This window comes from Eretmochelys imbricata, chromosome 13 (assembly GCF_965152235.1).
Source record: "Eretmochelys imbricata isolate rEreImb1 chromosome 13, rEreImb1.hap1, whole genome shotgun sequence".
Lineage (NCBI taxonomy): Eukaryota > Metazoa > Chordata > Testudines > Cheloniidae > Eretmochelys > Eretmochelys imbricata.
This window is the reverse complement of record NC_135584.1, coordinates 33,061,730-33,205,908: the sequence shown is the minus strand read 5'-3', so window position 1 is coordinate 33,205,908 and position 144,179 is coordinate 33,061,730. Positions and strand designations below refer to the sequence as shown.

General features: G+C 46.3%; 7 protein-coding genes across 7 annotated transcripts; 5 read left to right on the top strand and 2 right to left on the bottom strand.

The window, feature by feature from the left end:
- The first annotated feature begins 978 nt into the window (after nucleotides 1-978).
- On the top strand, nucleotides 979-1,920 carry LOC144273888 (olfactory receptor 5V1-like). Its single transcript, XM_077832603.1, has one exon. It carries the CDS (start codon nucleotides 979-981, stop codon nucleotides 1,918-1,920), a length of 942 nt encoding a protein of 313 aa, XP_077688729.1.
- A 40,547-nt stretch (nucleotides 1,921-42,467) lies between these two features.
- On the bottom strand, nucleotides 42,468-43,409 carry LOC144273889 (olfactory receptor 5G3-like). Its single transcript, XM_077832604.1, has one exon. It carries the CDS (start codon nucleotides 43,407-43,409, stop codon nucleotides 42,468-42,470), a length of 942 nt encoding a protein of 313 aa, XP_077688730.1.
- A 25,094-nt stretch (nucleotides 43,410-68,503) lies between these two features.
- Nucleotides 68,504-69,328, top strand: LOC144273824 (olfactory receptor 10A2-like). The gene has a single exon (XM_077832527.1). The coding sequence runs from the start codon at nucleotides 68,504-68,506 to the stop codon at nucleotides 69,326-69,328; it is 825 nt and encodes a 274-aa protein (XP_077688653.1).
- Nucleotides 69,329-84,845: 15,517 nt separating this feature from the next.
- LOC144273914 (olfactory receptor 11A1-like) lies at nucleotides 84,846-85,769 on the top strand. The gene has a single exon (XM_077832635.1). It carries the CDS (start codon nucleotides 84,939-84,941, stop codon nucleotides 85,767-85,769), a length of 831 nt encoding a protein of 276 aa, XP_077688761.1. The 5' UTR covers nucleotides 84,846-84,938.
- Nucleotides 85,770-104,212: 18,443 nt separating this feature from the next.
- LOC144273137 (olfactory receptor 11A1-like) lies at nucleotides 104,213-105,169 on the top strand. Its single transcript, XM_077831623.1, has one exon. It carries the CDS (start codon nucleotides 104,213-104,215, stop codon nucleotides 105,167-105,169), a length of 957 nt encoding a protein of 318 aa, XP_077687749.1.
- A 16,999-nt stretch (nucleotides 105,170-122,168) lies between these two features.
- LOC144273870 (olfactory receptor 11A1-like) lies at nucleotides 122,169-123,186 on the bottom strand. The gene has a single exon (XM_077832573.1). It carries the CDS (start codon nucleotides 123,135-123,137, stop codon nucleotides 122,169-122,171), a length of 969 nt encoding a protein of 322 aa, XP_077688699.1. The 5' UTR covers nucleotides 123,138-123,186.
- A 10,420-nt stretch (nucleotides 123,187-133,606) lies between these two features.
- On the top strand, nucleotides 133,607-134,572 carry LOC144273908 (olfactory receptor 11A1-like). The gene has a single exon (XM_077832622.1). The coding sequence runs from the start codon at nucleotides 133,607-133,609 to the stop codon at nucleotides 134,570-134,572; it is 966 nt and encodes a 321-aa protein (XP_077688748.1).
- The last annotated feature ends 9,607 nt before the right edge of the window (nucleotides 134,573-144,179 follow it).

Below are 144,179 nucleotides of genomic sequence, written 5' to 3'. Positions count from 1 at the left end.
TTTCTCTCTTAATGAGTTTTCATTTTTACCTCACTTACATTTCTTTATATGGGGTTGGATTCTGATCTCAGTTGCACTTGTGTAAATCCACATGAAGCGGATGCAATTTACCCTGGTGTAACTGAGATCAGGAAACGGCCCACAGTCTGTGTTTAGGGTTTGTTTGTGTCTTTGTCTGTTTCTCAGCTGCATCTATCAACTGGTGCAAATTAAAATTTGCATCTGCTGGGATAGAGAACAGCTGGATAGACCTTCATACAGACCACAGCCTCCTTAGTGTTTCAGTATCTGTCTTATGGGGAATGTCTACACTGCATCTAGGCAGTGTAATTCCCTGCTCTGGTAGACCTACACACACAATCTTTGATTGAGCTATTGAGCTGAAAATAGCAGTGTAGCCTTGGCAGCACAGACTAGCTGCCCGAGCCCAATCCCATCTGAGATCCCAGCTACGTACACAGGTAGCCATCCCAAAGGGCTGCATGTGCTGCCATGTTCTCACTGCTTGTTTTATCCTGCTAGCTTGATCAAAGCTTGTGCATGTACGTCTACCCAAGGTGGGAATTACACCTCCCAGCTGCTGGGGAGACGTACCCATGGTTGAACTCTAAATATCTTTCATTTCCAATCTATTGATCTTTTGTTATGTCTTCTAGATTTCTTGATGTGACACTGCTATGATAAAGATATTTCAAAATCCCAGCCTAAAAGTATTTAAAGTTGAAGAGAGCCAAGGGAGTTAGATGGGACGTTTCCGTAATTCAGTAGGGTTCCATGCTCTTATTTCAGCTATATTGGAAGCTGAACCTCTTAAGGATAGGAGTCTTCCCTCTGTTTTTTGACAACTTCACTTTCCAGTGGAGACATGCAGTGTTACGAGGTTACCTACTCCAGGTTTCTGCCAGTGTAACCGACAGCACAACCTGACTGCGTGCACTCGATCAATATTTAATGGTCTTCTGTTTCTAGGTACATATTATGGAGAAAGCAGAAGTAAGAAATCAAACACCCATTGTGGAATTCATCCTCTTAGGTTTTGGGAATGTCCCTGAACTGCAGACCCTTCTCTTCCTCGTGTTTCTAGTGATCTACATTGTGACTGTCTCTGGAAACATCCTCTTCGTTGCACTAGTTGTGGCTGATCAGCAACTTCACATCCCCATGTACTTTTTACTGGGGAACTTGTCCTGCCTGGAGATCTGCTACACCTCCGCCATCCTGCCCAGGCTGCTGGCCAGTCTCCTGACTGGGGACAGAACCATTTCTGTTAAGGGCTGCATTGTGCAATTATATTTCTTTGGTATCCTGACAAATACAGAAAATCTGCTGCTCACGGCAATGTCTTATGATCGGTATTTAGCGATATGCAATCCACTCCGTTATGCTGCTCTTATGAATGGCAGGGTTTGTTGGCAACTTGTGGCAGGGTCCTGGATAAGTAGCTTACTGCTCTGCACCATAGTAAATATTTTCTTCTTCCAATTAACGTTCTGTGATTCCAAAGAAATTGACCATTTCTTTTGCGATTTTTCACCTATGATAAAGCTGTCCTGTGTTGACACCCAGACTCTGGAACTGTTGACATTTATTATCGCTGTCATAGGGACATTTGTGCCCTTTCTTCTGACTCTGACATCCTACATTTGTATCATCACCACCATCCTGAGAATCCCTTCTGGCATCGGGAGGCAAAAGGCATTTTCCACCTGTTCCTCTCACCTCATTGTGCTTGCAATTTTGTATGTGACCGTATTAACTGTCTATGTAATTCCAACAGCCAACACTCCCAAGGTCCTACAAAAAATATTCTCTGTCTTCTACACAGTCCTGACTCCTATGATCAACCCTGTCATCTATAGCCTGAGAAACAAGGAGGTCAAAGAGTCCCTAAGAAAAGCTATTCTTAAACTAGTATCTTAGTGAAACAGGCATAGAATGTAAAAGTATCAATTTTAGCATATAGTAAATAGAGATGAGGTGATATAGTTTCTTACTTGAGTCCTTGATAGCAGGGTTACCTCTTTCTTTCTTTCTTTTCCTGTTACTCTGCTACTTTTTGAGCATTCATCTTTCATACATTTAATAGACATTTCTTTATACAAAACTTCATACTGTAAGAAACATTCTTTATAAAAATTGGGCTTTTTTTCCAAACTCACGTTTCAGTAAAGCATTCATCCATACATGAACACTATGTCCAAATTCTGCTAGGAGCTTACCATCTTTTGGGTGGTTCTGGGTCTCTTCCACTCCCACTGAAGCCAATGAAAGTCATTCTCCACTTTTTAGGACCCTTCATTTTCATTTATGCCTCTGAACAGTAGGTGAAAAATATTGCCTCCACAGTGAGTGGAGAACTTTGATTGGGCAGTATTCTATGCAGATCTGTAGCTGGGTAAACAAAAAATGAAAGTCTGGGGAGGGCTGGGAGTCTCCGTGTCCTGCCATGTGAAATTTCCTGTCTGTTCATACATCTTTGCAGGGTCAAGGCAACATTAAAATATCTATATCAATAGTGATATAAATATGGATATCAATACAGATATATGAAATGCAAACATAAGATGTATGGCCAAAATTTTCATAGCTCATGAGACCCGATTTCCCTCCCCAACGCAAATAAAAAAGAAAGGGATGAATTACTATGAATAGGAAATGAGCACTGAAAATCACTAGGCAACTTTGCTAATTTCAGCCTAGATATCGTCACACAATCTTCCCTCATCCCAGACAGAAATATGCTGTACACATAAAAATATCTACCATGAAAACTTGACCAAAAAAAAAATGAATTAAAAAATAAAATTGCACTGAGTCTCCCTGGTATTTTCGTTCTTCCTCCAAATTTTTGGGCCCTGTTTTTTTACCAAAAAATATCGTCATTCTCCAGCTCTCCTTGTAACTGGTTAGATTTCCATTGCTCTCCTGATCATCCAACCCACCCTCCTGTTGTCCCCTGATGCAGGGCCATATGGGGTGTTTGACACTACACCCCATATTCTTCATGGAGATATTGTTATAATATGAATTTGGTATAACTAAGACATGTTTTAGGCAATATGGGTCTTGTGAGATATCATTGGAAAGGTTATTACTTACTGATTCTGATTATCTAATTATTACGTATGTGTCATTGTTATATCTGAAGTTAGGAATATTAGTTATCCAGCATAGAACAGCTTCAACCAGAGTGATAGAGGGCACCCCACACACTGCAATATCCAATTGACTAGTGGTGAGGGACTCACCTGAGAAGTAGCAGAGTCTTGTTCAAATCCCCCTTCTTCTCCCTCCAACAGAGGAGGAACTTGAACAGGGATCGCTGACATCCCAGCTGAGCACCCTAACCACTGGGCTAAAAGTGACAAGGGAGTCCCTACTTCCACCCCAACTTTTTGCATGAGCTCACCTACCAACTGGGACCCCTTGGGTGAGTTAGGTGGGGGAACTCTGGGATGTATGTATCCAGATGTCTGGTCTGAGGCTGCCGTGTGCATGCCCAGAGACACCCTCGGGAATTTGACTGCAAACAGTAGGATGCTGGTTGAGTTTAGGTGCCTACAGTGTTTGGGAGCAGTTGAGTGGAGGTTTAGAGAACCCTCTTGGGCCTGATTCTGTGATTTAGGCACCTACAGTAGTTAAGAGCCAAAGTCCATATTTTGTATCTTGCCCCCTGCGGCTTTTGAAAATTTCACTCATTCCTATCTGCATCTTTAGGCAAATAAATACTATTAAAGCTCCCCAGCTGTGTGTGTGTTTTTACAGTCTGCGTAGTAACTGTGCCTCTTGACCATGGGCATCTCAGATTGGTTACAATGGAAGCATAACGGGTAGCAATGCTTCTGTGTTCTCCTTTTGAAAATAGTATTTTAATCACACGTTAGTTTGAGATGCAGGAGAACTTTTTTGTACAATGGCCCAGATTCTCATTTCAGTTACACTTGTGTAATTACAAACAATTTCCCCTTACTCCAGTCGTGTATCCATTATCAGAACCCGGCCCAGTATCTCAGTGATAAACCCCTGGTTCAGATACACCCTGGTGTAGCCACAGTGAAATGGGAGGAGTTACACCAGGGAACAATTTGGCCCATAGTATTGAAAAATCATTGCAACTTACTAGCAATATTTCAGAGGACATGACACAATCTATGTTGCTGTAAATTAATGCCCAAAGGTCCTAACTGCAAACCCTCCATCACCAGTGGGATATATTAGTGAAGACACAGTTTAGAGTCCAGCGAGGAATTCTTGTGTTGTGTTTATACCTCAGTTATTTAAATCCCAAATTCCCTGGATGTTGCAAGGGGCTCAGAACAGTCAGCTGGGCTTTTCACTGATATGAATCCAGGTGATTTTGCTACTGTCTAAATGCTGGTAAAAAGGGATGGCAATTTGGTAGCTTTGACCCATTTTCTAGTGGACACAGGTCAAAACCATGGCTCCGGCTCCAGGCCTAGGACCTCTGTGAAGCCAATAGGTGGAGCGTTGATGACTTTTGGTGGAGTCTGACCTGTTCCTCAATATTAGTTTGTTCATCACTATATACCCTTAGACTGGATAGGAGTGTCTATCTGTAGACTAGTTATGAGAATTCAAGTATATACAGTCACTAACCAGCTAATTAATAAAAAGAATGGTACCAGTTAAGCATTCAGTCATACTCATTAATAACCATGCCATCTTCTTTGAGAAGACATTCAGAAATTCATGATTCTTTATGTCTGAGATGTTCAAAGAAACCAAAGGGAATTAGATGCCCAATTGCCATGGAAAATCTCTCAGAATTGGGCTTCTAACTCCCATAGGTGCCTTTAAAATCCAAGGTGGCTTTATGTGTAAACATTATGTTATGTGTATTCACAGAATATCTCCAGATTGCAAGAACAATTAAGGTTTTAAAGAGTTATTTTATTGTGAGTAGCATTATTTATTATTTTATAGCACACACAGGTATGCTAAAAATTTCACAGAAAATTACTATTCCATAAGAAATGAGTTTACGATCCCACTGAATGACATTTTAAGATACATCAAAACTTCGGCAATCCCATGATATACATAAGTGATAGAAATGCTTGGCATTTCTAACCTAGATGAGGTTAACATGGACTTGAATTTTTACCTCTGCTGAATGACTTTTGTTTTACATTGGTTTAAATTAGAGGGGAATCTGTACTATTGACTTGAGTGAATTTTTCATAGAATCAAACATTTTAAGGCCAGTGGGTACTTTAGGGCAATCCCATCTGTAGAATCTCAGGTGGCGGCTCCTCAGTATAACCCAGCAAGTTCAGCTGAACATGAGGATATTTTTCAGAGAGATATCCCACCCCTCTGGAAGGTGTTCCCAGAGATAATACACGGATTCCAAGGCCAGAAGGGACCATTCTGCTCATCTGGTCTAATCTCCTATAGAGAACAGGCCAGAGAATTTCCCCCAAAATAATTCCTTTTGAACTAGAGCAGAACTTAAAAAAAACCCAATCCAATCTTGTTTTAAAACTTGCCAATGATGGAGAATCCACCACAACCTTTGGGAAATTGTTTTCATGATTAATTACTCTCTCTCTCTCTTAAAAATTATGCCTTATTTCCACTCTGTAATTAAATTATTACTTACCCTTCACTTCAATAAGCACAATACAGATAGCTCCTTCAGTCTCTGCCATGAGACAGTTTTCTAGACCATGAATCAGTCTTCTAACCTTTCCCTGAAACCATTCCAGTTATTCAACATGGTTTTTAATGTTGGGCCACCAGGACTGGGAACAAAATTCCAGTGATGGTCTCACTGACATATTATACATTTACATGATCGTGAACGTAAGGAGAAATAATCCTTCAATGGAGAGACTCATGATTTGCACCTGTCTGAGAGGAGAACACTGAAGACGGTTTAGACATGAATATTATCTATTTAAGACAAGGATGGAGCTGCACAATTTCCCCACTCCCAGAGTCTCCCAAGCACAGCACACAACAGTATCATACCATAGATTTTGCCTGAGGGAACCTTTTCCTTCCTGTTGATTTCCTGAGAGCACATTTTATCTCCCTGTTCCTCGGGCTGTAAATAACAGGGTTAAATGTTGCAGTTAGCACCAGGTAAATCAAGCAAAGGAGCCTGTCTTATACTGGTATCGTATACTGGTATAGCTTATTGCCCCTGATTGGTATCATATTGGTACCATAGCATCTGCACTAGGGGGATGTTACACTTTTAACAATATGGGTGTGGTACAATTTGTGTGTGTAGATGAGCCCTCAGTCTCTCCTTCTCACTCAGTGACTTCTTTATTCCTCTCCCATCTCTGTTTTCAATCTATTTCCTATGAATTTGTATTCCGCACCCTTGTATCTGAAAAGACTTAAGTCCCTGTGTTTGATCAGTGTTCGGGTACAATTTTCAAAATCACCTAAGTGACATAGATATTATATTTTTATCATTTATTAGTTGATTTTTTCTTATAATAGCTCCCCGGTCATGGACCAGGACCCCATTGTTCTAGGCGCTGTACAGATGCGAACAGAAACATGCTTCCTGCTCCAAAGAACAAAACTGATGGAATTTTTCACAGTAATAAATTTAAGCTTGTGGGGCTATGGCCCCATTGACATTCATAGCACTGTGGCTGACAGGATATGTCCTACGTAGCAAAACTTCTCCACAGACTTGAGAGGAGTGTTATTGATCTTAATAACTGGGTAGACATGAATCCCTGGGCAAAGCTTGGTGCTGACCCATATAAACTGGGAAGACTAAAGCCTTTCAGGCTGCAGGAGACTAAACTGTTTGAGCCCAGGCAGAAACAGAGAGAGTGAAATTCCACCAGTGACCAAGGTCCCTGCAATGGCATGGAATGGATTAGCTAAGGTATGCCCAGGTGATCCCAGCAGGATCCCCACGCTGCAGAGGATGGTGAAAACCCTCAAGGTCCCTGCCCAATAGGAACTAGGGGAAAAATTTCTTCCCCATCCCAAATCTGGTGATTTGAAGACCCTGCACACATGAGCAAGACCCACCAGCCAGCCATCTAGAAAGACGATTATCCGAACCACCTCATAGCTCTGTCTCATCTCATTCCATGTCCCATCTCTAGTTGTAGCCAATCCCTGATGCTTCACAGGAAGCTGACCCTGCCAGCCCTCCCCCCATCTGTGCAATTGTGCACTGTTAAAAAAAATCACCATAGTATCTGCGCATCGCATAGTCTTTAATGTACCCTTCATATGCCACAGCTGTAACTGTTATGAAAATTAATGTATGTAGTGTTGTTGTAGCCGTGCTGGTCCCAGGGTATTAGAGGGACAAGGTGGGTGAAGTGATATCTCGTATTGGACCAACTTTTTTGGCGAGAGAAACCAGCTTTCTAGAATCATAGAATCATAGAATATCAGGGTTGGAAGGGACCCCTGAAGGTCATCTAGTCCAACCCCCTGCTCGAAGCAGGACCAATTCCCAGTTAAATCATCCCAGCCAGGGCTTTGTCAAGCCTGACCTTAAAAACTTCCAAGGAAGGAGATTCCACCACCTCCCTAGGCAACGCATTCCAGTGTTTCACCACCCTCTTAGTGAAAAAGTTTTTCCTAATATCCAATCTAAACCTCCCCCACTGCAACTTGAAGCCATTACTCCTCGTTCTGTCATCTGCTACCATTGAGAACAGTCTAGAGCCATCCTCTTTGGAACCCCCTTTCAGGTAGTTGAAAGCAGCTATCAAATCCCCCCTCATTCTTCTCTTCTGCAGGCTAAACAATCCCAGCTCCCTCAGCCTCTCCTCATAAGTCATGTGTTCTAGACCCCTAATCATTTTTGTTGCCCTTCGCTGGACTCTCTCCAATTTATCCACATCCTTCTTGTAGTGTGGGGCCCAAAACTGGACACAGTACTCCAGATGAGGCCTCACCAATGTCGAATAGAGGGGGACGATCACGTCCCTCGATCTGCTCGCTATGCCCCTACGTATACATCCCAAAATGCCATTGGCCTTCTTGGCAACAAGGGCACACTGCTGACTCATATCCAGCTTCTCGTCCACTGTCACCCCTAGGTCCTTTTCCGCAGAACTGCTGCCTAGCCATTCGGTCCCTAGTCTGTAACGGTGCATTGGATTCTTCCGTCCTAAGTGCAGGACCCTGCACTTATCCTTATTGAACCTCATCAGATTTCTTTTGGCCCAATCCTCCAATTTGTCTAGGTCCTTCTGTATCCTATCCCTCCCCTTCAGCGTATCTACCACTCCTCCCAGTTTAGTATCGTCCGCAAATTTGCTGAGAGTGCAATCCACACCATCCTCCAGATCATTTATGAAGATATTGAACAAAACCGGCCCCAGGACCGACCCCTGGGGCACTCCACTTGACACCGGCTGCCAACTAGACATGGAGCCATTGATCACTACCTGTTGAGCCCAACAATCTAGCCAGCTTTCTACCCACCCTATAGTGCATTCATCCAGCCCATACTTCCTTAACTTGCTGACAAGAATACTGTGGGAGACCGTGTCAAAAGCTTTGCTAAAGTCAAGAAACAATACATCCACTGCTTTCCCTTCATCCACAGAACCAGTAATCTCATGATAAAAGGCGATTAGATTAGTCAGGCATGACCTTCCCTTGGTGAATCCATGCTGGCTGTTCCTGATCACTTTCCTTTCATGCAAGTACTTCAAGATTGATTCTTTGAGGACCTGCTCCATGATTTTTCCAGGGACTGAGGTGAGGCTGACTGGCCTGTAGTTCCCAGGATCCTCCTTCTTCCCTTTTTTAAAGATTGGCACTACATTAGCCTTTTTCCAGTCATCCGGGACTTCCCCGGTTCGCCACGAGTTTTCAAAGATAATGGCCAATGGCTCTGCAATCACAGCCGCCAATTCCTTCAGCACTCTCGGATGCAACTCGTCCGGCCCCATGGACTTGTGCACGTCCAGCTTTTCTAAATAGTCCCTAACCACCTCTATCTCCACAGAGGGCTGGCCATCTCTTCCCCATTTTGTGATGCCCAGCGTAGCAGTCTGGGAGCTGTCCTTGTTAGTGAAAACAGAGGCAAAAAAAGCATTGAGTACATTAGCTTTTTCCACATCCTCTGTCACTAGGTTGCCTCCCTCATTCAGTAAGGGTCCCACACTTTCCTTGGCTTTCTTCTTGTTGCCAACATACCTGAAGAAACCCTTCTTGTTACTCTTGACATCTCTCGCTAGCTGCAGCTCCAGGTGCGATTTGGCCCTCCTGATTTCATTCCTACATGCCCGAGCAATATTTTTATACTCTTCCCTGGTCATATGTCCAACCTTCCACTTCTTGTAAGCTTCTTTTTTATGTTTAAGATCCGCTAGGATTTCACCGTTAAGCCAAGCCGGTCGCCTGCCATATTTACTATTCTTTCGACTCATCGGGATGGTTTGTCCCTGTAATCTCAACAGGGATTCCTTGAAATACAGCCAGCTCTCCTGGACTCCTTTCCCCTTCAAGTTAGTCCCCCAGGGGATCCTGGCCATCCGTTCCCTGAGGGAGTCGAAGTCTGCTTTCCTGAAGTCCAGGGTCCGTATCCTGCTGCTTACCTTTCTTCCCTGCGTCAGGATCCTGAACTCAACCAACTCATGGTCACTGCCTCCCAGATTCCCATCCACTTTTGCTTCCCCCACTAATTCTACCTGGTTTGTGAGCAGCAGGTCAAGAAAAGCGCCCCCCCTAGTTGGCTCCTCTAGCACTTGCACCAGGAAATTGTCCCCTACGCTTTCCAAAAACTTCCTGGATTGTCTATGCACCGCAGTATTGCTTTCCCAGCAGATATCAGGAAAATTAAAGTCACCCATGAGAATCAGGGCATGCGATCTAGTAGCTTCCGTGAGCTGCCGGAAGAAAGCCTCATCTACCTCATCCCCCTGGTCCGGTGGTCTATAGCAGACTCCCACCACTACATCACTCTTGTTGCACACACTTCTAAACTTAATCCAGAGACACTCAGGTTTTTCTACAGTTTCGTACCGGAGCTCTGAGCAGTCATACTGCTCCCTTACATACAGTGCTACTCCCCCACCTTTTCTGCCCTGCCTTTCCTTCCTGAACAGTTTATAACCATCCATGACAGTACTCCAGTCATGTGAGTTATCCCACCAAGTCTCTGTGATTCCAATCACATCATAGTTCCTTGACATTACCAGGACCTCCAGTTCTCCCTGCTTGTTTCCAAGGCTTTGTGCATTCGTATATAAGCACTTGAGATAACCTGTTGATCGCCCCTCATTCCCAGTATGAGGCAGGAGCCCTCCCCTCACAGACATTTCTGCCTGTGCTTCCTCCCGGTATCCCTCTTTCCCACTTACCTCAGGGCTTTGGTCTCCTTCCCCCGGTGAACCTAGTTTAAAGCCCTCCTCACTAGGTTAGCCAGCCTGCTGGCAAAGATGCTCTTCCCTCTCTTCGTAAGATGGAGCCCGTCTCTGCCCAGCACTCCTCCTTCATGGAACACCATCCCATGGTCAAAGAATCCAAAGCCTTCTCTCCGACACCACCTGCGTAGCCATTCGTTGACTTCCACGATTCGACGGTCCCTACCCAGGCCTTTTCCTTCCACGGGGAGGATGGACGAGAAGACCACTTGCGCCTCAAACTCCTTTATCCTTCTTCCCAGAGCCACGTAGTCCGCAGTGATCCGCTCAAGGTCATTCTTGGCAGTATCATTGGTGCCCACGTGGAGAAGCAGGAAGGGGTTTTAGTTTACACAGAGCTGAAGAAGAAGTCAGTCCAATAACAGATATTACCTCACGCACCTTTTCTTATGAAAATTCATGACAGAGATCGGTTTCATTGACTTAAACTGAAGGAAACGCATGTGCAGTAAAAACTGTGTGTAATCCGTCTGGAGCCTGTGCCTTATTTTTTACTGACTCCTTATTAGAGGGAATGGAGCTGAATCTCTTTTCACTCACATGGTGTAAATCAGGAGTAACTTCACGGGAGTGAATCGGGCTCATTTTCCTCTGGCACACCTGGTGTAAATTAGAGTCTTTTGTTCCTTCATCTGAAACAACTAGATCTGGCCACCGTTGAGGATATGTCAAATTTCAGAATTTATGTCATAAGATGACCAATGGTACAGTCAGGGAGAAATGCATATCGAACAGTGAGGGTGGGGCTATTTATGCATCCCAGGAGCGAATGTGATGCTGGGATGCATGAACAGGGGAATGTCAAGTCAGAAAGGAGAGGTTATTTTACCTCTGTATTTGGCCCTGGTGTAACCACTGCTGGAATATAGTGTCCAGGTTTGATGTCCACAATTCAAGAAGAATATTGATAAAGTAGAAAGGGTTCAGAGAAGACCCACAAGAATGATTAAAGGATTAGAAAACATGTCTTATAGTGAAAGGTTCAAGGAGCTCAATCTATTTATCTTCACAAAGAGACAGTGAATGGGTTACTTGATTACAGTTTATAAGTATCTACTTGGGGGAAAATATTTAATAATGGGCTCTTCAATCTTGCAGACAGAGGTCTAACTCCATCCAGAGGCTGGAAGTAGAAGCTAGATAAAGTAGAAGCTAGACCCAACTGCTGGGCAGCTAAATTGCGGAGAGAGGGGAATCTCAATATCTTTGGAATTAAATGGAAGATGTTAGTTACAAATTTAATTGATTTTCTTCTCTCCTTTAGATGCAATCAGTGGAAAACACTGAGTGGGGAAATCAAGCCACCATCACAAAATTCATTCTCGTGGGATTCGGAAATCTCCCTGAACTGCAGATTCTTCTCTTCCTGCTGTTTTCATTAGCGACTTAGTGACGATGGCCAGGAACATCCTCATTGTTGCTCTGGTTGTGGGTGATCAACAACTTCACACCCCCATGTATTTCTTCCTTAGAAAATTGTCCTGCTTGGAGACTTGCTACACCTAGCCCACCCTGCTCAGGATACTGGCCAGTCTCCTGACTTGGGACAGAACTATTTCTTTTGACGGCTGCATTGTACAAATGTATTTCTTTGGTTCTCTGGAGCTAAAGAATCTAGCAGCAATGTCGTATGATCATTATTTAGCAATGTGTAAACTCCTGCACTATGTAACCCTTATGAATAGGGTTCGGTCTCCTGCTTGCAGCTGGCTCTTGGATAAGTGCATTTCTGGCTCTTACCATAATAGCATTGTTCGTATCACGATTAACTTTTTGTGGCCCCAATGAAATGGACCATTTCTTCTGTGATCTCAGCCCTGTGTTAAAGCTCTCCAGAACTGACATCTTCTGATGGCACTTACAGCTTTCATATTCGGCTCGATTTTCACTTTCCCCCCAATTCTGTTAATTGTTATGTTGTCTGTTGCTATTATAGGCACCATCCTGAGACTCTCGTCTGCCACGGGGAAGCAGAAGTCCTTTTCTATCTGCTCCTCTCACCTCATGGTGGTTGCAGCTTTCTATGGGACCCTGACGATTGTGTATGTCTTACCCAACAATGATACCCTGGGGGACCTGAACAAAGTGGGCTCGGTCTTCAACATGGTCCTGACTCCCTTGCTCAATCCTCTCATTTACCACCTGAGAAACTGGGAGGAAAAAGAGGCCCTGAGAAAAAGGTTAAGTAAATTTGTGCTGTGCACGAGAATGCAGGCACTGTGAGCCAATTTATTTAGGATAAAATGAAATGGAGAGAATCTATGGTCCCATTGCAACAAATGGGAGTTAGGCACCTAGGTGCTCCTGAAAGTCTCAGTAGGTGCCTAAATATCTTTAAAGTTCTGGCTCCTGTATCCTAAGTTACTCAAAGGTCATCAAAGTTGAATTCAACCATATTAATAGAGAAAATAGTTTTTCAACAAAAAAAAAATAATGTAAAAAATGACTTATTTTACAAAAAAAGTTGTCACCAAAAAGATAGAAAACTTTTTTTAAAAATTCCATTTTTTAATGAAATTATATTTTTATAAAAAAGATTTGAGAGGTTCTTCCTCCTCTCCTTCCTTTTTGTCCCTTTTTTTCAGTGGCAAAATGGGAAAAGGACAAAAGGTGCGTGACCATTTGGGGAAAATCGTACCTCTTATGAATGCTAGTGGATCCTGGGGATTGTCCATGCTTTTCTGTGTCAGACTGCAAACTTCTGTTTGATTTTAAGGCTGGTCTTTGCGTTCCTGCTGTCTTTTTGCTTCCACCCTAGACTAACATTCTAAGAGGTATAGTGAAGAACTAACAACAAAGGGTCATTCAACTTTGATGATCATTCACTTAAATGGAGCACTTGCTGTGATGGAACAAATAAATCCCACACTATCTTAAGGGAGTAGCAGGCTTAATTAGGGATGAGCCCCAGTGGGTGGATAATATAAAGGAAGGACTTCAGGGCAGTAAAAAGGAACAGAGTGAGTGGCTAGGAGTCCTGATTGTCTCTCCTAGGTAAGGAGACTGAGGGGGAGAATAGTACTTGGCATTCTCTCCTGTGATGGGAGCTCTGTCAGAGAGACCAGGAGCAGTAAAGGCTACATAGGGAGTTTTTACCCTGGTATTGGCCCGAGAGGGGGAAGGGCAGCAAGGGTGAAGAGACTCCTGAAGCATGCCTGGGAGAAGAATTCTAGGGAACAGCCCTGAGGGTCAGCGACTTGGGGGAGCTCAAACTCCAGAAAAAAAGCCCTGGGAACAAGCAATCTGTAGTAGATCAGGAAACAATTTTCCAGAGCCTGGGAGAGTTGATGAAGAGTTTGCCAAGGACTGGGCCCAGGGAGGACAGAAGAATTTATGTTCTTTTGTATTTTGCTGGACTCTTTGTTTTACCCCAGAAGGGATGGGACAGAAAGTGTCTTGGCTGGTGGGCCAAGTCACTGAACAAATGGACCACTAGCAGGCCTGAATAGTGTCTGGTGGAGGCAGCTGAGGAAAGCACCCTGCAACAAGGCACACAGCCATAAGGGGGTTGCATGCTGGTGAGACACCCTTCCACAATCCGCCTTGCACAACGGCCTTGCCACCTGGGGCAAACCCACTTTTTAACACCGAACTCCAGGGGTGTGGAAGTGTCCAACAACGAATCACCTGGTAGGGTGCATAGGCTGGGTCTACACTACTACTACTTAGAAGTTAGATGGCCTTAGCTATGTCTTTCAGGGCTATGAAAAATGTTATGCACTGAGTGCTGTAGTGGGATCAACCTAACCCCTGGCGTAGATGCAGATCGACAGAAGAATTATTCCATTAAACTAGCGACTGCCTCTCAGGCAGGTGAATTAACTAAACTGATGGAAAATCCCCTTCTGATGATGAAGAAAGTGTCTACATTATGGTGCTAGAGCTATTCCATAGCTATGCTGGCCGAGCCCCCTCATCTAGACACCGCATACGCTGACAGAAAAAGGTTTTCTGCTGGTGTAGGAACAGCACCTCCCAAATGATGTTAGCTATGCAGAGAGTACCCTCTTGTGTCCACATAGCTGTGTCTAAACCAAAGGTTTTCTTGGCATAGCAATATTGCTTGGGGTGTGGTTAAGGGTAAGCCATGGCTTTGATCACATGCTCAGTCTGACTTGGGAAGTGGTCACCTGACAAAGGGGATGGGAGGTTAGAGAGTCTCTCACCAATTAGTTGAAAGAGAGAGTAGAAGGACACTGACTGCAGGGGTCAGAGATAGAGATTCAATTCAGTTCAGAGAAGGAGGCATGAGCTACAGGAATGGGAATCCTAGGTACCATAAAGGACTCTGGCCCAAGTCCTAAGAATGCCCCAGATGGGTGAGGAAACTGAGGCAGGGAAATATGCGTAAGTTTTCTACTGTTTTGTTCAACACAGTGTATTTCTCATTCAATCTAGGTAAAGAGTAATTGTGTTTAGAGGCCTTCGCAAAGCCCGTGCATCTGTTTGCTTTATCTTTCATCTGCCCCTGGAGCAGTGAACTGTAAACTGAGAGCACCTACGTGGGTGGATCTTTGGGATGGGGAGTCCTTGACCTACTAGGGCATCTGGGGCAGCAGCACTGGTCCTCGGGGACTAAGGTAACTGGGTCATGTCGTTCCATTTCCATGACGGGTTAGAAAGCAGAAACCATGCTGCAGCCTGCTGAGATCCGGGAAAGCTTAATGAACACATGGCTACAGTACTGGGACCCAACCCAGCTGCCTGGCGAATATCCAATTTTGGTTCCAAACAAACCAATTTTTTCCTCTTTTTTTGAGTCAGCCACTGAACCAAAATCAATTTTTCGCTCAGTTCTAATCTTCAGGCACCTTATTATCTATAAGGCCTGGCCCTAAGTGACTTATAAATACAAGTCCAACTGGCAGGTAGATGATTTAGGTAATAATATGTATTATCCACACCATATATACGTTAGTGTGCATTAAGCACAAATAATATTAAGCACAAATAATACAGCATAGCCTAAATTGGCCTATGCCTTAACTATACCCAATTCTCTTATTCTAAGTATCCCATAACAGCCTGCATTATCAAAAGTCAGCTTTGGCTGAAGTATATTGTATAGTTGCCCAGATCAGGATAGATGATAATTTTAGCATAGTGACAGCTAGGGAGTTATTTTCACAGGTGTGTACTGGAATGACCCAGACAGGACAAGACATATGTCTGTTCTGCCCTAGTACAGGCCTAGCGGATGCTTTCATGCCCTTTGGTGCTTGAAATGCAACTCTTCAGACCAAGGAGATAATGAGTACACCATAGAAAGCTGAGACTGAAGCAGCTACCAGAAGTTCTCCGCTACCAGAAGGTCTCCTGTCCCACCGCTCCCGCCCTGCAGAGATGGGGTACATGGGCAGGGGGGAGTGAGGGAGGGGGACACCCTGACATCAGCACTCCCCTTGCCCCCCCTGCTCTGCACAGCAAACAGCAGAGTGCCAGGAGCCGCTTGCAAGGGGCTACTCTGAAACCTGTCATTATGCAAGGCACTATATAGTCATGTGTCCCAGTTCCCTCAGCCTCTCCCATCCTTATTCAAGATGTGGGCATACCCTGCATTTGTATAGATGCTGTATGATATTTTCTGTCTTATTATCTATTCCTTTCTTAATGATTCCCAACTTTCTGTTACCTTTTTTGACTGCCACTGCACATTGAGTGGATGTTTTCAGAGAACTATCCACAGTGGCTCCAAGATGTCTTTCTTGAGTGGAAACTGCTAATTTAGACCCCGTCATTTAGTATGTATAGTTGGGATTATGTTTTCCAATGTGCATTGCTTTGTACTTATCAACATTGAATTTCATCCGCCATTTTGTTTCCCAGTCACCCAGTTCTGAGAGAGCCTTTTGTAACTCTTCGCCGTCTGCCTGTCACTTAACTATTTTGAGTAGTTTCGTATCAACTGCAAATTTTGCCACCTCACTGCTCACCTCTTTTTCCAGATCATTTATGAATATGTTGAATAGGACTGGTTCCAGTACAGAATCCTGGGGGACACCACTATTTACCTCTCTCTTTTCTGAAAACTTACCATATATTCCTACCTTTTGTTTCCTATCTTTTAACCCATTACTAATCCATGAGAGGACCTTCCTTATTATCCCATGACAGCTTACTTTGTTTAAGAGCCTTCAGTCAGGGACCTTATCAAAGGCTCTCTGAAAATTTAAGTACACTATATCCACTGTCCTCACAGTTGTTGACCCCCTGAAAGAATTCTAGTAGATTAGTGAGGCATGATTTCCCTTTACAAAAACGGTGTTGACCCTTTCTCAGAAAATTACGTTAATCTATGTGTCTGACAATTTTGTTCTTTACAATAGCTTCAACTAATTTTCCTGGTACTGAAGTCATGCTTGTAATTGCCTGGATCACCTCTGGATCCCTTTTTAAGAATTGGTGTCAAACTAGCTATCCTCCAGTCATCTCGCACAGAGACTTATTTAAATGATAGGTTACAGACTACAGTTAGTAGTTCTGCAATTTCTCTTTAATTTATCAATTTGTTCCAAAACCTCCTCTAATGACACCTCAATCTGGAACAGTTCCTCAGATTTGTCGCCTAAAAGGAATGGTTTGGGAATCTCCCTCACAACCTCAGCTGTGAAGACCAATTGAAAAAAATCATTTAGTTTCTCTGCAATGTCCTTATCATCCTTGAGTGGTCCTTTAGTATCTCGATCATCCAGTGGCCCCACAGTTTGTTGAGCAGGTTTCCTGCTTCTGATGTATTTAAAACATATTTTTTCTATTACTTTTTGAGTCTTTGGCTAGCAGTTTTTCAAATTCTTTTTTTCCTTCCTAAGTATATTTTTACACTTCATTTGCCAGAGTTTATGCTCCTTTCTCTTTTCTCTCTAGGATTTAGCTTCCACTTATTAAAGGATGCTATTTTGCCTCTCACTGCTTCTTTTACTTTGTTGTTTAGCCACGGTGGCACCTTTTTCTTTCTCTTACTATATTTTTTAATTTGGGGTATACATTCAATTTGAGCCTCTATTATGGTGCCTTTAAAAAGTTTCCATGCAGCTTGCAGGGATGTCACTTTTGGTGCTGTACCTTTTAATTTCTGTTTAACTGAACCTCCTCATTTTTGTGTCGTTCCCCTTTTATGAAATTCACTGCTAAAGCGTTGGGCTGCTGTGATGTTTTCCCTGCCACGGGGATGTTAAATTTCATTATATTATGGTCACAATTATCAAGAGGTTCAGCTATATTCACTTTTTGGACCAGATCCTGTGCTCCACTTAGGACTAAATGAAGAATTGCCTCTCCTCTTGTGGGATCCAGGACTAGCTGCTCCAAGAAGTCATTTAAGGTGACAAGGAACTTTATCCCTGCGTCCCGTCCTGAGGTGATATTTACCAGTCAATATCAGAATAATTGAAATCCCCCATTATTATTGAGTTTTTATTTTAATTTTCCCTCTAATCTCTCTGAGCATCTCACAGTCTTTCTTCTAATATTGGTATATAAGCACTTTAAAATCTTGTCACTTTTTAGCTGTCTGCCATTACATGATGTAATTGAATGTGCCTTTTTACATTTGACTCTTTCTCATCAGATCCTACCTGTATTTTACCATCCTCCATCCTTTCCTACTTACTAGGACATAGAGAGTCTCCATTAATAGACTCTCCCCTAAGAGATGTCTCTGTCCAAACCATGTGCTCCTCTGCACCTGTCGGCTTTCCCCCAGCCCTTAGTTTACCTCTCTTACCTTTTTAATTTTAAGTGCCAACCTCTTAAGGATAGGAGTCTTCCTCTGTTTATTGACAACGTCACTTTTCCAGTGGAGAGATGCAGTGGCACGAGGTTACCTGCTCCAGGTTTCTGCCAGTGTAACCGACAGCACAACCTGACTGCGTGTACTCCATCAATATTTAATGATTTTCTGTTTCTAGGTACATATTATGGAGAAAGCAGAAGTAAGAAATCAAATGCCCATTGTGGAATTCATCCTCTTAGGATTTGGGAATGTCCCTGAACTGCTCCTAAGACCTGACTTTCCTCCCTCACCTAAATAAAAAGAAAGGAATGAATTAAAATGAATAGGAAATGAGACCAAAATCACTAGAAAACTTTTCAAATCTCAGCCTAGATAGTGTCACACGGGCCTCCCTCATCACAGACAGCAATATGCTATACACCTAAAAATATTTACCACCCAAGTTTGACAAAAATGAATTAAAGAATAAAATCTCACTGAGACTCCCTGGTATTCTTGTTCTTCCTCCCAATTTTTGGGCCATGTGTTTTGCCAAAAAATATCATGATTCCCCTGCTCTCCTTGAAACTGGTTAGGTGTCCATTGCTATCCTGACCACTCATCCCACCCTCCTGCTGTCCCCTGATGCAGGGCCATGTGGGGTTCATAGACAGGGGTATGTACAGTTTGTGGCCTCATGTATCAGGCTTTGTTTGGATGGAGAGTTGATTTGGTCAGCTCGAAGTGATTCATGAATTTAACTCAAATTAACTGAATACTTTCAGCAAATATCAATCCAGATCTTTCAGGACTCAGATGCTGGGCAGCAACCCGGCCTGTTATAACATTTAACCTGATGGTTAGAGCACTCATGTGGAGTGTGTATGTGTGTGTGTGGAACACCCACGTTCAATATCCCCCCTGCCTGATGCGGAGCTGGAGTCTTCAGTCTCCCGCACTGGAATACTCTCTGCACGAGTTCACTCTCTCTTGCTCCTGTTAAAGTGGTTCCATTTGGTATAAATAATTAAATAATCATTGAAACAGGGAGTTGAACCTTGATCTCTTTGTAGCTAAAATGTGCATCTTAACTACCAGGCTACAGAGTCATCCTTGGACTTGCTTTCAAGCTCAATGACTATTGTGGTAAACCCAGGACAAACAGCTACAAAAGGGGGGTAGTAACTAGTACTAGGGGATGAAAAGATATCCCCTGAGGAGAGATAACCAGGGGTCAATAAGGTTCAGCTGGAAAAGGGGTTGCTAGGGTACCAATTAGGTTCAGCTGACTCCAACTACTTGGGACCTTTTTAAACCCTCCCCTGGGTGGAAGGAGGGGAGAGTGAGAGGAGCGAGGAAGCTGCCAGTAGGCTGTTTGCAGCAAGACACCAGACCTTTCCAGTAGGGAGGCTGCAAGGGACTGACTGAGGAGAGGAGTAGCAGGACCCTGTGCCACCTATAAGGATTCATCTTGCCCCAAACCTGAGTTTCCAAGGCTAAGAAGGACTGAGCCTACTGAGGCAAACAAGGTATTTTGCCACACTATTCATTCTCCTCTTGAATGACACTGACTAGTCATTGGGCTAGGACAAGCAAGTGAGAATGACTTCATAGCTTGGTGGTAAGGCTTTTGTTTTCCATAACTGCCAGAGAAATGAAAAATCTTTGGTTCACTGAGCTCTAATTGTCATCTTCTGCCACAGAACATCTGGCAGGTCAGAAATACACGCTGAATGGGTTATCCATCAAAGGTTGTTTGTCCTGTGGTTAAGACATAGGTATGAGAATCATGAATCTTTGTTTCTCTTCCTAGATCAGCCACCTCTCCCTGTAGGCCTGAAAGTTTGTCACAAAGAAATTCATCCTTATCCAGAGTGTAGTGTATTGAAAACTGTGTTAAAATTACAAGCTATCATTCTGAGTGTAAGGGGTTTTCTGGTCCTGCTTGCAGACTGTGGAGCTCTGTACGGAAACATATGCTCTGGTTGTTGTGAGTCATTCTGCAGCCTCCCAGCCTAGAGTTAGGCCTCTTTGTTTGAGGGAGCAGCCTGCTTTGTCTCTCAGTTTTTGTGTCGTATGGGTCTGAATTCTATGAAATATAGTAATGTTACATTGCAACCTTCAAGCAAGACTGTTTTATGTTTTTATCCGACTGTGAACATAACACAGATGCATGGAAAAAGAGGTTGGGAAATGGGATTTTTTTCTCACGGGGGGGTTGTTTTTAAGCACAATACAAAAAAGGTGACTTACAGCTGGTCAAAAGTCAGTGTTTTTTTGCAGCAATTGTGAATAACTTTTTTTGTTGAAAAACTAAAAAAGTTCTGTTTTTCTGCAACCACAAACCATTATGTTTGGGCTGAAGATTGTGGAGGACTAACAATTTTGGGATGGAAACTAAACACTTAGCAGCTGAAAACTGATTTTGTTTGTTTGTTTCTTTGTATCTGATTTATTATTATTATTATTTGGAGGTTGTCTATTTCTGACAAAAAAAAATTAGAATGTTTGAGGAAAGCCAACACAAAAATGTTCATTTTACTGAAAACCTATTTTCTTGAGAAAAAAAATTGATGGAACAATGTCAACACTCCTGATGTGAACAATAACTGATTTTTCCAAAGCATCTGAGTGACTTAGGAATGTACGTCCCAATCAAAGTCCATTGAAACTGCGCACTTAAACACTTAGGGATGTGTCTACACAGCAAAGAAAAACCCTGTCTGGCCTGTACCGCTGACTTGGGCTGAGGGGAGGTTTCATTGCTGTGAAGCCATTCATGTTTGGGCTGCAGCCCGAGCTCTGGGCCCTCCCACATCACAGGGTCCTAGAGCCCACGTTCCTCGAGTCTACACCGCAATGAAACAGCTCCGCAGCCCAAGCCCCATGATCTTGAGTCAGCTGGCACGGGGCAGCTGTGAGTTTACTTTGCTGCATAGACGTAGTCTTGGGCACTTTGGGGAATCCTCCCGAACATCTCTTGCTTTTCAACCCCAAGAGTAAAATCCCCCATTTTAGAGTAGGGTTTCAGAAGCACTCAGTGCAGACCTAACTCTGTGTCTTTGATAGTATTTAAGCACTTTTGCAAATCCCACATCTACCTACAAATTGAATTGTTATTATGTTTCTGTTAAGCAGTAACACAGAAAACTGAACAGGTCAGTGAACTACAAATAAAGAAACAGATTCAGAGTAAGTGCTTCCGACACTTCAGGCAGTGCTATTCAGCCATATCACTATTACTATTATTCTTACTATTCTAGTACCTTGGCACACCATTGTGCTAGGTGCTGTACAAACAGAGAACAAAAAGCCAGTCCCTGCTGCAAAGATTGTACAATCTAAGTAATCCCAGTTTAATTGGACAGTTTGTTCTTGCTCCTTTTCATTTTGCAGGAGAAGCTGAAAGCTGCTAGAGATTACTAGGGAATCAGGCCTTAAAATTAAGATAAATGAAATGATATCTACGTATATGGAGGCCAGGGTTGCAGGCCCATCCTTAAGGCTGATATCCATTTTGTATTTAAGACACGGATTTTGTCCTTGTTATCCCAGGACAAAATAACCTGTGCAGGAGAATTTTATCGTGGGTGTCAAATCACAGAAGAAATGGCTACTTTCACTGGGACCAGAAAAATGGAGGCACAAGATGATGAGGAGGAGATTTATATACTAATCCTGGAGCTGCTAAGCCTGGAGCCAACTGCTAAATGGGTACAGGCCTTGAAGTCTATGAGAGGTGCACAGTGCAATGGGTTCCCTTCAGGAAACGCTCTGTAGTTGCCAAGTACCCAAGAAAATATTATTCTGTGATATAGGCTCTGACAGAAAATATTATTATTCCCAGTCGGGCAATACATCAGCATGTGGGGTATGATGGAGGATGTTTAACAGGTCTCCAAGCAGAACAAATTTCCCAGGACCACAGGCGTGTGAAGGTGGTGATGAACGACAACTAAGGTGGAAAGGTAGATGATGAGAAACACCAGGAAGAGTAGGATCTGCATCTCATAGAGGTTCTTAGGGTATGTCTACACTACGGAATAAGGTCGAATTTATAGAAGTTGTTTTTTTAGAAATTGGTTTTATATATTCGAGTGTGTGTGTCCCCACAGAAAATGCTCTAGTGCATAACTCGGCGGAGTGCTTCAGCAGTACCAAGGCTAGAGTCGACTTCCGGAGTGTTGCACTGTGGGCAGCTATCCCGCAGTCTCCGCTGCCCATTGGAATTCTGGGTTGAGATCCCAATGCCTGATGGGGCTAAAACATTGTCGCGGGTGGTTCTGGGTACATATTGTCCGGCCCCCGTTCCCTCCCTCCCTCCATGAAAGCAAGGGCAGACAATCGTTTAGCGCCTTTTTTCCTGAGTTACCTGTGCAGACGCCATACCACGGCAAGCATGGAGCCCGCTCAGGTAACCGTCACCCTATGTCTCCTGGGTGCTGACACGGTACGGCATTGCTACACAGTAGCAGCAACCTATTGCCTTCTGGCAGCAGACGGTACAGTACGACTGGTAGCTGTCCTCGTCATGTCCGAGGTGCTCCTGGCCACGTCAGCTGGGAGCGCCTGGGCAGACATGGGCGCAGGGACTAAATTTGGAGTGACTTGACCAGGGCATTCTCTTTAGTCCTGCAGTCAGTCCTATTGAACTGTCTTATGGTGAGCAGGCAGGCAATACGGATTGCTAGCAGTCCTATTGCATCATCTTCTGCTGAGCAGCCACGAGATGTGGATGGCATGCAGTCCTTCTGCACCGTCTGCTGCTAGCCAAAGATGTAAAAGATAGATGGAGTGGATCAAAACAAGAAATAGACCAGATTTGTTTTGTACTCATTTGCCTTCTCCCCTGTCTAGGGGACTCATTCCTCTAGGTCACACTGCAGTCACTCACAGAGAAGGTGCAGCGAGGTAAATCTAGCCATGTATCAATCAGAGGTAAGGCTAACCTCCTTGTTCCAATAAGAACAATAACTTAGGTGCACCATTTCTTATTGGAACCCTCCATGAAGTCCTGCCTGAAATACTCCTTGATGTAAAGACACCCCCTTTGTTGATTTTAGCTCCCTGAAGCCAACCCTGTAAGCCGTGTCGTCAGTTGCCCCTCCCTCTGTCAGAGCAACGGCAGACAATCGTTCCGCGCCTTTTTTCTGTGCGGACGCCATACCAAGGCAAGCATGGAGGCCGCTTAGCTCACTTTGGCAATTAGGAGCACATTAAACACCACACGCATTATCCAGCAGTATATGCAGCACCAGAACCTGGCAAAGCGATACCGGGCGAGGAGGCAACATCAGCGCGGTCACGTGAGTGATCAGGTCATGGACACAGATTTCTCTGAAAGCATGGGCCCTGCCAATGCATGCATCATGGTACTAATGGGGCAGGTTCATGCTGTGGAACGCCGATTCTGGGCTCGGGAAACAAGCACAGACTGGTGGGACCGCATAGTGTTGCAGGTCTGGGACGATTCCCAGTGGCTGAGACACTTTCGCATGCGTAAGGGCACTTTCATGGAACTTTGACTTGCTTTGCCCTGCCCTGAGGCGCATAAATACCAAGATGAGAGCAGCCCTCACAGTTGAGAAGCGAGTGGCGATAGCCCTGTGGAAGCTTGCAACGCCAGACAGCTACCGGTCAGTTGGGAATCAATTTGGAGTGGGCAAATCTACTGTTGGGGCTGCTGTGATGCAAGTAGCCCACACAATCAAAGATCTGCTGATATCAAGGGTAGTGACCCTGGGAAATGTGCAGGTCATAGTGGATGGCTTTGCTGCAATGGGATTCGCGCAACGGAACCCATATCCCTATCTTGACACCGGAGCACCAAGCCGCCGAGTACATAAACCGCAAGGGGTACTTTTCAATAGTGCTGCAAGCTCTGGTGGATCACAAGGGATGTTTCAGCAACATCAACGTGGGATGTCCGGGAAAGGTACATGACGCTCACATCTTCAGGAACTCTGGTCTGTTTCAAAAGCTGCAGGAAGAGACTTTATTCCCAGATCAGAAAATAACTGTTGGGGATGTTGAAATGCCTATATGTATCCTTGGGGACCCAGCCTACCCCTTAATGCCATGGCTCATGAAGCCGTACACAGGCAGCCCGGACAGTAGTCAGGAGCTGTTCAACTACAGGCTGAGCAAGTGCAGAATGGTGGTAGAATGTGCATTTGGACGTTTAAAGGTGCGCTGGCGCAGTTTACTGACTCGCTTAGACCTCAGCGAAACCAATATTCCCACTGTTATTACTGCTTGCTGTGTGCTCCACAATATCTGTGAGAGTAAGGGGGAGACGTTTATGGCAGAGTGGGAGGTTGAGGCAAATCGCCTGGCTGCTGGTTATGCGCAGCCAGACACCAGGGCGGTTAGAAGAGCACAGAAGGGCGCAGTACGCATCAGAGAAGCTTTGAAAACCAGTTTCATGACTGGCCAGGCTACGGTGTGAAAGTTCTGTTTGTTTCTCCTTGATGAAACCCCCTGCCCCTTGGTTCACTCTCCTTCCCTGTAAGCTAACCACCCTTCCCTCCTCCCTTCAATCACTGCTTGCAGAGGCAATAAAGTCATTGTTGCTTCACTTTCATGCATTCTTTATTCATTCATCACACAAATAGGGGGATGACTACCAAGGTAGCCCAGGAGGGGTGGTGGAGGAGGGAATGAAAATGCCACACAGCACTTTAAAAGTTTACAACTTTAAAATTTATTGAATGCCAGCCTTCTTTTTGGGGGGCAATCCTCTGTGGAGGAGTGGCTGGTTGGCCGGTGGCCCCCCCACTGCGGTCTTGGGCGTCTGGGTGTGGAGGCTATGGAACTTGGGGAGGAGGGCGGTTGGTTACACAGGGGCTGTAGTGGCAGTCTGTGCTCCAGCTGCCTTTGCTGCAGCTCAGCCGTACACTGGAGCATACTGGTTTGGTCCTCCAGCAGCCTCAGCATTGAATCCTGCCTCCTCTCATCATGCTGCTGCCACATTTGAGCTTCAGCCCTCTCTTCAGCCCGCCACCTCTCCTCCCGGTCATTTTGTGCTTTTCTGCACTCTGACATTTGGCTCCACGCATTCGTCTGTGCTCTGTCAGTGTGGGAGGACAGCATGAGCTCGGAGAACATTTCATCGCGAGTGCGTTTTTTTTTCTTTCTAAGCTTCACTAGCCTCTGGGAAGGAGAAGATCCTGTGATCATTGAAACACATGCAGCTGGTGGAGAAAAAAAAAAGGGACAGCGGCATTTAAAAAGACACATTTTATAAAACAGTGGCTACACTCTTTCAGGATAAACCTTGCTGTTAACATTACATACATAGCACATGTGCTTTCGTTACAAGGTCGCATTTTGCCTCCCTCCACCGCGTGGCTACCCCCTCAACCTTCCCCCCTCCCTGTGGCTTACAGCGGGGAACATTTCTGTTTAGTCACAGGCAAACAGCCCAGCAGGAACGGGTTCCTCTGAGTGTCCCCTGAAGAAAAGCACTCTATTTCAACCAGGTGACCATGAATTATATCTCTCTCTCCTGAGGATAACACAGAGAGATAAAGAACGGATGTTGTTTGAACGCCAGCAAACATACACTGCAATGCTTTGTTGTACAATGATTCCCGAGTACGTGTTACTGGCCTGGAGTGGTAAAGTGTCCTACCATGAAGGACGTAATAAGGCTTCCCTCCCCAGAAAACTTTTGCAAAGGCTTTGGGAGTACATCCAGGAGAACCGCGAATGCCAGGGCAAAGTAATCCTTTCACATGCTTTCTTTTAAACCATGTATAGTATTTTAAAAGGTACACTCACCGGAGGTCCCTTCTCCGCCTGCTGGGTCCAGGAGGCAGCCTTGGGTGGGTTCGGGGGGTACTGGCTCCAGGTCCAGGGTGAGAAACAGTTCCTGGCTGTCGGGAAAAGCGGTTTCTCCGCTTGCTTGCTGTGAGCTATCTACAACCTCCTCCTCATCATCTTCTTCGTCCCCAAAACCTGCTTCCGTATTGCCTCCATCTCCATTGAAGGAGTCAAACAACATGGCCGGGGTAGTGGTGGCTGAACCCCCTAAAATGGCATGCAGCTCATCATGGAAGCGGCATGTTTGGGGCTCTGACCCGGAGCGGCCGTTGGCCTCTCTGGTTTTCTGGTAGGCTTGCCTCAGTTCCTTCAGTTTCACGTGGCACTGCTTCGGGTCCCTGTTATGGCCTCTGTCCTTCATGCCCTGGGAGATTTTGACAAAGGTTTTGACGTTTCAAAAACTGGAACGGAGTTCTGATAGCACGGATTCCTCTCCCCATACAGCAATCAGATCCCGTACCTCCCGTTTGGTCCATGCTGGAGCTCTTTTGCGATTCTGGGACTCCATCATGGTCACCTCTGCTGATGAGCTCTGCATGGTCACGTGCAGCTTGCCACGCTGGCCAAACAGGAAATGAGATTCAGAAGTTTGCGGTTCTTTTCCTGTCTACCTGGCCAGTGCATCTGAGTTGAGAGTGCTGTCCAGAGCGGTCACAATGGAGCACTCTGGGATAGCTCCCAGAGGCCAATACCGTCGAATTGTGTCCACAGTACCCCAAACTCGAGCCGGCAAGGCCGATTTAAGCGCTAATCCACTTGTCAGGGGTGGAGTAAGGAAATCAATTTTAAGAGCCCTTTAAGTCAAAATAAAGGGCTTCATTGTGTGGACGGGTGCAGGTGTACATCAATTTAATGCTGCTAAATTCGACCTGAAGTCCTTGTGTAGACCAGGGCTTAGATCCCACCAGTGTGAAAGTGGTGATGGTCATTTGGTTTCCTCTTCCTCTACTGAGCATCTAGCTAAATGAAATAAATGAGAATCAAGTGGAGATTATAAAATAGAAGCAAAATGTAGTATCACCTGTATAATTTTAATGTGTTCACAAATATCTCACTGTTGCATTATTCTTCCCTTATATGTTTGCCATCTTCACATCACTTAGATTTTAGGGGCCAGAATTTTCACAGATACCATTGTCATCATATAGTCTGACCTCCAGCAGAACACAGGACAGAAACAATGAATCATAGAATAACAGAGTTGGAAGGGACCTCTGGAGGCCACCTAGTCCAAGCCCCTGCCCAGAGCAGGACCAATCCCCAACTAAATCATCCCAGCCAGGGCTTTGTCAAGCCTGACCTTAAAAACTTCTAAGGAAAGGGATTCCACCACCTCCCTAGGTAACGCATTCCAGTGTTTCACCACCCTCCTAGTGAAAAAGTTTTTCCTAATATCCAACCTAAACCTCCCCCACTGCAACTTGAGACCATTACTCCTTGTCCTGTCATCTGCTATTACTGAGAATAGTCTAGATCCATCCTCTTTGGATCCACCTTTCAGGTAGTTAAAAGCAGCTATCAAATCCCCCCTCATTCTTCTCTTCCGTAGACTAAACAATCCAAGTTCCCTCAGCCTCTCCTCATAAGTCATGTGTTCCAGACCCCTAATCATTTCTGTTGCCCTGCGCTGGACTCTCTCCAATTTCTCCACATCCTTCTTGTAGTGTGGGGCCCAAAACTGGACACAGTACTCCAGATGAGGCCTCACCAGTGTTGAATAGAGGGGAACGATCACATCCCTCCATCTGCTGGCAATGCCCCTTCTTATACACCCCAAAATGCCCTTGGCCTTCTTGGCAACAAGGGCACACTGTTGACTCATATCCAGCTTATCGTCCACTGTCACCCCTAGGTCCTTTTCCGCAGAACTGCTGCCTAGCCATTCGGTCCCTAGTCTGTAGCGGTGCATTGGATTCTTCCGTCCTAAGTGCAGGACTCTGCACTTGTCCTTGTTGAACCTCATCAGATTTCTTTTGGCCCAATCCTCCAATTTGTCTAGGTCCCTCTGTATTCTATCCCTACCCTCCAGCGTATCTACCACTCCTCCCAGTTTAGTGTCATCCGCAAACTTGCTGAGGGTGCAATCCACACCATCCTCCAGATCATTAATGAAGATATTGAACAAAACCGGCCCCAGAACCGACCCTTGGGGCACTCCGCTAGATACCGGCTGCCAACTAGACATGGAGCCATTGATCACTACCCGTTGAGCCCGACAGAGAACTGCCCCAAAATAATTCCTTTTGGAACTTTTAAAGGTATTTAGGCACCTAGTAGGATTTTCAAAATCATCTAGGGACACCTAAATTTTAATAGGTGTTAAGCACCTGGACGCTTTTGCAAAGGCAGCAAGTCTCCTAAATACATCCTGATGATGATGATTTAGGGTAAAATTCACAGGGCCAGCAAAAGGTCTTTGTAACCCAATGGTCAGTGTGTGTACCTGATCTTCAGAGGATATGAGTCGGTTACTGTCATAGCTAAGCAGACTTGGCACTTTAGAGCAACTTGTAATAGTTTAAACTTTTTAGCTCTGTGGGTCTCAGTTTCAAACCCCAGTGGGTTGGCTAAGATGATGGCCATTTCACATGCATCACATAAGTCCAACCTAATTGGCAAGGACTGGAGAACATAAAAGAGAAATCAGATATTTTGAAAGCTGCCTAATGGAATTGGGTGTCCAAATCCCCTACGCATCTTTGTACATTGCAGCCTCAGGGTGAAATTAACTGAAAATCACTTCAGTCCCACCCAACCTCTAATTTGAGGATTTAAGGGAGATTTAAGTATAACAAAGGCCTTGTGCTGGTCCTGTGCACAGCAGTGAATTTCTCTCTTGTCTATTTAGTCTGGATTTTAATAGAGCCTAAGGGAGTTGGGCACTCAATGCCAGTGAACACTTTTAGTCTCCTTTGACAATCAGAGCCGGAGACTACAAAGTCTTTGGAGGCTGGGATTGTCTCACTATGTGTTTTTTCTAGAGCCTAACACAAGCGGTCCTTCATCCCTGCTGGAGCTTCTAGACACTCAAATCATCATCATCAATCATCATCTCAAAGGAGAACACAAGGGAAAGATTTGACATCTTTCCTAGGCCAGATGAATGGAAACTCTGTAATTTGGGGTATGGAAAGCAATGCACGTTCCTTGGTCAAAGTCACTCTCCAGATTTCTTTTACAGCAAAAATAAGAGAAAATCAGCACATTTTCTCTGCCCCTTCCTGCCAGAAATGCTGATGCAGGCTGTGTCTAAACCATATCTGGTTTAGGTATGTCTTTACAGATCCGAATCCAGACTGGTTAATTCTAACTGTTTTTTTTTTCAGCCATTCAAACTTTTGTGAAAATTCAAATTTTCAGACACTTTGGAAAAATTCAAGAATATTTTGCATTAACATTTTTTCACCATTTTTCAATCAAATTCATAGGAATTGAATATTCACATGTTAGGCAGCTCTGGCAGAGGCATTTAGGGTCTGTGTAGCTACACACTGCAGAGCAGAGCAGTCATGAGACCTGCATGTTCCTGGCTGGACACCCTAGTTGTGCTTAGACTCTTGGTTTGCTTTGCCTTGTGTCTCTCACCAGACAGTCTCTCCTGAGTCATTGTTTACCCTGCAAACACCACAGGTGAATTTCCCCTTGAGACTTTTCTAATGGGTACATTGTATTACCAGGAAGGAAAAGTGAATAGCATGTTTTGTTTAGGTTTTTGAGGGTAGACAATATGTTAATAGACTCAAACTTCTTCCAGCCACTCAGGGAATGGACCAGAGAAGAAAAAGCTTCAGAACTAAACAATCTTTATTATTTGAAGCCAGAGACACAGACCAGGGCCCCACTGTGCTTGGTGCTGTACAAACCCAGAAGAAAGAGATGGTCCCTGCCCCAGGCCTCTCTCACTCTGGCCTGTTGAAGGTGTCTGTGAAATACTTAGATATTCATTCGACCAAAGAGACGGACTGAGAATTAAGCTCCAGCCCACTGTTTGGGGCACTATTGTAGGAGCAGGGAGACCCAAGCTCCAGTCCCCTTGCTGCAATTAGTAGTTATTTCATACGCCTCCTCCACATCCTGTCTGTGCCCTAGAGCTGTCCTGTGCCGAGGTGCCTGAGCACACCGTAAAGGCAGAATGAGCGTGCGTGTGGGTTATGGTTGGTCAGGTCATTGCTGAAGGAGCACAGAGTTACGATAGTGTGACACATGGCTAGAAAGGGTTAAACATCCTGCAGAATAAATAACCCTCAAAAGACATGTGGAGGGATAATGTTTGTGTTTCTGTGTACGTACATATGTATGAGTAGGGTTGACAATGTAATCAACAGCCCCTGTCTATGCTGTATTCTGATACTTGAGAGATCAAAAGAACATCCTAGCATTTAAATGAATTGTAAACACAAGATATCTCGGTATTCATCTCTCTCTGAAATATACTGTGAATGGTGGAGGAAGAAGCAAATTGCCTTATGTTAATTCTACAGCTAAATACCGGTGACCGACCTCCTTCAAAGTCATCCTAATTACCTTTTATTCCTGGAGGAACTCCCAACTTGTCAAAGAGCACATGAAATTGTATAAAAGACCCTTGGGTCCTGATTCTGTCATCTCAGATCTGTTTGAGGCTTCATACAAGGGAAGCTTAGGCAAAAGGACTTAAATCCCAGTCCTAAGCTGGAACACCCTGCAATGACTTTGGACTATAACCTATGAACTATTTCTGAAAGAACTCTTTGCAACTACAAAGCTCACCATCTCTGCTATGAATCTGAACCTCAATGAATTGAACTTATGTCTGTATGTATATTGATCTTTTAACCATTCTCTCGCTCTTTTGTTCTTTAATAAATTTTAGTTTAGTTCATAAGAAATGGCTGTAGCGTGTATTTGGGTAAGATCTGAAACTTTCATTAACCTGGGTGGTAACGTGTCCGATCCTTTGGGATTGGTAGAACCTTTTCTTTTATATGATGAAATAAGATTTTCAGAAATCATCATATTTGATGTGGGTACCTGGATGGGGGCCTGAGGATGGCTCACTTTAAGGGAACTGTCTTGTTTGGACTTCTGAGTAACCAGTGAGGTAATAAAGAAGCTGTTTTATGCTGGCTTGGTCAATCTAAGTATTGGAAAATCCACCAGCTTTATGGGGATTCTCTGCCCCATTCTTTGCAGTTCACCCTAATTGAGTGACCATAGCTGGCCCCCACTGGGACTCCGATCAGAGTAGCATTGGCATGTAGCTTTACCCCACACCTCCTCATTAAGAAGAAAGTCCAGAGTGCCAGGAGACGGTGGGGGTGGGAGCCCACACTGGTGAAGTATGACCCTTCCCCATCTCTTGTCCTTTGCCTAGCCAGCATGGCGATGGCCAACTTTCCTCCCAGAGTCTCTTTCTCTGAGAACCCAAAAGGGAGTGATGGGGCAATAGCCCATCCCCTCACTGTCTTGTTCCTCAATTAGCTCTAATTTCCCACACACCAGTTTTGGTTCATTGACTTGCACTTTCACGCTGTTCTCGTTTACCAGGCAGGACCGTAACACCGTCCTTGAGTTCCAGCAAAAGGGCTTTTTGTTTGGACTAATTCAGTCTTTTGTCTCTTCTTTGCGCCTTTTTTCCATCCCCATTTGTTGTTCTTGGTCACCGTGATGCTCTGTGAACTGTCACTCACTTCTCCCAGTTGAGCTGGCACTGAGGGTAAGTTTGTAGGCCAATTATCACAGACCCTTTGTGAATCCAGCCCTGGGTGGGATTTTTAAAAGCATCGAAGTTGTGAACACCCTTTGAAATCAGTGAGCTTGAGGAGCCTCAGTGCTTTGGAAAAACCCACTAGGCACCTAAATACCTTTAAAAATCTGTCTGTAAGTGCCCTTGAGATAACCGAAATACCCATTGCAAGTAAGCAGCATTACCAAAGTGCAGTACAGCATAACTCACCACCAGCAACCCTGAAATCACCAATCTCTCCCCTCCTTCCATCAGTGTTAGACACAGACAACCCTTGTGTTACTCCACTGGATTCAATATCCTGGTAGTAATGGGCATAATGAACAGATCTCCCCAGATGCCAGTCCAGCAAACCACTCACACACCTTGAACTGTAGTGACCTCAGTGGGAATACCCTGGTGTTTACAATTAAGCATATTCTTAAATGTTTTTCTGCCTGGGGGCTGGAACACTCAGTGCTACGTAGGATCCCGTCTGCTCACATTGGTCAAGTGTAGAATCCCCCATCAGTTCCAGGTCCCTGGCACCAACACTTTGGACCAAATTAGGCCTGAAATAGGTCCCAGAACTGAGCTTGATGGGCAGGTGCTCTGTGAGGGAGACATGAGTACAGCAGAAATGATGCCTAAAATCATTGTTGTCCAGTTTCCTCCAGACGCTCATGGCATATCCACAGAGAGGTGGGTATGGCAGTACATACACGCTTCTCTCCTTCTCTTTAACTGTGGTTCCTTATTCCACAGTAGGGCTCACTAGATACAAAGACCCAGCCAGGAGAGCATCTTACACCAAAAGGAACAAAGTTTGAAAATCCCTGTGTTTAGCTCCCAGGAGTAGAAACAGTATTTCTGGTCACAAACACAAACCAAAAAGCTGCAAATTATGTTTTGGCTGGAAATTTACCCTCTTAGGGACGAATAAATTCTGTATGAAATTTGTAAGAAATGTGGGGGTGATTTTTTCATTATTAGAGCTATTTAGGACCAGAATTTTCATTTCATGGGAAATGCCATGAGTTCAAATTTTTGTTTTCATTCCAATTCTGACTTCTTATTTTAAATTTTATTTTGAGATTTTATTCAATTTTTTATTACATTTTATGTCATTTATTTTATTTTCAATTCTATTCTACTGTTTCCTTTTTATATTATATTTCATTTTGAATTATTTTATAAAATTATTTATTCTCCCTACACAAAATTTTGTAGAAATATCCCATGGAACATTTTGATCTTGACAATTTGGCATTTTCTGATGGTAAAACCATTCCATCAGAAAATTATTCTTCTTCATTAGAACATAATAGAGAATCTTGTGCCAGAACTATAGGCCCCTTGTTGGTTTATTGGAGGGAACGATAACCATCAGAACGTGTGTTCCAGCATTTACAGAAGAACACAGATATCCAATTATTACTCAATGTAAGGTAAACTAGACGATTGATATTCCTAGTCCTCTCTTAGCATGATTTCCTCCCTAATCATGCAGTAAGGTCTCATCCAATTTATCACCAGTTTGAATAATTTTGTGTCACCAAAGCATTGAGGCTCATAATGCCCACATGTTCGTGGCTCACACAACTGTTTGGAAAAAGAGGTTTTTTTAAAAATTAATCTCTACAAAAAATATTGCAGACAGGGATGAAATCCCATTGCTTAACTCTTCGAAGGATGCACGTCTAATCTGAAACTGGTTAGGATACAGAGACAGACCAGAATCTTCTCAGACCCTGGCTTAAATTTTTAATTCCAAGTTGATTGACTCCATAATTTAAGGAATATTTTTAACTGAAATCAGGGGTTGAATCATTATTACCTGGCTATTTACCATTCACTGTGATCAGCTGCCATGTAGACATCAATAGGAAGCATACGGAAAACATTGTCCTTATTACCCTTGGCTTCCTCCTAATTTTATTTTCAATGCCCATTGTACACCATGGCCACGCCCTTACCAAACGTCACCCTCTGCTCTCCCTAGTCTCCATGATACAGTACGACTGCCCCGTCCCATCTCTGCAGCCCCCCAATGCCCCTTGGCCCTGGGTACATTCTTGCTTGTGCAGCCGGCCCTGCAGCTGGTACCGCGGTTTCTGTTTTTCATGAGCGAGCTAGAGCACAGCTAGAGCGGCTACAGGAGATGCCATTCACACCCCTGGCTGCAGTGTAGACGCACCCCACCTATGTAAACTGAATTATTCAGTCAGGCCTCTTCCCGTCAGTCAGCTGTTTTTGACCTGGCAAATCAGCGTCACTTCTCTGCACGCCATTTTAATGCGGAAGACAGACAGGTTCCTTGGGTTCCCGCAGATCTTTTCGAAGCCACGAACGTGCTGACGTAGACTCACAGAGACTCACTTACGTGAGGTCTCCACACAGATTTTGCACCAGGATCACTCTTCGGGTTAGTGGTGTGACTTCTGTTTTGGAAATCGTTCTACCAGTACAACCTCTAGCGCGGACACAGCGACCCGATATCGAGGTCCCTTGGACTGGTATAGCTTCTTCCCCTTCGGAATGAACTATCCTGATACAAGCAGTTTTACCTCAGTGTAGTTGCATCCAGTCAGATTAGATGAGTGGCCCCCTCACGGCGACTACCGGAGGCCTCAGGGAAGGCCAGAACACAGCCACTCACCTCATTTTCCCTTCTTTGTTCCACAAATAAACTCCACACGGGATTTTTCCAGTCCAATCACAACAGCCCCCATTAAGGTTTCATTTATTAACTTAACATTCAAAACTAAAATGCAGATGACACCTTCCCTCCAGTTGCCTACACCCCAAACTCCCCCCGTTCAGTCTGAGTCCTGTCTGCCTTAGCAGGCCACTCCCAGCTCTTCCTAGCTGGAGCAATTCCCCCGGTTGCAGGGTTTTCCCTCATTCACTCTCTGAAGTTTCACTTCAGTGTCCTGAGTTTCTCTCTTCCCCCCATCCCCCTTTATTGGAAATGGCCTACTTCCCCTCATGTGGGGACCCTTCTATAACCAGTGCAGGGATAGGCCAATGTAGTTTAAGTGGTGCAATTTCTATGTGTAGACAAGCCTTGTTGCATTTATTCCTCACACCAGCCACGAAGGGGACAGATAAGGGGAGGTCTGACAAGAAAGGCAGCAGAAAGAGAAGATTCAGTTTAGTTCTTTTATTGCACGATGCTTTTGGTGACAGACACACAGATATTAGGGTCACTGAGAAAATGGAGAAACATGAGAAGGAACTGGTGGAAAACATCCCCTGGTAAGTATCAGAGGGGTAGCCGTGTTAGTCTGGATGTGTAAAAGAGGCAAAGAGTCCTGTGGCACCTTATAGCCTAACAGACGTATTGGAGCATAAGCTTTTGTGGGTGAATTCCCACTTTGTCAGATGAATCCCTGGTAAAGTTCTCAGGATAGTTGTTTGGCTGTAAATGTACAGGCTGGATTTTCCCATAAAAGCTGATGTTAGGCACCAAAATTGTATGGACAGTGAATGGGAGTTGGGCACCTTACACCCTTTGGTCCCATTGTCAAATACAATTGGACATGGTGGAGCAGATCGGGCACTGGACTGGGACTCTGGATAGTTGGTTTCCTGCCACGAACACACTGAGTGATTCTGGCCCTCTGGGATTCACAAACCCAGCTTGGCTGATGGCAAACCCTGCAGGCACCCAAGTGTTTCCAGTAAATGGGCCGCAGGTGCCCCTCGCTGTGACCTCAGGAGCCCCACACCAGGCATCCAGATGCCGAGGCCACAGAGTGACGCACAAACCTGGGGAAGGTGCATGTTCCCCTGCCTGACTCTCCTCCAGGGCCCCATCTGGCCAGTCAGGTGCCCAGAGGCTTTGAAAAATCCCATTCGGACCCTAAGTATCTGGAAACAACTGGCCCTGAATTATTGCTGAAAATGGGCAAATACAAGACCTGTGCTGGTGTCCTGTGTTCTGGGGCACAGGTCAGAGGGTTTCCTTTGGCTTTTCTCTTCCTTTGAATGAAGCCTGGGGATGAAATATACTCTATGAAAAGAACGTTAATTGACGGAAAGGAAATTGGCTGGTTAGCATGGTCCAAACATGAATTTCCTGCAGGCTTTCCTCAAGGCCTCCTGGAACTCTTTGTTTCTCAGGCTGTAGATGAGAGGATTGACCAGGGGAGTCAGGACGGTGTAGATGACACAGAGAACTTTCTTGAAGTCACTCAGGATGTCGGTGGTTGGGAACATATAGACAATCAGCAGAGTTCCATAAAAAATGCTCATCACGATGAGGTGGGAAGAGTAGGTGGAAAAGGCCTTTTGCCTGCTGGTGCTGGACAGGATTCTCAGGATGGTGGTGAATATGCAGCAATGGGACCAGTGAGAAAATCAAGCTGAGTGCAACAGCCACCATTTCCATCTGCTGAGGGTCATTGCAGGAGAGTTTTACAAATGTGATGAGATAACAAAAAAAAAATGGTCAGTACCATTGGGGCCACAGAACGTTAACTGAGATATGGAAAATGTTGTTATGCTACCACCTAGGAATCCACCAATCCAGGAGCCACCTGCAAGCTGCAGGCAAGACCTGTCACTCATACAGACGGCATAGTGCATTGGATTGCATTTTGCTCAATATCTGTCATAAGACATCACCGACAGGAGAAGGCATTCTGTAGCAGCCAAAGAACAAAAGAAATATAATTGTGTGAGACACCCATTGAATAAACTAATCTTGTCCCCAGTCAGGAGACTGTCCAGCATCTTGGGCAGGATGGTGGATGTGTAGCAGGTCTCCAAGCAGGACAAGACAAGCAGGAAGAAGTACATGGGGGTGTGAAGGTGCTGATCAGCCACAACGAGCACAGTGATGAGGATGTTCCCAGCCATGGTTGCAATGTAGATCACTAGGAACAGCAGGAAGAGAAGGAGCTGACCTTTCTCCTTTCTTTTGTTTCTGGCAGCCAGCCAACCAAAACACCCCACTGAGTTTTAGGAAGGGGACAACAGTCCCCTTACACAAAGTTCCATCTAGCCCAGTATCCTGTCTTCCAACAGTGGCCAATGCCAGGATGAATAAGGAGGTGGCCACTCCCGTGGCCCAGTGGTTGCTGCCATCCTTCTCTTCCTCCCAGTCCTGGCCATGGATGTCCACTGGGTCAGAGCAGCCACCTTCCCTGTCCCTTGCGCCCTGGGGTCTTGGATCCCTCAGGTGGTCGGGAGCCCCCCGTAACCCTGGTGGCAGCACTGTCCTCGCCCTGACCTGCACCTTAACCCCCATTGAGCTTCCTGCAACTGTAAAAATTAATAGTTAAAAATTGGAGGGAAAAAGCTTAAAGATAAAATAATCCCAATAATAACCTCCTAAGGGGAGAAATAAAACCGATTTGTGCCAAGTCCACTTATAGCCAGTGTCCTCCCCCAGAGCACCGAACGCAGCAGCCAACAGCAGCTCAGCTTGCCCCACGGCAATTCACTCAACGCCCTGTGAGGGGGGAGCTGCCATGGAAGGCACAATTCTGTAGGGGATCAGGAGGGGAGGTTAGAGAGGAACGAAGGCTGCTGCCGTGTTTGAAGCGCTGGTCTTGGACTTGTGAAATGTTGTTTCAGTTCTCTGCCTCTTCACAAGCTTCTTGTGTAACTTTCAAACCAGATTTCCAAAGGCTGGTAGATACCTAACTATGCACCCGGGTGCCTGAGTAGGCGCTGTACCTAACTCCCATCAATTTCCAATCCCACTGGGGGATCTGTGTCTTGAGGTGCCAAAAGACCTCCAGAAATCTGCTGCTCCGTGCACCAGGTCCCTTCTGTAAAGCAGGGGTAATAGCACAGCATAGGGGTGCTGAGAGGATAGATACAATTAAGGCAGTGGAGTGCCCAGATACCAGGGTGATGGAGGCCAGGTAAGGGCCTAGGATAGATATGACCTGATCATAGAATCATAGAATATCAGGGTTGGAAGGGACCCCTGAAGGTCATCTAGTCCAACCCCCTGCTCGAAGCAGGACCAATTCCCAGTTAAATCATCCCAGCCAGGGCTTTGTCAAGCCTGACCTTAAAAACTTCCAAGGAAGGAGATTCCACCACCTCCCTAGGCAACGCATTCCAGTGTTTCACCACCCTCTTAGTGAAAAAGTTTTTCCTAATATCCAATCTAAACCTCCCCCACTGCAACTTGAAGCCATTACTCCTCGTTCTGTCATCTGCTATCATTGAGAACAGTCTAGAGCCATCCTCTTTGGAACCCCCTTTCAGGTAGTTGAAAGCAGCTATCAAATCCCCCCTCATTCTTCTCTTCTGCAGGCTAAACAATCCCAGCTCCCTCAGCCTCTCCTCATAAGTCATGTGTTCTAGACCCCTAATCATTTTTGTTGCCCTTCGCTGGACTCTCTCCAATTTATCCACATCCTTCTTGTAGTGTGGGGCCCAAAACTGGACACAGTATTCCAGATGAGGCCTCACCAATGTCGAATAGAGGGGGACGATCACGTCCCTCGATCTGCTCGCTATGCCCCTACGTATACATCCCAAAATGCCATTGGCCTTCTTGGCAACAAGGGCACACTGCTGACTCATATCCAGCTTCTCGTCCACTGTCACCCCTAGGTCCTTTTCCGCAGAACTGCTGCCTAGCCATTCGGTCCCTAGTCTGTAGAGGTGCATTGGATTCTTCCGTCCTAAGTGCAGGACCCTGCACTTATCCTTATTGAACCTCATCAGATTTCTTTTGGCCCAATCCTCCAATTTGTCTAGGTCCTTCTGTATCCTATCCCTCCCCTCCAGCGTATCTACCACTCCTCCCAGTTTAGTAAGACTGATAGGTCTTTACTTTTTCCAAATTCCATAATTTTGCTTTGGGCAAATATTTGTGGCTCCCATAATTGTATTTTTAATAAGTGTCTTTGTTTTTAAATTGATCTGGCAAAAACATTGCTGACAGGCCTGGGTGTCGCGTATTGTAGGTGGGGGGAGGCTAAGCCTGCCCAAGCAGCCCAGAATGGCCCTGCCCATGCTCCATCCCAAGGCCCCCTCCTGCTTTCCGCTTTCCCCTTGGCCCCCCCGACCCTGGCAGGCTGCTCTTCTTCTGGGAAGTGTGCCGGGGTTGGGCTACGTTTAGAGCCTGGGGCTGGGATTTGAGGGAGCTGGGGCTGCCTAGTGCTGGGGGCCCCCGGGTGGTGGGGCCATGCTGCCCAGTCAGGGCTGGCCTTACCATGAGGTGAACTGAGGCAGCTGCCTCAGGTGCCAGACTGGGGGTAGGGGGTTGGGGCGCACCACCAAGTTTTAAAACAAGATTGGATTGGGTTTTTTTTAAGTTCTGCTCTAGTTCAAAAGGAATTATTTTGGGGAAAATTCTCTGGCCTGTTCTCTATAGGAGATTAGACCAGATGAGCAGAATGGTCCCTTCTGGCCTTGGAATCCGTGTATTATCTCTGGGAACACCTTCCAGAGGGGTGGGATATCTCTCTGAAAAGTATCCTCATGTTCAGCTGAACTTGCTGGGTTATACTGAGGAGCCGCCACCTGAGATTCTACAGATGGGATTGCCCTAAAGTACCCACTGGCCTTAAAATGTTTGATTCTATGAAAAATTCACTCAAGTCAATAGTACAGATTCCCCTCTAATTTAAACCAATGTAAAACAAAAGTCATTCAGCAGAGGTAAAAATTCAAGTCCATGTTAACCTCATCTAGGTTAGAAATGCCAAGCATTTCTATCACTTATGTATATCATGGGATTGCCGAAGTTTTGATGTATCTTAAAATGTCATTCAGTGGGATCGTAAACTCATTTCTTATGGAATAGTAATTTTCTGTGAAATTTTTAGCATACCTGTGTGTGCTATAAAATAATAAATAATGCTACTCACAATAAAATAACTCTTTAAAACCTTAATTGTTCTTGCAATCTGGAGATATTCTGTGAATACACATAACATAATGTTTACACATAAAGCCACCTTGGATTTTAAAGGCACCTATGGGAGTTAGAAGCCCAATTCTGAGAGATTTTCCATGGCAATTGGGCATCTAATTCCCTTTGGTTTCTTTGAACATCTCAGACATAAAGAATCATGAATTTCTGAATGTCTTCTCAAAGAAGATGGCATGGTTATTAATGAGTATGACTGAATGCTTAACTGGTACCATTCTTTTTATTAATTAGCTGGTTAGTGACTGTATATACTTGAATTCTCATAACTAGTCTACAGATAGACACTCCTATCCAGTCTAAGGGTATATAGTGATGAACAAACTAATATTGAGGAACAGGTCAGACTCCACCAAAAGTCATCAACGCTCCACCTATTGGCTTCACAGAGGTCCTAGGCCTGGAGCCGGAGCCATGGTTTTGACCTGTGTCCACTAGAAAATGGGTCAAAGCTACCAAATTGCCATCCCTTTTTACCAGCATTTAGACAGTAGCAAAATCACCTGGATTCATATCAGTGAAAAGCCCAGCTGACTGTTCTGAGCCCCTTGCAACATCCAGGGAATTTGGGATTTAAATAACTGAGGTATAAACACAACACAAGAATTCCTCGCTGGACTCTAAACTGTGTCTTCACTAATATATCCCACTGGTGATGGAGGGTTTGCAGTTAGGACCTTTGGGCATTAATTTACAGCAACATAGATTGTGTCATGTCCTCTGAAATATTGCTAGTAAGTTGCAATGATTTTTCAATACTATGGGCCAAATTGTTCCCTGGTGTAACTCCTCCCATTTCACTGTGGCTACACCAGGGTGTATCTGAACCAGGGGTTTATCACTGAGATACTGGGCCGGGTTCTGATAATGGATACACGACTGGAGTAAGGGGAAATTGTTTGTAATTACACAAGTGTAACTGAAATGAGAATCTGGGCCATTGTACAAAAAAGTTCTCCTGCATCTCAAACTAATGTGTGATTAAAATACTATTTTCAAAAGGAGAACACAGAAGCATTGCTACCCGTTATGCTTCCATTGTAACCAATCTGAGATGCCCATGGTCAAGAGGCACAGTTACTACGCAGACTGTAAAAACACACACACAGCTGGGGAGCTTTAATAGTATTTATTTGCCTAAAGATGCAGATAGGAATGAGTGAAATTTTCAAAAGCCGCAGGGGGCAAGATACAAAATATGGACTTTGGCTCTTAACTACTGTAGGTGCCTAAATCACAGAATCAGGCCCAAGAGGGTTCTCTAAACCTCCACTCAACTGCTCCCAAACACTGTAGGCACCTAAACTCAACCAGCATCCTACTGTTTGCAGTCAAATTCCCGAGGGTGTCTCTGGGCATGCACACGGCAGCCTCAGACCAGACATCTGGATACATACATCCCAGAGTTCCCCCACCTAACTCACCCAAGGGGTCCCAGTTGGTAGGTGAGCTCATGCAAAAAGTTGGGGTGGAAGTAGGGACTCCCTTGTCACTTTTAGCCCAGTGGTTAGGGTGCTCAGCTGGGATGTCAGCGATCCCTGTTCAAGTTCCTCCTCTGTTGGAGGGAGAAGAAGGGGGATTTGAACAAGACTCTGCTACTTCTCAGGTGAGTCCCTCACCACTAGTCAATTGGATATTGCAGTGTGTGGGGTGCCCTCTATCACTCTGGTTGAAGCTGTTCTATGCTGGATAACTAATATTCCTAACTTCAGATATAACAATGACACATACGTAATAATTAGATAATCAGAATCAGTAAGTAATAACCTTTCCAATGATATCTCACAAGACCCATATTGCCTAAAACATGTCTTAGTTATACCAAATTCATATTATAACAATATCTCCATGAAGAATATGGGGTGTAGTGTCAAACACCCCATATGGCCCTGCATCAGGGGACAACAGGAGGGTGGGTTGGATGATCAGGAGAGCAATGGAAATCTAACCAGTTACAAGGAGAGCTGGAGAATGACGATATTTTTTGGTAAAAAAACAGGGCCCAAAAATTTGGAGGAAGAACGAAAATACCAGGGAGACTCAGTGCAATTTTATTTTTTAATTCATTTTTTTTTTGGTCAAGTTTTCATGGTAGATATTTTTATGTGTACAGCATATTTCTGTCTGGGATGAGGGAAGATTGTGTGACGATATCTAGGCTGAAATTAGCAAAGTTGCCTAGTGATTTTCAGTGCTCATTTCCTATTCATAGTAATTCATCCCTTTCTTTTTTATTTGCGTTGGGGAGGGAAATCGGGTCTCATGAGCTATGAAAATTTTGGCCATACATCTTATGTTTGCATTTCATATATCTGTATTGATATCCATATTTATATCACTATTGATATAGATATTTTAATGTTGCCTTGACCCTGCAAAGATGTATGAACAGACAGGAAATTTCACATGGCAGGACACGGAGACTCCCAGCCCTCCCCAGACTTTCATTTTTTGTTTACCCAGCTACAGATCTGCATAGAATACTGCCCAATCAAAGTTCTCCACTCACTGTGGAGGCAATATTTTTCACCTACTGTTCAGAGGCATAAATGAAAATGAAGGGTCCTAAAAAGTGGAGAATGACTTTCATTGGCTTCAGTGGGAGTGGAAGAGACCCAGAACCACCCAAAAGATGGTAAGCTCCTAGCAGAATTTGGACATAGTGTTCATGTATGGATGAATGCTTTACTGAAACGTGAGTTTGGAAAAAAAGCCCAATTTTTATAAAGAATGTTTCTTACAGTATGAAGTTTTGTATAAAGAAATGTCTATTAAATGTATGAAAGATGAATGCTCAAAAAGTAGCAGAGTAACAGGAAAAGAAAGAAAGAAAGAGGTAACCCTGCTATCAAGGACTCAAGTAAGAAACTATATCACCTCATCTCTATTTACTATATGCTAAAATTGATACTTTTACATTCTATGCCTGTTTCACTAAGATACTAGTTTAAGAATAGCTTTTCTTAGGGACTCTTTGACCTCCTTGTTTCTCAGGCTATAGATGACAGGGTTGATCATAGGAGTCAGAACTGTGTAGAAGACAGAGAATATTTTTTGTAGGACCTTGGGAGTGTTGGCTGTTGGAATTACATAGACAGTTAATACGGTCACATACAAAACTGCAAGCACAATGAGGTGAGAGGAACAGGTGGAAAATGCCTTTTGCCTCCTGATGCCAGAAGGGATTCTCAGGATGGTGGTGATGATACAAATGTAGGATGTCAGAGTCAGAAGAAAGGGCACAAATGTCCCTATGCCAGAGATAATAAATGTCAACAGTTCCAGAGTCTGGGTGTCAACACAGGACAGCTTTATCATAGGTGAAAAATCGCAAAAGAAATGGTCAATTTCTTTGGAATCACAGAACGTTAATTGGAAGAAGAAAATATTTACTGTGGTGCAGAGCAGTAAGCTACTTATCCAGGACCCTGCCACAAGCTGCCAACAAACCCTGCCATTCATCAGAGCAGCATAACGGAGTGGATTGCATATCGCTAAATACCGATCATAAGACATTGCCGTGAGCAGCAGATTTTCTGTACTTGTCAGGATACCAAGGAAATATAATTGCACAATGCAGCCCTTAACAGAAATGGTTCTGTCCCCAGTCAGGAGACTGGCCAGCAGCCTGGGCAGGATGGTGGAGGTGGAGCAGATCTCCAGGCAGGACAAGTTCCCCAGTAAAAAGTACATGGGGATGTGAAGTTGCTGATCAGCCACAACTAGTGCAACGAAGAGGATGTTTCCGGAGACAGTCACAATGTAGATCACTAGAAACACGAGGAAGAGAAGGGTCTGCAGTTCAGGAACATGCCCAAATCCTAAGAGGATGAATTCCACAATGGGCGTTTGATTTCTTACTTCTGCTTTCTCCATAATATGTACCTAGAAACAGAAGACCATTAAATATTGATCGAGTGCACGCAGTCAGGTTGTGCTGTCGGTTACACTGGCAGAAACCTGGAGTAGGTAACCTCGTAACACTGCATGTCTCCACTGGAAAGTGAAGTTGTCAAAAAACAGAGGGAAGACTCCTATCCTTAAGAGGTTCAGCTTCCAATATAGCTGAAATAAGAGCATGGAACCCTACTGAATTACGGAAACGTCCCATCTAACTCCCTTGGCTCTCTTCGACTTTAAATACTTTTCGGCTGGGATTTTGAAATATCTTTATCATATCAGTGTCACATCAAGAAATCTAGAAGACATAACAAAAGATCAATAGATTGGAAATGAAAGATATTTAGAGTTCAACCATGGGTACCTCTCCCCAGCAGCTGGGAAGTGTAATTCCCACCTTGGGTAGACGTATATGCACAAGCTTTGATCAAGCTAGCAGGATAAAACAAGCAGTGAGAACATGGCAGCACATGCAGCCCTTTGGGATGGCTACCAGTGTACGTAGCTGGGATCTCAGATGGGATTGGGCTCGGGCAGCTAGTCTGTGCTGCCAAGGCTACACTGCTATTTTCAGCTCAATAGCTCAATCAAAGATTGTGTGTGTGTAGGTCTACCAGAGCAGGGAATTACACTGCCTAGATGCAGTGTAGACATTCCCCATAAGACAGATACTGAAACACTAAGGAGGCTGTGGTCTGTATGAAGGTCTATCCAGCTGTTCTCTATCCCAGCAGATGCAAATTTTAATTTGCACCAGTTGATAGATGCAGCTGAGAAACAGACAAAGACACAAACAAACCCTAAACACAGACTGTGGGCCGTTTCCTGATCTCAGTTACACCAGGGTAAATTGCATCGGCTTCATGTGGATTTACACAAGTGCAACTGAGATCGGAATCCAACCCCCTATAAAGAAATGTAAATGCGGTAAAAATGAAAACTCATTAAGAGAGAAATAAGAGAGTCATTTTTATCCAGAAGGGAGAATGTGCCTGGAGAAAAATGAAAAATGGGAGAAAAAAGGAAGAGATACATAGACAGAATGAGACAAAAATACAGAGAGAGAAAGAGAGAGATTGTTTCTTTCTCCAGATTTTATGAACAATAATATACAGATCTGTTTAAAGAGAAGTAGCAGATCCTTGCTGTTAAAGAAAAGGTATCAGAGCCAATAAGTCTGAAATCTCTTCTTTGCTTTTCCTCTACACGCTTCTTGATATATCCTGCCATCTGATCTCTTCATCCACTGACTTATGATGCACCCATATGAACTATGCCTACATCAGGAGTGGCGATGGTACATTGACACTAGTGCAACATAAATGTCTGACAGAAAAATGGAAATCCAGAAAAACATACACACACAGAGAAGACAGACAATGTTTTTGTTTCATAATTTGACGAGCAATAAAATGTACACACAAGGAGTCAATAAATTAGATAAAGTCATGGAGGATAGGTCCATCAATGGCTGTTCGTCAGGATGGGCAGGGATGGTGTCCCTAGCCTTTGTTTGCCAGAAGCTGGGAATGGGTGACAGGGAATGGGTCACTTGTTCATTCCCTCTGGGACACCTGGCACTGGCCACTGTTGGAAGACAGAATACTGGGCTAGATGGACCTTTGCTCTGACCCAGTATGGCCGTTCTTATGTTTTTACTTTCTAAATCTGAGAGCCATTCATTTATCTTTCTTGGGCATGTTTTGCTTTAACCCTTCTACTTTTATTTACATTCCCCCTGGATTGAACAAGCAATCCTATTCTTTCTGACACGCTAGATGCCTGAGCAGGTATTTTTCTTTTCTAAATCAGGTACCTGAGCAGGTATTTTTCTTTTCTAAATTATTTCATTTTAACTGTGCTGCTTTATCTGTCACACGGATAGTCAATTGCCAGCTGCCCCCTAACCATAACCCTTCCTGCAGATTTTCTGAGATAAGTTTATAGTCTTTGCACTACATTTTCCAATATCTTCTACCCTTGATAGTCTTCCATTATCTCAGCAAACTGTGTTGGGGTTACTACTTGGATGTCTGGATCCTACAGTGCTCCTTGGTGTCTTTTGTTGTTATTCCCTGTCACAGAAATTGTGGTCTCCCCGGTTGGTAATTTTGCCTTCATGTGAGATGATGTAATCTTCCTTGATAGTTCTGCTAGTGGGAATCTGAAATTATTGCATAGAGAAAAGATAAAGTGTTCCCTCTAAGCTGCATGGCTGTGCAACTGAGCAGGAGTGAATCAAGTGACGTGCACTGATTAGCAGAGCCGCGCAGGGTGGCGTGTGTTCAGGTACCCTTCCCCCCACTGCTCTGCAGCTGCATTGCTCCTGCTCTCTGCCTTGGGGCCCCTTGCAAGCGGCTCCCGGGACCCTGCTGTTTGCTGTGCAAAGCACAGGGGGCAGGAGGGGCACTGATGTCAGGGTGTCCCCTCCCCCACTCCCCCCTGCCCACGTACCCCATCTCCGCAGAGCAGGAGCGGGGGACAGGGCTCAGGAGCAGAGAGCTTCTGAAAGCTGCTTCGGTCTCAGCTTTCTGGTGGGAGTGCCTTAAAAAGACAAAGCACGGTCTCTCCTACGCGTCCCCAGCAGCTGGCATACTCACACTCTGTCCCTGAGTCTCTCTCTCACTCAGACACACACACTGTCTCTAAGCTTTCGTGAGCTACAGCTCACTTCAAGCTTATGCTCAAATAAATGTGTTAGTCTCTAAGGTGCCACAAGTCCTCCTTTTCTTTTTGCAGATACAGACTAACACGGCTGCTTCTCTGAACACTCTCTCTGTGTCTCTCACACACACACATACATTCTGTCTCTGACACACGCACTCTCTCTCTCTCTCTCACACACACACACAGGCTTTGTGTCTCTCACACATACACACACTGTCTCTTTCACACTCACCTCCCAACACATACTTGTGTTGTTGTTGTTGTTGTTGTTTCCTGCAATGCACATGTATTCTCTGAAATTTCATTCTTTCCAAGTGCTGTTATTGCAGTTTTTGACTGGTCTATGCATTACATAATTTTATTTCTCTCTTATGCTTAAATTTAATTCTTTGACTAGTTAGTATTAAAATGCCTAACCTGTCCTGGATGGAGTAATTATCCCTATGGTAACTTTTCAAAAATATATATTATAGCTACGTTTTTTTTTTGTTTTTACTGGTGTCACACATCACCTCTATATTGGTGAGCATAACAAAATTCACTCTGCACATGGATAGAAAAAATTAAAGGGAACATTGATGTGAAGGAATATGCTGTGTATGTGGGATGGGAAAGGTGGAGATGGATTGCTCTACTGTAAAACATGAATATAGTCTGTGATAGTTTATTTTGAGAGTGGGCAGGGGAGACATGGATCCTAGCCCATGTCAGACATGAAGAAAATATCTGTTGCCTTTGCCCTGTAAGGGGCCTGGCACAAAACCCCTTGTACTGAATGACTGAGCGTCTTTCCCTTAACTACAAAGACTTTGGATCTGGCTCATGATTATAATATGAGATGCAAGATGTTGGCGCATGTGAGCCATAGTGAGATAAAGAATGGTTTGGCCCCTGTTTTGTATCTATTAACAGGATGACAACTCATACAGTAGGCGTCTGGTCGGTGATGGGAAGTTGACTCGTGGGGAAGTATTGATCTGATGACATGAACAAACCAGTCCAACAGATACCATTCTCTCTTTAATTATATTGCAACCAATATAATGTTGTTTAGTGTTGCTGAATGATATAGTAAATGGCTTCACTCACTTTGGTTTATTATAAAATATAGTCAAGAGACTAAATAACCAGTAATAACATGGTACAGGAAAAAGGGAATGGGTGACAGGGGATGGATCACTTGATGATTACCTCTTCCGTTCGTTCCCTCTGAAGCACCTGGCATTGGCCACTGTCAGAAGACAGGATACTGGGCTAAATGGACCTTTGGTCTGACCCAGTCTGGCCGTTCTCATGTTCTAAATCTGAGAGCCATCCATTACTCTTGCTTAGGCATGTTTTCCATTACCCATTTTTGATGGCTTCCCCACGGGGTGCTACTTGGAACTGTGGTTCCACTGAGCCCACCCAGTCTGGCTCCCTCTGACACCGACCAGTAGGAATTTGTAACCCAGTATGCCTCTCCCTCAATGTGGAGAGGAATATGCATACTTGTGCTAACCAACCTGAGATTTTTCCCAAGATATTTCACTTAAAGGCACACTGGTTTATGTTAAACAACAAACAAGTTTAACTACAAAACACAGATTTTGAGTGACAATAAGGGATAGGAAACAGATCAAAGCAGATTACCAGCAAACAAACAAAAACACAAACTAAGCATAACACACCGGTTAGATTGACTATGAATGAGCAGTTGCTCACCCTGACTGATGATACCGGCGGTCTTGCAGATTCTCAAGGCACAGGCTGCATTTGCTTTGCAGTTAGGGTTTCTCAGGTCTCATACACAGGCTAAAATCCCTTTAGCCTGCTTCAAGCACTTCCCCAGTTCAGAGTGTGTTCCTTAGGTCTTTCCAGGAGTCTTCTTGTGTGAGGAGTGAAGAAGAACCGTTGATATCGCTCCCTGCCTTTTATAGCCTTAGCATAGGGCGGCAACCCTTTCTTTCAAAACTTGGTGCCTGGATCAGTGTGTGAAAAAATAAAGACACCCCAAGATGGAGTCCAGAGTCATGTGGTCTGGTCACCTGCCCTTATAGAATCATAGCAACCATTACTTACAGGCTCTCTGGAGTGTTCTCAGGAAGGCTCACCAGGTGGGGTATAAGCTTCTCCTAAGGCCTATTGTTTTCCCTAATGGCTCATTATCCTGAATAGGCCCTCCCAGCCAGATATGGAGACTGAAAGCATCTTGCCTAGTGGGAGTTACCAAGGTGTAACTACATTTGAAATACAGGTACATAGTCCATATTCATAACTTCAGATACAAAAATGATACATGCCTAGAAATAGAATAATCATATTAATCAAATCACAACGTTTCCAATGACACCTTACATGACCCATCTTGCACAAAATGCGTCATAATTATGCTATAATCGTAACATAATAATATCGCTATGAAGAATATAGTGTGCAGTGTCACCGCATCACACTTCATTTACTTTCCCCCTGGACTGAACATGCAGTCACACTGTTTCTGACGTGGTGGATGCCTGAGTCGGCATTTCTCTTTTCTAAATCAAATTAGTTCATTTTAACTGTGCTGATTTACCTTTCACACTGATGATCTATTGCACCTTAACCCTAACCCTTTCTTCAGATTTCCTGAGATAAGTTTACAGTTTTTGCACTACATTTTCCAGTCTTATCTACTATTGATATTGTTACATTATCTCAGTAAACTGAGCTTTGGGTTCCTATCTGGGTGTCTGGGTCCTACAGCTCTTCTTGTTATAGTTTGTTGATATTCCCTTTCAGAGAAATTGTGGTCTCTCCTGGTTGATCATTTCTCCTTCATATGAGATGATGTAATCTCCCTTGATAGTTCTGCTGGTGGGAATTTGAAATTATTGTATACAGGAAAGTTAATATTTATTTTCAGAAAGGAAAAACAACAGTACAAGGACAGTCTTATTACTAAATTCAAAGGGGAAGTTATGGAAAACAACTGATACCACAGGGAAAATAACAGCGATAGGAGAACTGTTGAACCAAAAGACAAAGCAACAGAAAAAAGGGAATGTCTCATTTCAAAGGAAATTAATGCAGACAGAACTTCTGATCTCAATGGAAATCTCTGTTCTTCTGATGTATTAGATGAGTAGATCTGCTAGAATAATAGCAAAAAAAGGAACCAAAGTCAATTCTATTTTATAGTAACAATAAAATGAAATGCTCCCAAGTTAAAAAATTCTTGGATAAAGCTCCCAGGTCAGTCTGATCTCTGGACCTGGAACTCCAAATGCAGGCCTAGAAGACCCTAAACTTGCCACATGAGAAGTTCAAATCTCCTTGTTGACATTGGCTGTGATTTTTTTAGAAATCTAAGGGAGTTAGGCACCCAACTGCCTTTGAATATCAAAGGGAGTTCAGCAGCTAAGCTTTCTATGCTCCTTTGAAAATTCCCACTTAGACGCTTGATGACCTAATTTTCATTCATCCTTCTGGTCTTTGCTGAAAGAGCGAGGGGTTCCTTCTCCCACAGTGTGAGGGAATATGCTGTGTATGTGGGATGGGAAAGGTGGAGATGGATTGTTGTATTGTAAAACGTGAATGTAATCTGCGAGTGTTTATTTTGAGATAGGGCAGGGGAGACAAGAATCCTAGTCCATATCAGACATGCAGAAAATAACTGTTTCCCTAGTCCCGTACGGGTCCTGATACAAAACTCCTTGTAGTCAGTGACTGAGAATCTTTCACTTACCTACAAAAATTTTGGCTCTGGCTCATCATTCTAAGATGGAAGATTTTGTAGCATGTGAACTATAGTGAGATTGTCAGGGTTCCCTCCCCACTCTGAACTCTAGGGTACAGACATGGGGACCCACAAGAAAGACTCCCTAAGCTTATTTCTAGCAGCTTAGGTTAAAAACTCCCCAAGGCACAAGTTCTCCCTTGTACCTTGGATTAGGTAACGCTGCCACCACGAAGTAATTTAGACAAACTCAGGGAAAGGACCACTTGGAGTTCTTACTCCCTCCTAATATCCCCCCAAGACCCCCACACACACACCCTTTCCTGGGGAGGCTTGAGAATAAACAAGATGAGCACAGACCAACCTTGCGGTTTTTTAGGACACACAAAAAAACCCAATCAGATTCTAAAAGAAACAGAACTTTATTAGAAAGAAAAACGGTAAAAGAAGCACCTCTGTAAAATTAGAATGGAAGATAATCTTAAGGGCAATCAGATTCAAAAACACAGAGGATTTCCCTCTGGGCCAAACTTTAAAGTTACAAAAAGAAAACCAGGAATACACCTTCCTCTCAGCACAGAGAAAATCACAAGCCAAAACAAAAATAAGCCAACACATTCCCTTGCGAGTACTTACTAATTATAATGGAGCTGGATTTCTTGCTTCCTTGATCTGTGTCTGGCAAGCACACAGAACAGACAGACCAAAACCTCCCCCCCTCCCCCCCTCCCCCAGATTTGAAAGTATCTTGTCCCCTTATTGGTCCTTTTGGTCAGGTGCCAGCCAGGTTACCTGAGCTTCTTAACCCTTTACAGGTAAAAGGATTTTGTGCCTCTGGCCAGGAGGGATTTTATAGTACTGTATACAGGAAGGTTGTTACCCTTCCATTTATATTTATGACATGCCCCCCCAAATCACAGATAGTGTTGGACAGACGGTTCCACACTGGCTGTGATTTCTTCCTGGAGCTCTAGGAGAAAACAGAGTTAATAAGACACATGTACCTTTAGATATACTACTGACTATATAAAAACTAACAGTATTTTCCACATTTCAGGGATGATTTTAACCAGTTGATTCTGGGAACATTTCATGAGAAAGTGCATCAGCCACTTTGTTAGAAGCTCCTGAGATGTGTTGTATTTCAAAATCAAAATCTTGAGAGCTAAACTCCACCAAAGAAGTTTTTTGTTATTGTCCTTGACAGTGTGAAGCCACTTCAGCACAGCATGGTCGGTTTGCAGATGGAAACGCCACCCCAAACATATGGATGTAGCTTTTCCAGTGCGTACACAATGGCGTAGCATTCCTTTTCAATTTGGAATTCTTGGTCCAGTCCTTCTTGCATTAAAACTGCTCCCACACCACACTCGGACGCATCTGTGGTTACTAGGAACGGTTTGTCAAAGTCTTGGGGCCCTTAGCACAGGGTCAGACATGAGTGTCGCTTTAAGCTGGTTAAAGGCCTTTTGACACTCTTCACTCCACTGAACTGCATTTGGCTGTTTCTTTTTGGTTAGGTCTGTCAGTGGGGCGGCGATTTGGCTGTATTGCAGTACAAATCGCCTGTAATATCCGGCCAAGCCTAAGAAGGATTGGACCTGTTTTTTTTCACTTTGGGACAGCATCCACTTTGGCTTGTAGGGGATTGATAGTTGCTTGACCCACCTGGTCTCCAAAGTAAGTCACTCTGTTTAGGCCTATTTGACACTTTTTAGCCTTAACTGTTAGTCCTGCCTCCCTTATGCGCTCGAAGACTTTTTGTAGATGAATAGGTCGGAATTTGAACAAGAGGCTGAGAGGCAGCTGTCCAACACCACTTTCTACAAGCCATTACCCTCTGATCCCACTGAGGTTTACCAAAAGAAACTACACCATCTGCTCAAGAAACTCTATGAAAAAGCACAAGAACAAATCCTCACAGACACACCACTGGAACCCCGACCTGGGATATTCTATCTACTACCCAAGATCCATAAACCTGGAAATCCTGGGCGCCCCATCATCTCAGGCATTGGAACCCTGACAGCAGGATTGTCTGGCTATGTAGACTCCCTCCTCAGGCCTTGCACTCCCAGCTATCTTCAAGACAGCACTGACTTCCTGAGGAAACTACAATCCATCGGTGATCTTCCTGATAACACCATCCTGGCCACTATGGATGTAGAAGCCCTCTACACCAACATTCCACACAAAGATGGACTACAAGCCGTCAGGAACAGTATCCCCACGGCAAACCTGGTGGCTGAACTTTGTGACTTTGTCCTCACCCATAACTATTTCACATTTGGGGAAAATGTATACCTTCAAATCAGCGGCACTGCTAGGGGTACCCGCATGGCCCCACAGTATGCCAACATTTTTATGGCTGACTTAGAACAACGCTTCCTCAGCTCTTGTCCCTAATGCCCCTACTCTACTTGCACTACACTGATGACATCTTCGTCATCTGGACCCATGGAAAAGAAGCCCTTGAGGAATTCCACCATAATTTCAACAATTTCCATCCCACCATCAACCTCATCCTGGACGAGTCCACACAAAGGATCCACTTCCTGGACACTACGGTGCTAATAAGCGATGGTCACATAAACACCACCCTATACCGGAAACCTACTGACCACTATACTTACCTACATGCCTCCAGCTTTCATCCAGACCACACCACACAATCCATTCTCTACAGCCAAGCTCTATGATATAACCGCATTTGCTCCAACCCCTCAGACAGAGACAAACACCTACAAGATCTCTATCAAGCGTTCTTACAACTACAATACCCACCTGCTGAAATCAAGAAACAGACTGACAGAGCCAGAAGAGTACCCAGAAGTTACCTACTACAGGACAGGCCCAAGAAAGAAAATAACAGAACGCCACTATCCATCACCTTCAGCCCCCAACTAAAACCTCTCCAATGCATCATCAAGGATCTACAACCTGTCCTGAAGGATGACCCATCACTCTCACAGATCTTGGGAGACAGGCCAGTCCTTGCTTACAGACAGCCCCCCAACCTGAAGCAAATACTCACCAGCAATCACACAACAAAAACACTAACCCAGGAACCTATCCTTGCAACAAAACCTGTTGCCAACTGTGACCACATGTCTATTCAGGGGACACCATCATGGGGCCTAATCACATCAGCCACACTATCAGAGGCTCGTTCACCTGCGCATCTACCAATGTGAAATATGCCATGTGCCAGCAATGCCCCTCTGCCACGTACATTGGCCAAACTGGACAGTCTCTAAGTAAAAGAATAAATGGACACAAATCAGACGTCAAGAATTATAACATTCAAAAACCAGTCGGATAATACTTCAATCTCTTTGGGCACTTGATTACAGTCCTAAAAGTGGCAATTCTTCAACAAAAAAACTTCAAAAACAGACTCCAATGAGAGACTCCTGAATTGGAATTAATTTGCAAACTGGATACAATTAACTTAGGCTTGAATAGAGAGCGGGAGTGGATGTGTCATTACACAAAGTAAAACTATTTCCTCTCCTCCTGTTCTTGTAAACTGCTGGAAATGGCCCACCTTGATTATCACTACAAAAGGTTCCTTCCCCCCGCTCCCCTCCCCCACTCTCCTGCTGGTAATAGCTCACCTTTCCTGATCACTCTCATTATAGTGTGCATGGTAACACCGATTGTTTCATGTTCTCTGTGTATATAAAATCTCCCCACTATATTTTCCAATGTATGCATCCGATGAAGTGAGCTGTAGCTCACGAAAGCTTATGCTCTAATAAATTTGTTAGTCTCTAAGGTGCCACAAGTACTCCTTTTCTCTTAGGCTTTAGGTTTGAGGTGGGGGATGCTATGAGATAGTTAACAGCTCCCAGGAACTCTTGGACCATGAATGGCCCTTCCCATGACGCTTTCATCTTATAGGCCTGGAGTGCCTTCAAGACCATGACCTGGTCCCCTACTTTGAAGGAACGCTTTCTGGAATGTTTATCATAAAAGGCTTTTTGCTCTTCCTGAGCATTTTTAGGTTTTCTCTAGCAAGGGCTAAAGAGGTTGGGAGGGTGTTTTTTAGGTTGTTTACAAAGTCCAGAATGTTAGTTCCTGGAGAAGGCATAAACCCCTCCCATTGCTGCTTCACCAGCTGTAATGGCCCCTTAACCTTGCAGGCATACACAAGTTCAAATGGTGAAAACCCTAAACTGGGATGTGGTACAGCTCTCTAGGCAAAAAGCAACTGCTGCAACACTAGGTCGCAATCATTAGAGTGCTCATTTACGAATTTATGTATCATGACCCCCAAAGATCCATTAAACTTCTCCACCAAGCTATTCCTTTGATGGTGGTAAAGGGTTGCCTCCAAGTGGTTCACCCCATGAGCTTCCCAAAGGCTTTCCATGGTTCCTGCCATGAAATTAGTTCCTGAATCTGTCAGGATGTCGGAGGACCAACCTACCCTGGCAAAAATATCTGTTAATGCCTGGCACACACTTTTAGCCCTGCTGTTGCTTAGAGTTACTGCTTCCGGCCATCGGGTGGCAAAATCCATGGAAGTCATTTTTTACTGCTTTCCTCTGGGTGTCTTTTTCAGAAAAGGACCCAGAATATCCACAGCTACTAGCTGAAATGGAACCTCAATGATTGGGAGTGGCTGGAGAGGGGCTCTGACCAGGTCTTGGGGTTTTCCCACTCTTTGGCACACCTCACAAGACTGGACATACCTAGAAACATCCTTGCCCATTCCCTCCCAATGGAATGACTTTCCCAAATGGTCTTCGGTTCTGTTCACCGCAGCATGGCCACTAGGATGATCGTGCGCTAAGCTCAAGAGTTTTACCCAGTACTTTGTTGGAACTACCAACTGTCTTTGAGGATGCCAGTCTTCACGGTGTCCACCAGAAAAAGTTTCCTTGTACAAAATTCCTTTTTCTACAACAAACAGGGATTGATTAGAAGAGCTGAGAGGCAGTGGGTTGCTCCATGCCGCTGTCCAAGCTCTCTGGAGGCTTTCATCTGCTTCCTGTTTGGCCTGGAACTATTCCCTTGATGCTGTAGACATCAGTTCCTCATTGGATTGTGGGCTCGGGCTTGGTCCCTCTGGAAGCGATGTAGGGGATGGGGTTGTTTCCATTGACTGTGAACTGCTCTCCGCTGGTGCACTATGTTGGATTTCAGGCTCCAGCTGAGCCTCTTGCATAGGTTTAGCTGCTGTTGCCAGCGCAGGCTCAGTGGTGCCCTCTGGTGTTGGGGTTGCAAGCGCTGGATTCAGTGCTGGCAATGGTTCTGGTGCTGGTTGCTCCGCTGGTTCTGGTTCTGGGACTGGCTCTGGCTGGATCTCTGTGACTGGATCCACTACTGCTGTCGCAGATGTTGGCATGGGGTCCGGTTCCACCATCTCAGTTTGAGTCTCTGGTAACAGAGACTGGGGCCTTGTAGAAGGCTCAGAAATGGAGCTAGTTGTGAAGATTTGTTTAGCCTGGCTGCGGGTGACCATCCCCACCCTCTTGGCTAGCTTCACATGGTTGGCTAAATCTTCCCCCATCAGTATGATAATCATCATAGACTGCAAAAGTCCACATTCCTGACCAGCCCTTGTACTGGACAGGCAACTTGGCTGTAGGCAAGTTTAAAGAATTTGACATGAAGGGTTGAATTGTCACTTGAGCCTCTGGGTTGATTAATTTGGGGTCAACTAAGGACTGGTGGATAGCTGACACTTGTGCTCCAGTGTCCCTCCACGCAACAACCTTCTTCCCACCCACACTCACGGTTTCCCTTCACTCTGAGGGTATCTGGGAGGTATCTGGGCCTGGGGACCTTTGGTGTGATTGTGGTGTAATGAACTGCAATCTGTTGGGGTTCTTGGGGCAGCTGGCCTTTACATGCCCCACCTCATTACATTTAAAACATAGCCCAGCTGACTGATCACTGGGGCAAGGTTGGTTGCTGGAGACTGGTGTGGTGGGGCAGTAAGGTGTGTGGGGTTTTCCTTAGGATGTAGATTGGGCCTTGGTTGGCCCGCAGTGAAAGGGTTTTGTTTCGGGTTGCCCCTTCTGATATTCGCTCCAACTGCTACCAGTTTTTTTCTTTTCTGCCAGCTCCACCCAATTGGCTCCAATCTCCCCTGCCGCAATTACAGTTTTGGGCTTCCCATCTATGATGTACCTTTCTATTTCCTCAGGAACACCCTCTAAGAACTGCTCCATTTGCTTATGAAGCACAACTCTTCCGGAGATTGAACACTTGCTCCTGATATCCAGGCATCCCAATGTTTCACAATGTGCTAGTCGTGTCGGATAAATGACACGTCTGGTTTCCACCTTAGGGCTCTGAACCACTGACGGGCCTGCTCGGGTGTTAGCCCCATTTAAATCCTGGCCTTGTCTTTAAAAAGTTTGTAGCTGTTCATGGATCCCTTAGGCATTTCAGCTGCCACCTCTGCTAAGGGTCCACTGGGCTGCGGCCTCAGCTCCATGATATACTGATCTGCAGAGATGCCATACCCAAGGCAGGCTCTTTCGAAATTTTCTAAGGCCTCTGTATCATTGCCTACCTTGTAAGTGGGAAATTTCCTTGAGTGCGGGAGCAGTACCCAGGGAAGGATTAGTAGGGTTAGCTGGTAAATTCAGCTTAGCATTTTCCAGCTAACTCCGTCTCCAAGCGGTGCTTCTCCACTTCCACCTCCAAGCCTTTCACCTCTTTCCTCTCCTCTGCTTCCAACTCCAAGTGTTTTAAGGCTATCTATCTGTCATGTTCTTTTTGTCTCTCTTCAGCTTCAAATTTAGCTAATACTCGTTTTTGTTGGACGTTGTTTTTTGCTATTCTAGCTTCTGATTGACTAGCTTACCTGAGAGCTAAAAAGAAAAAAAAAAAACCTGCTTGTGAATTTCCTGGCCGTAGTTAACACCTTTGTAAAAAAAAAAAATAACACCTCTGCCTCCAGGAAAAGAGAGAGAAAAGGGAAAAAAAAAAAAAAAAACTCCAGCTCTTCTCAGCTCCTGCTTTCCCCAAGCAGCTAAAAGAAGAAAAAAATTCCCAAGGTTTGTGCTTCTGATTCAAAATGATCTCTGGTTCAAAATGATCCCACCGCTCTGCCACCATGTCACGGTTCCCTCCCCACTCTGAACTCTGGGGTGCAGATGTGGGGACCGGCATGAAAGACCTCCTATGCTTATATTCCACCAGCTTAGGTTAAAAACTTCCCCAAGGCACAAATTGTCCTTGTCCCTTGTCCTTGGACAGTATTGCTGCTACCACCAAGTGATTTAAACAAACATTCAGGGAGGGGCCACTTGGAGCCCTATCCCCACCAAAATATCCCCCCTAACCCCTTCACCCCCTTTCTTGGGGAGGCTTGAGAATAATATACCAACCAATAAGTTAAAAAAGTGAACACAGACCAAATCCCTGGGTTTTAGGACACTGAAAAGCAATCAGGTTCTTAAAAGATTAATATTATTTAAAAAAAAATGAAAGAATCACACCTGCAAAATCAGGATGGAAGATAACTTTACAGGGTAAATAAAAAGATTTAAAACACAGAGAATTCCCCTCTGACTCTGCTTCCCAGTTACAAAACAGGAATAAAATTACCTCTTAGCATAGGGAAAATTCACAAGCTAAAACAAAAGATAATCTAACACATTTCCTTGCTATTACTTCCAATTGCTTTAATTTTAGATGGATTATTTCAGGTTCTTTTTAGGAGCTGCTTTACCTGCTTGGTCTCTCTGTGTGTCCTGAGAGGGAACCAAACAAAGAGAGCACAAACAAAACCTCCCTGCCCCCCTGATTTGAAAGTATCTTCTTTTCCCATTGGTCCTTCTGGTCAGGTGCCAACTTGGTTAATTGAACTGATTAACCCCTTACAGGTAAGGGGATTCTGTACCTCTGGCCATGAGGGATTTTAGGTTATGGCATACATAAGGGTTGTTACCCTTCCATATGCTCAGGGTTTAGCTGATCGCCATATTTGGGGTCGGGAAGGAATTTTCCTCCAGGGCAGATTGGAAGAGCCCCTGGAGGTTTTTCGCCTTCCTCTGTAGCATGGGGCACAGGTCACTTGCTGGAGGATTCTCTGCTCCTTGAGGTCTTTAAACTACAATTTGAGGACTTCAATAGCACAGATATAGGTGTGAGGTTTTTTTTGTAAGAGTGGTGGGTGAAATTCTGTGGCCTGCGTTGTGCAGGAGGTCAGACTAGATGATCATAATGGTCCCTTCTGACCTAAATATCTATGAATCTATATATTTATGACAGGGTGAAAGGCCCAAACATCAGAGACAAACGACTAATGATGTCACAAAGTGGATAATAAATGGAGGTTTCACACATTTGAAATTTGGAGTCTTTCAACAACCCCAGAGCCCTGTTTGCATATAGATGTTGTCTTTCCGCCAGCTCCCCGCATCGGATCTGATCTCATCTGATCTGACCAAACCTCGACTAGCCATCGGGACTTCATTCTGATCTGCGGATTCTGGTGTTGAATGTTTGGGGTATGAATGTGGCATGAATGAGGTTTATTTTGTAAGCAATAAAGAGTACTTAGAGTATTATATACCAATACTGTGACCGGTACCTGCCTGTTCCCCCGTACCATATGGAGGCCCCTGCTGCGGGTCTAATACCATTATTAAATATTTGTTCCCCGTGTAGGTTCTTATAGACTGTGATCAAATCACCTGTTAACCATCTCTTTGTTAAGCTAAATAGATTGAGCTTTTTGAGTCTATCACTAAGGCAGGTTTTCTAATCCTTTGGTCATTCTTCTGTCTCTCCTCTGACCCCTTCCCAATTTATCAACATCCTTCATGAACTGTGGACACCAAAACTGGACACAAGATTCCAGCGATGGACACACCAGTTCCAAATACAGAGGTCAAATAACCTCTCTACGCCTAGTCGAGATTCCCCTGTTTCTGCCTCCATTGCAGTCAATCAGATGAGATGTAATCAAGCCAGGGGGTCCAGCTCAGAAAGGAAAATGAAAGCATGAGACACCCACACTACAATGCCCATGAACCACTGAAACAGCCAAGGAGGAGAGTGTTTCATGTCTAACTGAGTTTCAATTTGGTTAAAAAAAAACACCCAAAATGGATCAGTCTAAGAATGTTTATTATTAGTGGGAGACAGGTGGAGACATGCTTGTGGATGAGAGCCTAGATCTTCCATCTCCCACTCCTTTGCCTTAACACAAAGACCATCCGTCATTCCCATGCATAGAGTTTCACATTATGAAATAGCTTTCATTTACTCCCTTGCAGGAGAGCTCCTCTTCAAGCAGAGAAATGGACAATGGGACAATCGTGGCCAAGTTCGTCCTTATGGCATTTTCCAATCGCCCAGCCATTTGCTTCTCTCTTTTTGGTGCCTTTCTGTTGATGTATCTCATAACCCTTACTGGCAATGGCCTCAAATCCTAACCATAGGGACCAAGGCTAAGCTGCACAACCTGCTGGACTTCATCCTCAGTAACTTCTCCAGGTAAGACATCTGCTGCTCCATTGCTACAACACCCAAGATGCTGGAAAACCTCTTGTCAGAGACCAACATAATTTCCTTCACTGGCTGCATGTTGCAGGTCAACTTCCTGATGGCTGTAGCAGGGAGGGAGGTTTTCCTCCAGGCAGCGATGGCTATGACTGGTAAGTGGCCATGTGTAACCCTTTGCAGTACATGATCATTAGGAGCAAGAGACTCTGCGTTCTGATGACTGCCAGGGATGTGGGTCACCAGATTCCTCAACTCCCTCCTGCACACAGTGTCTACCTTCACCCTGCCTTTCTGCCACTCCAGCAAAGTCAACCAATATTACTGTGACATTCCCCCAGTGCTGGCTTCATCCTACACTTCCACGTACCTCAGGGAGATGGTGACCCTCATCGTAGCGGGGATATTCAGCCTGGGTGCCTTTCTGGTCACCCTGCTCTCCTACATCCAAACCCTCTGGACCATCCAGTCAGCCGAGGGCAACACAAGGCCTTCTCCACTTGCGCCTCCTCACACCTCATGGTGGTACATCAGTTCTACAGCACCACCGTCTTCAGCTACATATGTTGCTCATCCAGCCTCTCGCTGGATCAGGACAGGTTGGTAGCCATGCTGGATGGAGTCCTCACCCCCATGCTGACCTGCATTACCTACAGTGTGTGGAACATGGAAGTGAAAGAGATTTTGAGGAGAATTGGATGTGCAGTTCCAATCAAATGTGATGGAAATTTTGCCTCCAAGTCCCTTGGGTAACTCTGAAAATCTCATCTTGGGGGTCCCAATTGCACTGATGTCACAGGGCTAGATTCTGGACTTCTTACTCAGGGCCTGATTCTGCGACCCCTATGGGGCCTGGTTCCCCACTGTGCTACTCCAGGTTTATGTCTATATGACTCCACTGAATGCGAATGGAGTTACAGAGCACAAAGTGGAACAAAGCAGTGGTAATTCAGGCCCATTAGATAATGACTTACAGCTGTGATTTTCAAAGTGGCCTGGAGGAATTAAGTGATCTACCCCACACATTTTTAATGGGATTTGGATTCCTGACTCCCTTTGGTCCATTTGAAAATCCAAGCCTCACTAAACAAATGGTCCCGTAGATTCCAATCGCAATTTGGAGAGCAAGGACCTCGTCCTGCATTTTAACTTCAATGGGGTACCAAGCATAGGGCAGGATTCCACCTTAGCAGAACAGCTGCCACACTCCCCAGTCTGAAGAAGGGGGGTAGAAAACAGTTTGTCACTTTGAGCTGAGTCCTTATTCCAGCAGAGCATTGACTTTCACAATCATCTTGTGATTAGTTCTCATTAGTTTTGAACTTTGATTAGTAAATCAAAGTAGGTTTTTTTGAAAATTAACACTATGTAAAAAGTCATGGCAACAATAGATCAGTCGTTCTAATTTCCTACATATGGGTCAGGGAGGTACTTGCAGTTTAAATGGTGCCTTGGGTGAAGCGCTGTTATCTGGTTGAAGGTTAACTGGTTTGGTCAATAATGTCTATTGGGCTTTTGGAATTCATGCGATAAGATATGAGAACCTGATTCCCTACAGTAGAGCTGGCCCAAAAATGTCCAACCAAAAAATGTGCATTGCAAAATTAGGGTTTAATCAATTTTTTCTTTTACTTTTTTATTTACAGAAATATTTCATTGAAATCTTTCCTCTTCCAGACTTTCAACGCCATTTTTTCTTCTGAAAAAAAAACCTGAACATTTGTTGGTATTTCTGAAATTATTTGTTTCAAAATTGTGGGATTTTCTGCACTTCTTGTCTGTTTTCCAACTTGCAAAAGTTACTTCAGTTGTGCATGTAAGTAGCATTTTCACTTTTCCCAGCTGGAAAATGTTGGGAAATGGTAAAGTGTGAGAGAGAGGGTGCCACAAAATCTTTCCCACATTTTCAACATTTCTCACCCTGGAGTTTCCTGGTGGAATTTGTCAAATGGGAATTTTTCCTGTAAAAACTGTCATGGGAAAAAATCCTAACTTTCCAATTAACTGTAATAATCAGAGGTGAAGAGTCTGGTGTACATTGTCCTGTGACATCAGTAGAGTGCCACTGATTTACACCAGTTGAAAGTTTGGCCCACCATGCTTCATATCTGCTTGTTAACAAGATGTTTTTGCAGTGCCAGCTGTCGTGTATTTAGGCTTGGAAGGAGTCCATTTTTCTTGGGAAATGTCGATAGATGTCGATTTCCCCGTACGCGCACAGCTATTTCCATCAACCATCACGGAAACGTGCAGAGAGGCAAAGAAAGAAAAACGCTGCTTGAGGATGTGTTGGAGTTTGATTTAAGGTTATGGTCTCTGTGGAGTTTGACATGGGAGTTGACAATTGGTGTTTTAATGGTTATCAAACGTTACTGGTTTGAATCTCTGCGCCGGCTGTCATTAAACAATTATTGTCTGACCCTCCCATGATTTTGCATGACTGTGAAAATCAAAAACTCAAAATAATGCTGGAAACTAAACACCAGTATTATCCCTCTGACAGAGTGCGAGGCAAGAAAGGCTGAGTCCGGACTCTGGGTCAAGCCCTGCAGAATGGAGCTGACAAAGCAGAGCTGTACCTAATTCGTAGGTGAGGCCGGGCAGGAAGGCTAATTGAGCCACTAGGCAGAGCCCACAAATAGGCACAGGAAGGAGGTAGAAAGGGGGGAAGCAGGTAGTAAGGGGAAAGAGAGATTGCTCTCCCCGGCATCGGTGCCGACTCCGTGGGTGCTCCGAGGATGGAGCACCACAGGGAAAAAACAGTTAGTGCTGAACACCCACCGGCAGCGTCCCCATCAGACCCCCTCTTTCCCCCAGCACCTCCTGCCCACCAGCAGGCTCAGACGATCAACACCTCCCCTTCCCTCCCCGTGCCTCCTGCCTCCCGCGATCAGCTGTTTCGCGACACGCAGGAAGCTCTGGGCGTGGGAGGAGCGAGGATGCAGCACAGTCAAGGAAGAGGGCGGAATGGGGCAGGAAGAGGTGGGGATGTAAATAAACTGCACAAAGTATTGGTCCAGCACAGGGGTCTCTGCGTAGTTTGTAGACTGAGACAGAACCAGGAACAAGGAGGCCCTGTTGCCCCAACAAATTATTTTTTAAATTAATTCTTCCCAGCCTAGCTGTAATTAGGTTTGAGCTTCCCTTTCTCTTTACAGAGGTATCAATCTAAGTGCTTCTAAATTTGCCCTGCCTCATGGGGCAGCTAGGTAACATTAGAGCTCCAAATCTGAACCAGAGATTCCTGAGATACAAACCTCCCCTTTCCCCCAAAGCAACAACATTTGCAAAACCAATAAACTCCTTAGAAGAACAGCTGGGCCTCAAACTATGGCTCGGCTCTGCCCCAAACTTCTCAGTCGTTCAGGATTTATCTCGGCGAGTGCACAGCACCCGCTTTCCCTTTGGGTGAAGCCTGTGTGACACAGAGACCTCAGGGTGTAAACTGGCAGAGGGGTCCATAGATTTTTACAGGGATCCCTTAGGTCAGTTATATACAGTAGTTCACTGGTCATCATAATTACTGCAAGATGTTTGCACAGGCGATAGTTTGAGAGACGTAAACTCTTTGGTTCCAAAACCGTTAAAGTCACCCGAGTCGAGCATATCAAACACTGACCATCCGGGGAGATGGGTGTCTGTTTGCTGTCTGGGCCAGGTGCGGGCGTGAGGCTTTACGAAGACAAAGGAACCCCAAGAGAAGTCCCTGAGGTGGAGACCTTTTAAGAAAGAGGGGTCACAGCCAGCCTGCCCGTGGAGCGTGGCTTAGCAATACTGTAGAACAGCATTTTTCAAACTTCAGGTCACAACCTAGTACTGGGTGGCGGCATGTCAGGCACTGGGTTGCTCTGGTCAGCACCGCCGACTGGGAAGTTAAAAGTCCCGTTGGTGGTGCTGCCCAGCTAAGGCAGAGTACTACCTACCGGTTTCGATACCACGCTGCGCCCCGGAAGTGGCCAGCAGCGGGTCCGGCTTCTAGGCAGTGGGGCCATGTGGCTCCACGTGCTTCCCCCTCCCTGATCACTGGGCTTCACTGAGGGTGGGGGCGGTGCCTGTGGGCGAGAGCCACGAAAAGCTGCTTGCGTGCCTCCACCTAGGAGCCAGACCTGCGGCTGGCCGCTTCCGGGGTGCAGCATGTTCCGCGGTGCCAGGACAGGCAGGAAGCCTGCCTCTGCACCCCCACTGTGCTGCTGACCAGGAGCCGCCGGAGGTAAGCCTGCACCCCAACCCCGCACCCCAACCCCCTGCCCCAGCCCAGAGCTCCCTTCCATACCCTGAACCCCTCATTCCAGGCCCCACCCCACAGCCCTCACCCCCGCACCCCAATCCTCTGTCCCAGCCCTGAGCCCCTCCCACACCCCATACCCCACATCCCCAGCTCCGTTGGGTCGTGGGCACCAACAATTTTCTTCAGCTGGGTCCCCAGAAAAAATGTTTGAAAACCACTGCTGTGGCAGACATGAGAATATCTTGTGAATTATGTCTAGGCACTAGGATGCCTGTTATGATTTTATTTTATAATAAAATAAGTTTGTTTCCAGGGCTTATTCAGTGTGTTGTTAATGAAACCTATTTTTGATTTCACTATAAGCAGATCTGTGTTAAGCAGAGCGATGAGCTGAGGTTGTCTTCTTTGTATATGCACGACGTGCCTCAGGCAGCAAGTGAGCGGATTCATCGCCAAATTTGGTCCGCTGGTTGGATGGTTCCTCCCCCAGCTCGGGCCGGGCCCTGACGGGGAGTGCAATGTCAATGCCGATCCATACCCCCCACGAGCTGAGGTGAAACTGGTGAGAGGGGTGCACGGCTTCTTTGGAAGCCGCAGATCTGTGATTACTGTGAGGGCCAGTGGAACAGGGGCTGGATGCTCCGGAGGGCTCAAGGATCAGAGCAAGCCTATCGCTAGTCTGTAGATTGACAGTGGGCCTGCCTAGGCCTAGGGGGAGTGCTGGTATTGCCCATGGTCGGCAGATTCTCGTCAGGCACAAGACTGCCTCACGCTCAAGGCAAGTGGTAACAGGGTACCACACAGCCCTGGGTACCCGCAGGAAGCGTCACAGCTCTTGAGGGTTACGTTAGGGACTCCAGGTCAGTGCATCAGGAAAGCAGGTCAAAGAGAGTGAACGTTTGTGGGTCTGCTGTCCCAAGAATTCAAAGGTCACGCGCGATGGTTGCTGAACCGAAGTTACACCCGTGCACTGTGAGTCTGAGCCCTGTCCTTGGCAGTTCTCGGAGCATGGGCCCTGGGCACTGTCCCCGCATTCTGAAGGGTTCCTGTGAGGCGTTTTGAAATTAGAAATAAGTCCCATCTTTTTAACAGTGGGGGTGATTGACCATTGGAACAAACCAGTGGTGGATTCTCCATCTCGTGATATCTTCAGACCAAGACTGGCTGCCATTCCGGAAGATACTTTAGCCAAATGCTAGTTATTGGGTCCAAAACATGGGTAGCAATGGCCTGTGGTATACGGGAGTCAGACTAGAGCTCCTAATTTTCCCTATGGTCCCTTCTGGCTTTGAACTCTATGACTCGTGGATAAATGTGGATGGGAGATAGGGGAGAGGATTGAGGGTGGGGGAGAGTGTCAGGCCAGGGGAGGGGAGAAACACTGGAAGGGGGACATGGCTGTGGATGGAAGGGGGCTTGTCACCTCCACATTCCCCTATCCGGTGTGAAGCCTCCACCCCTTGCCCCTCCCCTCCCCTGCTCCCATCCAGCTGGTTGGTATGGGGGTGGGGGAGGTAAGGAGAGACATCTCTTATTCACAGCCCCATTGCTCAGGGCAATGGCCAGGAGACAGAGAGGAACACACCTCAGACAAAGGAGGGAATGGGCAGCAGCTGCCCCAGCCCCAGTTGGGATCTGGGGGGCCCTGCTTCTCTGGGGGTGTTTGATCCCCTATTCCTGTCCCCCGTGCATGTTCCAAAGAGTTCCATTGGCCCCTCCGACAGGACTCAGTGCTGCAATGAGCCATCGATCTCTCAAAGCGCAGCTTCATAGCACAGCAACAGATCTCATCACCAGCTGCTCCAGCAAATCCCTCCACAGTTCAACACAGCTACGCCTCATACCACGAACTCACTTGGCGCACAGGCAGACACAGGCTGGAATTCAAATCTGTGGGACACCCCCCCAACAACACCCTATTCTCTTAGTCCTTTCTCACATCTCTCGATTATGGGTTCGTAGATTTCAGAGTCAGAGGGGACCGACAGATCCTGTAGCCTGACCTCCTGTATAACAAGCCAGAGAATTTCTCCAGTCACTTTTGCATTGAGTCTAATAACTAATGTTTGACAAAAGCATATTCTGGTCTTGATCTGGAGACATCAAGAGCTAGAAAATCCTACCCCTTCCGTCGGTGGTTTAACCTTTGCACCCCCACGACATACTTAGATGTGATGGCTATTGCCTGCTCCAGGAAGCGGAGTTAAAGTCGTGTTGCAGTGACACAGGTGTCCTTTAACTCTCCACTCCCTGGTTTTCAGAGGTTTAAGTTTAATGACTTTCCCCATTCTGGAAGGGCACAATTCACCTCTGGGCAAACTTAACTCTGCTTTCACAAAGTTTGGGGGCATTTAATATATGTGGTAAAGAGAGAGAAAATGAGGAAGGTTAGAAGTTCTATGTCCTCCAACTCGTTCCCTTTGAGGTTTAGAGTTTGATGTTCTTAACAATGTCCCAGTGTCCTAGACATGGATTCAAAAATCCCAGCTGCAGAAGTGTCCGTGGAGATTTCACCTTCTTGCAAGAAGGGTAAAAAATGAGACACCAGAGACTGGCACTTTTAGACAAGGCACAACGTACAAAAAACACGCAGCAGAACTAGGACATCCAAACTGGAATCTGCTTGTTGAAGGAGATCAGCTGCATGGAGAGATGACATTAGAAGACGGACAGTAGAACCTTCATCCTGAAAAAAGGAGTCCTATCAAATGATTCCAGCTTGAAATAGACCCTTTTTAGAGGTGAATCAACCTTCAAGACTCTTTTCAGTTAAATCAGAATTGCAGATGGACAAGAGTGAGTGGCTAATAAAGTCCATCCTGTCTCCTCACTGCTGTGTTTTACCTTTCAGGAGGGGATCTGCCTCCCTGAGCTGTTGAGAAACTTAATGCTAGATAGATGCTAACAATGTTTTAGCTGTATAGGCTGAGCTTTGCATACCCTCTTTGCTGTGCACCCTGCTCCCCAAGGCAGGTTTGGAAATATCAGCCTGAAGAGTATAGTTTGGAACCATAGGAACGGCTTAATCACATGAGATCATTGATCCACACAGTGTGGTATCCTGTCTCCTGCACAAGCTACTTAAGAGGTAGGTGCACAAAGCAGCTTTCTTTCAACCCACCCATTTAATTAGCCATTTAATTGTCCTATACGCTAAGGCAGGGGGATATCCCTTTTCAAACCTCTGAATTTTATCTTTGGGTTGTTTCTGAGCTCTTGATAGTGTAACTCTGGCCATTCTGGTTCATCATGTAAATGCTCGATCCTTTGAAATCGCGGTTTGATACTCCTGGCTTGCATTCTGCAGACCAGGGCAGCATGGGGTGGGATCAAACAAAACACCCTTACAGAGAATACATTGAATGGGCTTTCCAAATATTTTAATGTTCTGGTTCTCAAACGTTTGTATTGGTGAGCTCTTTCACACAGCAAGCCTCTGAGTGCGACCCCTCCTTATAAATTAATATAACACTTCAAAAAAACCACTATTATAAATAACATTTCAAACATTATAAATATAACATTATAACATTACAAATAACATTATAAATATAAAATTATAAATAATATTTTAAAAAAACCACTATTATAAATATTGGAGGCAAAGCGGGGTTTGGGGGTGGAAGCTGACAGCTCACTATACCCCACATAATAACCTCATGACCCCCTGAGGGGTCATGACCCCCAGTTTGAGAACCCCTGTTCTAGAACATGACCAATTCATGCAGCTCCATGAAGCTGACCAATTTTCTTAAAGCCAGCACAAAAATAAAATAAAAGATTGTTGTTATAGAATCATAGAATCATAGACTTTAAGGTCAGAAGGGACCATTATGATCGTCTAGTCTAACCTCCTGCACAACGCAGGCCGCGGAATCTCACCCACCAACTCCTGTAACAAACCCCTGACTTATGTACTGAGCTTAAATAATTCCTCTCCCTCTCCGGTATTTCTCCCTGTGATATATTTAGAGATAGCAGTCATATTGCCTCTCAGCCTTCTTTTAGTTAGGCTAAACAAGCCAAGCTCATTGAGTCTCCTTTCATAGGACAGGTTTTCCATTCCTCGGATCATCCTAGTAGCCCTTCTCGGTACCTGTTCCAGTTTGAGTTCATCCTTCTTAAACATGGGAGACCAGAACTACACACAGTATTCTAGGTGAGGTCTCACCAGTACCTTGTATAACGGTAACGGTATAACGGTACAACTAACACCCCCTTAGCTCTACTGGAAACACCTCGCCTGATGCATCCAAGACCGCATTAGCTTTTTTCATGGCCATATCACATTGGCGGCTCACAGTCATCCTGTGATCAACCAATACTCCGAGGTCCTTCTCCTCCTCTGTTACTTCCAAGTGATGCGTCCCCAGTTTGTAACAGAAATTCTTGTTATTAATCCCTAAATGCATGACCTTGCACTTTTCACGATTAAAGTTCATCCTATTACTATTACGCCAGTTTACAAGGTCATCCAGATCTTCCTGTCTGATATCCCAGGCCCTCTCTGTATTGGCAATACCCCCCAGCTTCATGTCATCCGTAAACTTTATTAGCACATTCCCGCTTTCTGTGCCAAGATCAGTAATAAAAAGGACTTCCGGTGCTTTCCATGCCGTTCTCCAGCCGATATAACCTGTACTTCTGTACCGGATGAATACCTAGCCTGATATTTGGTGTCATAAACTCAGCGTCCATCTAGAACGACAGAGTCTTTAAGCTGCTGTTCTTGGAGATCAAGTTTACAGCTTGGGTTGCATTCCTCTAGTGACCAGCAGAAGACATTAAAAAAAAGAAAGATGGCATTAATTGCTACTGGTGTATTAATCTTCAAATATATTTTATGTTCTCTTTCAGGGGATGTGGGATTTTCTTTAACTACTACCTATGGCCGGTCCAGTCTGGAGCAATAAAACGGCTACAGAATTCATTCTACTGGGATTTGGGGATCTCCATGAGCTGCAAATTCTTCTCTTTCTTCCTTTTTCAGTGATCTACATTTTGAGCATGGTAGGGAACATCCTCATCATCACACTTATTGTAACTGATCAGCACTTGCACACTCCCATGTATTTCTTCCTGGGGAACTTGTCCTGCTTGGAGACGTGCTACACCTCCACCATCCTGCCCAGGCTGCTGGCCAGTCTCCTGACGGGGGACAGAACCATTTCTGTCCAGCGCTGCCTCACACAATATTATTTGTTTGGTTTATTTGGAGCCACAGAATGTTATCTCTTAGCTGCAATGTCTTATGATCGGTATTTAGCAATATGCAAACCACTGTACTATGGAGCCCGTATGAATGGCAGATTCTGTGTCCTGCTAGCAGCTGGGTCTTGGATAAATGGGTTTTTGCCTGTTACCATAACAACTTCTTTGATGTCACAACTGCCTTTCTGTGGCCCTGGTAAGATTGATCACTTCTTTTGTGACTTAACTCCAGTGATAGACCTCTCCTGCAGTGACACCCGTCTGCTAAAACTTTTGGGTGTTGTCCTAGCGGGTGTATGTTCACTGCCCCCATCTCTACTAACTGTAACATCTTACATTTGTATCATCACCTCCATCCTGAGAATCCCTTCCACCACCGGGCGGCAAAAGGCCTTTTCCACCTGCTCCTCTCACCTCATTGTGATTACAACTTTCTATGGGACCCTGATCATTGTTTATCTCCTCCCCAAAACTAAGACACTGCAAGACCTGAACAAAGTGTTCTCCATCTTCTACACCATCCTGACGCCCCTGTTCAATCCATTCATCTACAGCCTGAGGAACAAGGAGGTAAAAAAGGCCCTAAGAAAAGCAGTCAGTAAATTCCTTTCAGGAGTCTGATTTACCTGACATACCCTCTAATTTAACCTCACTTAAAAACTTCTTGCTTGTAAAAATCAGACATAAAAATACAAAAGTGTCACAGCACTCTCTAATTTAAAAAAAAATTGCTGACTTTCTGATTTTTACCATACAATTATAAAATAAATCAATTGGAATATAAATCTTGTACTTCCATTTCAGTGTAAAGTGCACAGAACGGTATAAACAAGGCATTGGCTGTATGAAATATTAGTTTGTACTGACTTTGCTAATGATTTTTTATGTAACCTGTCGTAAAACATGGCAAATCTCTAGATGAGTTGATGTCCCTCCTGGAAGACCTGGAACCACTGGGTTAGTGTACTCACCAGGGATGTGGAAGGCCCAGGGTCATTCCACACTCTGCCTGATGCGGATAATGGATTTGAACTTGGACTCCCATCTCTCAGCTGAGTGGTTAGGGTGCTGCTTAGGGGGCTTGGGGTGGGGGCAAGGGGCAGGATGTGTCCCCATCTCTCCTGTCAAACTCTTCCACTTTGTTAAAATAATTAAATAATCATTGGACCAGGGACTTACATGTGGTTTTCCCACCTCCCAGGTGAAAGCGCTAACTACCAGGTTATGAATCCACACACTCTCTCTTTGGCCCAATGACCATTCAAATGGTCTCTCGTCACAGAGCACAGAGATCTGAAACCGGCCAGAGAAACACCTGGAGATTTCTTCCTCTGGAGGGGGAGTCCCCAGCCAGGGCAATGTTGATGGGTTGTCTGACAAGGACAACAACCAAGTGCTATCACCAGTCCTGAGCAGTGTAGCTAGGTCAACCTAACTCTTAGGTGCAGACCTGAGGCCCATGGTCCATGCAGAAAAGATCTCCCTATTTGAACTGAGACAAGAGAAGTTGGTGGGGCAGGTAACAGCAGGCCACGGAGACAGATGGAGCATGGAAGGAATGAACAGATTAAGGTAGTGCCTGACTGGTACCATAGGAAGTCCAGTGCCTTTCTCTCTTTCTCTCTCTTTCTGAACTATGTTAGTATCTCAAGGGCATTCCTGACAGAGTTACTGACTGAGGGATCGGGGCGGGGGGGGAATAAATGCGTTTGGAAGAGGGATCTGAAGGAGGGGAGAGAGTTTGCCTGGGCTCCAGGACAAGGGATGGCCAGTTAGGTGGAGGCTGCTGCTTGGCAAAAGTCACTAGTCGGGGAAGGAAACAAAGCTGATGTAGCAGCAGCGGAAAGTGCTGTCCAAAGAGGAGAGAGATGAGCAGCCAGGTAGACGTCAGGCAGTAAAAGGAGGGGGCAATGGAGTGCTGCTGACATGTAACCTGGGGCTCCCGCAGAGCCGCTCCTCATTAGCTTCTGGAGCTGGTAGCGAATTCAGAGGAGACAGATGAGAAATCCTCCTCTTTGTTAACCACTTTGGTACTTGCATGGCTCTAACCTGGGATTTTCATAGGAGGGGACTGAAAATCCCCGACTGAGAGGTGAAAGGGGAAACAGAGACCCAACATCAGATAGCAGAGCTGGGAACAGAACGCAGCTCTCCATATACCCAAGCCAGTGTTTGTTTGCAAGGACCACGCAGCCACACATTTGAAATGCATCTTCTAGCCCATTAGTAGGTAGTGCCCTAGATGACCGCACGTCTGTTAAGAACAAATCCTTGGGAATAGTGCTGTCTCGTTGCTGAAATGGAAGCAGAATGCTGTTAGTTCGTGGCATATCACCGTGTTTAACTTGGGCCATTTGAAAGGGGGTGGGTGGGTGTGTTGGCAAAAGCAGTACCCCCAGCGGGGATGCCGAAGAGTTCCTTGGTTATAGTGGGTTATACTGGGAAGGGAGAGAGCTGAACTCAAACTCTTCTTCAGTAGCTGTCACTGAAACGAGGAGACAACTAAAAGGGAAGAGTGGGTGACACGAGGTTGCAGGTTGTCATGTCCTATTGCCTGAATGAGAAGATGCTGGAGATGAGAGGTTTAAAAATCTGTGGAGAAAGCAAGTACCAACAGAAGAGCCCCTCCCATAAACAGAGGGAAATCAACCTCTAGCTTAGGAGTTTCTAAAACAAAATCTAGAGGGATATTATTTAAATTAAGAATGGAGAGAAAGCTGCCAGGGAGAGAAGTCAATCAAAGCTGTGCATTAAGAAGGATGAAGATACCTGATAAGTGGCTGGACTGCGAACAGGATTTGTAGTCGACTCTCTCATGAAAACAAGATATTCTGCTATGTGAGTGGAGGAACGTAGCAAACAGAGCAAGTTGCTTGGGAACTGTCCATCACAACGCTTTTTCAACAGGAAATGCAGTTTGGCTGAATCAACATTTTCCACAGGAAGTTCAACCAAACAGTTTCAGGGTTTTTTTCCTTAGGGAGAATTGGAAAGAAATATTTTATTCTGGATCAGGAGGATTTGAAATGAAAATGACAGCTTGTCCAACCCAGACACAGCATTTTATTGCAGGGCTGTTGGCCGTCAACGGGCATCCAACTGAGCTGCCGCAACAATTCATAGGAGCTGTAGTGCAGGTGCCTTTCTCCTTCGTTCTCCTCTGGGGGCTGGGCTCCGGGGCTGGGCTCCCGGGAGTCTCCCATGATTCAGTGAGGACGCCCCTCTGCTGGCACATTCAAACATACACACATTCCAAGGCCAGAAGGGACCACTGTGGTCATCTAGTCTGGCCTCCTGCATAACGCAGGCCATAAAACTTCCCCCAAGTAATTCCTATTTGAATTAGAGCAGGTCTTTTAACAAAAATCCCAATCTTGATTTTAAAATGTCAGTGATGGAGTATCCACCATGACCCTTGATAACTTCTTCCAATGGTGGTTTACCCTCATTGTTAAAAATGTACACCTTATTTCCAGTCTAAATTTGTTCAGCTTAACTTTTCAGGCATTGGATCTTGTTAGCCGTTTGTCTGCTTGATTGAAAAGCCCATTCTGACGGGTTCCCCCCAGGGTGCCACCTAGAACTGGAGTACCACTGAGCCCTCCTGACTCACCAGCCTGGGCTCCCTTTACACTGTATTGCTGTGACAGGCCCTCAGTCCCCCTCCAGCACACATACAGATAGATAGACACACACCCAAGTGCAGCTACACACAGATGCTGAAATCAGCTCTGCATGGGAAGGCTCAGCTAAGGCACCTCCCAACTCCTAAGGCATGCACTCCCCTCTGGAGTGTAAACCCATCATCATACCATCTTGCACCGCACAGAGAACTGTACAGCATAAGCTCATGAAATTCACCCCTTCCCTCAATGTGGAGGAAGATATGCAATAGCTTTCTGCCGCCCAGTTATGATTTCCACACACTGGTTTTAGACAAAACAAAAACAAGTTTATTAGCTACAAAAGGATAGATTTTAAGTGATTATAAGTGATAGCAAACAAATCAAAGCACATTACCTTTGTAAATAAACAAAACCGCAAAGTGATCTTAACATACAAGATAAGAAGGATATGAAATAGCAAATTCTCAACCTGAGTGATAAACTGGCTGGTAGACTCTTAAGGCACAAGTTGCCTTGGTTTTGCAGCTTGGTTTCCCAGGTGTTTCCAGGTGTGGTGTTCTAGGGAGAGTGAGATACCATCATGATGCCATTTCTCCCCTTTTATATTTTCTTCCCATTTTCTGGAAAGCTCTTGTGCATGAGACATGGGTCAAACAGTCCCCATTCTGTAGTGCTATCTCTGCGAGGTTTCTATTGTACACAGTTCCTGGGGTAATCCTTGTTTTTGTGCATTTATTAATCCATTAACATTGTTTGGCCTTTTTATTGTTGTACCTGAAAGTCTGCTTGTGGGTGTTTTCAACCTCACAACCTGTTTCAGTAACACATACATAGCCAAACCTCATAACTTCACATATGACAATAACACATACAACCCAATGAGATATTAATGTCTAGCAGATCAAGACTTTTAGAATGATACCTCACAAGGCATACTTTGTGCAAAACATATCCTAATTACATGACGGTGGTGAATATTGGGGTACCAGGGTGTCACACCCATTCTTGGGATATGTGTAGATCTATATATATCTATAGATAGATAGATATCCATGTATCCATATATCCATGTAATGTGCTACAGGCCATCAAGGCATAGAGTGGATGGAGTGTGTTTGACACAAATATGTGTATTGCGTGTTGGCAACTGAAGCAGGAACTTAAGATTTCAAGTGGGTAAGGAGGATCTGTACAAAACAACTTTTTATGTCCCTGGGAAATATATGAAGAATCAGCAAATAAGGAACCAGCTGGACTCCTATAAAAAAATGTATAAGAATTGGAGGAAATGGCATGCCTTGGATCATGGTGGCCTGCCTAGAACAGAGTTGTGGGTGTGTCAGCATTCCTCCCCATTTTGAACTCTGGGGTACAGATGTGGGGACCTGAATGAAAGACCCCCTAAGTTTACATTCCACCAGCTTAGGTTAAAAACTTCCCCAAGGCACAAATTCCTTTCCCTGTCCTTGGACAGTATCCACTAAGTGATTTAAATAAACATTCAGGGAGGGGCCACTTGGAGCCCTATCCCCACCAAAATATCCCCCCTAACCCCTTCACCCCCTTTTCTGGGGAGGCTTGAGAATAATATACCAACCAATAGGTTAACAAAGTGAACACAGACCAAATCCCTGGTCTTTAGGACACTGAAAAGCAATCAGGTTCTTAAAAGACAAATTTTATTTTAAAAAAAGTGAAAGAATCACACCTGCAAAATCAGGATGGAAGATAACTTTACAGGGTAAATAAAAAGATTTAAAACACAGAGAATTCCCCTCTGACTCTGCTTCCCAGTTACAAAACAGGAATAAAATTACCTCTTAGCATAGGGAAAATTCACAAGCTAAAACTAAAGATAATCTAACACATTTCCTTGCTATTACTTCCAATTGCTGTAATTTTAGATGGATTATTTCAGGTTCTTTTTAGGAGCTGCTTTACCTGCTTGGTCTCTCTGTGTGTCCTGAGAGGGAACCAAGCAAAGAGAGCACAAACAAAACCTCCCTGCCCCCCTGATTTGAAAGTATCTTCTTTTCTCATTGGTCCTTCTGGTCAGGTGCCAACTAGGTTAAATGAACTGATTAACCCCTTACAGGTAAGGGGATTCTGTACCTCTGGCCATGAGGGATTTTAGGTTACTGCATACATAAGGGTTGTTACCCTTCCCTTTATATTTATGACAGGGTGAAAGGCCCAAACACCAGAGACAAACAACTAATGATGTCACAAAGTGGATAATAAATGGAGGTTTCACACATTTGAAATTTGGAGTCTTTCAACATCCCCAGAGCCCTGTTTGGATATTGATGTGGTCTTTCCGCCGGCTCCCCGCATCTGATCTGATCTCATCTGATCTGAACGAACCTCAACTAGCCATCAGGAATTCATTCTGATCTGTGGATTCTGGTGTTGTATGTTTGGGCTGTATGACTGTGGTGTGAATGAGGTTTATTTTGTAAGCAATAAAGAGTACTTTGAGTGTTATATACCAATACTGTGTCCAGTACCTGACTGTTCCCCCATATCACATGGAGGCCCCTGCTGCGGGTCTAATACCATTATTAAATATTTGTTCCCCGTGTAGGTTCTTATAGACTGTGATCAAATCACCCATTAACCATCTCTTTGTTAAGCTAAATAGATTGAGCTTTTTGAGTCTATCACTAAGGCAGGTTTTCTAATCCTTTGGTCATTCTTCTGTCTCTCCTCTGACCCCTTCCCAATTTATCAACATCCTTCATGAACTGTGGACACCAAAACTGGACACAAGTTTCCAGCGATGGACACACCAGTTCCAAATACAGAGGTCAAATAAACTCTCTACGCCTAGTCGAGATTCCCCTGTTTCTGCCTCCACTGCAGTCAATCAGATGAGATGTAATCAAGCCAGGGGGTCCAGCTCAGAAAGGAAAATGAGAGCATGAGGCACCCACACTACAATGCCCATGAACCACTGAAACAGCCAAGGAGGAGAGGGTTTCATGTCTAACTGAGTTTCAATTTGGTTCAAAAAAACCACCCAAAATGGATCAGTCTAAGAATGTTCATTATTGGCGGGAGACAGGTGGAGACATGCCTGTGGATGAGAGCCTAGATCTTCCATCTCCCACTCCTTTGCCTGAACACAGAGACCATCCGTCATTCCCATGCACAGAGTTTCACATAATGAAATAGCTTTCATTTACCCCCTTGCAGGAGAGCTCCTCTTCAAGCAGAGAAACGGACAATGGCACAATCATGGCCAAATTCGTCCTTATGGGACTTTCCAATCACCCAGCCATTTGCGTCTCTCTTTTTAGTGCCTTTCTGTTGATGTACCTCATAACCCTCACTGGCAATGGCCTCGAATCCTAGCCATAGGGACCATGGCTAAGCTGCACAACCTGCTGGACTTCATCCTCAGTAACTTCTCCTGGTAAGACATCTGCTGCCCCATTGCTACAACACCCAAGATGCTGGAAAACCTCTTGTCAGAGAGCAACATAATTTCCTTCACTGGCTGCATGTTGCAGGTCATCTTCCTGGTGGCTGTAGCAGGGAGGGAGGTTTTCCTCCTGGCGGTGATGGCCTATGGCTGGTAAGTGGCCATGTGTAACCCTTTGTAGTACATGGTCATTAGGAGCAAGAGACTCTGCGTTCTGATGACTGCCAGGAACGTGGGTCACCAGATTCCTCAACTCCCTCCTGCACACAGTGTCTACCTGCACCCTGCCTATTTGCCACTCCAGCAAAGTCAACCAATATTACTGTGACATTCCCCCAGTGCTGGCTTCATCCTACACTTCCACGTACCTCAGGGAGATGGTGACCCTCATCGTAGTGGGGATATTCAGCCTGGGTGCCTTTCTGGTCACCCTGCTCTCCTACATCCAAACCCTCTGGACCATCCAGTCAGCCGAGGGCAACACAAGGCCTTCTCCACTTGCGCCTCCTCACACCTCATGGTGGTACATCAGTTCTACAGCACCACCGTCTTCAGCTACATATGTTGCTCATCCAGCCTCTCGCTGGATCAGGACAGGTTGGTAACCATGCTGGATGGAGTCTTCACCCCCATGCTGACCCGCATTACCTACAGTGTGCGGAACATGGAAGTGAAAGAGGTTTTGAGGAGAGTGATGGGTCATAAATGTCAGGGAATAGGTATATTGGGCACCCCTTTGCAGACTCTGTAGTGACCTTCACTGGGGCACTGGTCAGCCTTGGAATGAGATTTTCAGAGCCACCAAAGGAATTTGGATGTGCAGTTCCAATCAAATGCGATGGAAATTGTGCCTCCAAATCCCTTGGGTAACTCTGAAAATCTCACCTTGGGGGTCCCAATTGCACTGATGTCACAGGGCTAGATTCTGGACTTCTCACTCAGGGCCTGATTCTGCGACTCCTATGGGGCCTGATTCCCCACTGTGCTACTCCAGGTTTATGTCTATATGACTCCACTGAATGCGGATGGAGTTACACAGCACAAAGTGGAACAAAGCAGTGGTAATTCAGGCCCCTTAGATAATGACTTACAGCTGTGATTTTCAAAGTGGCCTGGAGGAATTAAGTGATCTACCCCACACATTTTTAATGGGATTTGGATTCCTGACTCCCTTTGGCCCATTTGAAAATCCAAGCCTCACTAAACAAATGGTCCCGTAGATTCCAATCGCAATTTGGAGAGCAAGGACCTCGTCCTGCATTTTAACTTCAATGGGGTACCAAGCATAGGGCAGGATTCCACCCTAGCAGAACAGCTGCCACACTCCCCAGTCTGAAGAAGGGGGGTAGAAAATGGCTTGTCACTTTGAGCTGAGTCCTTATTCCAGCAGAGCATTGACTTTCACGAGCGTTGATTAAGTCAAACATCTTGTGATTAGTTCTCATTAGTTTTGAACTTTGATTAGTAAATTCACAGTAAATCAAAGTAGGGTTTTTTGAAAATTAACAGTATGTAAAAAGTCATGGCAACAATAGATCAGTCGTTCTAATTTCCTACATATGGGTCAGGGAGGTACTTGCAGTTTAAATGGTGCCTTGGGTGAAGCGCTGTTAACTGGTTGAAGGTTAACTGGTTTGGTCAATAATGTCTATTGGGCTTTTGGAATTCATGCGATAAGATATGAGAACCTTATTCCCTACAGTAGAGCTGGCCCAAAAATGTCCAACCAAAAAATGTGCATTGCAAAATTAGGGTTTAATCAATTTTTTCTTTTACTTTTTTATTTACAGAAATATTTCATTGAAATTGTTCCTCTTCCAGACTTTCAATGCCATTTTTTCTTCTGGAAAAAAAACCTGAACATTTGTTGGTATTTCTGAAATTATTTGTTTCAAAATTGTGGGATTTTCTGCACTTCCTGTCTGTTTTCCAACTTGCAAAAGTTACTTCAGTTGTGCATGTAAGTAGCATTTTCACTTTTCCCAGCTGGAAAATGTTGGGAAATGGTAAAGTGTGAGAGAGAGGGTGCCACAAAATCTTTCCCACATTTTCAACATTTCTCACCCTGGAGTTTCCTGGTGGAATTTGTCAAATGGGAATTTTTCCTGTAAAAACTGTCATGGGAAAAAATCCTAACTTTCCAATTAACTGTAATAATCAGAGGTGAAGAGTCTGGTGTACATTGTCCTGTGACATCAGTAGAATGCCACTGATTTACACCAGTTGAAAGTTTGGCCCACCATGCTTCATATCTGCTTCTTAACAAGATGTTTTTGCAGTGCCAGCTGTCGTGTATTTAGGCTTGGAAGGAGTCCATTTTTCTTGGGAAATGTCGATAGATGTCGATTTCCCCGTACGCGCACAGCTATTTCCATCAACCATCACGGAAACGTGCAGAGAGGCAAAGAAAGAAAAACGCTGCTTGAGGATGTGTTGGAGTTTGATTTAAGGTTATGGTCTCTGTGGAGTTTGACATGGGAGTTCACAATTGGTGTTTTAATGGTTATCAAACGTTACTGGTTTGAATCTCCGCGCCGGCTGTCATTAAACAATTATTGTCTGACCCTCCCATGATTTTGCATGACTGTGAAAATCAAAAACTCAAAATAATGCTGGAAACTAAACACCAGTATTATCCCTCTGACAGAGTGCGAGGCAAGAAAGGCTGAGTCCGGGCTCTGGGTCAAGCCCTGCAGAATGGAGCTGACAAAGCAGAGCTGTGCCTAATTCGTAGGTGAGGCCGGGCAGGAAGGCTAATTGAGCCACTAGGCAGAGCCCACAAATAGGCACAGGAAGGAGGTAGAAAGGGGGGAAGCAGGTAGTAAGGGGAAAGAGAGATTGCTTTCCCCGGCATCGGTGCTGACGCCGTGGGTGCTCCGAGGCTGGAGCACCACAGGGAAAAAATGGTGAGTGCTGAACACCCACCGGCAGCGCCCCCATAAGACCCCCTCTTTCCCCCAGCACCTCCTGCCCACCAGCGGGCTCAGACGATCAACACCTCCCCTTCCCTCCCCGTGCCTCCTGCCTCCCGCGATCAGCTGTTTCGCGACACGCAGGAAGCTCTGGGCGTGGGAGGAGCGAGGATGCAGCACAGTCAAGGAAGAGGGCAGAATGGGCCAGGAAGAGGTGGGGATGTAAATAAACTGCACAAAGTATTGGTCCAGCACAGGGGTCTCTGCGTAGTTTGTAGACTGAGACAGAACCAGGAACAAGGAGGCCCTGTTGCCCCAACAAATTATTTTTTTAATTAATTCTTCCCAGCCTAGCTGTAATTAGGTTTGAGCTTCCCTTTCTCTTTACAGAGGTATCAGTCTAAGTGCTTCTAAATTTGCCCTGCCTCATGGGGCAGCTAGGTAACATTAGAGCTCCAAATCTGAACCAGAGATTCCTGAGATACAAACCTCCCCTTTCCCCCAAAGCAACAACATTTGCAAAACCAATAAACTCCTTAGAAGAACAGCTGGGCCTCAAACTATGGCTCGGCTCTGCCCCAAACTTCTCAGTCGCTCAGGATTTATCTCAGCGAGTGCACAGCACCCGCTTTCCCTTTGGGTGAAGCCTGTGTGACACAGAGACCTCAGGGTATAAACTGGCAGAGAGGTCCATAGATTTTTACAGGAATCTTTTAGGTCAGTTATATACAGTAGCTCACTGGTCATCATAATTACTGCAAGATGTTTGCACAGGCGATAGTTTGAGAGACGTAAACTCTTTGGTTCCAAAACCGTTAAAGTCACCCGAGTCGAGCATATCAAACACTGACCATCTGGGGAGATGGGTGTCTGTTTGCTGTCTGGGCCAGGTGCGGGCCTGAGGCTTTACGAAGACAAAGGAACCCCAAGAGAAGTCCCTGAGGTGGAGACCTTTTAAGAAAGAGGGGTCAGGCAGCAAGTGAGCGGATTCATCGCCGAATTTGGTCCGCTGGTTGCATGGTTCCTCCCCCAGCTCGGGCCGGGCCCTGACGGGGAGTGCAATGTCAACGCCGATCCATACCCCCCACGAGCTGAGGTGAAACTGGTGAGAGGGGTGCACGGCTTCTTTGGAAGCCGCGGATCTTTGAATACTGTGAGGGCCAGTGGAACAGGGGCTGGATGCTCCGGAGGGCTCAAGGATCAGAGCAAGCCTATCGCTAGTCTGTAGATTGACAGTGGGCCTGCCTAGGCCTAGGGGGAGTGCTGGTATTGCCCATGGTCGGCAGATTCTCGTCAGGCACAAGACTGCCTCACGCTCAAGACAAGTGGTAACAGGGTACCACACAGCCCTGGGTACCCGCAGGAAGCGTCACAGCTCTTGAGGGTTACGTTAGGGACTCCAGGTCAGCGCATCAGGAAAGCAGGTCAAAGAGAGTGAACGTTTGTGGGTCTGCTGTCCCAAGAATTCAAAGGTCACGCGCGATGGTTGCTGAACCGAAGTTACACCCGTGCACTGTGAGTCTGAGCCCTGTCCTTGGCAGTTCTCGGAGCATGGGCCCTGGGCACTGTCCCCGCATTCTGAAGGGTTCCTGTGAGGCGTTTTGCCCTGAAACCAAAATTTCTGGTTTGACAGCATCATTTCAAAGGGCTCTAAAATCGATGTGCAGCCCCTGGTTTTATTTTAGCAGCATTGTCAAGTACATTAGCCTTGATCAAACAGAGGGAAATGGAAAGACTCTACTAACCAGTGAGTATTTCTGCCATGCTGAGCAATGGAACCGAGTGCAATCTAAGACAAACAAGTTGAAGGGTCATTTGGTCCAGGGATTTCTGACATACCCTGCCTCTAAGGTGAGCTACTCATTGCATTTCCAGATCCTTATTTTGGATTCAGAGCTAGGAAATATTAGAGGGTGAAGAGTGAGGGTGAATGTGGGCAGGAGTGGGGCTGGGGTGGAGACAGGAGATGGGTTTGGGGCCATGGCAAGGCTGGGGGTTGAGGGAGATAATCTTGTGCCAATATTCAAAAAAGGCAAGCAGGGTGATTGGGTACTGATAGGCCGGTTGTCCTGACAACAATCCTGGGCAAAATACCAGAAAAGCTGATCCAGGGTTCAACCGATAAAGAATTAAGGGCTAGGAATATAGTTAATGTCAGTCAACATGGTCTTATGAAAACCCGATCTTGTCAAATTAACCTGACTTCATTCTTTGAGATGACGAGTTGGGTTGGCAAAGGGAACTCCGACATGATCTACTTAGACTTGTGCAAGGCATTTGATTCAGTATCATTCTCTGTACAACATCAGTAACGCCAGCTGAGAGAGGAGGTACAAGAACCAACGGTTGGAAGATGAAGCCGGACCAATTCAAATTAGAAATAAGTCCCATCTTTTTAACAGTGGGGGTGATTGACCATTGGAACAAACCAGTGGTGGATTCTCCATCTCGTGATATCTTCAGACCAAGACTGGCTGCCATTCCGGAAGATACTTGAGCCAAATGCTAGTTATTGGGTCCAAAACATGGGTAGCCAGGTGACATGCAATGGCCTGTGGTATACGGGAGTCAGACTAGAGCTCCTAATTTTCCCTATGGTCCCTTCTGGCTTTGAACTCTACGACTCGTGGATAAATGTGGATGGGAGATAGGGGAGAGGATTGAGGGTGGGGGAGAGTGTCAGGCCAGGGGAGGGGAGAAACACTGGAAGGGGGACATGGCTGTGGATGGAAGGGGGCTTGTCACCTCCACATTCCCCTATCCGGTGTGAAGCCTCCACCCCTTGCCCCTCCCCTCCCCTGCTCCCATCCAGCTGGTTGGTATGGGGGTGGGGGAGGTAAGGAGAGACATCTCTTATTCACAGCCCCATTGCTCAGGGCAATGGCCAGGAGACAGAGAGGAACACACCTCAGACAAAGGAGGGAATGGGCAGCAGCTGCCCCAGCCCCAGTTGGGATCTGGGGGGCCCTGCTTCTCTGGGGGTGTTTGATCCCCTATTCCTGTCCCCCGTGCATGTTCCAAAGAGTTCCATTGGCCCCTCCGACAGGACTCAGTGCTGCAATGAGCCATCGATCTCTCAAAGCGCAGCTTCATAGCACAGCAACAGATCTCATCACCAGCTGCTCCAGCAAATCCCTCCACAGTTCAACACAGCTACGCCTCATACCACGAACTCACTTGGAGCACAGGCAGACACAGGCTGGAATTCAAATCTGTGGGACACCCCCCAACAACACCCTATTCTCTTAGTCCTTTCTCACATCTCTCGATTATGGGTTCATAGATTTCAGAGTCAGAGGGGACCGACAGATCCTGTAGCCTGACCTCCTGTATAACGAGCCAGAGAATTTCTCCAGTCATTTTTGCATTGAGTCTAATAACTAATGTTTGACAAAAGCATATTCTGGTCTTGATCTGGAGACATCAAGAGCTAGAAAATCCTACCCCTTCCGTCGGTGGTTTAACCTTTGCACCCCCACGACATACTTAGATGTGATGGCTATTGCCTGCTCCAGGAAGCGGAGTTAAAGTCATGTTGCAGTGACATAGGTGTCCTTTAACTCTCCACTGCCTGGTTTTCGGAGGTTTAAGTTTAATGACTTTCCCCATTCTGGAAGGGCACGATTCACCTCTGGGCAACCTTAACTCTGCTTTCACAAAGTTTGGGGGCATTTAATATATGTGGTAAAGAGAGAGGAAATGAGGAAGGTTAGAAGTTCTATGTCCTCCAACTCGTTCCCTTTGAGGTTAAGAGTTTGATGTTCTTAACAATGTCCCAGTTGTCCTAGACATGGATTCAAAAATCCCATCTGCAGAAGTGTCCGTGGAGATTTCACCTTCTTGCAAGAAGGGTAAATAATGAGACACCAGAGACTGGCACTTTTAGACAAGGCACAACGTACAAAAAACACGCAGCAGAACTAGGACATCCAAACTGGAATCTGCTTGTTGAAGGAAATCAGCTGCATGGAGAGATGACATTAGAAGACGGACAGTAGAACCTTCATCCTGAAAAAGGAGCCCTATCAAACGATTCCAGCTTGAAATAGACCCTTTTTAGAGGTGAATCAACCTTCACAACTCTTTTCAGGTAAATCAGAATTGCAGATGGACAAGAGTGAGCAGTTGATAAAGTCCATCCTCTCTGCTCACTGCTGTGTTTTACCTTTCAGGAGGGGATCTGCCTCCCTGAGCTGTTGAGAAACTTAATGCTAGATAGATGCTAACAATGTTTTAGCTGTATAGGCTGAGCTTTGCATACCCTCTTTACTGTGCACCCCGCTCCCCAAGGCAGGTTTGGAAATATCAGCCTGAAGAGTATAGTTTGGAACCATAGGAACAGCTTGATCAGATGAGATCACTGATCCACGCAGTGTAGTATCCTGTCTCCTGCACAAGCTACTTAAGAGGTAGGTGCACAAAGCAGCTTTCTTCCAGCCCACCCATTTAATTAGCCATTTAATTGTCCTATATGCTAAGGCAGGGGGATATCCCTTTTCAAACCTCTGAATTTTATCTTTGGGTTGTTTTTGAGTTCTTGATAGTGTAACTCTGGCCATTCTGGTTCACCAAGTAAATGCTTGGTCCTTTGAAATCACAGTTTGATGCTCATGGCTTGCATTCTGCAGACCAGGGCAGCATGGGGTGGGATCAAACAAAACACCCCTGCAGAGAATACATTGAATGGGCTTTCCAAATATTTTAATGTTCTGGTTTTCAAACGTTTGTATTGGTGAGCCCTTTCACACAGCAAGCCTCTGAGTGCAACCCCCCTTATAAATTAAAATAACATTTTAAAAAAATTTAACAGTATTATAAATGTTGGAGGCAAAGCGGGGTTTGGGGGTGGAAGCTGACAGCTCACTATACCCCACATAATAACCTCATGACCCCCTGAGGGGTCATGACCCCCAGTTTGAGAACCCCTGTTCTAGAACATGACCAATTCATGCAGCTCCATGAAGCTGACCAATTTTCTTAAAGCCAGTACAAAAGTAAAATAAAAGATTGTTGTTATAGAATCATAGAATCATAGACTTTAAGGTCAGAAGGGACCATTATGATCGTCTAGTCTAACCTACTGCACAACGCAGGCCGCGGAATCTCACCCACCAACTCCTGTAACAAACCCCTGACTTATGTACTGAGCTTAAATAATTCCTCTCCCTCTCCGGTATTTCTCCCTCTGATATATTTAGAGATAGCAGTCATATCGCCTCTCAGCCTTCTTTTAGTTAGGCTAAACAAGCCAAGCTCATTGAGTCTCCTTTCATAGGACAGGTTTTCCATTCCTCGGATCATCCTAGTAGCCCTTCTCGGTACCTGTTCCAGTTTGAGTTCGTCCTTCTTAAACATGGGAGACCAGAACTACACACAGTATTCCAGATGAGGTCTCACCAGTACCTTGTATAACGGTAACGGTATAACGGTACAACTAACACCCCCTTAGCTCTACTGGAAACACCTCGCCTGATGCATCCCAAGACCGCATTAGCTTTTTTCACGGTCGTATCACATTGGCGGCTCATAGTCATCCTGTGATCAACCAATACTCTGAGGTCCTTCTCCTCCTCTGTTACTTCCAAGTGATGCGTCCCCAGTTTGTAACAGAAATTCTTGTTATTAATCCCTAAATGCATGACCTTGCACTTTTCACGATTAAAGTTCATCCTATTACTATTACGCCAGTTTACAAGGTCATCCAGATCTTCCTGTCTGATATCCCAGGCCCTCTCTGTATTGGCAATACCTCCCAGCTTCATGTCATCCGCAAACTTTATTAGCGCATTCCCACTTTCTGTGCCAAGGTCAGTAATAAAAAGGACTTCCGGTGCTTTCCATGCAGTTCTTCACGCTGATATAACCTGTACTTCTGTACCAGATGAATACCTAGCCTGATATTTGGTGTCATAAACTCAGCGTCCACCTAGAATGACAGTGTCTTTAAGCTGCTGTTCTTGGAGATCAAAAATCTGTTACAGACATTGAGTTGTCTGTCAGTTTACAGCTTGGGTTGCATTCCTCTAGTGACCAGCAGAAGACATTAAAAAAAAGAATCTTATGGCATTATTTGCTGCTGGTGTATTAATCTTCAAATATATTTTTATGTTCTCTTTCAGGGGATGTGGGATTTTCTTTAACTACTACCTATGGCCGGTCCAGTCTGGAGCAATAAAACGGCTTCAGAATTCATTCTACTGGGATTTGGGGATCTCCCTGAGCTGCAAATTCTTCTCTTTCTTCTTTTTTCAGTGATCTACATTTTGAGCATGGTAGGGAACATCCTCATCATTACACTCATTGTAACTGATCAGCACTTGCACACTCCCATGTATTTCTTCCTGGGGAACTTGTCCTGCTTGGAGACGTGCTACACCTCCACCATCCTGCCCAGGCTGCTGGCCAGTCTCCTGACGGGGGACAGAACCATTTCTGTCCAGCGCTGCCTCACACAATATTATTTGTTTGGTTTATTTGGAGCCACAGAATGTTATCTCTTAGCTGTAATGTCTTATGATCGGTATTTAGCAATATGCAAACCACTGTACTATGGAGCCCGTATGAATGGCAGATTCTGTGTCCTGCTAGCAGCTGGGTCTTGGATAAATGGGTTTTTGCCTATTACCATAATAACTTCTTTGATGTCACAACTGCCTTTCTGTGGCCCCGGTAAGATTGATCACTTCTTTTGTGACTTAACCCCAGTGATAGACCTCTCCTGCAGCGACACCCATCTGATAAAACTTTTGGGTGTTGTCCTGTCGGGTGTATGTTCACTGCCCCCATTTCTACTAACTGTAACATCTTACATTTGTATCATCACCTCCATCCTGAGAATCCCTTCCACCACCGGGCGGCAAAAGGCCTTTTCCACCTGCTCCTCTCACCTCATTGTGATTACAACTTTCTATGGGACCCTGATCATTGTTTATCTCCTCCCCAAAACTAAGACACTGCAAGACCTGAACAAAGTGTTCTCCATCTTCTACACCATCCTGACGCCCCTGTTCAATCCATTCATCTACAGCCTGAGGAACAAGGAGGTAAAAAAGGCCCTAAGAAAAGCAGTCAGTAAATTTACAGCTTTCACAAGAATTTAGAGACTGTTCGGTCATGGTTTTAGCTGTCAGTGAAATGGCAATAAACTGAGGAGTGGGAAATGTGGGAAATGGATCTTTCTCTTTGGTGTTGTGTGATCATTTCTTCAGAATAGCTAGTGATGACTTGTGGCAAAGAAGAAGGGAGTTGCTAACCCGATACAGTGAGATCATCAAGACTCCTCCAGGGTCAAAAATATTGGGTGATATCCTGGCCCTGCTGAAATGAATAGCAAAACTCCCATTGACTTCAATGGAGCAGGATTTCACCTATTAAAATAACATGCCATTCAAATCTAATCTAACCATTGTACCCACTTTATATAATAATTGTTGTGCACAGTACAAAGAGGCTTGGAAGCATTCGATTTTAATCTGTAAATTTCAGTACGTGTTGATTTCACCGTGCACACTCAAACTGACGAAAAAAATATTTCCGTAGAAAATTATAGAAATTTTCTATACGCTACAGACCGGCAAAGAAAGAAAATGCAGCTTGAGAACATACTAGAATTTGATTTAAGGCTGTTTACTTTGTATGTCTTTGCATGTGCTGGAGACAATTTCTGTTTTAGCAGTTATAAAGTTTTCACTTTTTCAGTCTCAGTGTCTAGAGTCATTCAATAATTATTGTCTGGTTTTGTTCAGCCTGAAACTCATCATGAATATGGGTTAGTGTACTCACCAGGGATGTGGGAGGCCCAGGGTCATTCCACACTCTGCCTGATGCGGATAATGGATTTGAACTTGGACTCCCATCTCTCAGCTGAGTGGTTAGGGTGCTGCTTAGGGGGCTTGGGGTGGGGGCAGGGGGCAGGATGTGTCCCCATCTCTCCTGTCAAACTCTTCCACTTTGTTAAAATAATTAAATAATCATTGGACCAGGGACTTACATGTGGTTTTCCCACCTCCCAGGTGAATGCGCTAACTGCCAGGGTATGAATCCACACACTCTCTTTCTGGCCCAATGGCCATTCAAATGGTCTCTCGTCACAGAGCACAGAGATCTGAAACCGGCCAGAGAAACACCTGGAGATTTCTTCCTCTGGAGGGGGAGTCCCCAGCCAGGGCAATGTTGATGGGTTGTCTGACAAGGACAACAACCAAGTGCTATCACCAGTCCTGAGCAGTGTAGCTAGGTCAACCTAACTCTTAGGTGCAAACCTGAGGCCCATGGTCCATGCAGAAAAGAGCTCCCTATTTGAACTGAGACAAGAGAAGTTGGTGGGGCAGGTAACAGCAGGCCACGGAGACAGATGGAGTGTGGAAGGAATGAACAGATTAAGGTAGTGCCTGACTGGTACCATAGGAAGTCCAGGGCCTTTCTCTCTTTCTCTCTCTTTCTGAACTATGTTAGTATCTCAAGGGCATTCGTGACAGAGTTACTGACTGAGGGATCGGGGGGTGGGGGGAAATGCGTTTGGAAGAGGAATCTGAAGGAGGGGAGAGAGTTTGCCTGGGCCCCAGGACAAGGGATGGCCAGTTAGGTGGAGGCTGCTGCTTGGCAAAAGTCACTAGTTGGGGAAGGAAACAAAGCTGATGTAGCAGCAGCGGAAAGTGCTGTCCAAAGAGGAGAGAGATGAGCAGCCAGGTAGACGTCAGGCAGTAAAAGGAGGGGGCAATGGAGTGCTGCTGACATGTAACCTGGGGCTCCCGCAAAGCCGCTCCTCATTAGCTTCTGGAGCTGGTAGCGAATTCAGAGGAGACAGATGAGAAATCCTCCTCTTTGTTAACCACTTTGGTACTCGCATGGCTCTAACCTGGGATTTTCACAGGAGGGGACTAAAAATCTCCGACTGAGAGGCGAAAGGGGAAACAGAGACCCAACATCAGAAAGCAGAGCTGGGAACAGAACGCAGCTCTCCAGATACCCAAGCCAGTGCTTGTTTGCAAGGACCATGCGGCCACACATTTGAAATGCATCTTCTAGCCCATTAGTAGGTAGTGTCCCTAGGTGACCGCACGTCTGTTAAGAACAAATCCTTGGGAATAGTGCTGTCTCGTTGCTGAAATGGAAGCAGAATGCTGTTCATTCGTGGCCTATCACCATGTTTGACTTGGGCCATTTGAAAGGGGGTGGGTGGGTGTGTTGGCAAAAGCGGTACCCCGTGGCAGGGATGCCGAAGAGTTCCTTGGTTATAGTGGGTTATACTGGGAAGGGAGCGAGCTGAACTCAAAGTCTTCTTCAGTAGCTGTCACTGAAATGAGGAGACAACTAAAAGGGAAGAGTGGGTGACACGAGGTTGCAGGTTGTCATGTCCTATTGCCTGAATGAGAAAATGCTGGAGATGAGAGGTTTAAAAATCTGTGGAGAAAGCAAGTACCAACAGAAGAGCCCCTCCCAGAAACAGAGGGGAATCAACCTCTAGTTTAGGAGTTTCTAGAACAAAATCTAGAGGGATATTATTTAAATTAAGAATGGAGAGAAAGCTGCCAGGGAGAGAAGTCAATCAAAGCTGTGCATTAGGAAGGATGAAGATATCTGATAAGGGCTGGACTGCATACAAGATACGTAGTCGACTCTATGATGAAAGCAAGATATTCTGCTATTTGAGTGGAGGAGAGTAGCAAATAGAGTGAGCTGCTTGGGAACTGTCCATCACAATGCTTTTTCAACAGGAAATGCAGTTTGGCTGTGTCAAGGTTCCTTGCCCACTCTGAACTCTAGGGTACAGATGTGGGGACCTGCATGAAACCCACCCAGGCTTACTATTACCAGCTTAGGTTAAAACTTCCCCAAGGTACAAACTGTTTTACCCTTTGCCCTTGGACTTCCACTGCCACCACCAAACGTTTATCTGGGTTTATTGGGAAAACGTTGTTTGTAACCGACTTTCCCCCCAAAATCCTCCCAACCCTTGCAGCCCACTTCCTGGGGAAGGTTTGGTAAAAATCCTCACCAATTTGCATAGGTGACCACAGACCCAAACCCTTGGATCTTAGAACAATGAAGCATTCAGTTCTTGAAAAGAAACATTTTAATAGAAGAAACAGTAAAAAGAATCACCTCTGTAAAATCAGGAAGGTAAATACCTTACAGGGTAATTAGATTCAAAACATAGAGAATCCCTCTAGGCAAAACCTTAAGTTACAAAAAGACACACAGACAGGAATATTCGTTCTATTCAGCACAACTTAATTACGCAGCCATTAAAAGAAATCATAATCTAATGCATATCTAGCTAGATTACTTACTAAGTTCTAAGACTCCATTCCTGTTCTGTCCCCGGCAAAAGCATCACACAGACAGACACAGACCCTTTGTTTTTCTCCCTCCTCCCAGCTTTTGAAAGTATCTTGTCTCCTCATTGGTCATTTTGGTCAGGTGCCAGCGAGGTTATCCTAGCTTCTTAACCCTTTACAGGTGAAAGGATTTTTCCTCGGTCCAGGAGGGATTTTAAAGGTGTTTACCCTTCCCTTTATATTTATGACAGGCTGAATCAACACTTTCCACAGGAAGTTCAACCAAACAGTTTCAGGGTTTTTTTTTTTCCTGAGGGAGAATTGGAAAGAAATATTTTATTCTGGATCAGGAGGATTTGAAATGAAAATGGCAGCTTGTCCAACCCAGACACAGCATTTTATTGCAGGGCTGTTGGCCGTCAACGGGCATCCAACTGAGCTGCCGCAACAATTCATGGGAGCTGTAGTTCAGGTGCCTCTCTCCTTCGTTCTCCTCTGGGGGCTGGGCTCCGGGGCTGGGCTCCCGGGAGTCTCCCATGATTCAGTGAGGACGCCCCTCTGCTGGCACCATTCAAACATACACACATTCCAAGGCTAGAAGGGACCACTGTGGTCATCTAGTCTGGCCTCCTGCATAACGCAGGCCATAAAACTTCCCCCAAGTAATTCCTATTTGAATTAGAGCAGATCTTTTAACAAAAATCCCAATCTTGATTTTAAAATGTCAGTGATGGAGTATCCACCATGACCCTTGATAACTTCTTTCAATGGTGGTTTACCCTCATTGTTAAAAATGTACACCTTATTTCCAGTCTAAATTTGTTCAGCTTAACTTTTCAGGCATTGGATCTTGTTAGCCGTTTGTCTGCTTGATTGAAAAGCCCATTCTGATGGGTTCCCCCCAGGGTGCCACCTAGAACTGGGGTACCACTGAGCCCTCTTGACTCACCAGCCTGGGCTCCCTTTACACAGTATTGCTGTGACAGGCCCTCAATCTCCCTCCAGCACACATACAGATAGACAGACACACACCCAACTGCAGCTACACACAGATGCTGAAATCAGCTCTGCATGGGAAGGCTCAGCTAAGGCACCTCCCAACTCCTAAGGCATGCACTCCCCTCTGGAGTGTAAACCCATCATCATACCATCTTGCACCGCACAGAGAACTGTACAGCATAAGCTCATGAAATTCACTCCTTGCCTCAATGTGGAGGAAGATATGCAATAGCTTTCTGCCGCCCAGTTATGATTTCCACACACTGGTTTTAGACAAAACAAAAACAAGTTTATTAACTACAAAAGGATAGATTTTAAGTGATTATAAGTGATAGCAAACAAATCAAAGCACATTACCTTAGGAAATAAACAAAACCGTGTTGTAGGAAGAGTGAGGTACCATCATGATGTCATTTCTCCCCTTTTACATCTTCTCCCCACTTTCTGGAAAGCTCTTGTGCTGTGCCATGGGTCAAACAGTCCCCATTCTGTAGTGCTATCTCTGAGAGATTTCTATTGTACACAGTTCCTGGGGTAATCCTTCTGTTTTTGTGCATTTATTAATCCATTAACATTGTTTGGTCTATTTACTGTTGTACCTGAAAGTCTGCTTGTGGGTGTTTTCAACCTCACAACATGTTTCAGTAATACATACATAGCCAAACCTCATAACTTCACATATGACAATAACACATACAACCCAATGAGATATTAATGTCTAGCAGATCAAGACTTTTAGAATGATACCGCACAAGGCATTCTTTGTGCAAAACATATCCTAATTACATGACGGTGGTGAATATTGGGGTCCCAGGGTGTTACACCTATTGTTGGGACATGTGTAGATCTATATCTACACCTATAGATATCTATAGATATTTATAGATATCCATGTATCCATATATCCATGTAATGTGCTATAGGCCATCAAGGCATAGTATGGATGGAGTGCGTTTGACATAAATACGTGCATTGCGTGTTGGTAACTGAAGCAAGAACTTAAGATTTCAAGTGGGTAAGGACGATTTGTACAAAACAACTTTGTTATGTCCCTGGGAAATATATGAAGAATCAGTAAATAAGGAACAACACCAGCTGGACTGCTATAAAAAATGTATAAGAATTGGAGGAAATGGCATGTCTTGGATCATGGTGGCCTGCCTGGAACAGAGTTGTGGGTGTGTCAGGGTTCCCTCCCCACTCTGAACTCTGGGGTGCAGACGTGGGGACTGGCATGAAAGACCTCCTATGCTTATATTCCACCAGCTTAGGTTAAAAACTTCCCCAAGGCTCAAATTGTCCTTGTCCCTTGTCCTTGGACAGTATTGCTGCTACCACCAAGTGATTTAAACAAACATTCAGGGAGGGGCCACTTGGAGCCCTATCCCCACCAAAATATACCCCCTAACCCCTTCACCCCTTTCTTGGGGAGGCTTGAGAATAATATACCAACCAATAAGTTAACAAAGTGAACACAGACCAAATCCCTGGTTTTTTAGGACACTGAAAAGCAATCAGGTTCTTAAAAGATGAATTTTATTTAAAAAAAAGTGAAAGAATCACACCTGCAAAATCAGGATGGAAGATAACTTTACAGGGTAAATAAAAAGATTTAAAACACAGAGAATTCCCCTCTGACTCTGCTTCCCAGTTACAAAACAGGAATAAAATTACCTCTTAGCATAGGGAAAATTCACAAGCTAAAACTAAAGATAATCTAACACATTTCCTTGCTATTACTTCCAATTGCTGTAATTTTAGATGGATTATTTCAGGTTCTTTTTAGGAGCTGCTTTACCTGCTTGGTCTCTGTGTGTCCTGAGAGGGAACCAAACAAAGAGAGCACAAACAAAACCTCCCTGCCCCCTTGATTTGAAAGTATCTTCTTTTCCCATTGGTCCTTCTGGTCAGGTGCCAAACTTGGTTAATTGAACTGATTAACCCCTTACAGTTAAGGGGATTCTGCACCTCTGGCCATGAGGGATTTTAGGTTACTGCATACATAAGGGTTGTTACCCTTCTCTTTATATTTATGACAGGGTGAAAGGCCCAAACATCAGAGACAAACGACTAATTATGTCACAAAGTGGATAATAAATGGAGGTTTCACACATTTGAAATTTGGAGTCTTTCAACAACCCCAGAGCCCTGTTTGCATATAGATGTTGTCTTTCCGCCAGCTCCCCGCATCTGATCTGATCTGATCTGGTCTGACCGAACCTCGACTAGCCATCGGGACTTCATTCTGATCTGTGGATTCTGGTGTTGTATGTTTGGGGTATGAATGTGGCGTGAATGAGGTTTATTTTGTAAGCAATAAAGAGTACTTTGAGTATTATATACCAATACTGTGACCGGTACCTGCCTGTTCCCCCATACCATATGGAGGCCCCTGCTGTGGGTCTAATACCATTATTAAATATTTGTTCCCTGTGTAGGTTCTTATAGACTGTGATCAAATCACCCGTTAACCATCTCTTTGTTAAGCTAAATAGATTGAACTTTTTGAGTCTATCACTAAGGCAGGTTTTCTAATCCTTTGATCATTCTTCTGTCTCTTCTTTGACCCCTTCCCAATTTATCAACATCCTTCATGAACTGTGGACACCAGAACTGGACACAAGATTCCAGCAATGGACACACCAGTTCCAAATACAGAGGTCAAATAACCTCTCTACGCCTAGTCGAGATTCCCCTGTTTCTGCCTCCATTGCAGTCAATCAGATGAGATGTAATCAAGCCAGGGGGTCCAGCTCAGAAAGGAAAATGAAAGCATGAGGCACCCACACTACAATGCCCATGAACCACTGAAACAGCCAAGGAGGAGAGGGTTTCATGTCTAACTGAGTTTCAATTTGGTTCAAAAAAACCACCCAAAATGGATCAGTTTAAGAATGTTTATTATTGGCGGGAGACAGGTGGAGACATGCCTGTGGATGAGAGCCTAGATCTTCCATCTCCCACTCCTTTGCCTTAACACAAAGACCATCCGTCATTCCCATGCACAGAGTCTCACACTATGAAATAGCTTTCATTTACCCCCTTGCAGGAGAGCTCCTCTTCAAGCAGAGAAATGGACAATGGGACAATCGTGGCCAAATTCGTCCTTATGGCACTTTCCAATCGCCCAGCCATTTGCTTCTCTCTTTTTGGTGCCTTTCTGTTGATGTACCTCATAACCCTCACTGTCAATGGCCTCAAATCCTAACCATAGAGACCAAGGCTAAGCTGCACAACCTGCTGGACTTCATCCTCCACAACTTCTCCTGGTAAGACATCTGCTGCTCCATTGTTACAACACCCAAGATGCTGGAAAACCTCTTGTCAGAGAGCAGCATAATTTCCTTCACTGGCTGCATGTTGCAGGTCAACTTCCTGGTGGCTGTAGCAGGGAGGGAGGTTTTCCTGCTGGAGGCGATGGCCTGTGACTGGTAAGTGGCCATGTGTAACCCTTTGCAGTACATGGTCATTAGGAGCAAGAGACTCTGCGTTCTGATGACTGCCAGGAACGTGGGTCACCAGATTCCTCAACTCCCTCCTGCACACAGTGTCTACCTTCACCCTGCCTTTCTGCCACTCCAACAAAATCAACCAATATTACTGTGACATTCCCCCAGTGCTGGCTTCATCCTACACTTCCACGTACCTCAGGGAGATGGTGACCCTCATCTTAGGGGGGATATTCGGCCTGGGTGCCTTTCTGGTCACCCTGCTCTCCTACATCCAAACCCTCTGGACCATCCAGTCAGCCGAGGGCAACACAAGGCCTTCTCCACTTGCGCCTCCTCACACCTCATGGTGGTACATCAGTTCTACAGCACCACCGTCTTCAGCTACATATGTTGCTCATCAACCTGGATCAGGACAGGTTGGTAGCCATGCTGGATGGAGTCTTCACCCCCATGCTGACCCACATTACCTACAGTGTGCGGAACATGGAAGTGAAAGAGGTTTTGAGGAGAGTGATGGGTCATAAATGTCAGGGAATAGGCATATTGGGCACCCCTTTGCAGACTCTGTAGTGACCTTCACTGGGGCACTGGTCAGCCTTGGAATGAGATTTTCAGAGCCACCAAAGGAATTTGGATGTGCAGTTCCAATCAAATGTGATGGAAATTGTGCCTCCAAATCCCTTGGGTAACTCTGAAAATCTCATCTTGGGGGTCCCAATTGCACTGATGTCACAGGGCTAGATTCTGGACTTCTCACTCAGGGCCTGATTCTGCGACTCCTATGGGGCCTGATTCCCCACTGTGCTACTCCAGGTTTATGTCTATATGACTCCACTGAATGCGGATGGAGTTACACAGCACAAAGTGGAACAAAGCAGTGGTAATTCAGGCCCCTTAGATAATGACTTACAGCTGTGATTTTCAAAGTGGCCTGGAGGAATTAAGTGATCTACCCCACACATTTTTAATGGGATTTGGATTCCTGACTCCCTTTGGCCCATTTGAAAATCCAAGCCTCACTAAACAAATGGTCCCGTAGATTCCAATCGCAATTTGGAGAGCAAGGACCTCGTCCTGCATTTTAACTTCAATGGGGTACCAAGCATAGGGCAGGATTCCACCCTAGCAGAACAGCTGCCACACTCCCCAGTCTGAAGAAGGGGGGTAGAAAACGGCTTGTCACTTTGAGCTGAGTCCTTATTCCAGCAGAGCATTGACTTTCACGAGCGTTGATTAAGTCAAACATCTTGTGATTAGTTCTCATTAGTTTTGAACTTTGATTAGTAAATTCACAGTAAATCAAAGTAGGGTTTTTTGAAAATTAACAGTATGTAAAAAGTCATGGCAACAATAGATCAGTCGTTCTAATTTCCTACATATGGGTCAGGGAGGTACTTGCAGTTTAAATGGTGCCTTGGGTGAAGCGCTGTTAACTGGTTGAAGGTTAACTGGTTTGGTCAATAATGTCTATTGGGCTTTTGGAATTCATGCGATAAGATATGAGAACCTTATTCCCTACAGTAGAGCTGGCCCAAAAATGTCCAACCAAAAAATGTGCATTGCAAAATTAGGGTTTAATCAATTTTTTCTTTTACTTTTTTATTTACAGAAATATTTCATTGAAATTGTTCCTCTTCCAGACTTTCAATGCCATTTTTTCTTCTGGAAAAAAAACCTGAACATTTGTTGGTATTTCTGAAATTATTTGTTTCAAAATTGTGGGATTTTCTGCACTTCCTGTCTGTTTTCCAACTTGCAAAAGTTACTTCAGTTGTGCATGTAAGTAGCATTTTCACTTTTCCCAGCTGGAAAATGTTGGGAAATGGTAAAGTGTGAGAGAGAGGGTGCCACAAAATCTTTCTCACATTTTCAACATTTCTCACCCTGGAGTTTCCTGGTGGAATTTGTCAAATGGGAATTTTTCCTGTAAAAATTGTCATGGGAAAAATCCTAATTTTCCAATTAACTGTAATAATCAGAGGTGTAGAGTCTGGTGTACATTGTCCTGTGACATCAGTAGAGTGCCATTGATTTACACCAATTGAAAATTTGGCCCACCATGCTTCATATCTGCTTGTCAACAAGATGTTTTTGCTTTAACATAAAGTCCAAAATTCTGCCTATTGACACACAACTTCAATATATTTGAACATTTAGAAAACAAAATTACAAAAATAAAGAAAATTATTTGGCTTGTCTTCTTTTGAGTTTTTCAAATGGCGTTTTATTTTGCAAATAATTGCTTCTCTGCAGTGCCTTCCATGGGAAGCTCTCATATCCATTTCTACAGACATTAGTGAATCAAACTTTCCAAGGCCTCTAATGTACACAGTGGAGCTGGTCAGAAAATGAGGATGGAATATTACTAAGTGTTCATCAGTTCAATCAGGCTGTTTTTCCTCCAAACTTCATTTGACCGCTATTTTCCAATCATCTCTATTACCCCTTAGTGGAATGTAAAGGTGTGACTCTGATGCACATTGTACACATGGATAATTAACTGAGTCAGATAAACCAGTTTATTGGGGCTGGTCAAAAATTTTCCATCAAAACTTATTCCAAACAACTTGAAGTTTGATTAAATAAAATTTGTCATGGAAAGTATAGTCTTCCCTTGCAAAATATTGATTTTTCATCAGAAAACTGAAACCCCCAAAACAAAATCAAAAATTGTAGAGGGTGGCAGTTTTTGTTTGAAAATGTTTTAGTTTCAGCAGTTTTTGGCCAAAAATTGTTCCATTTTCAGCTGAAAGGTTTTAGATTTGTGATTGCTGAAAATTGAACATTTTCCCAAGCCCAAAACATGTTCTGACCAGCTGTACAGATTGTTTGTTTGTCAAAACCTGTGTGCCATGGTGAGGAATGAGAGGTTGATACTGAGTGATTATTCTGTATTTCCAAAGTCTCATAGATGATATTCAGATATTTTCTTCTGTTTTTCCAACCCTTGCTTGCGAAAGACTGAGATTTTTCAGAGGCCCCCTGCAAGATTTGAATGATTCCCATCAGTTTTGAGAACTGGGCTTCCAAATTCCTAACGCAACTTCAAGAATTTTAATCATTGGCTTCTCCACAAACTGAGTCTACAGTTAAAGTGGTACTCCTTTTGTGTGTAGAAAAGGCCTTCTCCACCCAGGAATTTGCACCCATTTAACTGAATCAGGGCTTGTCTACATGGTGAGTTGTACTAGATGGAAATTTAATCTGATTTATTTCAAGCAACGCAGCCCCCAATTGTGGACACTCTTAGTTTCTTTTAGGAGTAGCGTGTTTGGGTTTAGTTTAAGTCAATTAGGAACAAATTTAAGTAAAAAAAAAAATGAAAAGGACTCAGAAAAGGGCTATGAGAATATTTCAAGGCCTGGAAAACCTGCCTTTGAGTGAGAGATTTAAGAAGCTCCATCTGTTTAGTTTATCCAAGAGAAAATTAAGAGTAGAAGTGGTCCAGAATTTTTCTGCAAAACTTTTTTCCGGTCATAAAATGCCAACTCATCAAAATCAAAACTTTTCACTGAAAGTTATCCCAGTTCTTCTAATGTTTCTCACATAGAAACAAGAGCCTAGAGTAGGCAATAGTGGATGTTGGTGATGTCGCTTCAAGTTCTTACTATCAGGCAATTTTTTTTTACCCATGAGCATACTTAATTATTGGAACCATTTATCTAGCAATGTGGTGAATTCTCCATCACTTGGAGTCTTTACATCAAGACTGATTTCTTGTCATTGCCCTGTGTTCTGCAGAAGGTCAGAGTTGATTTACTAATGGGCCCTTCTCCCCTAACAATTTATGAATGAGCCACTCATGCCCCGCAATAAGTGTGTTCACACTGGAATTTGCACCAGTCAGACTAAACCAGTTTAATTAAAATGCTGCACGTTTGTGTGTAGAGAAGGCCTCAGTTTAAAAACAACAATTGAAGTTAAACCCAGGGCTATTTCTGTGTGTGGACAAGGCTTGGAAAACAGAGAGAACATGCAAGCGCTTAAAAAACATTTGATGTCAATACCACTTTCCAATACAACTTTCCAGTTCCCATGAGACATAAAGCTGATTTAATGAGCCCATCTGAGATCCAGAGCTCTGACGAATTCAAGGACTCTATCCTCAAATGCCATGATTTCACGTATAAAGAGCATACCCTGCAAACCATATGTGTGATCATAACAAGATCCATCTGCACACCAGCATGTTAGACTTCTATCTCTCCCACAGACAGTAGGTTTGGTAACAGTAGCCTCTAATAGCTCTGGAATACGTTTTGGTTCTACTGTCTGGAACTAACTCTGATTTCAATCGCATCTGTTTGTTCAATGAAATTAGATCTCATTAAAAGATTGGGTACTGGTATTCATTCCTGAATTGTTCTCTTGTTCATTTATTTTTCTATTTTTGTGTAAATTAGGAGAGAAAACTGATGCAAGGATAGCAATACCCTGAACCGTGCCGGAGCGGGTAAGCACATGCTATTTATATTCCATTGCACCATGTGAGATGTGCCAGAAGGAAATTATAGCAAAAGAGACTATTCTGCAATTTTTGCCATTTTCCAAGGTGACTCTATCATTTTGGATTCCTTGCATTTTGAGCGCTCAGTTTTACACAGAGGCAAAGCGCAATAACTCCATTGCTTTCTTTGTAGAATCTGACCTGTAAATTATCTAAGTGAGGAACCGATGAAAAATCTGAATCTATAGACAATTTACTAAATTATAATAGACTCTCATTCTGACCTTCATTTCACCAGGTTTACATGAGTATAACTTCATTCTTGGTCGCTGCAGCAGCTTCCTCTCGGACCTCCCAGAAACGCACACTGACCCCCTAAACTCCTCTTTCTTTCGCGTCACTTTGGTCATGTAATCCCCCTTTGAGTCCTTCCCTTGGCTTTCCAGCCAATATTGTATCATATTGAAGCTTCTTGTCACTGCCTTCAAAGCTCTACATAGCTCTGTCCCTCCTTCGTGATCTTCTTTGCCAAGCCTCCCAGCCTCACCCAGCCTCTGGCTAGATTCTCACCCGGTCACCTTCCTGCCATGTTCCATGAAGCCACCTATTTGTAGTCCAGCTTCCCCGAGCTCTTCCGACCCTCTCCACATGCGAGTCCCTCTTCAATCTCCAGCTCTGCCTCTCTGTGTTTGCTGAATCTTGTTGCTATAGCTACATATATGAGTGCAAATTGTATGTGTGTTGCTTCTGGTTATTCCCCTTCACCTCACCTCTGCCTACTTGCCTGTCCTTAAATTGGGAGTGACTCCAAGCTGGAATTGTCCTTCTGACATGTTTGGAGAGTGCCTAACACATGATGGGGAATACTCTTCTTAGAATATATGTTATACTATATATTATTATATATTATGACATATATTATCATGTTCCAGTTGTTACAGTGATTATTATAACAACAATGGACTTTCATGAAGTTACTCCGGTGGCTAAATCCTTAGCTGGTGTAGAACAGAGTAACTCCATTGACTATAAAAGACCAACACTGATTTATACCAGCTACAGACCCACCCCTGTTATCTACCTGCCTATCTCTATCTGTCATACCACAGCCTTCAGTGTCTGTGCAGCTACGTTGGTGTGAGATCAAAATCAGGCACAGAACACTTTCTTGTAAACTATGTTTTCCAGAGAAAAATAGTCCAGTCCTACTCATATTGAAGTCAATGGGAGTTTTGTAATGGACACCAGTGAGAGCAGTATAGAGTCCAAATATTGATTAATTACAAAGACTAAGAAAGGTTGTTTCTTGCACTTCTTGATTCAAGTTGCTGGGGGGAGGATGGGCAGAAATCTGTCAATCTTGGGATAACATTAAATAGAACGAGGTTCCTTCAGTCTCCTCGCAGTCATGGTGTTTCACAATAATTTCCATTTTATCTACATTGTCTAGGTATAAGGGCCCTGATTCTCTGCTGCCTTGTACCTTGTGTCATCATTAACCTTTGCACAAAGGGAGTGTACCAAATAATTGGTGAGGGCTTCTATTTCCAATGTGCTTATCTGAACCTCTAGACTCTTAACTACCTTTGAAAATCTAGCCTTTCAGTTCTTTGGAACATTTCACCCCTTCTCTAGACACCTGAGGAGAACACAAAAACTTCAAGTACAATTGTCTCTGATCCAGCTGTATTTTTTTTCAGATTTAGAATCCACATCATCCCTCCACCAGCGTTTGGTGAGGCATGATTTCACTTTACAAAAATCATGTAGACTCTTCCCCAACAAATCATGTTCATCTATGTTTCTGATAATTCTGTTATTTACTATAGTTTCAACCAATTTGCCTGGTACTGACATTATGCTTACTGGCCTGTCATTGCCAGGATCGCCTCTGGAGCCTTTTTTAAAAATTAGCATCACATTAGCTATCCTCTAGTCATCTGGTACGAGATGATTTAAATGATAGGTTACATACCACAGTTAGTAGTTCTGCAATTTCACATTTGAGTTCCTTCAGAACTCTTGAGTGAATACCATCTGGTCCTGGTCGACTTGTTACTGTTTAGCTTATCAGTTTGTTCCAAAACCTCCTCTAATGACACCTCAATCTGGGACAGTTTTATCACCTAAAAAGAATGGCCTCAGGTTTGGGAATCTCCCTCACATCCTCAGCCATGAAGACCGATGCAAAGAGCTCATTTAGTTTCTCTGCCATGGCCTTATCTTCCTTGAGTGCTCCTTTAGCATCTCAATCACCAGTGTCCCCACTGGTTGATTGGCAGGCTTTCTGCTTCTGATGTATTTTTAAAAAAATTGCTGTTACTTTTTGAGTCTTTGGCTAGCTATACTTCAAATCCATTTTTGGCCTTTCTAATAATATTTTAACACTTCATTTGCCAGAGTTTATGCTCCTTTCTATTTTCCTCACTAGGATTTAACTTCCACTTTTTAAAGGATGCCTTTTTGCCTCTCACTGCTACTTGTAAAGCTGTGTCCCCACACTTGGGTAGGCTGTACCCCAGAGGCTCTGAAATGCTAAAAACAGTAACAATTTCAATTCGGTGAGACTTCATCAGCATGGAACAAAGCTTCATCTTTCTTGCTTCATTTGTGGTGTGAAAAGGGTTGTTCCTTTGCAGAGCTGAACTAAATTTAGTTACAAGGGACCAGATAGTTTTTATGCTTTTAGGCTCCTAAAGATGCAGATAAGGTGCCTACTGAAATTTTTCAAATGCACCTAGGCACCTAACTCCCATTGATTGCAATGGGAGTTAGGCACTTAAACTGCTTCGGTGTCATTGCCAATCCAACTAAGCAACTATCTGCACCTTTAGGTGCCTAAATACGTTTGGATCTCTGGCCCCAAATTTTTTATTTAAAATAAGGAGAATTATTGACAGTTCACATGATATTTTGCACAAATATTAAGAGTGGTTGGCAACTAATAAAAAGGTCTGGGAACCCAGCAGAACTGAGGCAGGAAAGATCATAATGCTCAGTGAGTTACAGGTGGGGTTTTTGTAGTTTAATGGGAATTGCATGCCAGACTCCTACATGCCCACTGCATGTAAATATATAGGTGGGAATATTCAAAGTGCCCTAATAGACATGGATGCTCAATTAATGGGAACTTGGCATCCAAATCCCCGAGACAGCTTTGGAAAATCTCATCCACTGATCTGTGACAGTTCCATGGGTGATTGTTCTTCTCATTTTGTTCCATTTGACCCATCTTTCCTTGAATAACTCCATGACTAATCTAATATGGGTAATAAGAAAAGGAGTACTTGTGGCACCTTAGAGACTAACCAATTTATTTGAGCATAAGCTTTCGTAAGCTACAGCTCACTTCATCGGATGCATTCAGTGGAAAATACAGTGAGGAGATTTGTAGACACACAGAACATGAAAAAATGGGTGTAATCATACACACTGTAAGGAGACTGATCACTTAAGATGAGCTATTACCAGCAGGAGAACAGGGAGGAGGGGAGAGGGAGGGGAGAAAACCTTTTGTAGTGATAATCAAGGTGGACCATTTCCAGCAGTTAACAAGAACGTCTGAGGAACAGTGGGGGGTGGGGGGGAATAAACATGGGGAAATATTTTTACTTTGTGTAATGACCCATCCACTCCCACTCTATATTCAAGCCTAAGTTAATTGTATCCAGTTTGCAAATTAATTCCAGTTCAGCAGTCTCTCATTGGAGTCTGTTTTTGAAGACTTTTTGTTGTAATATTGCAACTTTTAGGTCTGTAATCGAGTGACCAGAGAGATTGAAGTGTTCTCCGATTGGTTTATGAATGTTATAATTCTTGACATCTGATTTGTGTCCATTTATTCTTTTACGTAGAGACTGTCCAGTTTGACCAATGTACATGGCAGAGGGGCACTGCTGGCACATGATGGCATATATCACGTTGGTAGATGTGCAGGAGAACTAGCCTCTGATAGTGTGGCTGATGTGATTAGGCCCTGTGATGGTGTCCCCTGAATAGATATGTGGGCACAGTTGGCAAGGGGCTTTGTTGCAAGGATCGGTTCCTGGGTTAGTGGTTCTGTTGGGTAGTGTGTGGTTGCTGGTGAGTATTTCCTTCAGGTTACCAAAAGAAACTACACCATTTGCTCAAGAAACTCCCTGAAAAAGCACAAGAACAAATCCGCACAGACACACCACTGGAACCCCGACCTGGGGTATTCTATCTGCTCCCAAGAGCCATAAACCTGGAAATCCTGGATGCCCCATTATCTCAGGCATTGGCACCCTGACAGCAGGATTGTCTGGCTATGTAGACTCCCTCCTCAGGACCTACGCTACCACCACTCCCAGCTATCTTTGAGACACCACTCACTTCCTGAGGAAACTACAGTCCATCGGTGATCTTCCTGAAAACACCATCCTGGCCACTATGGATGTAGAAGCCCTCTACACCAACATTCCACACAAAGATGGACTTCAAGCCATCAGGAACAGTATCCCCGATAATGTCAAGGCAAACCTGGTGGCTGAACTTTGTGACTTTGTCCTCACCCATAACTATTTCACATTTGAGGACAATGTATACCTCCAAATCAGCGGCACTGCTATGGGTACCCGCATGGCCCCACAGTATCCCAACATTTTTATGGCTGACTTAGAACAACGCTTCCTCAGCTCTCGTTCCCTAATGCCCCTACTCTACTTGCGCTATATTGATGACATCTTCATCATCTGGACCCATGGAAAAGAAGCCCTTGAGGAATTCCATCATGATTTCAACAATTTCCATCCCACCATCAACCTCAGCCTGGACCAGTCCACACAAGAGATCCACTTCCTGGACACTACAGAGCTAATAAGCAATGGTCACATAAACACCTCCCTATACCGGAAACCTACTGACCACTATACTTACCTACATGCCTCCAGCTTTCACCCAGACCACACCACACGATCCATCGTCTACAGCCAAGCTCTACGATACAACCGCATTTGCTCCAACCCCTCAGACAGAGACAAACACCTACAAGATCTCTATCAAGCATTCTTACAACTACAATACACACCTGCTGAAGTGAAGAAACAAATTGATAGAGCCAGAAGAGTACCCAGAAGTCACCTGCTACCGGACAGGCCCAACAAAGAAAATAACAGAATGCCACTAGCCATCACCCTCAGCCCCCAACTAAAACCTCTCCAACGCATCAGCAAGGATCTACAACCTATCCTGAAGGACGACCCTTCACTCTCACAAATCTTGGGAGACAGGCCAGTCCTTGCCTACAGACAGCCCCCCAACCTGAAGCAAATACTCACCAGCAACCACACACCACCCAACAAAACCACTAACCCAGGAACCTATCCTTGCAACAAAGCCCCTTGCCAACTGTGCCCACATATCTATTCAGGGGACACCATCACAGGGCCTAATCACATCAGCCACACTATCAGAGGCTCGTTCTCCTGCACATCTACCAATGTGATATATGCCATCATGTGCCAGCAATGCCTCTCTGCCATGTACATTGGTCAAACTGGACAGTCTCTACGTAAAAGAATAAATGGACACAAATCAGACGTCAAGAATTATAACATTCAAAAACAAATCGGAGAACACTTCAATCTCTCTGGTCACTCGATTACAGACCTAAAAGTTGCAATATTACAACAAAAAGTCTTCAAAAACAGACTCCAACGAGAGACTGCTGAATTGGAATTAATTTGCAAACTGGATACAATTAACTTAGGCTTGAATAGAGAGTGGGAGTGGATGGGTCATTACAGAAAGTAAAAATATTTCCCCATGTTTATTCCCCCCCACCCCCCACTGTTCCTCAGACGTTCTTGTTAACTGCTGGAAATGGTCCACCTTGATTATCACTACAAAAGGTTTTCTCCCCTCCCTCTCTCTCACCCCCCCCCCATTCTCCTGCTGGTAATAGCTCATCTTAAGTGATCAGTCTCCTTACAATGTGTATGATAACACCCATTTTTTCATGTTCTGTGAGTCTATAAATCTCCTCACTGTATTTTCCACTGAATGCATCCGATGAAGTGAGCTGTAGCTCACGAAAGCTCATGCTCAAATAAATTGGTTAGTCTCTAAGGTGCCACAGGTACTCCTTTTCTTTTTGCAAATACAGACTAACATGGCTGCTACTCTGAAACCTAATATGGGTAGTAAGACATTCCATTTCTCTCAGTTCGTCAGTGGTGTTCAACCTTCTTCCAGTAGATGGTGTTTGGTTTTGTGACCACAATGATGAAAGCCATTCATTGACGTAGGACTGCATTATAAAGGCTGGGTCTAGTCCCCGAATTGTTCTGGTTTATTGTCTGTCTGTGCTTGATTGGTGCACTGTGCTTTCTCTAGACATTGCACACATGGCAGATGTTGAGAGGGGAAACCAAAGCGATGTTACAGAATTCATCCTCCGCGGGTTCAGGATCCTCTACCCATTCCAGATTGGTCCCTTTGTGCTGGTTCTGCTAATGTACCTCACCACCGTGGCTGGGAACACCCTGGTCATTTTCACCATTCTGGTTGACCAAGGCCTTCACACCCCCATGTATTTCTTCCTAGGGAACTTGTCCTTCTTGGATATCTGGTACACATCCAACATCGTCCCCAAAATGCTGCAAGATTTCCTGGCTGAGAAGGGTGTGGCGATTTCCTTCAGCGGCTGTGTCATGCAGCTTTATATCTTTGGCTCCCAGGCAGCCACCGAGATCCTCCTGCTAACGGTGATGGCCTACGATCGCTACTTGGCAATATGCAGGCCGCTACGTTACACATCCCTCATGAAGACGAGGGAGTGCATTAAGCTGGCATCCTGCTCTTGGCTGGGTGGCTTCCTCTTCAACCCAGTGATAATGGCCTGGATTTACAGACTACGTTTCTGTGGCCCTAATGAAATCGACCATTTCTTTTGTGACTTCATGCCCCTGGTCAAGCTGTCATGCAGTGACACCCACCTGATCACCTTAGCGGCATTCTTGCTGTCCTCTACAGCCACCCTGATCCCCTTCCTGCTAACCCTGACATCCTACTCATTCATCATCACGGCAATAGTAAAAAACCCTTCCAGCACTGGGAGGCAGAAGGCCTTTTCCAACTGCACCTCCCACCTTATTGTGGTCAGCACTTTCTATGGGGCTCTGGCCATGGTCTACATGGTGCCGACGGCAAGCGCAACCATCAACCTAAACAAAATGTTCTCCCTTCTCTACAGCCTGGTCACCCCATTGCTCAACCCCCTGGTCTACTCCCTGAGAAACAAGGATGTGAATGATGCTCTGAAGACAGTGGCCACTAGACTGTTGGATTTTCGAAGGAGGTAGAGCCAAAAAGGGAGCATGAGGAATTTAAAAATGAAAACTACAGTAGAACCTCAGAGTTACGAACCCCTCGGGAATAGAGGTTGTTCATAACTCTGACATGTTTGTAACTCTGAGCACAACATTATGGTTGTTCTTTCAAAAGTTTACAACTGAACATTGACTTAGTACAGCTTGGAAACTTTACTGTGCAGAAGAAAAATTTTGCTTTCCCTTTAATTTTTTTAGTAGTTTATGTTTAACACAGCACTGTGCTGTATTTGTTTTTTGGTTTTTTTCCCTTCTGCTGCTGCCTGATAGCGTATATCCAGTTCCCATTGAGGTGTGTGGTTGATCGGTCAGTTTGTAACTCTAGTGTTCATAACTCTGAGGTTCTACTATCCTGGGCCGCATTCCCACCAGGTGTAAACTGACATAACCCCATTTGAATCAGTTCAGCTGTGCAAGTTAGTACTAGCTGCAGAGTTGGTCCATGCCCCTCCCCTCCTGCCTCCCAGATTTAACAGACAAGGCAATCCCATGTTGTACTCCAGCTGCATCCTCAGCATTGAATCCTTGTTCAGGAGTTACTAGATCTGCCAAGTGCCTATCACTCCACATGCTGCATTTGTCCTCCATGGACTGCAGTAACCTGGGGTTTGCTGTCCATCAGGACAAGGGATGATTTTGGGGCAGATTTGTAAAGGTGTTTAGGTGCCTGAGGATTCAGGTAAGACACCTAGTGTGTTTTTTCAGAATAGCATCTGTTGATTTCAATGGGAATTAGACACATAGGCACATCTGAAGATCCCATAGTATGTCCACACAGGGAGAGTTAGAACCATAGAAATGCCGGGCTGGAAGGGACCTCAACAGGTCATCAAGTCCAACCCCCTGTGCTGAAGCAAGACCAATAAACCAAGGCCAGCCCCAAGAGGCATCTGTCCAGCCTGTTCTGCAAACGTCCAATGACAGGGACTCCACAGCCTCCATTGGCTTTGATCATTTTCGTTGCTCTCCTCTGGACTCTCGCCAATTTGTCCACATCTTTCCTTAAGTGTGGCACCCAGAATGGGAGACAGTACTGCAGCTGAGACCTCCCCAGTGCTGAGTGGAGTAGAACGATGACTTCCCATGTCTTCCATACGACGATCCTGTTAACACACCCTAGAATGTGATTAGCCTTTTTTGCAACTGCATCACACTGTTGATTCATGTTGCATTTGTGACCCATGGGAACCTCCAGATCCTTGTCCACAGTGCTGCCCTCTCATAGACTCATAGACTATGAGAGTCGGAAGGGACCTCAGGAGGTCATCTAGTCCAACCCCCTGCTCAAAGCAGGCACAATCCCCAATTTTTTTGCCCCAGATCCCTAAATGGCCCCCTCAAAGATTGAACTCACAACCCTGGGTTTAGAAGGCCAATGCTCAAACCACTGAGCTATCCCGCCCCCCGGCCAGCTATTCCCCGGTTATAGCTGTTCCTGACTAACTCCCTGTGTAGACCTGCCCTTAAGGCAGAGTTCAGCACTTAAAGAAAGGATTCCACTGCCTCTATTTGCATGGGAAGTGCAACATATTCTCCCCAAACTCGTAACCCTCAGAATTTGACTGGCAATAAAGTGCCAGATTTCCAGCATAGCTCCATTGCAGTCAACAGTCCAACAGTGTAAATTGGCATCAGTCCATTGGAGACAGTGGGCCAGACCCTCTGCTGGTGTGACGCAGCGTCACTCCCATGAAGTCACTGTAACTGTGATTTACAGCAGTGGAGGGTCTGGCTTGTGATTTATACTGTGGTTAAGATTTTAAAAGCCGTGTCAAAGATTTTGATGCCTAATTTCCATTAAAATTGTTCCCAATGGCTATTTACCTTCTTTATTTAATTAGCTTTGGAATTTTACAGGCTCCAGTAGACAGATATAATTATACAATGTAATTAGGACTTGGATTGATCCATTTATTAATAACTGATCAGGATGAATATCATAAACCATTTCCCAGAAATATTTTTTTCAAAAATTGAACTGAGTTCACAACCAGACTTGCCTGAATAAAGACTCATTTGGAATTAATTGATGTTGTTGTGGGAGCTGACAAAGGTTGCAGAACTGGGACCTCGTTCTGTTAAGTGTTATCCACAATCTATGCCCCTGAAGAGCATACACTCCAAAAAGACTTGAATTTGTCCTTGAACAGCTGGGTGGAAGGACAGTACAGTGGTTAACATTCTACATCCAGAGGTGGGAAATCCAGGTTCAAGGGATGGCTCTACCATGGACTTTGTGTGTGACCTTGGGGCAAATGGCTTGGTCTCTGTGGGCCAGAGTTTCACAGGGATTTGCGTGCATACACTGTTAAGATGAATTTTTTAAATCCTGCCAGGAGCTAGATTCACAAAGGGATTTAGGCACCTACCTGCTACCTTAGAGTATCTTCAGGGGGAACCAAATTTGATAATGGGCTGTTCAGCCTAACAGAGAAAGGTTCCAACACCATCCAATGGCTGGAAGTCAAAGCTAGACAAATTCAGACTAGAAATAAGGCATAAATGTGTAAGATTGGGGGAAATTAACCATTGGAACAGTTTACCACAGGTCGCAGCAGATTCTCAATCACTGAAAATTTATAAACCAAGATGGGATGTTTTTCTAAGAGATCTGCTCTAGGAATTATTTTGGGGCAGATCTCTGGCCTGTGTTATACAGGAGGTCAGACTAGATGATCACAATGGTCCCTTCTGGCCTAGGAATATATGAAACCAGAGAGGTGGCAGATCTCTGTCCAAGTCCCATCTCCCCCTGACGCAGAGGGGGGACCACCTGAGGCATGGTTATCCCATGCCCCAGCTACATAACCAAACCACTAGGCTAAAAGTTATGAGGGAGGTCCTCCTCTTCCCCATACTCCAGCCCATCCTCACCTTGCGTAAGCTCACCTATATGGGACCAATCCGATAGGTGAGCTCTGAACATGCTTACCCAATTGGGCCCCGCGGGCAAGTGAGGCAGAGGCCTGGCTATCTCCCCCCAGCTCGTGCAGGGCCCTGGGACTCAGCTGTCAGGATGGCTGGCTTGGGGCTGCTGAGCACATGCCCAGAGGCACCTAGGGAAATTTTCCCTCAAAAAAGCAGGAGCTTAGTGAGTTTAGGCACCAACGGCGTTTGACGGCCCTTGAGCAGCAGTTTTGTGCATCCCCAAGGGGCCTAACTCTGGGATCTGTAGGCCTAAGGTGCCACTTAGGTAGGCAGCCACCTAAGTGCCTTTGTGAATTGGGCCCTTCCCTAACTGATTTTGAAAACCCCACTAGGTGCTTCTCTGCATCTTTAGGCTTTTAAATACCTTTTCAAGGATGCCCCCTTTGCCCCCCCTCCATAGAATCATAGAATATCAGGGTTGGAAGGGACCTCAGGAGGTCATCTAGTCCAACCCCCTGCTCAAAAGCAGGACCAATCCCCAATTAAATGATCCCAGCCAGGGCTTTGTCAAGCCTGACCTTAAAAACTTCTAAGGAAGGAGATTCCACCACCTCCCTAGGCAACGCATTCCAGTGTTTCACCACGCTCCTAGTAAAAAAGTTTTTCCTAATATCCAACCTAAACCTCCCCCACTGCAACTTGAGACCATTACTCCTTGTCCTGTCATCTATTACCATTGAGAATAGTCTAGAACCATCCTCTTTGGAACCACCTCTCAGGTAGTTGAAAGCAGCTATCAAATCCCCCCTCATTCTTCTCTTCTGCAGACTAAACAATCCCAGTTCCCTCAGCCTCTCCTCATAAGTCATGTGTTCCAGACCCCTAATCATTTTTGTTGCCCTTCGCTGGACTCTCTCCAATTTCTCCACATCCTTCTTGTAGTGTGGGGCCCAAAACTGGACACAGTACTCCAGATGAGGCCTCACCAATGTCAAATAGAGGGGGACGATCACGTCCCTCGATCTGCTGGCTATGCCCCTACTTCTACATCCCAAAATGCCATTGGCCTTCTTGGCAACAAGGACACACTGTTGACTCATATCCAGCTTCTCGTCCACTGTCACCCCTACGTCCTTTTCCGCAGAACTGCTGCCTAGCCATTCGCTCCCTTGTCTGTAGCTGTGCATTGGGTTCTTCCGTCCTAAGTGCAGGACCCTGCACTTATCCTTATTGAACCTCATCAGATTTCTTTTGGCCCAGTCCTCCAATTTGTCTAGGTCCCTCTGTATCCTATCCCTGCCCTCCAGCGTATCTACCACTCCTCCCAGTTTAGTATCATCCGCAAATTTGCTGAGAGTGCAACCCACACCATCCTCCAGATCATTTATGAAGATATTGAACAAAACCGGCCCCAGGACCAACCCCTGGGGCACTCCACTTGACACCGGCTGCCAACTAGACATGGAGCCATTGATCACTACCCGTTGAGCCCGACAATCTAGCCAACTTTCTACCCACCTTATAGTGCATTCATCCAGCCCATACTTCTTTAAATTGCTGACAAGAATACTGTGGGAGACCGTGTCAAAAGCTTTGCTAAAGTCAAGATACAATACATCCACTGCTTTCCCTTCATCCACAGAACCAGTAATCTCATCATAGAAGGCGATTAGATTAGTCAGGCATGACCTTCCCTTGTTGAATCCATGCTGACTGTTCCTGATCACTTTCCTCTCATGTAAGTGCTTCAGGATTGATTCTTTGAAGACCTGCTCCATGATTTTTCCGGGGACTGAAGTGAGGCTGACTGGCCTGTAGTTCCCAGGATCCTTCTTCTTCCCTTTTTTAAAGATTGGCACTACATTAGCCTTTTTCCATTCGTCCGGGACTTCCCCCGTTTGCCACGAGTTTTCAAAGATAAGGGCCAATGGCTCTGCAATCACAGCCGCCAATTCCTTTAGCACTCTCGGATGCAACTCATCCGGCTCCATGGACTTGTGCACGTCCAGCTTTTCTAAATAGTCCCTAACCACCTCTTTCTCCACAGAGGGCTGGCCATCTATTCCCCATGTTGTGATGCCCAGCGCAGCAGTCTGGGAGCTGACCTTGTTAGTGAAGACAGAGGCAAAAAAAGCATCGAGTACATTAGCTTTTTCCACATCCTCTGTCACTAGGTTGCCTCCCTCATTCATTAAGGGGCCCACACTTTCCTTGGCTTTCTTCTTGTTGCCAACATAGCTGAAGAAACCCTTCTTGTTACTCTTAACATCTCTCGCTAGCTGCAGCTCCAGGTGCGATTTGGCCCTCCTAATTTCATTCCTACATGCCCGAGCAATATTTTTATACTCTTCCCTGGTCATATGTCCAACCTTCCACTTCTTGTAAGCTTCTTTTTTATCTTTAAGATCCGCTAGGATTTCACCGTTAAGCCAAGCTGGTCGCCTGCCATATTTACTATTCTTTCGACACATCGGGATGGTTTGTCCCTGTAACCTCAACAGGAATTCCTTGAAATACAGCCAGCTCTCCTGGACTCCTTTCCCCTTCATGTTAGTCCCCCAGGGGATCCTACCCATCCGTTCCCTGAGGGAGTCGAAGTCTGCTTTCCTGAAGTCCAGGGTCCGTATCCTGCTGCTTACCTTTCTTCCCTGTGTCAGGATCCTGAACTCAACCAACTCATGGTCACTGCCTCCCAGATTCCCATCCACTTTTGCTTCCCCTAATAATTCTTCCCGGTTTGTGAGCAGCAGGTCAAGAAAAGCTCCCCCCCCAGTTGGCTCCTCTAGCACTTGCACCAGGAAATTGTCCCCTATGCTTTCCAAAAACTTCCTGGATTGTCTATGGACCGCTGTATTGCTCTCCCAGCAGATATCAGGAAAATTAAAGTCACCCATGAGAACTAGGGCATGCGATCTAGTAGCTTCCGCGAGTTGCCAGAAGAAAGCCTCATCCACCTCATCCCCCTGGTCCGGTGGTCTATAGCAGACTCCCACCACTACATCACTCCTGTTGCTCACACTTCTAAACTTAATCCAGAGACACTCAGGTTTTTCTGCAGTTTCATACCGGAGCTCTGAGCAGTCATACTGCTCCCTTACATACAGTGCTACTCCCCCACCTTTTCTGCCCTGCCTGTCCTTCCTGAACAGTTTATAACCATCCATGACAGTACTCCAGTCATGTGAGTTATCCCACCAAGTCTCTGTTATTCCAATCACGTCATAATTCCTTGACATCACCAGGACCTCCAGTTCTCCCTGCTTGTTTCCAAGGCTTTGTGCATTTGTATATAAGCACTTGAGATAACCTGCTGATCGCCCCTCATTCTCAGTATGAGGTAGGAGCCCTTCCCTCACAGACGTTCCTGCCTGTGCTTCCTCCTGGTATCCCGCTTTCCCACTTACCTCAGGGCTTTGGTCTCCTTCCCCTGGTGAACCTAGTTTAAAGCCCTCCTCACTAGGTTAGCCAGCCTGCTCGCAAAGATGCTCTTCCCTCTCTTCATAAGATGGAGCCCGTCTCTGCCCAGCACTCCTACTTCATGGAACACCATCCCATGGTCAAAGAACCCAAAGCCTTCTCTCCGACACCACCTGCGTAGCCATTTGTTGACTTCCACGATTCGACGGTCCCTGCCCTGGCCTTTTCCTTCCACAGGGAGGATGGACGAGAACACCACTTGCACCTCAAACTCCTTTATCCTTCTTCCCAGAGTCACGTAGTCCACAGTGATCCGCTCAAGGTCATTCTTGGCAGTATCATTGGTGCCCACGTGGAGAAGCAGGAAGGGGTAGCGATCCGAGGGCTTGATGAGTCTCGGCAGTCTCTCTATCACATCGTGAATCTTAGCCCCTGGCAAGCAGCAGACTTCTCGGTTTTCCCGGTCAGGGCGGCAGATAGATGACTCAGTCCCCTTGAGGAGAGAGTCCCCGACCACAACCACCCGCCTCCTTCTCTTGGGAGTGGTGGTCGTGGAACCCCCCATCTCAGGACAGTGCATCTCATGCCTTCCAACCAGCAGAGTCTCCTTCTGCTTTCTCCCCCCAGACATATCATCTGGTCCACTCTCCGCAAAGGTACCTGTGGAGAGAACATGAAAGCGGTTAGTTACCTGTGTCCGCGTTGCTGGAACCCGGACATTCCCCCTTCTTCTTCTGGAAGTCACATGTTGCCAAGCTTCTTCACTGGCCTCTTGGCTCCGCTGTGCAACCTGCTCTAAATCTTTAGAGCTTTGTGCCCGTAGAAGCATATCCTGACTTTTGTCCAGAAAATCCTCAGTTTCTCGTATGCAACACAGGGTCGTTATCTGTTGCTCCAGACCTTCAATCTTCTCTTCCAATATGGAGACCAGCTTGCACTTTGTGCAGACAAAGTCGCTTCCGTCCTGTGGAAGAAAGACAAACATGGCACATCCAGTGCAGGTCACAACAGCTGAACCCCCCCCTTCCATACCACCTTCCTACTATGAGCTTCCTCAGAGAAGTTGGCAAGATGTAAGCCTCACTGGGCTCACTCCAGGCAAACTCCCAGGCAAACTCCTGCTGTGTGCTGCTCTGCTGTTCCCCGCCGCTCAGCTGGTTCGCAAAGCTCTGGCTATTTTTAAACAGCCAGGCTTCCCTGAAACAAACAAACAGACGGCCCCAATGCCCGCCCCCTGCAGGCTACCAGCCAATCAGGCACTCACTCAGGCTCTCACACTGCCCTCCCAGCAAACACACACTCGGATACTTACTCAGCAAACACGCGCTCGGATATTCACCGATCCCAATTCCTCAAATTTGTCATGTATAAAAGACGGCTCAGGTTTGGGAATCTCCCTAACATCCTCAGCCGTGAAGACTGAAGCAAAAAATTCATTTAGTTTCTCCGCAATGACTTTATCATCTTTAAGTGCTCCTTTTGTACCTCGATTGTCCAGGGGCTCCACTGGTTGTTTAGCAGGCTTCCTGCTTCTGATGTACTTAAAAAACATTTTGTTAATACCTTTTGAGTTTTTGGCTAGTTGGTCTTCAAACTCCTTTTTGGCTTTTCTTATTACATTTTTACACTAATTTGGCAGAGTTTATGCTCCTTTCTATTTACCTCATTAGGATTGGACTTCCACTTTTAAAAAGATGCCTTTTTATCTCTCACTGCTTCTTTTACATGGTTGTTAAGCCACGGTGGCTCTTTTTGAGTTCTTTTACTGTGTTTTTTAATTTGGGGTATACATTTACGTTGGGCCTATATTATGGTGTCTTTGAAAAGTTTCCATGCAGCTTGCAGGGATTTCACTCTAGTCACTGTACCTTTTAATTTCCGTTTAACTAACCTCCTCATTTTTGCATAGTTCCCCTTTTTGAAATTAAATGCCACATTGTTGGGCTGTTGAGGTGTTCTTCCCACCGCAGGAATGTTAAATGTTATTATATCATGGTCACTATTTCCAAGTGGTCCTATTATAGTTATCTCTTGCGCTCCACTCAGGACTAAATCGAGAATTGCCTCTCCCCTTCTGGGTTCCTGTACCAGCTGCTCCAAGAAGCAGTCATTTAAAGTATCAAGAAATTTTGTCTCTGCATTTTGTCCTGAGGTGACATGTACCCAGTCAATATGGAGATAATTGAAATCCCCCACTATTATTGAGTTCTTTATTTTGATAGCCTCTCTAATCTCCTTAGCATTTCATCATCACTATCACTGTCCTGAAAGTCACATATTGTCGTCTAGGGCCACGTAACTTGGACCTGTGAGACTCAGTCAGGAACACAGGTACTGACACACCCGAAAAGAGCAGTGATCCCTCTAATTTGGAGTCCTGTCTTAAAGAGTGGCCAATATCAGATACTCTAGAAAAGTATTCAGCTCCCTTAAAGGCTTTTGCACAATCTCATATATATGGGGAATGTTTTCCCCAGACAGTGATGTTGTAGCCATGTTGGCAGCTGGATATTATAGAGACAAGCTAGGTGAGGTAACATCTTTTATCGTTCCAATAAAATTGGTCACCCACCTTCTTTCCCCAGACAGTTAATTCTTGGCCTATGTCATGAAACCTTCTATGTTTTATACTTTGTTGGTGTAACTAGACATCTTCATTCCTTCTCAGGTGATTATCAGGCCCCAATTACTGTAGTATCTGAGCACCTTACAGTCCTTAATGTATTTATCCCCACAATGCCGCAATGAGATTGGAAAGCCTTTTTGTGCCCATTGTACAGATGGAGAACTGAGGCCCTAAGTGATTCCCCCAAAGGCCCCCAGGCCCTAACCCTGACCCTGAGGGAGATTCTCTGTCCCATTCATCAGTCCTTAACCTCTCGCACATCCCCTTTTTGTTCATCTCCTCCTTAAATTAAACTCTCCCTGAGTCTTTTCTGAGGTTGGGATATTCAAAGAGACCTAAAGAAATTAGAAAATCAGGGGGATTTGGCCACCGGACTCCCTTGAAATTCCCAGCCCCATTCAGCAGGTGGGAAAAGAAGAGACGCTCTCATCCCCCAGCTCTGAGACACCAGGCGCAGCGCAGGAGCCTGCAGGTCAGCGCCAGCAGAACAGGGCGGGAGCCTGCTCGCCTCCTGCTAGTGCCTGAGACACTGACCAGCAGCACAGCAGGGAAACTGCCTCTGCCCTGCCCCGTGCACAAAGGGAACCCCCAGCAGCCATGCACAGACCCCTCGCCCTCTCCTGCTCCTCCCCTCCTTGGCCACTAGAGACACGCTCTACCCCAGCTGCACTCTGCAGCCCAGCTGAGGATTGAGTGTGTCTGGGCCCAGATTCAGTGCAGCGACATGCTCCCAGCCATGCTCTGCAGTGCCACAGGGGCAGGGAGTAGGAAGTGAGACGGAGCAGGAAATGCACAGTCCCGGTGTGCACCTGAGAGACAGCTCCAGCTGGTCTCCTTCCCACTACGGCACTGTTTCGTCCTCCGTGAGAGCCCCAGGATCTGACAAAGGGCTCGCCTAAGGGGTGTGACTCTGCAGCGCAGTAGCCTGCCACGTACTAACACTCCATGGACCCTGCAGCAGTGCACTCAAGATTCCCTAGCACACTTTGACCTGCCCCCGTTTCAAACACCCCTAGGGCAAAGTCCACTAGGGGACTTTTAGTGCATGATAGCAGGGTCTGCGCGGCCCCTTACTGCACGGCAACCTAGAGCACTGCAGATTTCCACCCTAGCCTGCCATGCACTGACTCCCTGTGTGGACAAACCCCAGGAAGGATCAGATTTAAATTGAATCCACAGCAGGAAACTGCAATGCTGAGTGGATGTGGGGATTGGGACGTGGTTTCCACTTCCAGGCTGCTTCCCTCAGTGTCTCCAGCTCTCAGAGCTTGTCTGCAGGGTGAGAGAGCGCACTCAAGAGCACTGGGATTTCTAAAGGGCACCAGCAAGTTGCACGCGAACTGACTCGTATAGACTCTTGCTGGCACCCACTGAAATTTCCTTTGTGCACAACGTTTGGTGCCCTGTAGAACTGACACCTCACGGTTGTGCACCACCACCCCACATGGACAAGCCCGCATTCGCTCGGCAAAGACACCTACCTTCTACTGCTGCTCTGGGCTGGCGCTTACTTTCTTGCTTGAAATGCACACATCTTCATGCCTCCTGCTCTGGAGCCTTCCAGGGTTTATAGAGGAAAGCTGCCTCTCGCTGGCTCAGGCAGCTGTTGGGATCTCCACTGTGGCTGCCCTTGAAAGAGCCCTCAGGAGGGAATTCAGTGCTATATTGCTTGTTAAAACAGTGTAAACATCAAGGCCTCTGACTACTGAGACCTGGTCTACACTACAGAGTTAGGTTGAAGCAAGGCAGCTTATATCAACCTAACTGTGGAAGTCTCTACACTTAAATTTCGCTCCTGCCAAAGTAACTGCCCTGCTACGCTGACTTAATAATGCTTCCAGAGGCGTAGCGTCAAGGTCAATGTAGTTAGATCGATGCAGTGTCAGTGTAGACGCTGCCTTGCTTATGTCGACTGTTACTGGCTTTCAGGAGCCTTCCCCACAATGCCCTGCACTGACAGTACAATCAATACCAGCGCTCCTGGTGAGGCCGCGCACCGACGAGACAAGGAGCAAAGTGTAGACACGCACAAGCGATGTAATTACTGCAGCAGCGGTATGTCGACGTAAGTTAGGTCAACTTAGTTTTGTAGTGTAGACATGGCCTGATGAGTAGAGCAGAATGAGTTCCTTAGCATTAGGCCCATAGAAGTTATTCTTTGCTGACTGTCTGGGCTAGATTGCCCATTCGGGGATGAATGGACAGGAGTGATATATGTAAGATATGGGAGGGAATTGTTCTGCTCTATTCAGCTCTGGTGAGGCCTCGGATGAAGTGCTGTGTCCAGTTCAGGGCGCCACACTTTAAGAGGGATGTGGACAAATTAGATACAGTGCAGGGGAGAGCAACAAAAAATGATAAAGAGGTTTAGAAAACCTGACCGATAAGGAAAGGTTGAAAAAATTGAGCATGTTTAGTCTAGAGAAGAGAAGGGTGAGGGGGGACATGATCCCAGTCTTCAGAGATGTACCAGGTCATTGGAAAGAGGATGATGATCAATTGTTCTCCATATGTACCAAGGGTAGGACAAGAAGGAATCTATAACAAAACATGCAGGAGGTGGGAGACACTGTGGAATCACAGAGCAACCTTGTGGCCCAGCAGAGAGACCACTAGACTCGGACTATTCCCAGCTGTGCACCTGGCCTGCTGGTTGACTGTGAGCAAGGCACATTGCGGCTCTGTGCCTCAGTTTCCCATCTGTAAAATGGGAGTATTGCTGTAAAGCTCTTGGGGATCTGCTGATGAAAAGGACAATAGCAAAGGTCAGTCTTTTGATTATTAGCGAGCCCCAGTGGCACGTCAACTGCAAACTTAGATGAGAACTACAGCTGTCTAAAAGGCATCACCTTTTACCAACCTTTTTCTCCTTCTGTTTGAAAAACTAGGAAATAAAATGTCAAAAAACTTTGTCAATGTAGAGTTAAAGTGTCTGGTGATAGCTCGGGCCCTTCTAGAATGCTGTGTTCCGCTAAACTCAGACTTCTGAAAACCAGGAAACACAGAGAGAAGGTGAATGCCTACACAACCTTAATTCTGCCCTACTTGAGCAATGCCCCACAACTCCCATAATGCACACACTCCCATTCTGCTTTTTCACTAGAATAGACAGGCGCTACCTGCACTTGCCCTGTGCTCAAACACTGATCCCACTCCCCCAACAGAACACTACCCATGTATAATTTAGAAGCTTCTTCATCCGCTTTCACAACCCCTTCACACAGGGCACCACCTAAACCTAGACTTCCCCCTATCCAGATTTAAATCCACAGACTGTTCTCATGTCCCACATCACTACTGACAATGCCCATTCCAACACAGAATTGTGTCCGCTGTGGCAGGAGCAGGGCGCTGGGGTTTTCTAGTCAGGGGTACTGTCAGTGGGGAGGTGGGTCTGTGCATTCACAAAGGGACTTGGGCATTGAGTGTCACAACTCCTATCTTTTTGGTGCCTAGAAAAATCACAGGGCTCCACAAAGCCTGTGTGGTGCCCCCACAACGAAGGAGGAGAGATCAGCACCTAAGAATGGGATCCATAGAAGGACAGCACACTCAGCTGAGAGACTCCTGAGCTAGCTAATGGGAGACGATGAGGAGAGGGGGGTGTCCTCAGCACCACCCCTCTCCAGAAGTTCAGCACCTAAATCTGGGCTGGAGGGGGAAGCCTTGCTCTGCTTGGGACTCTCAGCCCCTCTCTTTGAGTTAGATACAGACGCCTCCTAGCTTGGAGTCCAAAGTTTAGGCTATGCCAGCGTCACACCCTGGGTTCAATTCCCCCTGCCCCAGAGTGGAGAAGGGATTTGCCATCCCTCAGGTAAGTGCACTAACCACTGGAGTTATTGGCGATATTGGTGGGAGAAGGACTCCCACAGTCTCTCCCATTGAAGCTGTTCCTCTTGGCATAAATAATGAAAGAGGCCTTGGCCCAGAGACAGCAAATACGAAAAGGGCTCTGTAGCCTGGAAGACCAAGTGCTCCCTGGGATGCAGGAGATCTGGAATCTGAATGACTCTTTCATTATTTAAAATCTAGGAATCAATTAATTCAGATCCACCCATCTAACCTCTTGCTGCCCCATCCCCGAATTAACCCACCCCAACAGAATTAACCCACCCCTCCCACACCCCACCCCAAATAAACCCCACCCCAACAGAACCTCCTGCCAGGGCCCCCCGCCCATCCCACCTCCCTGCCACACCAACCCCTATCTCGCCAAAAAAACTCATGCCACAAAGTCCCCTAATAAACCCCCCCGCCCAGAAAACATCACCCTGCCCATATCCTTTGTGATGGGTTCCCCCAGGGTGCTACTTGGAACTGGGCTACCACTGAGCCCTGCTGACCCACCAGCCTGGGCTCCCTCCTACACTATACTGCTGTGACAAGCTACAAAGCCCTCCAGGCTGTCTGTAAGCAAGGACTGGCCTGTCTCCCAAGATCTGTGAGAGTGATGGGTCGTCCTTCAGGATAGGTTGTAGAGACTACTGTACCCACCTGCTGGAGACTACAATACCCACCTGCTGGAGTGAAGAAACAGATTGACAGAGCCAGAAGAGTACCCAGAAGTTACCTACTACAGGACACGCCCAACAAAGAAAATAACAGAACGCCACTAGCCATCACCTTCAGACCCCAACTAAAACCTCTCCAACGCATCATCAAGGATCTACAACCTATCCTGAAGGACGACCCATCACTCTCACAGATCTTGGGAGACAGGCCAGCCCCTGCGTACAGACAGTCCCCCAACCTGAAGCAAATACTCACCAGCAACCACACACCACACAACAAAAACACTAACCCAGGAACCTATCCTTGCAACAAAGCCTGTTGCCAACATATCTATTCAGGGGACGCCATCCTAGGGACTAATCACATCAGCCACACTATCAGAGGCTCGTTCACCTGCACATCTACCAATGTGATATATGCCATCATGTGCCAGCAATGCCCCTCAGCCATATATATTGGCCAAACTGAAGAGTCTCTATGTAAAAGAACAAATGGACACAAATCAGATGTCAAGAATTATAACATTCAAAAACCAGTTGGAGAACATGTCAATCTCTTTGGTCACTCGATTACAGACCTAAACATCGCAATTCTTCAACAAAAAAACTTCAGAAACAGACTCCAACGAGAGACTGCTGAATTGGAATTAATTTGCAAACTGGACACCATTACATTAGGCTTGAATAGAGACTAGGAGTGGATGTGTCATTACACAAAGTAAAACTATTTCCCCATGTTTATTTCCGCCCCCCTTACTGTTCCTCACACGTTCTTGTCAACTGCTGGAAATGGCCCACCTTGATTATCACTACAAAAGGGTTTTTTTTCTCTCCTGCTGGTAATAGCTCACCTGACCTGATCACTCTCGTTACAGTGTGTATGGTAACACCCATTGTTTCATGTTCTCTGTGTATATAAAATCTCCCCACTCTATTTTCCACTGAATGCATACGATGAAGTGAGCTGTAGCTCACGAAAGCTTATGCTCAAATAAATGTGTTAGTCTCTAAGGCGCCACAAGTCCTCCTTTTCTTTTTGCTTACAGCTTCGAATCCCCGGGTGTTCCATTCACAGGCTAAAAATCCCTTTAGCCTGAGTCCAGCACTTCCCCCCTGTTCAGTCTTTGTTCCTCAGGTGTTTCCAAGTGTGTTGTCGTAGGGAGAGTGAGTCCCAGTGTGATGTCATTTCCCCCTTTTATATCTTCTTCCCACTTGCTGGAAAGCTCTTTTGTTGTGACCTGAGTCAAAGAGTTCCCATGGTGTAGTGCTATCTCTGAGAGCTTTTGTCATAAATATAAAAGGAAGGGTAAACATCTTTAAAATCCCTCCTGGCCAGAGGAAAAACCCTTTCACCTGTAAAGGGTTAAGAAGCTAGGATAACCTCGCTGGCACCTGACCAAAATGACCAATGAGGAGACAAGATACTATCAAAGCTGGAGGGGGGAGAAACAAAGGTTCTCTCTGTCTGTGGGTTGCTTTTGCCAGGAACAGAAAGGAATGGAGTCTTAGAACTTACTAAGTAATCTAGCTAGATATGCGTTAGATTCTGTTTTGTTTAAATGGCTGATGAAATAAGCTGTGCTGAATGGAATGTATATTCCTGGTTTTGTGTCCTTTTGTAACTTAAGGTTTTGCCTAGAGGGATTCTCTATGTTTTGAATCTGATTACCCTGTAAGGTATTTACCATCCTGATTTTACAGAGGTGATTCTTTTACTTTTTCTTCAATTAAAATTCACATTTTCAGTCACACATACATAGCCAAATGTCATAACTTCACATAAGACGATAGCACATACAATCCAATGAGATATTACTGTCGAGCAGATCTAGACTTTTAGAATGATACCTCACAAGGCCTACTTTGTACAAAACATATCCTGGGGAATATTGGGGTGTCAGGGTGTCACACCCTGCATGCCCCAAACCCCTTCCTCCGCCACTGCTCACCATCCCCCATCCCAATTCCTCAATAAACACACTTCGTAAAACCTCCTACACCTCTGTCCCCCACCATCCTCAAACCACTTCCGCCCCCCAAACCTTCCTCCGTCTTCACCCAAGCACCCATACATACTGCCCCACAACCCTTACTCCCCACTGGGCTCTTATGCAGCCCCCAGTACCCAGGTCCATCTACGCCAAACATCAGCCCAAATGCCCCCAACTTCTGGCTGTACCGACCCCCCCTCACTTCTTCAGCCGCTCCTGTCCCCTGGGGCTCACCCCGGAACTCCCCGCAGGCCTCCTCACCCCTTTACCCTGGCACCAGCATCCCACCTTCACTGTATCTGGGGCTGGGGACCATTCACCTCCTTAGCCCTCCCCTTCCTTGTCCCCTGGGGGTGGTCGGACGGCTCAGCCCCCACTCACTCAGAAAAGCCCCCACAGCAAATCTGTGAGCAATGAGGGCCAACGGGCCGGAGCAGAAAGCTGGGCCCAGCCCCACAGGACACTGAGCGGGGGACAGGCTGGCTCTCCAACCCCCTTTTCCCCTTGCTGGTGCCTCATCTCTGCACCAGACCAGGGTAGAAACAGCGAGAGCAGGACCCGGCAGTTTTACAGACCTACCCCAAAGGAGATCTTCACCAGCCCCCCAGGGCGCTGGCTCTAAGGGAGCAATCCGTGGCTGGCCTGCTCTGGCCTCTGCTGAGCAGGAGATCCAACTAAAATGACCAGAATGGACTTTTTTCACCTTAAAAGCTATGAATCTCCGAGCTCCCCTCCCCTCAGAAAGAATGGGTTAACAGGAAAGCATGACTCTTGCAGGGTGGAGAGAAGGTGTGTACATGGCGTGGGGGGGATTGGGAGTCCAGGGCCCCCTCTCTCTCTCCTGTCCCCTGCTCAGCTGAGAAGAAAAGAGCACAGTGAAAACCACAGTGATCTCCTTGGGCATGGACCATTCCTCTCTGGAAAGAGCGACAAGCTAATAATAAACCATAAACCTCAAACGTCGGCAGGGAGTCTACAGTGCGACAGAGAAGGGGCTGGTTAAGAACTCCACATACAGAGCTGAACAGAGGAAGGCCGTCTGCAGTGTGCAACAGCAACTAGCATTGGTCCCACAAAGCCCATGAACAACTATACAGATTCTTGAGCACCAGCTCCTGGCTCCTGGTCCGTTCACTTACTATTTATCAGAGCTGGTGACAGCTTTTCAGTAACAGCAAATTCCAAGACAAAATTGAATTTTGCTTAAACAATTTTTTCATGGGAAATGTTTCCTTCCCTCGCAGATGTTGATTTTTTTTCTTTTGGCCAGGAACCTGAAAACACCACAGCCAATTATTTTTTCCAGTTTCCAGCTGGAAGGTTTTAAATTTCGCCTGCCAAAAAACAAGACTTTTTCATTTTCCAGGTTTTTGGGTCCTTGATGAAAAGTCAAAATCTTCTGCCAACCCCTCCCCCCAAATATATTTTCAAACATCTCTGTTCTTTACAAATATGTATGTGCACAAGCATGTCTTTCATACAGCACGTTTGTATCAGGGACATTTGGCCCTGCTGCTTTGACAACAGAAACCCAATGGATTGACCCTCATTTCATTCAACTAGTCTGGATTCTTTGTAAGGGTCACAGCTCTCCTGACAGCACTTCTCAGGGCCTCCTTGACCTCTCTGTTTCTCAGGCTGTAGATGAGCGGATTGGCCAGGGGAGTCACGACTGTGTGGCCGATGGAGAACACTTTGTTCAGGGCTCTCCAGGTACCAGATTTCGGTAGCATGTAGACAATCATTATGGTCCCATAGAAAAGTGCCACCATAATGAGGTGAGAGGAGCAGGTGGAAAAGGCCTTTTGCCTCCCGGTGGTGGATGGGATGCCCAGGATGGTCGCAATGATACAAATATAGGAAGCCAGGGTTAAGAGAAAAGGGGAAACTGCATCTAGGAAGGAAAATATATAAATAAGTGGGGTGATCTGGCTGGTGTCGCTGCAGGAGAGTTGAATCAGTGAGGTGAAATCACAAAAGAAATGGTCAATTTCATTAGGGCCACAGAAAATTAACTGTGGCATAAGACACATGAATATTCTACAAGCTAGAAATCCACTTATCCAAGACCCAGCTGCTAGCTGGAGACACAGCCTGCCATTCATAAGGGTGCCATAATGTAGCGGTTTGCATATGGCTAAATACCTATCATAAGACATCACTGTCAGGAGATAACACTCTGTAGTTACCAGAGAACCAAATAAAACCAATTGTATCATGCAGCCCTCCACAGAAATGGTTCTGTCCCCAGTCAGGAGACTGGCCAGCATCCTAGGCAGGATGGTGGAGATGTAGCAGGTCTCCAAGCAGGACAAGTTCCCCAGAAAGAAGTACATGGGGATGTAAAGGTGCTGATAAGCCACAACTAGCGCAACAATGAGGATGTTCCCAGCCATGGTCACAATGTAGATCACTAGAAAAAGCAGAAAGAGAAGGATCTGCAGCTCGGGGAGATCCCCAAACCCCAGGAGGATGAATTCCGTGACGGACGTTTGATTTTCCCCTTCTCCTTTCTCCATGAGATGCATCCTGTGACAGGGAAAAAGTAATGAGCATCGAAAGATTTGGCTGTACCGGGAAATTCAGTCGATAGCCATCATTTGATCCCCTAAGAGTTCCCACTGCAAATGGAGAGCTGGGTTTATATTCTCTCACACCAGAGAAACTGCTTCAGGAGCTGGAGACTCCACCACTTCCCTTGGTGCTTTGTTCCAATAGATAATCACCCGCCCTGGTAGCAGACTGCGCCTTATTTCCCATTGTCCTGTGTCTGGGTCTAGCGCCTGGTTCTTGGTTCTAGCTGTGCCTGTCCCTGGGACATGGACATGAACCAATGCCTTGGTTCTAGCTGTGCCTGTCCCTGGGAAATGGAAGAGCCCTTTGGTAACCAGTGGTTTCTCCCCACGGAGATATTGAGACCTCTACTCAAGTCACGTCTCCACAAAACTGGTTTTGTGGCTCTATTCTGCAGCCTCCCCAACCTCTCCACGTCTGTTTTACACCATGACCCCAGCCCTGCACACGGTATTCCAGCATCGGTGTCACCAGGGCTCTCTGCAGATGAAACCCGCCCCCTGCTCCTGTTCTCTGCTCCCCTCTTTATACAGCCAAGGACATCACCAGCCCACGGCCCACCCCACTGCTCTGGGAGCTGATGTTGGGTTTCTCGCCCTCTGTAGCCCCTACCCGTGCTGTGATGGGGGCCATGGTCACACCCAAGAGCTGCCCCGGGGAAGGCAGGAGGGAGGTGGCACCATGGCCATGCCTGCGAAGAGGGAGTGATGCTGACCCACAGCACAGACGGGAAAGTGACTCTGCCTCCAGCCGTGACAGGCACAAATCAAACCACCCTCGGGGCAGACGCACACGCAGACTTCTCTCGTTCATAGCACAGTAGTGACTGGTTCAGAGATACTGATGTTGCTGACAACGAATTACCAGCTATGACTGTTAACTATTAATTAATGGCTGTCCATCACTGATTGTGTTGTGGCAATGGCAGGGGGTCAGGTCCTTACTGCGCTGGGTGCTGCGTAAACACCCAACAATTAGTAACAATTCCTAGCTCGGAGGGTGCTGTGTTGAACTGCAGGCAGAGTCGGTGCCGTATCCCAGCTGCCACAGGGACCCCCTAACTCAGCCCTGCCAGCCGCTCTCTCACTGCAGCGGTGCAGGGGCCTGGGGTGGGAGATACGGGGGGAGAATGGAAAGTCTGCCTGTGCCCGGTACTCATCCGCTCCCGTTACTGCCGTGTCCGAGCTCCTCGCAATCTGTAACGTGTTGATCTTCACGCCACTCTTGTGACTTAACATTGGGAGCTTGGGTGCTTCTGAAAATCCCACTCGGTGCCTAAATATCTTTCAAAACATGATCCAAACTGACTCAAAGTCGACCAGCAAGGCTGCGGCTGAGCAGAGAAGGGACCCCAGGTCTCCCGTCACAGGCTGGGGCCCTAACAGCTGCGGGCCCCACGCGCTGGAGGAAATGAAGGGAGAGCAGTCAGTGCTCGGGCAAAGGTTGTGACACACACACAGGGAGTGCTGCTTCCTGACCTGGAAGGATTCCAGTCTCCGTTCCGTGCAGTTCTAACGTACACCCCTTTCCTGGGGAAGCTCAGCACCCCCCACAAAATGCTGATACCCTCTCTGCTCCCATGGAAAGCCACGGAGGAGACGCTCAGCAGGAGACACGAAACATCTCAGTACTGGGCTGGGAAGGTGCATTGGAATCTGCCCCCTAGGAAAGGCTGGAGAGGCAGCTGAGAAGCAGCTGAGAACCTGAGGGTCCCTGAGCAAAAAATGAGCTGTCCAGAGGAGAGAGGGGACAGCCAGCCAGAGCGCAAGCGGGTGCAGGGAGGAGAGACAGAGGGATGTCTAAGGGCAGAGATGAGAGCTGGGTCTCCTTATGATCCATCCGTGTCGCTAGGTGCAAACCACAAAGCAATCAACTCTGAAGTCCTTCCTCCGGCAGAGCTCCCAGCATGTGAGGACACTGCACAAGGGGGTGTCTCAGACCAAGGGCTGCATAGGTGTAAGGACCTAAAATCTGCCCCGAGGCTAGTGACACTCACCTTCAATCCTCAGCATGCAGCAGCGTGCTCTCTGTGGCCAGGGATTGGAGCTGGTGTCAGTCAGCCTTTGTAGCTCTGTTCCTGGCAGCCCCCTACCTGTGGCTGCTGGGACGGGAACCTCTCACTGCCCAGGGTGATTGCTGGCATCACACAGACCATTAGTGCCTCCTGCTCTGGGTTCTTGCCTGGTTTATCAGCGAAAGAAGCTCCCCCCTGGGCCTTGCCACTGCTGTTGGGATCTCCCCTGGGACTGCTGCCGGCTATGCTCTGGGTTCCCTGCAGAGGGGAATTGATGCTTTGTTCCATGTTTAAACAGTGTAACATCATAAGAACAGCCATACGGGGTCACACCAAAGGTCCATCTAGCTCAATGTCCTGTCACCCAACAGTGGCCAGTGCCAGGTGCTTCAAAGGAAATGAACAGACCAGGGCAGTTGTCAAGTGATCCACCCCTGTCATCCAGTCCCAGCTCCTGGCAGTCAGAAATTCAGGGACACCCACAGCATGGGGTTGTGTCCCTGACCCTCTTGGCTAATAGCCATAGAATCATAGAATCATAGAATATCAGAGTTGGAAGGGACCCCTGAAGGTCATCTAGTCCAACCCCCTGCTCGAAGCAGGACCAATTCCCAGTTAAAGTTCAGGAGACCTGAAGATCACAGGGTCTGCTCCTTGCTGGTTGCCCAGAGGGGGGAGAACCACCACTTGCTCCATGCTTTTGTGGCTTCCTCTGCACCAGTGTGTGGAGCAGGTGAGCCACAGAGGGCTCCAACGATACAATCTAGCCACAATTTGGCAGCTTCACATTGTCCCCAACATGGGCCCTGCTTGGTATCATCTGGCTGGCCCAGAATGGACTGAACTGGGTCCCATCCCCTCTGAAGCTGAAGATGAGGAAGGCAGATGAACAATTGTTCCAGTGACAATTTTCCAAGCAACTCTGCTTGCTGTACAGTCACTGTGGCCAGCCAGCCACCCCCAGCATCCTTCTGAGGTCACCCCCATCACTTAGATTGACACTCGCTTTGGCTGGAGGGAGCTGGCCAGAGCTGGGGCGGAGGTGAGGGGCCCAGGCTGGAGGGAGCTGGCCAGAATGGGGGTGGGGGTGAGGGGCCCAGGTTGGAGGGAGCTGGCCTGAGTTGGGGTCGGGGTGAGGGGCCCAGGTTGGAGGGAGCTGGCCAGAGTATAAAATAAATATAAATTAAAAGGTTTCAGAGTAAGAGCCGTGTTAGTCTGTATTCGCAAAAAGGAAAGGAGTACTTGTGGCACTTAGAGACTAACCAATTTATTTGAGCACTGGAGCTCACGAAAGCTTATGCTCAAATAAATTGGTTAGTCTCTAAGGTGCCACAAGTCCTCCTTTTCTTTTTATAAATTAAAAATCAATTAAAAGAATATAAAACAACATTTAAAAGCATAAAATAAAAAAATACATCATGATATTTTTAAATTTAAAAAATCCTTCGAAATGGAACCCATACGTGCCGGGTGAGAGTCAATGGGACATGTGCTGCTCTCCTCACACTAGAGGGGTGTCTGAGCACCCCACGCCCAGGCCCTCAAGGACAGGTCTAGACAGCAGTCTCACCCCGGCCCTGCAGCCACCCCAGCCCCAGTTAGCAATGAACTGTGAGACCCTCCAGCCTAAGGGAGTTAGACACCCAAATCCAATTAAAATCCCAGCCCTATTGAAAGTTAATGGGGGACTTGGGGTCTTAAGGTTCCTTGAGACCCCCTCCCATACAACCTTGTTGTCTACACGTGGGTCTGTCCAGACACGCTGGATTGGTTGGGTTGCCTTGAAATTTGACCAGCTGATAGGATTTTAACCTGCGTTAACGAACGTGATGAGACTGTCAATCCAAGTGACAACGGGGTGTCCGCAGAATGACACGGGGGTGGCTGGGTAGCTGAGCTCAGAATCTGGCCCCACTGCCTTCTACAGCAGAATGGCTCAGGTAATGGCCAGTGGAACCATTTTCCTTCAGACTTCATAGCACCAGTTTCAGAGGGGCTGAGGTTCTGCTTTGGACTTTTAGTTCAGTCCATTCTGAGCCAGCTGAGGGTGCCAATAAGGCCCATATCAGGGAAAGGGTGGAGCTGTGGCAGGATGGGTGGATAAAAGTAAACTTCATTACTGTTACCATCAAGCACCCTCCAGCTCCAGATCACAAGCACCTCACTATTAACCTGTGTGGACCGGACATTTAACAAGGAGCAGCTGTCATCAGAGATGGGGCTGGAAGATGCTCAAAAGATGTGGACGCTCTCTCATACATCAGCGGCTGCTGCCATGTTCTGGGCGTCTCAGTGACATCCGTGCGGACGTTATGACATCCAGCTTCTGGCATAGCTAGAGATATATAGATCCACGGTTACACCAACTCTGCTGTACCACCGTGAAACCAGGGCTCTGGGGCAGGCTGAGAAGTGGCGGAAAAATGGTTTTTGATTCTCGTTGTCTACGTTTAAGCAGGGGAATAGTCCCACTATAGTGGGGAACTTTCCTGGCTTCTGCACTACCGCGGTGAAGTGGGCTAGCGAAAGGATCTAAGTCCTCGCTCCCACTTCCTTTACCCAGTGGCTTCCCTGCCCTTGACGACTCCCTTTCTACTCTCCTGTCTGGCAGAGTCCTTGTAACCCCAACAAGGCTGGGCCCAGGATTTCTGGGGGGCTCGACCCCCAACCCTGCTGTGGTCACCTAGGACAGGGGCTAGGGTATCCCCACTCTGGGGTACTCTCTCTGCATTGGGCATTTCTCTGACCCACTGACCATTACATACAAGTTAAAGCAAATGCAAGTTATTTCATCAACAATTAATTTTAAAAAGAATAAGGGAAAATGGGAAAGGTTAAAGGAAACACATCAGCCCGCTCTGTGGCAGGGAACATCACAAACAGTGTCTCTGGAACGTCAGGGCCGTTCACAGCCTGTCCCTTGTAAGTCCCAGGCCTCCTGCTCAGGCCCTGGCTGTGCTGCAGGGATGCTGTGGGTTGGACACTTGCTCTGGTGGTGGCCACATGCTCTCAGGCTCTAAGTGGTAGGATCCTTCTTCCTAGTGTCGCCCCCGCCCTGTCGGGGTTACGATCCAAGCCTGGCCTGCAGAGCCCCTTGGCTGAGGCATCTCCCTGTGCTGGGCCCGATGCCCAGGGTCCCCCTCGCTCTCCCCAGCTGCTTACCGCACCCAGCTCCGGACTGCTCCAGCCCCAGCTCCACCACTCGGTCTCTGCATGGCTGCTGCTGCTCTGCCTCCTGGGCTGCTTCTTTGGCTCCTCTGGCTCTGGTTGCTGCAGCTCTTCTTCCCAGGGCAAGTCTGCTCTCTCTGGGCTGTGCCTCTGGCTTTGGGGCTGCAGCTCTGCTCCCAGCACAGGGTCTGCTCTCTCTGGATCTGGCACAGCTCTGCTCCCCAGCTCAGCTCGGGCCCCTGCTTTCCCCTTAGCTCAGCCCCACTCTGTCTGACCCAGGCAATTCCAGCTTCCATGGAGAACGGGACCTCCCTGGCCTCCTGACCCCCTGATTAGCCTGCCCGCCCTGTCATTCAGGCTGACCTGGAGCATTGGCCTCTCCCCATTGTTCCTGGGGGCTGTCAGTCTCAGGGTCCTGATTCCCCATCGACACTTCCCCCTTTTTAGTACTGGGAGCTAACAACTAAAACACCCCCACTGAATGTTAGTAAGGGGGCAACAGTCCCCTTACATACATCAGCTGCTCCGTATCAAGTGGCAGGACGAAATCAGGAATGAGGATGTTTGTAGAAAAATCCAGCAACTGCCTCCATCCACACCGGTTCGGTTCTGGCAGCTTTCTTGGAACGGACATATTGTTAGGCTGGATGACCAACAAATGCCGAAGGGGGTTTACCAAGCACTGCCACTGTATGATCAGCAGTCACACAGTCACCGAAAGCTTCAGTGGCATGATAAGGTCTCCAGTGATGGACATACACTGAACATCCAGCCAGAAGTCAGGGCCTAGCTAGAGATGGATCCAGGCAGCCAGAGCATGTCGGGGCCTAGCTACGGATGGATCCAGGCGGCCAGGGCACATCAGGGCCTAGCTAGGGATGTATCTGGGTGGCCAGAGCACATCAGGGCCTAGCTTGGGATGGATCCGGATGGCCAGAGAATGTCAGGGCCTAGCTAGGGATGGAGCCGGGTAGCGCTCAATGTGCAACGAATCTACATCCACCCTATGGGATTGTTGCCCTGATGCTCAAGTTGGTGGCTGGGTGAAAGTATTCCTAGCTACGCCAAGGCTGGGTTACCTTTGGGAATTGCCTCCATTCTCAGTGCCTTAGTTGTCTTGCCTGTGAAATGCGGATGAGGGCACTTGCCACTTTTTGCGACATATGTTGAGACCCATGTCTGGAAAGTGGTATGTAGGAGTTCAATCTGATCATTAAAGGGATTGAAGCCACTGTTGGATGACAGGACACTGAGCTAGATGGACCTTTGGTCTTACCCCATTTGGCCATTCTTATGATGTTACACCATTTAAACATGGAACAAAGCATCAATTCCCCTCTGCAGAGAAACCAGAGCATCGCCGGCAGCAGTCCCAGGGGAGATCCCAACAGCAGTGGCAAGGCCCAGGGGGCAGCTGCTTTCGCTGATAAACCCAGCAAGAACCCAGAGCAGGAGGCACTAACGGTCTGTGTGATGCCAACAATCACCCTGGGCAGCGAGCAGCCACAGGCAGGGGTCTGCCCAGCAACTGAGCTATGAAGGCTGACTGACACCAGCCCCAGTCCCTGGCCACGGAGAGCACACTGCTGCATGCTGAGGATTGAAGGTGAGTGTCACTAGCCTCGGGGCAGATCTTCAGGTCCTTACACCTATGCAGCCCTTGGTCTGAGACACCCTCTCGTGCAGTGTCCGCACATGCTGGGAGCTCTGCCGGAGGAAGGACTTCAGAGTCAGTTTTTTTGTGGTTTGATGCTAGAGACACGGATGAATCAGAAAGGAGACCCAGCTCTCGTATCCCTCTGGCTGGCTGTCCCCCTCTGTCTCCCCGACAGCTGGTTGTTTGCTCAGGGACCCTGCCCCTCAGGTTCTCAGCTGCCTCTCCAGCCTTTCCTGGGGGGCAGATTCCAATGTACCTTCCTGGCCCAGGACTGAGATGCTTCGTGAGCGACTCCTCCGTGGCTTTCCGTGGGAGCAGAGAGGGTATCAGCATTTTGTGGGGGGTGCTGAGCTTCCCCAGGAAAGGGGTGTACGTTAGAACTGCACGGAACGGAGACTGGAATCCTTCCAGGTCAGGAAGCACCGCTCCCTGTGTCTGTGTCACAACCTTTGCCCAAGCACTGACTACTCTCCCTTCATTTCCTCCAGCACGTGGGGCCCGCAGCTGTTAAGACCCCAGCCTGTGACGGGAGACCTGGGGTCCCTTCTCTGCTCAGCCGCAGCCATGCTGGGAAACCTTAGGAAAGTCAGTTTGGATCATGTTTTGAAAGGTATTTCGGCACCGAGTGGGATTTTCAGAAGCACCCAAGCTCCCAATGTTAAGTCACAAGAGCGGCGTGAAGATCAACACGTTACAGATTGCGAGGAGCTCGGACACGGCAGTATCGGGGGCGGATGAGTACCGGGCACAGGCAGACTTTCCATTCTCCCCCCATATCTCCCACCCCAGGCCCCGGCACCGCTGCAGTGAGAGAGCGGCTGGCAGAGCTGAGTTAGGGGGTCCCTATGGCAGCGCCCAGGGCGGCGAGTTATATCTTCACATGGTGCCTTGGCACCAGCAATATTCAGAGCCCAGGGGCCCAGCTCCACCAATATTAGGGGCCGGGTGTCCCCCCCCGGCCCACCTGCCACCCCCCCGTGCCTCCCCCGAGTGTCCCCCGGCCCCCCGCTTGCTGCACCCAGCCCCCCAGCGTGCGTCCCGGGCCCCGGAGCAGAGCGTTCTGTGCAGCTCCATCTGCCCCACTTCTCGACTTCCAGGGCAGACTGACTCTGAGCCTGCCTTTCCACCTCAGACCCTTCCCTTTTCCGGCGGGACCCTCCACCACCACCGGGGGCTCCCCCACCCGCAGTCACCACTCCTGCCCCATGCTGGGCAAGGAGGCAGCCCCATCCCTTACCCCCAGTGAGGCTACAGTCAGGGGCAGCAGCAGGGGAGGAGGCGCACGGAGCACCCCCGGCACCCACCACGGGGGAGGCCAGGGAGATTCCTGGACCTGAGAGGGGCCCTAGGAGCACATGCAGTGACAGTGATGAGGGTGAGTGTGCTGCTGGGGAGGTCGGGAAAGGGGGGCTCCTCTCCCAGAGCTCGCTGCTGCCGGCAGGGAAAGGGCTTGGGGGAGTCCTCCTCTCTGGCCCCTGTCCCGGAGCAGCATGCCTGCACCCCAAACTCATCCTCAGCCCTGCCCCACCCCAGAGCCCACACCCCCAGCCAGAGCTTTCACCACCCCCCACCGCACCCTCAACCCTCTACCCTAACCCTGAGCCCCTCCAACACCCCAAACACCTTATCCCCAGTCTCAGCCAGAGCCCTCATCCCCCTGCACCCTAACCCTCCTCCTGAGCCCTGAGCCCCCTCCAACACCACAAACCCCTCATCTCCAGCCCCAGCCAGAGCTCTCACCCCCCTCCCGGCACCCTAACCCTCGGCCCCAGCCCTGAGCCCCTCCAACACCCCAACACCTTATCCCCAATCCCAGCCAGAGCCCTCATCCCCCTGCATTCCAACCCTCTGCCCCAACCCTGAGCCTCTCTAACACCCCAAACCCCCCAACCCTAGACAGAGCCCTCACCCACCACATTCCTACTCTCACCCTGAGTCCCTCCCACACCCCAACCCCTCATCTGCCGCCTCACCCCACAACCCTCACCCCGGCACCCCCACCCTGCGCAGCCCCTCCCATCCACAAACTCCCTCCCAGAACCTGCACCCCCTTCCTCCGCACCTCCTCCCATCCCCAAACTCCATTCCAGAGCCTGCACCCTACACCCCAATCCCCTGCCCCAGCCTACGGCCTGCACCCCAGACCTCCTCCCCCACCCAAACTCCCTCCCAGAGCCTTGGGCATGTTGGGGGAGGAGTTTGGGCAGAGGCGGGTTCTGGGCACCACCAAATATTATACAAACCTGCCGCCCATGCCTGCAGTTCCACCCAGCGCGCTCCGAGCCGTCTAGCAACTGGGAATTGTTTCTAATTGTTGGGTGTTTACACAGCACCCAGCGCAGTAAGGACCTGATCCCCTGCCACTGCCACAACACAATCAGTGACTGACAGCCAGTAATTAACAGTCATAGCTGGTAATTCATTATCAGCGGTGTCAGTGTCTCTGGACCAGTCACTACTGTGCTATGAACGAGAGGAATCTGCGTGTGCGACTGCCCTGAGGGTGGTTTGATTTGTGCCTGGTCACGGCCGGAGGCAGAGTCACTTTCCCGTCTGCGCTGTGGGTCAGCATCACTCCCTCTTCGCAGGCATGGCCATGGTGCCACCTCCCTCCTGCCCTTCCCTGGGGCAGGTCATGAGTGTGACCATGGCCCCCATCACAGCACGGGTAGGGGCTACAGAGGGTGAGAAACCCAACATCAGCTCCCAGAGCAGTGATGTGGGCCGTGGGCTGACGCTGTCCTTGGCTGTATAAACAGGGGAGCAGAGAATAGGAGCAGGGAGGGGGTTTTACCTCTGCAGACTGGTGACACCGATACTGGAATACCATGTGCAGGGCTGGGGCCACGGTGTAAAACAGATGTGGAGAGGTTGGGGAGGGTTCAGAAAAAAGCCACACAAATGATGTGTGGGCTAGAGGGAATACCTTCCAGTGAGAGACTTAAAGAGCTGGGTCTGTTCAGTGTATGAAGGAGAAGTGATTTGATTACAGCATCTCAGCACCTTCATGGGGAGAAAACCCTGATTACCAAAGGGTTCTTTCATTGACCAGGGACAGGCATAGCCAGAGCCAAGGGCTGGAAGCTAAAGCCAGGCACGTTTCAATGGGAAATAAGGTGCACGTTTTGTTTATTTTTCCTGGTGAGGGTGATTATCCATTGGAAAAAACTGGCAAGGGAAGAGGTGGATTTTCAACTCCTCATATCTCCAGATCAAGACTGGCTGCCTTGCTGGAAGGTCTGTCTCAGCCAAAAACAAGTTATTGAGATCAGTGCAGAGTAAGTGGGGAAATTCTGTGCCCTTTGTTACATAGGGGCTCAGCCTGGATGATCCAATGGTCCCTTTTGGTCTTAAATCTAAGAATCTGTGAATGAGAAATGTTGGGGTGTGGGACAGAAGAGTGGCAAATTAACTGGGTGGCAGTGCCCTGAGGTGGAAGTGAAGCAGTTTCTCTGGTCTGAGAGAATATAAACCCAGCTCTCCGTTTGCAGTGGGAACTCTTAGGGGATCAAGTGATGGAAATCAATGCAATTTCATGGTACAGCCAAATCTTTCGATGCTCATTACACTTTCACTACCACAGGATGCAGCTCATGGAGAAAGAAGGGAAAAATCAAACAGCCATCATGGAATTCATCCTCCTGGGGTTCGGGGATCTCCCTGAACTGCAGACCCTTCTCTTCCTCATTTTCCTGGTGATCTACATTGCGACCATGGCTGGGAACATCCTCATCGTTGCGCTAGTTGTGGCTGATCAGCACCTTCACACCCCCATGTACTTCTTTCTGGGAAACTTGTCCTGCTTGGAGACCTGCTACTCCTCCACCATCCTGCCCAGGCTGCTGGCCAGTCTCCTGACTGGGGACAGAAACATTTCTGTTCCCGGCTGCATCACACAGTTTCATTTCTTTGGTTCTCTAGTAACAACAGAGTGCTCTCTCCTGGCAGCCATGTCTTACGATCGGTATTTAGACATATGCAAACCGCTGCACTATGGAACCCTTATGAATGTCCAGCTGTCCCTCCAGCTAGCAGCTGGGTCTTGGATTAGTGGATTTCTAATTTGTACAATATTCACATGTGTTATATCACAGTTAATTTTCTGTTGCCCTAATGAAATGGACCATTTCTTTTGTGATTTCACCTCACTGATTCAACTCTCCTGCAGCAACACCAGCCAGATCACCCCACTTACTTATATATTTTCCTTCCTAGGTGCCGTTTCCCCTTTTCTATTAACCCTGGCTTCCTATATTTGTATCATTGCGACCATCCTGGGAATCCCATCCACCACCGGGAGGCAAAAGGCCTTTTCCACCTGCTCCTCTCACCTCATTGTGGTGGCACTTTTCTATGGGACCATAATGATTGTCTACATGCTACCGAAATCTGGTACCTGGAGAGCCCTGAACAAAGTGTTCTCTGTCTGCTACACAGTCCTGACGCCCCTGGCCAATCCGCTCATCTACAGCCTGAGAAACAGAGAGGTCCAGGAGGCCCTGAGAAACGCTGTCAGGAGGGCTGTGACCCTCACAAAGAATCCAGACTAGTTGAATGAAATGAAGATCAGTCAGGCTGGGTCCTATTGTGAAAGAAGGAGGGTCTAAGTGAGCCCGGATACAGAAATGCAGTATACAAGAGATGTTTGTGCACACACACACACACACACACACAATAAGAGGGAGACAGATAGTTGGAATTTTGCAGAGGAAAGGTGGGGGAGAAGATTTTGACTTTTCATTAAAACAACTGAAACCTGAAAAATTTTGCTTTTTGGCAATTGACATCTGAAAACCTTCATAGAATATCAGGGTTGGAAGGGACCTTAGGAGGTAATCTAGTCCAACCCCCTGCTCAAAGTAAGGCCACTCCCCACTGTTTGGCCCAGAACCCTAAACAGCACCCTCAAGCATTGAACTCATAAGCTTGGGTTTAACAGACCAATGCTCAAACCACTGAGCTATCCTGGAGCTGCAGCTAGTGGGAGATGTTAAGAGTAACAAGAAGGGTTTCTTCAGCTATGTTGGCAACAAGAAGAAAGCCAAGGAAAGTGTGGGCCCCTTAATGAATGAGGGAGGCAACCTAGTGACGGAGGATGTGGAAAAAGCTAATGTACTCAATGCTTTTTCTGCCTCTGTCTTCACGAACAAGGTCAGCTCCCAGACTGCTGTGCTGGGCATCACAACATGGGGAATAGATGGCCAGCCCTCTGTGGAGATAGAGGTGGTTAGGGACTATTTAGAAAAGCTGGATGTGCACAAGTCCATGGGGCCGGACGAGTTGCATCCGAGAGTGCTGAAGGAATTGGCGGCTGTGATTGCAGAGCCATTGGCCATTATCTTTGAAAACTCGTGGCGAACAGGGGAAGTCCCGGATGACTGGAAAAAGGCGAATGTAGTGCCAATCTTTAAAAAAGGGAAGAAGGAGGATCCTGGGAACTACAGGCCAGTCAGCCTCACCTCAGTCCCCGGAAAAATCATGGAGCAGGTCCTCAAAGAATCAATCCTGAAGCACTTGCATGAGAGGAAAGTGATCAGGAACAGCCAGCATGGATTCACCAAGGGCAAGTCATGCCTGACTAATCTAATCGCCGTCTATGATGAGATTACTGGTTCTGTGGATGAAGGGAAAGCAGTGGATGTATTGTTTCTTGACTTTAGCAAAGCTTTTGACACGGTCTCCCACAGTATTCTTGTCAGCAGTTAAGGAAGTATGGGCTGGATGAATGCACTATAAGGTGGGTAGAAAGCTGGCTAGATTGTCGGGCTCAACGGGTAGTGATCAATGGCTCCATGTCTAGTTGGCAGCCGGTGTCAAGTGGAGTGCCCCGGGGTCGGTCCTGGGGCCGGTTTTTGTTCAATATCTTCATAAATGATCTGGAGGATGGTGTGGATTGCACTCTCAGCAAATTTGCGGATGATACTAAACTGGGAGGAGTGCTAGATACGCTGGAGGGGAGGGATAGGATACAGAGGGACCTAGACAAATTGGAGGATTGGGCCAAAAGAAATCTGATGAGGTTCAATAAGGATAAGTGCAGGGTCCTGCACTTAGGACGGAAGAATCCAATGCACCGCTACAGACTAGGGGCCGAATGGCTAGGCAGCAGTTCTGCGGAAAAGGACCTAGGGGTGACAGTGGACGAGAAGCTGGATATGAGTCAGCAGTGTGCCCTTGTTGCCAAGAAGGCCAATGGCATTTTGGGATGTAGAAGTAGGGGCATAGCGAGCAGATCGAGGGACGTGATCGTTCCCCTCTATTCGACATTGTTGAGGCCTCATCTGGAGTACTGTGTCCAGTTTTGAGCCCCACACTACAAGAAGGATGTGGATAAATTGGAGAGAGTCCAGCGAAGGGCAACAAAAATGATTAGGGGTCTAGAACACATGACTTATGAGGAGAGGCTGAGGGAGCTGGGATTGTTTAGTCTGCAGAAGAGAAGAATGAGGGGGGATTTGATAGCTGCTTTCAACTACCTGAAAGGGGGTTCCAAAGAGGATGGCTCTAGACTGTTCTCAATGGTAGCAGATGACAGAACGAGGAGTAATGGTCTCAAGTTGCAGTGGGGGAGGTTTAGATTGGATATTAGGAAAAACATTTTCACTAAGAGGGTGGTGAAACACTGGAATGCGATACCTAGGGAGGTGGTAGAATCTCCGTCCTTAGAGGTTTTTAAGGTCAGGCTTGACAAAGCCCTGGCTGGGATGATTTAACTGGGAATTGGTCCTGCTTCGAGTAGGGGGTTGGACTAGATGACCTTCTGGGGTCCCTTCCAACCCTGATATTCTATGATTCTATGATTCTATGAACTAAGGAGGACTTTCTGCATGAGGTTATAATGCACTCTGCTGCCAAGAAACAGGAACTGAAGGAGTAGCAGGACAGCGAAAAGAGGGACCGAAAGGAGTATGCGGCACGCCAGAATGCAGCCACGGAGAGGCTCTTGAAAGTTATGGAGCACCAAGTGAACACGTTCCAGGCAATACTAGCTCTTCAAACCAAACAGCTCTGCGCCCGCCCTCCCCTGCAGCTGCTGTCGCAAAACTCTTTCCCATGCACCCCCCAGACAACGCCAACAAACTCTTATCAGCCTCCTGGCTCCAGTCTGTACCCACGGCATTCCACTCCTCCCCGTCGCAGTCCAGCCCTGCGGACTCCCAGTACCCACTGCATTCAACACCCGTCCCTATGCAGTTTGTCCCTGCTGAAGTACAGTACCCACCGCACTGTATTCCAAAGGAGAAGGTTGGATATGATCCCTGGACATACACAAATCTTTAGCTGTCCTGGGACCCCTCCTCCTCCTGGGACCTTCCCGTTCCCCTCCCTGCTGATGTATTTTTTTCATTTGACTCTCTCCTCCGGTTGTTGTCTTTTAATAAAAGAATTGTGTTGGTTTTAAAGCAATCTTTATTCTATTAATTGAAAGCAAAAAGAGCACTGCAAAGCAACATACAATTATGTTAAACCCCCTTATTGCATCATGTGCACCAATCACCTCCTAGCATTACAAGCACTGCACTCCCAAGAATAGCAACACATATCAGTGGTTTTCAGCTTCAAATCGCTGCCTCAAGGCATCCCTGATCCTTATGGCCCCGCGCTGCACCCCTCTAATAGCCCTGGTCTCTGGCTGTTCAAACTCAGCCTCCAGGCGCTGAGCCTCTGCGGTCCAGCCCTGAGTGAAGCTTTCACCCTTCCTTTCACAAATATTATGGAGCATGCAGCGTGCGGCTTTAAGCATAGGAATATTGTCATCGGCCAGGTCCAGCTTCCCATAGAGGCATCACCAGTGGGCTTTTAAATGGCCAAAAGTACACTCACAGTCATTCTGCACTTGCTCAGCCTATTGTTGAACTGCTCCTTGCTGCTGTCAAGTTGCCCCATGTATGGCTTCATAAGCCACAGCATTAAGGGGTAGGCGGGGTCTCCCAGAATCACAATGGTCATTTTGACTTCCCCTTGGGTGATCTTCTGGTCCAGGAAGAAAGTCCCAGCTTGCATCTTCCTGAACAGGCCAGTGTTATGCAACGTTATGCATGTTCTGCAAAGCTATCCACAATGTCATGCATGTTGCTCAGAGTCACGGTCTTTTGGAGCAGGGTGTGATTAATGGCCCTGCACACTTCCATCAACACGAGTCCAGTGGTCGACTTTCCTACTCCAAACTGGTTAGCGACCGATCAGTAGCAGTTTAGAGTAGCCAGCTTCCACAGTGCAATCGCCACGTGCTTCTCCAATGACAGGGCAGCTCTCATTCTCGTGTCCTTGTTCTGAGTGAGCTCATCACACCCCATGAATGTGGCTTTCTCATCCAAAAGTTCTGCAGCCACCGCTCATCATCCCAGACGTGCATGACGATGTGATCCCACCACTCAGTGCTTGTTTCCCCCAGCCCAAAAGCGGCGTTCCACGGTGGTCAGCACCTCCATGAATGCCACAAGCAATCTCGTGTTGTAGCTAGTACGCATGGCAAGATCAATGTCGCACTCCTCTTACCTTTGTAATTTAAGGAATAACTCCACTGCCACTCGTGACATGTTGGTCAGAGCGAGCAGCATACCGGTCAACAATTTGGGATCCATTCCTGCCGCCCGAAGGGGCAGGGCATGCAGTACACAAACTGTTGAAAGATGGCACCAAAAGTGGACAGAAGCACAGGGATTGCTGGGATGTGAAGCAATGCATCACGGGGCATTGGGACTGGACCCAGGATGCCCCACGACCCCTTCCGCCTTCCCACAAGTCTTAGCAGCAGAAGAGAAAGAGGTGCTCTGTGGGATGGCTGCCCAGAGTGCACCACTCCGAATACCGCTGCAAGTGCCACAAGTGTGAACACGCTATTTCGCAGGCAGCTGACAATGTGAACACACAACAGCGGTTTCCCTTCTGCACTCTCTGAGCGGCGCTGTAGCTGCCGGTGCTGTAACTTTGCCAGTGTAGATGTGCCCTAAGAGATGATACAAACAGGCTGCAGACTCTTCAGGGGAAGTCTGCACTTGCTTACAGCTTGGAATCCCCGCGTGTTCCATTCACAGGCTAAAAATCCCTTTAGCCTGGGTCCAGCACTTCCCTCAGTTCAGTCTTTGTTCCTGAGGTGTTTCCAGCTGTGTTGTTCTAGGGAGAGCGAGTCCCAGCGTGATGTCATTTCCCCCTTTTATATCTTCTTCCCGCTTGCTGGAAAGCTCTTTTCCTGTGATCTGAGTCAAACAGTTCCCATTGTGTAGTGCTATCTCTGAGAGCTTTCTATTGTACATGGTTCCTAGGGTAATCCTTGTGCTTGTGTGCATTTCCTCAGTAAGCCATTAGCATTGTTTGTCCTTTGTACTGTTGTACCTGAAATGCTGCTTGTGGGTGCTTTCAATCTCACAATGTTTCAGTAACACATACATAGCCAAACTTCGTAACTTCACGTACAATGATAGCACATACAATCCAATGAGATATTACTATCTAGCAGATCAAGATTTTCGAACGATACCTCACAAGGCCTACTTTGTACAAAACATATCCTGGGGAATATTGGGGTGCCAGGGTGTCACATCCTGCATGCCCCAAACCCCTTCCCCCACCACTGCTCACCATCCCCCAGCCCGATTCCTCAATAAACCTACTTCTTAAAACCTAGTACAGCTCCATCCCCCACCATCCTCAAACCAATTTCTCCCCCCAAACCTCCCTCTGTCTTCACCCCAGCTCAGGGACCCTCAGGTTCTCAGCTGTTTCTCAGCTACCTCTCCAGCCTTTCCTGGGGGGCAGATTCCGACGCACCTTCCCAGCCCAGTGCTGAGATGTTTCATGTCTCCTGCGGAGCATCTCCTCCGTGGCTTTCCGTGGGAGCAGAGCAGTATCAGCATTTTGTGGGTGGTACTGAGCTCCCCCAGGAAAGGGATGTACTTTAGAAATGCACGGAATGGAGACTGGAATCCTTACAGATCAGGAAGCAGTGCTCCCTGTGTCTGTGTCATAAGTATAAAGGGAAGAGAAAACCCTTTAAAATCCCTCCTGGCCAGAAGAAAAATCCTCTCACTGGTAAAGGGTTAAGAAGCTAAAGGTAACCTCACTGGCACCTGACCAAAATGACCAATGAGGAGACAAGGTACTTTCAAAAGCTGGGAGGAGGGAGAAAAAAAAAGGGTCTGTGTCTGTCTCTATGCTGCTTTTGCCGGGGATATACCAGGAATGGAGTCTAAGAACTTTAGTCAGTAATCTAGCTAGGTATGTGTTAGATTATGATTTCTTTAAATGGCTGAGAAAAGAACTGTGCTGAATAGAATGACTATTCCTGTCTGTGTGTCTTTTTTGTAACTTAAGGTTTTGCCTAGAGGGATTCTCTATGTTTTGAATCTAATTACCCTGTAAGGTATCTACCATCCTGATTTTACAGAGGTGATTTCTTTACTTCTATTAAAAGTCTTCTTGTAAGAAAACTGAATGCTTTTTCATTGTTCTCAGATCCAAGGGTTTGGGTCTGTGGTCACCTATGCAAATTGGTGAGGATTTTTACCAAACCTTCCCCAGGAAGGGGGGTGCAAGGGTTGGGAGGATTTTGGGGGGAAAGACATGTCCAAACTACGTTTCCCAGTAAACCCAGTTAGAGTTTGGTGGTAGCAGTGGAGATCCAGGGACAAAGGAAAATTAATTTGTACCTTGGGGAAGTTTTAACCTAAGCTGGTGAAAGTAAGCTGAGGAGGTTTTCATGCAGGTCCCCACATCTGTACCCTAGAGTTCAGAGTGGGGGAGGAACCTTGACAGTCTGTGTCACAACCGTTGTCCAATACTCAGAGTGTCACAGCTAAGTACAAGGTGGAACTGATTGTTTAGCATAAGGACTTAGTACACATTGAAAGGGACTGAGATCAAATGATCACTTTGTGAATAAAGTGTTCACAGCAGGTCCAGAATTTTTTGATAAAATGTTTGTTTCATTTGTAAATGCTGATTCTTCAAAAAAAAAAAAAATTAAACATTAGTTTTGACTAAACTTTTGCCAGGAAGGTTTGAAAATTGCAACCTGAAACCAAATTTTGAAACACTGAACGTTTTCATAAAATTCAATTCTTATTTTCTACCTAGCAGTGATGAGGGGCTGGATGGGTGGGTGGGTGAGTGGATGGATAGGAAAGCTGATATTTTCTGTGGAAATAAAATCTGAATGCTGAATAGAACTTCTTAGAAAATTCTAATTGCAAAAATTATTGAGGGAAGGATGAGAATCAAAAGCACCAAAGGGAATTAGGGACATAAGTTGATTTGAAAGTCAGGGCTCCTAACTCCCTAACACACTTTTGAAAATTCCCCCAGAAGACACATAATTTATTTGTTTATTATTTATGTATTTATGGAACAATAGTTCAAGATTTTTTTCTTGTCCATTTTCTGGCCAGCTTTACTCATCCTGAACATGTCAGGGTTGGATTTTCAACAGTAGCTAGGGGCGTTAGGCACCCAACCGGACTATCAACAGGAACTACTGAGCACTTCCCTCTCTTAAAAAAAAATAATTCCCCTAATCCACATTCCCACCCAAAACCTTTGTTGGTGCAGAGTTCAGGCACCCAGCACAGCCTCACGCCCTTCCAGGGGCTAAACTTCAATCTCTGAAGAGCAGGAAACAAAGCATTAAGGTACATGCCACCCATGCAGAGTAACCTTAGCTCTGCCCCTTTTGAGCTGGCCCTAGCCATTGGGAGTGAATGGATTTAAATATGCTGCTGGGTGGCTATCAGAGCATATAACACCCTTTGGGACCTTTAGAGTGACACAAACCAAACAGTGAGGGGGCAAGTCACAAAGCAGTGCCCTTAATTTGGGGCATTTCCAAAAGTTTCTTTTAAACGAGACAGGTCTGCTCAGAAAATGACAGTCTTGGGAGATTCCTCTTTAGCTCAAATACCATCATCTCTGGTTAATTTCCCTTCTGTGGGGGATAGATTCATTCAAGGCAATGACCTCATCATCCACCTAAATAATTCATTTTTATTTTAGGTCATTAAAAAAAGAAGCTATAACATAACAAAGGTATGAATTTTCCATGCAAAAAGCAATATCAAGCACATGTGTTTGACTTGTGAGTTTGTACACAGGTGTTTGATGGGGAGTCCAGGGCTGTATTGCACAGTAACTGCTGGATGTGTCTGATGTAAGCTTTATGTGTCTGTAAAAGTCCTCATGTATGTTTAGAACTGTCATAAATATAAAGGGAAGGGTAACCACCTTTCTGTAGACAATGCTATCAAATCCCTCCTGGCCAGAGGCAAAACCCTTTCACCTGTAAAGGGTTAAGAAACTGAGGTAACCTCACAGGCACCTGACCCAAAATGACCAATAAGGAGACAAGATACTTACAAATCTGGAGCGGGGGTGAGGAACAAAGGGTTCTGTCTGTCTGTGTGATGCTTTTGCCGGGAACAGATCAGAAATGCAAGCCTTCCAACTCCTGTTAAGTTGTCACCCAGGGAAGCTACAAATCATCGTGGAGGGGGCCGTAAGAGTGAGTAACTTTTGAACTGTACTCTCGTGTGGAGGGAGTTTGACTGTGTCTTAACTGTGTTTGTAGGGGCACAGGGGGTGTGGCACGGAGCACAACCGTCACGGCCCCCCCGCCATCCGTCCCTGCTGGCAGTTTGCCATCTGCCTCTGGATTTAGCTCCTTGCTCTGAATTACGCCTTCCGGACCAGACACACCAGCTGACCAAACGAGACTGTTTGGACAAACACGCGTGGGTCCACATCCCCCCCGTTCCCAGGCCTGTTCACCCCACAGTTTGCCCCTATTACCTGACCCCAACTCCTGTTTCCTCCCCCGTCCAGTCTGACCCATTTGCCCCCCCACCCCCGCCTGCTGCCCAGCAGGGAGATGTGGTTAATCTGCTTCCCCCTCCCCCCTCCTCCTTCTGGTGCCTCCTCATCTCTCCCTGCTCACAATGGCGGGGAACGAGAGGGGTGAGGTCCCTCTAACAACGTCAGATGCCCCTCCCCCACCTACCCCCCTGCCCAACCCCCAAGCCTCCCCCCCTACCACTGCTGCCAAAACACCTGCCACCGCCCCCACTGGGGCATCGGCAGCAGGAGGCACCGGGGCGACTACTGTCGCTCCTATGCCCACCGCCCCCCCAGATTCTAGAAGAGCCCCCCCAGTTGGCTGGAAAGACCAGGGTGTGAAGAAGGGAAAGGGCCCTGCTACAACCACCAGGCCCTCCATGGCAGGGGCTGCTCCCAACCGCTGTGGCCTCATCATCAACCCTGGCGTCCCTCCCCGCTGTTCCCTCCACCAGCTCAGCGAGCGTCCCTCCACCGGCCCCCAGGGCATATGCCCGGGCGGTAGCATCCCCCGCCCCGCGTGCTGCCTCATCATCTCGCCCACCCACCGCCTCCGCTACCATCAATAGTGCCGGGGCCCCTTTCCCACCATAACCAGGAAGCACGGCGTCCGTTAGCTCCTGGTGCCCGCCTCGCCCCACGTGGAGACATACGTGCAGGCGTTGGCGAGGGTGATAGGACCTACGGCTATTGTGGCGGCCTCCAGAATGTATGGGAAGGTCGTCTTTCTCTTAGCATCTGAGGCTGCCGCCCAGGAGGCGGTGCAGAAGGACATGGAGGTGGGGGGAGTGTTCGTCCCCCTGGAGCCGCGAGAGGACCTGGGCGTCCGCCTAGTCCTGATCTCCGTCCCTCCTTTTCTACCCAATGCCGCCCCGTTACCCGCTCTCTCCACCCTGGGGAAACCCATTTCTGTCATCAGCCCTCTCCCGTTGGGCTGCAAGGACCCCAGCCTCTGTCACGTCCTCTCGTTCCACCAGCAATTGCAACTTCTACCACTGCCGGCAGCGCGTGACAGAGAGGCACTCGAGGGGTCCTTCCTAGTCCCCTACCAGGGAGCCTGCTATCGGGTCTACTATTCCACAGGAGAGGCCCGGTACTACCTCTGCCGATCAGCGGAGCATGTCCGAAGAGACTGGCCCTTGGCCCGGCTGGGAGGGGCATCCGAGACCCCCGAGACCCGGCAGGACTTCGGCTCTGTCATTGCCGACGCCCCTGGCTGCCCGACACCTGAAACCACCTCTCCTCCTGCTCGATCCACCGCTGCTCCCACCCGGGCCCAAGGGACACTTCCCCTACAACACCCAGACGAGCGAGAGAGCCCCGCCCTTGCTGTTA

Coding starts and splice junctions, on each gene's coding strand:
- LOC144273870 (XM_077832573.1), bottom strand. CDS start 123,137: ATGCATCTCATGGAGAAAGGAGAAGGGGAAAATCAAACGTCCGTCACG.
- LOC144273888 (XM_077832603.1), top strand. CDS start 979: ATGGAGAAAGCAGAAGTAAGAAATCAAACACCCATTGTGGAATTCATC.
- LOC144273914 (XM_077832635.1), top strand. CDS start 84,939: ATGGTAGGGAACATCCTCATCATTACACTCATTGTAACTGATCAGCAC.
- LOC144273889 (XM_077832604.1), bottom strand. CDS start 43,409: ATGGAGAAAGCAGAAGTAAGAAATCAAACGCCCATTGTGGAATTCATC.
- LOC144273824 (XM_077832527.1), top strand. CDS start 68,504: ATGGTAGGGAACATCCTCATCATCACACTTATTGTAACTGATCAGCAC.
- LOC144273137 (XM_077831623.1), top strand. CDS start 104,213: ATGGCAGATGTTGAGAGGGGAAACCAAAGCGATGTTACAGAATTCATC.
- LOC144273908 (XM_077832622.1), top strand. CDS start 133,607: ATGCAGCTCATGGAGAAAGAAGGGAAAAATCAAACAGCCATCATGGAA.